We start from the raw sequence: 117,362 nt of genomic DNA, 5'->3' as shown, positions 1-117,362 counted from the left end.
ATGAAGGGTGGGGTTATGCAAAGGAGCCCGCGATTTGGCGGGAAACCGGCAGGTCCCTCCTACGGGCTCCCGGCACAGAATCCCGGGATTATCCCGGCTGGAAAAGAGTTCCGGCAGCACCGAGCCCGCCCCAGAGATCTGGGTGCCACGTCCAGGCCTTCCCGGGACACCTCCAGGCGTGGGGACTCCAAACCTCTCTGGGCAAAGTTTGAACCTTTCCACGGGAAATTCCTGCTGCTGTCCAGCCTGAAGTTTGTCCTGATTTTTATGCCAGATTCGGGTTATTTTCCTTCTCAGACCTCCCTGAAAGGCTGCGGCTTTGCGGATCTCTGAGAGGCGGCGGCGGCGATGGAAGCTGGCGGCCACCGCAGGGAGCCAGAGCATCACGGAGCTGCTCTGCCAGGGATTCAGGGATTGCCATTCCCGGCACATCCTCAGCCCGGGAACGGCGAATTCCACACAAAGGGAAGCCGGCAGCACAAGGACAGGTCACCCTGCGGTGCTGAGGCCGAAGTTAGAACCTGGCACATCCACCTGCCTCCGCTTCCACATCCCTGCCAGGTGAAATCCTGAACGCCAGAGAGGTGCTGAGTTCCACGGGCAGCCAGAATCCCCCATCCCTTCCACCCCCTTGGCTGCACGAACACCAGGAAATCCCTTTTCCCCCCTCAGGCACCAAACCTAAACAATTCCCTTCTCTCACTGCCATCAGCTCTGCCCGCATCCCCCTCCATCCCAAAGGTTTGTGGTTTTTTTCCGTCTAATGAAGCCGTTCCCAGGCCAGTGTCCAATTAAAAACACCCACTGGGGCAGTGGGATGCTCAGGAATTCGGGGTTTATTTGTTATCCCACAAAACCCGGGCAATAAAGCCACACGGGGCAGTAAGTGTGCAGACACCTTTAGTCTCTGAATACTTCAAAAACCACTTAAAATGCTGCTTTGATGCTCATGCACGACATTCATGTACTGATATCTGATAAAAGGCCGGATGATTAGGATTTCTAGAAGGGATGGGAGAAAGAAGCAGCACAAAAATCTTCCTCTACCTCCCTCCAGCCCCATCGCCCCACTCAGACTTACCCCAAAATTCAAGCCGGGGGAAAAGGAGCCACACTCAGCCAAGGTGACACTGCCAGTCGGGTGCCATGGCCTTAACAGAGGGAGAGACGAGGGAAAATTAAAATTAAATGGAAATTAAAAGGTCTGAGGGTTGAGAAAATGCCTGCAGAAGCATTAAGGTCTAACACAGGATCTGCCAGTGGTTTTGCCACTGAGCACAGCCCCAGCTCCAGGGGCAGGAAAATCCCTTTTCATTTCTCTGGGAGAAAGGGGAGGAAGCCCTGAGCTCCTCCAGGTTCCAAGGGTGCAGCAGGGCGCCAGGAAAAGGCAGGGCACAGGTTCCATGCAGCTGGCACCATGCACAGGAACTGGGGGGATTTGGGCACCTCTGAACCCAAAAAGAGCAACCCCAGCACCTCCCCTTCAACCCCAACCAGGGACTTGGGCCAGCTGATGCTTCCTCACTTGAAAGAACTTGGTGTTTTTTATATCAAATCGTCGGGGAGTGACTTAAAAAGCTCCTTTTTTTTTTTTTTAAGTGAAATTGAAATTTCCGTGTGAAAATCAATTCTGTTTTGCCAGAATTTGTGAAGATAAGAAAACCCTCCCCTCCCTGTAATCCCCAGGGTAAAAAAATAAAAGTTGGGCATTTGGTCAATTTTTAGCTAGAATTTAGGAAAAAAAGATCAAGGCTTTAAAATGAATTAATTGAATAAATTAATTCCATTTTAACCTCATTCAGTTCAGGCACCCAGTTCAGGCTGGGCAGAGGTCACCTCTTAAACCCAACACTTCAGCCCCACTTTCCACAGCCAGGAACAGGAAAGTGCCTTTTTTTTGGGGGGGGGGGGGGAAGAAGTTTCACAGTAGCTGTGAAAACTGCATTTTTGTGTTTGCTATCTCCAGGAAATAAGTAAATAAATACAGAGAGACAAAGAAAGAAATGAGAAAGGGCTTTTAGAGCCCCTCAGCTGGGATGAGGCAACAGGACCAGGCAGAGCAGCTAAAGAAGGGCAGACTGCAGGCATCAGCTTTTTTTTTTTTTTTTTTTTTTTTAATTTTTATTTGAACACAGTATTCTGACAGAATGCAAAGTCAAAATCCTCAGTTAGTATCAGTATTTACACCAGTGAGAATGGGGATAAAGGTGGAGTCGATGTTTCACTCGGTAAAAAGATTTTTTGTTTTTTTGTTTTTTTAACAAGATAGAAGGCCCCCAAAAGTAGGGAATGCTGGGGAAGGATGACCATGGAGGGGTTGAGAACAACTATCAAAACAGCCTGGTGGTGAAAAATGTGGGGTTTGAAGGCTCCATAGAAAAGTGTGAAAAAAAAACCACTCTGGAAGCCGACGGGCGGGATGCACAATTGTCACCTGTACGAATGGTGCAGCACGAGATGGCACAGCTCCTGTGGCACTGGGATGGGCACGGGGCACGCATGGCAGGGCCACCGACCCCAGGGATGGGCACGGGGGATGGCCACGGGGCCACCGACCCCGGGGATGGGCACATGGAATGGCCACGGCAGTGCCACCAGTCCCAGGACAGCCACGGCAGTGCCACCAGCCCCAGGACAGCCATGGCAGTGCCACCAGTCCCAGGACAGCCACACCAGTGCCACCAGCCCCAGGACAGCCACACCAGTGCCACCAGTCCCAGGACAGCCACGGCAGTGCCACCAGCCCCAGGACAGCCATGGCAGTGCCACCAGTCCCAGGACAGCCACACCAGTGCCACCAGTCCCAGGACAGCCATGGCAGTGCCATCAGTCCCAGGACAGCCACACCAGTGCCACCAGTCCCAGGACAGCCACGGCAGTGCCACCAGTCCCAGGACAGCCACACCAGTGCCACCAGTCCCAGGACAGCCATGGCAGTGCCATCAGTCCCAGGACAGCCACACCAGTGCCATCAGTCCCAGGACAGCCACACCAGTGCCACCAGCCTCAGGCTGGTCCCTCCCCGAGGGGACACATGGAAGCTGTGAGGCTGCAGCTGGCTGGGAATGGGGCATTGGAAATCCAGTATTAAATATTTGCTGTAAACCCACCCCAGGCATGGGGAGGAGCTGCTGAGAGCTCAGGGTTCCCTCCTGCCTCGGAGCACTGCTCGCTCCATCCACCCCAAACCTGAGCTTTGGGACAGAAGGGACCTTAAAGCCCAACCAGTGCCACCCCCAAACTGTCCCTGGGTGCTGGGCTGGGCTCCGAGCTCGTCACCTTTTGGGACAAAAACCAATCCAGGTGGGGCAGCCCCCCCAGTTCCCAGCTGGCAGGTGCTGGTGGAGCTCCCTGGGCAGGTTTTTGGGGATGCTGCTGTGTTTCCTACCAGCTGCTCAGCTTTGGGCTTCCAGCACACACAGGTGACCAGAGCAGCCAGAACTGGGCACAAAAAGGGACAAACCGTGCTCAGCCACGGGGGTGGAGGCACCACTGCTGCCCAGCACTGCCCAGCTGCAGCCTCCGATGGATTCATTCCTTTGGGGAAAAGAGATGGGGCCACGAGCCCAATGTCCCAGAGTTCTGCTGTGACAGGGTTGAAATGCCCCGGGTTTGACACCAGGCTTGGGAACGAGGCCCCATCCTGCCCCAAACCCACCCAGGACGGGCAGGGGAGCCTCAGCCTGCACCTCCATCCCCCTCCCCGTGCACCCCAGGAGCTGAGGAAAACAAAATGCAAGAAACCCCACAGTTAGCAAATGACAAGACCATTGTTTCTCACATCTGGAGACGGTGTGATGCCACTGGAACATCTGCATATTCCCAAGGAATACATGGACACAGCCTCCACACCCCCTCATCCTTCTGGGATTGCCAGAGTCACCTCAGGTTGCTTCTCTCATTTAAAGGCTTCTGCTCTTTGTAAGAGTTGTTCTCTGTTTGTTTTTTTCTTTCGTTTTAATTATTTTAATTCCTGAATATTCTTTTTGTTTCTCAAATCTGAACTAGCGCTACACCTTCCACATCCAAACTATGTTGAAGCTTTTATTATTTCAATACTATGACAAAAAACACGGTTCACACTAAAATAGTCACGCACCCACAGTGCACAAGCTTGCAGATCTAAAGTAGAATTAAAAAAAAAAAAAAGAAAATAAAAGGGAAAATAAAAATAAAATTAAAAAAAAAAATAATACCCAAAACCCCAATAGGAGGAACATCTCTATACAATGGGCTGGTCTCTCCCTACACTCCCCTGCCTTCCTTCTGCTCAAAGCTCCTTTTCACCCCCAAATCTCAGTGTTGCTCCATGATTCCTGATAATAAATCCCATAAATCAGCTCTCCCACCCCAAATCTCAGTGCTGTTCCATGATTCCTGATAATAAATCCCATAAATCAGCTCCCCCATCCATACTTTAACTGAACCCAGGTGCTGTCCCAGCTCTGCCCAGGGATGTCCTGGCACAGAACTCCAGCCCCTGCTCCTGATTATTGGAATTTTTTGAAATTGGTGTTTACTGAAATTAGGATTTTCTGAAAGTGGGATTTTTCTGAAAGTGGGATTTACTGAAATTGGAGTTTTCTGAAAAGAGGATTTTCTGTCATCGGAATTTTCTGAAATCGCTATTTTCTGAAATTGGTGTTTACTGAAATTGGTATTTTCTGAAATTGGTATTCACCAAAACTGGTATTTTCCAGAAGTGGAATTTGCTGAAATTGGTGTTTTCTGCAACTGGTATTTTCTGAAACTGGAATTTATTGAAATTGGGATTTTGTGAAATTGGTATTTACCGAAACCGCCGTCTTCAAAAATGGAAATTACTGAAACTGGAATTTACTGAAATTGGGATTTTCTGCAACTGGAATTTCCTGCCCTAATCAGGAGGGATCCCTTTGGTCACACACCTGAGCCCAGACCAGCCCAAACTGTCCAACCTCCCTCGAGCTCCCGAGAGCCCCGGGAGGGCTCCGTGAAGGAAAGGGGAGAATGTCCTAAAAAAGCAGAGATGATATTTCTCTTATGCAGTCAGGCCCAGGTCCAGCGAGGGACTTCAAACTAAATTTAAGCACAGAAGGATTTTCTCCAGCAATTCCCTCACCCCAGGCAGATTTGGGGATTGCTGGGTAAAGCCCTTGACTGGTGGTGAGTGGTTTGAACACCCCACCCCCCCAAAAAAAACCCCAAACCAAACCCCAGCATCGCTTTTCTTCTTACTCCAGTAAGAAATAATAATAATAATAACAATAATAATAATAATAATAACAATAATTAAGAAAAGAGAAAAGGGGAAACGACTACTGTAAACATCCATGGTTGAAAATGTCTCCCTTTGCAAAGCAAGCATGCTGCTACCCTAGTGTCTACAGGACTGGATGGACTGAAAAAACAAACAAAACAAAAAAAAATTTAAAAAGAAACAAAAAAAAAAAAAAGAAAGAAAAAGGCAGCTATTTTACACATCCATTTCAACACAACAAAAGTTAAAAAAATATCTGTCAATTGTAAACACTGCAGAGAACCAAAGTTGGCAAAAAAGAAAGAAAGAAAAAAAGTAACGTAGAATTGAAAAAGAAATGTAGAGTCTGAATACTGCAAATTGAAATACATCCCCCGAAGCTGCAATTTTGGCATTCTTCCTAAAAAACAGATCATAATAAACCCCAAATAAAGGTCTAACGTGGCGAGCAGGATTCAGTCACAAAGAGCTCGAGACACTTTGCATACTGACCAGATACAAGGTGAACAGAAATTATAACTTATTTATGAGGCTTTACATATTTCAAACTCGACTGAAAAGTATAAAAATAAATTGTGGACTTTGTTCTTTAAGCACCAGCTGTGCCCAGCAGCACAGTGGTTATCTCTGCTATACTAACAAAGGAAACAACAGGGTCTCTTTTCATTTTTTTTTTTGGTCTTTTTTTGTGTTTTTTTCTGTGTCTAGGACTACTTGATTTTGAGCTTCCCAACCACATTGCAACCAGCACTGCAATGTTTGCTTGTTTGAATATACACAGGGCCAGCTGAGCCCTGATTTGGTGACGGGTTTAACCCTGTTTTTAACATGTTTTACTTTTTAAAAGCAAGTGCACAATGAATAGAACCTTTCTAGAAATCTCAAAGAAACCAAAAAACAGAAATCAAAACAAGAAAAAAAAAAAAAAAACAAAAAGAGAAGAAGAGAAAAAAAAAAAAAAGAAATAAAAGGAAAAAAAGAGACATTCCCTCCCTCCCCCCATTTATGCATTTTTTTTCTGGTTGGTTGGTTTGTTTTTTCTTTTTTAAAAAAAGGCAACAGACACTAGAGGAATGAGATGGGTGTGTGGGTTGTGATTTCAATGCTCGGGTGAAGGTTTCTGCCGTCCCCTCTGCCGGTGCTGATCATGCTTTGCTCTCGCTCTCGTTTGTTTGTGTGGCTTCGTTGGGCACCGTCTTCACTTCTGCTGGGGGGCTCTTGCTGTCCTGCACGGCGCCTTTGTCCTCTGCTGGCATTTTCCTGGGGAGAAGCACCAGAGGGACACAGTTTAGAGGCACAGAAACACAGCCTGGCCTGAGTCAGCCACGGGCAACGAGCGTTGGTCTGGGAATAAATCACTTTGGGAGAGCAAACCCAGCATTTCCTGACACAAGGATAAGGAAATGCTTCCCCATCCTGGTTCATTTAGTTCTATGTTAATTTGGGGTTTTTTTTTTTTTTTTTTTTTTTGGTTTTTCCTGCCCTGGCTCGGCTCAGGGCTCAGCTGCAGGGGTGCAAAAAGCAGCAGCAAGGAAACCCCACACAGCTGCAGAAGGATTTGGCTTCAGCACCCAAACTCCCTGAGAATTTAGCAGCAATCCCATTTTTTTTTGTGTGTGTGTGTTCCTGCAGGAAGCCAGTCCTGAAATCCCCAGCGTGCTGGAGAAAGGGGAACACAGAGGACAGGAATTGTGTCACAGACATTTTCACAAGGGTCAGGGACGTCACCACCCGGCCAGCCCAGCCAGAGCCCAACATCTGCAGTACAGCTGGGGCCCTCCCCCAGACCCCAGGCACCTTTTGCTCTCTCCTGCCAGCCTGGGGACAGCTCCAGAGGTCCCAGTGCTGTCACCCTCGCACGGGGCACTGCTTGCTGCCCAGCCTGACCCTGAGACAGCCCTGACCTGCAGGAGAGGGGATCTGGGGTTTGTGCTCACTGACCTGCACAACCTCAGCACTCTTTACACCAAACTCGACTAAACCTGCTCTTCTTTATGGAAAAATAACCCAGAACAGACAAAGCTGCCCAAAAACCTGAAGAACACCACGTTTCTGACAAATTCCCAGAAATTTCCTTTCCTCTGCCTCCCTGGCACAGCCTACTCCTGGCTCTCCTGCTGGCCCCTTCCAAGCCAAGCCCCGTGGGCTCTCAGGTGAGTTAGTTGGCTAAGGAAACAGTGAGATTAGTCAAGAGAACACCCAACAGAGGACACAGCACGAGCACCAGGGCACGAGGGACACAGCACACAACCAACACAAGAGTAAAGGTGGCCGTACTCGGTCTTTGCGGGGGCAGAGCTGTCTGCAGCAGCAGCCTCGGGGGCTTGCCCACCAGCCCCGCCGGCAGCAGGAGGAGTAGCAGTGCCAAGAGCTGCAAAAACATCCTTTGCAAGGTCAATGTCTGGTGGCTTGAAGGTCCCTTCGTCCATTTTAAAGTCCTCGTTGTGCGAGGGGTTGGTGGCGCTGCCCGAGGCAGCCTCGCTCTTCACGTCGCTCGGGTTCTTGGGGGTCTCTGCTGGGCTCTTCACTGTGCTGGGCTCCTTCTCGGGGCTCTTGGCCACCTCCTGCTCGGGCTCTGAGGGAGCCGCGGGGCTCGTGAGGTTGGCAGGGCTGGGGGTGGCCGGCTTGTTCCCGGCTTTGGCGGCGTCGGCCGCGGCGGCGCTGGGGCTGAGCACGGCCTGCCCCGGCAGGACGCTCGAAGATAAACTATTGGTGGCCGGAGCAGAGCTGGGGGTGTCACTGAGATCGACAAGAGGGGCCACTTTAGGGGTGGAGGAGGGCGGTGGCGACGACACCGAGGTGGTGGCCGAGCCTTTGGCCGGGGTGGCCTGGCCGGGGGCCGCGGCGTTGGGGTCGGCGGTGGCCGCGGCCGGAGGGGCGATGCTGGAGGTCAGCGTGGTGGTCTCGCTGGTGGGGCTGTTCTGGGCAGTGGCAAAGGTTTCAGTGATAGTGTCAGAGTTAGTGGTGCCCGTGGTGACAGAAGGCAGCATGTCCTCCACGGTGGCTGCGGTGTCGGCGGGGTGCCTGCGAGGGGGACACGGGGACAAGAGAGAGAGAGAGAGAGAGAGAGAGAGAGAGAGAGAGAGAAGGAGAGAGAGAGACAATGAAGGCCTGAAACGACAGCAGGGACAGGGGGCACAGAGGGAGAGCGAGGACAGCACACACACGTGACACGGAGCAGAGACTTGCAGAGGTCAGACATGCAAAGGGATGGAGTGGCTGAGGATAATCAGTAAGAGAAAAAAGCCAAGAGGACGTGACCTGCAGGAATGGCTTGTTCATGTGGAGTGTCTGGGCTGAGGCAAATGGGATCCTGTCAGCTTGCAGAGACTCTTCTCTCCTGGCCTAGAACTCTGCCCCCAGCCTCTCAGTCCTGACCTCTCCAGGCAGTCTCTGCCAGCTCCCTGAGCCTGCAGCCCTGTCCCACCTGCCACCAACACAACTCGGGCCCCGCGTGGAACCCTGAATCCAGCCCCTCACCTTGTCCTGTCCCAGCCCCCATCAAACCTCCATTCCTTTTCTCACAGGCACATGAATGCAGACTCAGGTCCCCGTTCAGCTCTCAGCTCTCTCAGAATGCTCAGCCTTCCTGGGACTCCACATCCAGGGCCAGCTCCTGGGGGGATCTCTCCCCACGGCTTCAGGCTCACACCCAGCACTGCTGGGACATTCTTGCTGCCAGCTGGGGCTCATTCTGCTCTGGATCCTTTGCAGTGACCCTGGATCTCCACACTGGACAGACTGGCAGAGCCTTTCAGCAAACACTGCTTCCTTCCCCTTTCCCTTCCAGTGCTGGCAACAGCAACCACTGAAGCTTGAGAGGAGGCACTTCCTCACTGGCACGTGGAGATTTTACCTTTCTTCCTCTCTTCCTGCCCTAACTCGTGTTGCTGAGGGGTTAGGGCAGCTGAGGGCAATGCAGTGACCCTGTACTAGGGCTGCCTAAGGCCACATACTCTGGCTCTGTCAGCGGGGTGGTCTCGTTGGGCTCCGTGTGCTTCCCCCCATCGTGGTTGGGGGTCCTCTCCTCCTCCGTGCGCACCTCCACGATGGGCTCCTTGGACTCATCCTTCCTGTAACGAGGGAATGGCACGGGCAGTGATGGCTGCTCCTGCAAAGACAGCCTGCAAAGGGCCACAGTGAGCACAGGCATGGGCTGAGAGGGAAGAGCTCCTCGGGGCCACTCCTGCTTCCAGCACTGCCCAACACAGAGCTCTGGACTGGTGTCCAGAGCTGGGGTGTCCAGAGCTGGGATGAGTGGGATGTCCAGCACTGAGACATCCAGCACTGAGATGAGTGGGATGTCCAGCACTGGGATGTCCAGTACTGGGATGTCCAGCACTGGGGTGATCAGAATGTCCAGCACTGGGGTGTCCAGCACTGGGGTGATCAGAATGTCCAGCACTGGGGTGTCCAGCACTGGGGCCACCTATTTGATGGCTACCAACAGAAAGGAGACAACAAACCAGAGGAACAGCTCCATGAACCCTTTCCTGCAAGAACCAACCAAGCCCCAGCCCCTCCCCAGGGTGATGAGGGCCCCCAGCCCCTGGGGCAGCTCCCTGCCCGTGAGCTGGGCACAGAGGGAGGATCTGGGGCAGTACTCACGAGAAGGCTGCCTTGCCCTCCTCCATGTCCTTGCCCTTGGCCCCCGGGCCGGATTTGCCGCACAGGTTGACGGCGATGCACATGAGCAGCCCACACTTGTTCAGGAAGTAGCAGGTGACATCCACGGCCACCAGCAGCGCCACGAAGACCACCACGAGGATGCCAATGATGGCAGCAGTGCCCAGGCCCGAGGTAGGGCTAGTGCTGGCTTCAGAGACCAAGGGAGAGAAGAAGAGAAGGCGTTCAGGTTAAAATTTGGTGGATTAGGGCTCAGATTTGGCTGCACTTAAGCTGGATTTTTAGGAAGTCCACCCTCTGTGTCAGCCCTGTGCAATAACCAGAGCTCTGTCCTACAGACAATGTGCCTGAAGGGATAGATGGAGCTGCTGGGGCTTTTCCCATCCCTGCTGGGATAAAGCTTGGGAAGCAAACAGCAGAATCCTCTCCTGCTGCGCACACACCCAGCAGGGCTTCCTTCCTCCTCCTCCTCCTCCTCCTCCTCAAGAGGAAGGTGCAGAGTGGCTCTGGCGCTGCCCAAGCCTGGCCCAAGGAGCAGTGGAAGCAATGCCCACGCTCTGCAGCAGGATTTTTCCTGGTGGGATACAAATCACTGGGCTGGGGAGACACAGCTCTCCAGAATGTGCTCACGGCTCCCCAGCCTCTCCCTATCCCTGGAACCCCAACCCTTGGAATCTTTGCTTTGCAGAACCTCCCAGCAGAGCCCCTTTATCCCCTCAGCCCCATTTCAGTTGACTTTGAGAGGTGAGAAAACCCTTCCAGGGCTCCAGACAGAGCCATGCCCTCTGCCATGTATTTGTCTGTTTAAAAACAGGAGGCACAGAGGTGTTGTTTCATTTTGTCACCCCGAGATGGATCAAGGAATGCAGATTTCAGCATAAAAGTACAGAAAAGTCACTCTGAGGCACCTGACTGACACTGGGATCCCAAATTCAGCCCCTGGTCAGTGAATGCTGTCCCACAGCCCAGCCCCTGCCAGCAAGCTTCATAATTACATGGATTAATCACCCTCTGGTGCCTGCAGGGAGTGAGGGGGGCGTGGATTTTCCCCTCTGCTGCTGTGTTCAGAATCCCTGTGTGGATGGCTCAGTAACTAACTGGGGCTGGCTCACACTTCCCACCCACTCCCCCTTTCTGGGAAGGAGCTCCTGAGGCTCAGCCAAGGGCAGCATCCCAGATCAGACTTCCCTGGGTGCCTCCAGAACTGGAATTTTCCCCTTCTGGAAAATTCCACTCACACCAGAGTGCTGCCCTTTGCCTCCTTTCCCCCCACCTCAGCTTTTCCAGCAGCTGTCACCTCCCCAAATTCCTGCTCTGACAGGCACAGACCCCTCTGCTCCCCCCAAATCCCAAGGAGAGCCCTGAGCAGGTCCCACCCTCCCCTCCAGCCCCTGCCCTGCTCCTCTGCCCCAGGAGGAAGAGGAGGAGGAGGAGGAGGAGGATGGAGGTGGGGAGAACCAGGGCAAGCCTGCAGAGGACTGTCCCTCTTTTTGTGCTATTTCAGGATTTTGCACCTCAGATAAGGAAACTGGGCCAAGGTAATTGCCTGCAATTTGGGTTTCTAGGCTGGTAAGGGAGCCCTGCAATTTGCAGGAGCTTTCGAACCTTTCCCATCAGCTGTGGTTTCATAAATCCTAATTCATGGCATGAATTGATATTCCAAACCTTCCAGGGACTGGCAGTAAGGAAACATAATAGAAAAATCCTCCATGACCCCATGAACTTGGGAGGCTCTTGGTGCTGCCTTTCTTTTTCTTTGTAAAGGAATTTTGCTGTTCCTATAAAATGCAGGAATCATAGTGGAGATTATTCTTTTCACCAACTGACCCATTTGATTAAATGAAATTGATCTACAAATACTTTATAAAACCATTCCCTCCACCCTGTAGCTGGATTTATTTTGTATTTAATGAAACGAATATTTAGACATCCCTAAAGGGTTTACTGGGGCCTCAAACAACTTTGTGTACAAAAGAAATGGGTAAATAAATGGGGTGTGCAGAAGCTGCTCCCACTGTGTGTATGAAATAAATGTAATAAATTGATGTTGGACACTTCTGACCTGATCCACATCCAACCCTTCCATTAATCCCTTTTCGCCATTCTCAGGACTAAGAGGAATAACATAAATAAATAAATAATGAAACACAAACCATTAAAGAACTTCTGGAGTCCTTAATTCTAAAGAAGTGAAGAATTTATTAATTACAAATTATGTTTTCCAATGGAAAATGACCTTCCTGCAAGACTGGCTTTTCAAATCCCCCTCATTTTACAGCGCACAGGAAAATCACCCAGCAGTTTTAGTTTCTGTACAAAACCTGCCCTGCCAGAGAGAGCTCAGCTGTGTCTTCCTAGGGGGGGACTCAGCTAGAGAATGTCCAGGCACAGGCAAAGAGACAAAAAGGATGGAGAGAAGCAGGTGGAGCTCCAGGCATTTCAAAGGCCCTACAGGATTTGGCAAAAGAAAGAAGAAGGGACGAAACAAATAAAAATCCGTTCTGCGCATCCAGAAATAAAAAGCAGGAGCAAAAAGCTCTTTGTCCTCAGTGGATGCCAACAGCTCCCATTTGCACACAAGTGGGAATTTCCCTTGCAGGAGTTTTGACAGAGCTCACGCTGGGGACAAGGACCCCTCTGTGCCGGTGTCCCCAGCTGTGGCAGGACAGAGATCCAGGTGTCCCCACCCGTGAGCAGCCTGGGGAGCTTGGCCTGGGCCAGGGCAACTCAATTCCTGCTGCCCTGGCACCTCAGTGCCCCTTCAAGCTGTGCTGCTTCCCTGTCACTGATGGGGAATATCAGGGATCACAAAACCCCGCAATGGTCTGGGCTGGAAGGGACCCTCAATCCCAACCACTGCAGCCCCTGCCGTGGCCAGGGACACCTTCCACTATCCCTGCTGGCTCCAAGCCCTGTCCAACCTGGCCTTGGACACTGCCACGGCTGCTCTGGGAATCCCATCCCAGCCCCTCCCCACCTTCACAGGAAGAATTCCTCCCCGACATCCCCCTAACCCTGCACTCTGTCAGCTTGAAGCCATCCCCCCTTTTCCTGTCCCTCCATCCCTTGGAAATAATCCCTCTCTCATCACTTCTCCTTTCAGGTCCTGCAAGGGGCTTGTAAGTCACCCCAAAGCTTCTCCTCTCCAGAGTGACCCCAAAATCCTCTTTCCTGCAGTAAATCAGACCCCTGCCCCAACTGCCCACCCCACTCCAGCAGCTCCAAGAGTCAGCAGAAGCTGTTTTAAAAACTTTTTAGACAAAACCTTTTAGGTAAAACCTCCTTTCTATCCCCCCAGAACCTTGGATGAGACACCTGCAGCTGCTCCTGGTGGAGCAGGACGTTCCCAGACCTCCCTGCTCATGAAAATGCTCTGACAAACAACTCTGAGAACATGCAGGGACTTGGACAAACTCTGGGAACCCTGCAAGGCTCTGCAGCCCCTCTCACACACACACACACACACACATGGGAAATGCAGGTGCCCGTGCCATGAAAATCCCACTGTCTGAGCATCTTCTGCTTCAGATGTGAGTCTCTGCCTCCCCTCTGAGCTGGCTTTTCTAAAAACTCTTATTTTAAAATTTTATTTTATATTTATTTTTGATTTTAATTTTATGTACAGGATCTTGAACATGACACCTCAGGGGTCTGGCAGATCTCTGGTATATGGTGTGTTACAAATCTGCACCAATTACTGCTAAAAAACCCCAGTTATGCTCCTTAATTTAATAAACAGAAAGACAAACTTTTTGTTCATATTCCATGCTGGCTGGGTTCCTGATTGCTGTTGAGTTTGGGATTCATTTCAGCCACATTAATGATGTCTCAGCTGCTTGCCAGGTCTCTGCCACAGAGAATCTTCCCCTGCCCCAAACCCCTCTCCTGGGACAGAACCCCCTCCACACCACACCACGTAAACTTAAGAGATAATTTTAATAACTGATGACTTTAAACTGATGATTTTAATTAATAACTGGTCATTTTGGTGTGAAACATCTCGGCCTCAGGCAGTGACCTCCCTCTGTGGGTAAGGGGAAACCACAAAAAACTGATCCCAGACCTACAGTGAACTCAATTAATCCAGTTAGAGGGGATATCACACCATTTTTTAGTATCAGGATTATTTTGCTGCACTTCAGCAAACTCCAAAGCTCTGCACTCTACAACACTGGAAATGAAGGGATTTAAAAAAAAAAAAAAAATAAGAAATCCACAGGCTTTGTGTGTGACACCTGCACCAAGGTTACATTTACAACCCAGACAGGGAAGTTCATAACTCATAAAGAACAAAGTCTGAACAAACACAGCAGAGCAGAAAAGGCAGAGTCAGACACGAGTGAGGGCAGGATTTTGTTCGTCCCTGTGAGAATTTTGTCAGGAAGATGAACCCCACGCAGCTGAGAGGGTTTGAGACATTCTGGACAGACAATTCAAGGGAGAGAACCCCTGATTTTAGGAGAGCATCAGAGGGGATGGATTTCCTATCCCAATGGATTTTTTTATCCCAATGGATTTTTTTATCCCAGTGGATTTTTTTATCCCAATGGATTTCCTATCACAGCAAATTCACTGGGGTTGCTGTGTTGGGTTTTTTGTGATTTTTTTTTTTTTAGTGTAGGTTTGTGGGGGTTTTTTGGGGTGACGACTTCCGTTATTTTATTTTTTTTTTTTTTAAAGAAGCAAAGCATAATGAAACTAAATTTTGTTCCAGGAAATTCCCAGGATTTGATAACAAAGATGGCTCTACTGCACCAGTTTAGCCCACGGATTAATCCTGCCACACACACAGTTAACCAGGAATATTATTGAGGATCAGTAACAATAATTCTGCTGCTCAGGTAACTGCATCCAAGCTGAGATTTTCTGTTAGAACAGCAAGGAAAGGGATCTCTCTGTGCTAGCACAGCAGTGGAAATCCAGGGAGTGTTAGAGAAGCACTGGAAATTCCCGTGTCCATGGGCTGTGCCTGCCCAGCTGCACACGAGGGAGGGCCAAAGGAAAAGCAGCAGTGGCCCAGTGTGATCCCAGCAGATGTTTACAGGCAGAGCAGCGCAGCAGGAAAAACTTCCAGACATTGGAATCCACACGCAAAAGCCCCCAGAGACATCTGGGCAATCAGCAGGATGGTCTCTGACAAATCTTCTCTTTCTTTTTTTACAGTCTGTGGGCTTGGGTTTGTGGATGGGGCCTCCTTTTGCACAAGATCAGCACCAGATGTGCAGAGAAATCAGTAAAAAGCAGGATCTTAAAGGCTTTCAACATTGCACCTTCCTTTGATGAAAACAGCAAGCAAACAACACCAAAAAATACCTTTCTTTACATCCATTTAAAAGGGAAAATTCATTACAGGTAACAAAAAAAAATGTTAAAGAGAAAAAAACTTGGCTTAAACCTTTCTTTCCTTGTTACAAAATACTGACTCTTTCAAATTAAACATTTTTCTTTCAAGTGTTCTGCATTTGTTTCCTTTTTTTTTTTTTTTTCCTCTGAACTGACACGATCCTCTGAAGCAAAGTTATCTCCTTTCACACCTTGGTGGGACCCAGGCCTTCCCAAGCAAATATTGCTTTATTTGACTCTTTTTTTGTTTGTTTTTTTTTTGTTTGTTTGTTTTGTTTTGTTTTGTTTTTTTTAAGTTTCTAACAGAGCAAAAGCAGAGTCACTGCAGAAAGAAGCAATGAGACAAAGGAGGACGACGTTGATGGACTTCCCAAGGTCGCTGCAGGTGCCAGACAATGGTTCCCAGGAGGGGGGAATATGGTTGTTTTAAAAACAAATTTGGTGCATGTGGCAAGCGTGGATGTTCCCCGTGAGATCCAAGGTGACCATGGATGACAGACATTGGAAAGGAATTGGGGAAAAAAGGGAGAGGGGAGGGAAAGAAAGGAAGAGAGGAAGAAAAAAAGTCAGAAAGAGAGAGAGAGAGAGAGAGAGAGAGAAAGAGAGAAATAGATAAAAAAAATTAGGTCATAAATACAGAAAACGTAAGAATCAAAGGTTTATTTAATCTCATAAATTAAAATGGCTCAGGGTTCAAGGAGCAGCACATTCTCCACACAAGGGGCAGAAGCTCAGCAAAGCCCAAAGCTGCAGAGCAGGGTCCAAGGCAGGGTGGGAAGGGTTTGCAAGCAAATGAGATTAAAAATGATGGGACAGAAGGGGGCTCAGCGAAAGACAGGGAGATGGTGTCTGGATTTTGAGAGCACAACACTGCCTTTAACAGGAAAAAAAAAGGAAAACAAGAAAAGCTTTGGTGCAGCAGAGAATCCACCTGCCTGTCCAAGCCCTTCCCCAAAGCCTGGATGAAAAATCCACATTATCCTGAATGAGCACCAAGGTCTGACTTTGCCATTGAGCCTCCCTGGGAACCACTCCAGTGCCAGTGGGATTATTATTATTATTATTATTATTATTATTATTATTATTATTATTACTACTGAAAATAACACCCTTCTCCTTCCAGCCACTCAGGCCTCTGCACTGGTGAGGGGAACAAAGGACTCCACACAATAAATGCACATTTTCCTGCAGGGAATCCCTGGTTCTTGCTGCCAGGCACAGCAAAGCCTGCTCCAGCACTGGCTCCTGCACAGCTCATTCCGAGATAAAAACACAGAAATGCTACAGAAACAAGAAAGGAAAGGAACACAAAGAGCCTCTTCCCTGCTGCACTTTGGCAATAAAATCTGTGGGGCAGAGGAAAAACCAACCTGGCCCCGGAAATATTTTCCTCAGTGTTTTCAGTCTGGGCACCAGGGAACACCTTGGAAGGCCAAAATGTCAAAACCCCAGGAGGAAAAGTCACAAAGTCAATAAGGACATCACTGCACAAGGACACAGCACTTTCTGAGGAGCAGCTGAATCCCAGCTCCTGGGGACACCCTGCATGCCCAAAATCTGCTTTTCCAAGGGCAGCATTTGAGTGGCAGCCTCAGATCCCAACTCCTCCCGTGCTTCACACCAAGCTAAGCCAGGAATGACTGCAGAAAAGCCAGACAAGTTTCACCTCTGGTCACAAACTGGGTTTTCCCTGTTTTTAGAGGGTTCCTGCACGTGTTAAATGGATTTAAAGGGTTCAGAGGGGGAGCAAGGATTAGAGCTGTTAGAAGTGAGAATCACAGAGTGAGTTAATGAGTTACTGAGGGTCCTTCCAGCCAAAACTGTGCCCTGCTCAAGCACCCCCAGTCTCTCCTTTGTCCCATCTCCCTCCTCCTCACTGCCAGCCCCATTTTTCCAGCCCCAAATCATCCATTCCTGTGCTCAACAACACGATCTGCTTCAGCCAAGGGGCACTGCAGCATCCCCACGAGGTCTGAGCTGTGTCCTTCAGCCAGGAATGGGCACAGGGCAGCAGGGCAGGGACTGAATTCTCAGGGACAGACTGAAGGAAACCCTCAGGTTTCAGGAGAGGCAGAATGAAAATCCAGTCAGTCCCTTCAGGATGGGCTGGCAGCACCAACCCTGGCTGTGCAGGGCTTGGCTCAGCACCCCTGGCTTTAACCACCACAACTCCACTTTACAGCTACTCCAGCAATCCCATCCTCAAGTTTTGGTTGCCTTGTGTGGGTTTCCCCCTCCTTTTGTTTAAATGTCCACATGTGGGAAAGAGATCCTAACTGTCCTTTCAACAGATTTCCACCAACTGCTCAATTGCAGTTTCCCAGCTGAGAGTTTTGCTTGGTTTTTGCAGTAATTGTCCTTATCCCTCACTTTATCAGCACACTAATAAGTACAGTCTGTCTTAAGAGCTTCCAGCAGCATCCTAGAGCTTTTGAGTTATTTTTTCCTAATGTCCCCCTCAACACTGTTTGAAAACCACTGCCATTTGGTAATGTGAATTGAAAAATGCTCAGAGGGAGATCTTCACTGCCAGCAAACTCCTGATGCCTTTATTCCTCCAAAGATGGACAAACAAGCAGGGAGGGAGATTTGGGAAATCTGCTTTGGGAAAAGCACCACCCTACAGAACTGAAGGGAAATCTGCTTTGGGAAAAGCATCACCCTGCAGAGCTGAAGGGAAATCTGCTTTGGGAAAAGCATCACCCTGCAGAGCTGAAGGGAAATCTGCTTTGGGAAAAGCATCACCCTGCAGAACTGAAGGGAAATCTGCTTTGGGAAAAGCATCACCCTGCAGAACTGAAGGGAAATCTGCTTTGGGAAAAGCATCACCCTGCAGAACTGAAGGGAAATCTGCTTTGGGAAAAGCACCACCCTGCAGAACTGAAGGGAAATCTGCTTTGGGAAAAGCACCACCCTGCAGAACTGAAGGGAAATCTGCTTTGGGAAAAGCATCACCCTGCAGAACTGAAGGGAAATCTGCTTTGGGAAAAGCATCACCCTGCAGAACTGAAGGGAAATCTGCTTTGGGAAAAGCATCACCCTGCAGAACTGAAGGGAAATCTGCTTTGGGAAAAGCATCACCCTGCAGAACTGAAGGGAAATCTGCTTTGGGAAAAGCACCACCCTGCAGAACTGAAGGGAAATCTGCTTTGGGAAAAGCATCACCCTGCAGAACTGAAGGGAAATCTGCTTTGGGAAAAGCACCACCCTGCAGAACTGAAGGGCCAACTTGAGTTAAAAATCCCACTTTCTGCTCTCAGCAAGCTTCCCCTACCCCACACAAGGAGCCAACATTCCCTGGGAACAGCCAGGCAGGGATTTGCCAAGGGAGCACTCCCACATACCTGCCACAGGTATGCACACAGCCACGACCCTCAGCTTCATGGGGGGAACCAACCATGAGAGAATGGGCTTCAAGCAAGCGAGCTGTGGGGGTTACTGGGGCACACGAGGGCAGCTCCGTGGCATTAATGGGCAGCGGGAGCCCGGAGGGGCACAGCAGCAGTACCTGGGATCACAGTGGGCTGTGCTGAGGTGCGGAAGGCGTAGTGGGCAGGTTTGGATTTGCCCTGCTGGTTCTCAGCCACCACGTACACCTCGTAGTCAGCGTTCCAGTCCAGGGATTTCAGCATCACGTGGTCGCTGCCCGATGGCAGCCGGATCTCGGGCTTCCACTCCGAGGAGTGCTTCTGCAGGGAGGGGACAGGGACATCACGCCTTCAGTCGGAGCTTTCCTGGTTTCCAGACTGCATTAGGATATGAATCTGAACTTCATCTGAAGTGCTGGTAAGTTCTGCTCACAGTTTAGTTAACAATCCTTGTCCAGCCCCAGAACCAAGGACAGCGCGGCAGCTTCAGCCCCAAAAAGTGCAAACAGCAGAGAATTGAGGGGAGAATCTGGAAGGATGGGACTGCAGAACCTGGAGCTGGACAATGAACCCCAATATGGGAATGGGTGAAGTTAACTCTAACCCCAGTGTGGGAATGGGTGAAGTTAACTCTAACCCCAGTGTGGGAATGGGTGAAGTTAACTCCAATGAACCCCAATGTGGGAATGGGTGAAGTTAACTCTAACCCCAATGTGGGAATGGGTGAAGTTAACTCCAGTTAACCCCAATATGGGAATGGGTGAAGTTAACTCAAATTAACCCCAGTGTGGGAATGGGTAAAGTTAACTCTAATGAACCCCACTGTGGGAATGGGTGAAGTTAACTCCAGTTAACCCCAATGTGGGAAATGGGAAAAGTGTGTAAACTGGTGGCACACTCTCCATCCTGGGTGTAGCCATGGCCAGGCTCCTGCACTGCCCAAGGTGAATCCTCTGAACACCTTTTTAATAAATCCCTGCTTTATTCCTTTAAGTCTGCCCAGCCTCTGTTCCAGGGGGCCTCACACAGGGTCAGGGTCACCCCATGAGCTCAGCAGTGCTGTCACCCCACACTGACACCCCAAAAGGTGTCACGGGATGGGGCCAGGCTGTTTGATGTCACAGCACCAGGAGCAGTGGCCAAGAACTAAAATACAAGTTCCACCTCAATATGAGGAAGAATTTCTTCCCATGGAGGGTGGCAGAGCTCTGGAATAGGCACCCATGGAAAGTTTTCCTTTCTGGAGACATCCTAAACCCACCTGGACATGTCCCTGTGGACATCTCCAGAGCTCCTCCAACCCCAGCTATTCTTGGATTGAAAACCCAGCTATTCTAGGAATATTGAAAATTTGATGAAACTATCACATGCTGTTGGGTGCAGAGGGCGAGATGCCCAAGCAGCCTCTCTCCTGCTCACAATCCTGTTTTCTGAGAAGAAATTCTCACTTCCTCCTTTCCTCTTCTCCCACCACTAAACAATTTTGAGAGGGCAAAAGCTTCAAGTTCTGCACCTCTCCTCCCTGCAGGTGCTCCCCTCCCATCTCAGCACATCAAATTGAAACCATGTGAGTGACAGAGACTTCTCTCTCCAATTCCCCCCCTCCCAGGGCCAGGGAAGCCCGAGCAGCCCGGGCTGTGCCACACTCACAGCTTTGTACTTGATCAGGTAGTGCCTGATGGGAGAGCCACCATCGTCCTGCTTGATGACATTCACTTTGATGGAGTTGCCATCCTCTCCTATGTGACCTTCCAGCTTGGGGGCACTGGGTTCTCCTGCAACAACGGGGCATTCAGGGTTATTTGTGGGGGGAAAAGAAAAAAAAAATAACATTATCAAAAAGTGCTCATAAAAATCAGAATGCTTTATTATCCTCAGCTCAGGGTATGAGCTGACCCAGACACAGAGGACACCTGTGTCTGAGGTATTCACCACACCCAACTATTTCTTGCATTTGAAACACCAGATTTCCATCTCTGCGTGTGCTGGAATGGAGACAGAGTGGAAAAAGATGCCCACTCCCCTAAGAAAATCCCATAGCAATGAGCACTTCCCTGCTTCTGTTGTAAGAACTGCTGTGAAACACCTGGCAAACACCGTGACTCCTCCCGTGGGGTGGGATGGGAAAAGCACCACTGGAAAGGACCTTGTGCCTCTCACACAGCCCCAGGTCTGCACTTTGAATTCTTTAAGGGGTTTGAGAGTGGCTGGGATGAACGGGAAAACACCTGAGCAGAACCCCAGAGCACATCTCCTCACTCAGCCTGCACTGGTGGAACTCCAGCGGATACTGGAGAGAAATTCAGAGAAACCCCTTCCCTGCTCTGGAATAACCACTTTTAGGAGAAAAAAACCAGGTAATCATTTCCCAAACTGCACTCTTGCCACCGGCAGAAAATGGGAATGTCCCTTCCCCCTGCAGGGCACACTGCCTTCCAACCCCATCCCTGCAGCCCACAGCTCCCAGACTGCTTTCCCTCCCCAGCTCCTCAATTCCTCCAGGCCACGGGAGGATCCCAATCCCACCCTGCACCTCGCTGAAAAAGCCAAATACAGAAGGTCTGGCTCCAGATTTACACCCCTGGATTTGTGTTCAGCTCCTCGTGGACAGCACAGGTGTTCCTGAGTGGCCACAGCAAGGTTCAGCTTCCAACATCCTTCCCAAGTTCATCTTCAGAAGGAATCTGAAGCCCTTTCCCCTCCCTCCTCCTTTCCACAGGAATATGAGCACAATTCTTTTGTGAAATACCAACGGGAAAACTGCAAGACCTGGGCTGAAAGTGATTTAAGATGAATTCCCTGTTGTTGCACAGTTCCAGGAAGGGAATCAATCACACTGCAGGAGTGTGGGACACACACATTTGTGTTTAACAACACAGCAACTCCTCTGATGGATGCAAAGATGCAAAAATGCTCCTTTTTTCCAGGTTATGTTCAGCTTTTCCAGGTTATGTTCAGCTTTTCCAGGTTATGTTTTGCTTTTCCAAACCCTTTCTCTGCCTTTATCCCCACTGCAAGGCTCCCACACCCCCTGGAGGTTCTAGATGTGGATTCCACCCTGGGAGAGCTTTCTCAGTGTACACTGAACATGAAAAGGTGACACAAGTGTGATTTAAGGCACAAATAAACAGGAAAACTTCATCCTCACCTGGGCATATTGAACAGAGCAGTTGAACAAGCAATGATATTTTTTTCCCTCAATCCCAAAAGGCAAACACCACCACAAAGCCCCTGCTTCTGACTGCGGAGCTGCCTGGCAGGAGCTGCTCTACAGTCACTGTCCTGGTTCATCATTCCAGAAGCTGCAGCAGAAGCCTGGTTCTGTCACCCTGTGCTCCCAGGCAGCTCCCAGGGACAGCCCAGGCTCTGCTCTGGGTGAGCCCTGAGCCTCCCACGAGCAGCAGGGCTGAATTCTTGCTGTGTTTGGGGCAGATGGACACAAGAGCAGCATCTCCTTGGTCCTTCCCCGCTCCCCCAGACTCAGGGATAAGCAGTAATGAGCACGCAGACCTCAGAGTGCTGAGGGAACGCTGCACTGACAGCATCTGACCTTTTGTCTAACACACGCTGGAATTTCTTTTTCCCAGTGATGGAGCAGCAAGACCAATAGGAACATCCTTTGAAAAGATGCTTATTCTTGATTTTAAATGTCAGAGATGCTGCTGTGCTTTACACGCAGCTGTTCCCATGATTAATTACCTGCTCTGCTGAAACTTTTCTTCCTTTTCTTCACTTTGAATTATCTGATTTCTAGCTCCTGATTCACTCATTCCTCCCCCAATAGTTTAAATTCATTTCTGCTTTGAGAGACATTTCTCCTCAAAGAAAAGAACACTCCTAAGTGCTGAAAACCAACAGGTGGAGCAGTACAAGCCCTGGTAAAGCATATTTTTCTCTCCAGAAATACGTATTTATTTCATTTATCTCAAGCAGGTGGATGCAATCCAGACACAGAGCTGTAAAATGAGAACTGGGTTAGTGTGTCAAACAGAGGAGGAAGAAGTTTAGTGGGAAAAGTTTAGTCCAGCAGAATCAGCAACCCTACAATGAGTGAAAAAGTGAGCAGCTGCAGAGAGAAGGTGGTCAGCAGGAGCTCAGAGAAGGGACTCATGCTCAGACATGCAGGGGGCTGCAGAGCAGAGCAGAGCATCACAGGGTGGGTGCTCCATGCCAGGGCAGCAATCAGCCTGTCCCACCCTCCTCGGAGCCTCCAGAGCAGGAAAACCCTGCAAGGACCCCACACGCTGCTGCTGCTTGGCTGGGTGAGAGCCAGCAGCTCCACAGAGCCCGGATTCCCCCTGCTTAATTATCAAATCTCTGATTAAATCCTCTCTGGACAGGAGGGATGCAGGACCTTGTGCTGCTGACGGATTGAGGCTGAGCCTCGCTCCAACTTCCCCCCCAGGACCCTCGGCACAGGAGAAAAGGCCCCAAATTTTCAGGTGCTTTACCTATGACAGGAGCTGCTCCAGCTGTTCCAGCTGTGCTTTCCCCAGCAGCCAGGTTTAACTTGCAGGAAGCCTTTGCTGGGCTGGGAATCCAGGACAGCCCAAGCCTGCAGTGGCCCTGCCGGGGAGAGCTCAGCCATCCCTTCCCCGGGCTCCAAATGAGCCTGACCAAGGAAATAGAGACTTTTCTGCAGGCTCCCAAAGCCTGAATGGCTTCCCAAACCTGCTGGTGCCAGGGGAGCTGAGGGCAGTGCTCTGAGCCATCACATTTCCAATTCATTTTCCACCCACTCCCTGCTAAGCCAGCAGCACACCAATCTGCTGCTGCAGGGAAGCAGGAAATGTATCCTGGTATCCTCTCAACACTGTGGTTTCTATTCAGCACTGCCTTGCCCTGACACTGCTCTGCTGGCTTTCAGGAATTCTTGTTTTTATTGTGTTTTTCAGAGGGTGCTGCCAGCACCAGGAGTGGGTGCAACTTGAGGTGGGGAGAAAAGTGAAAATGAAAAAACAGCACTTGAAACCGAGCTTAAACCTTTAAAGGTCCTGCACCCTCCCTGTGCTCAGAGAGCAAAACTGGAAAATTCTGCAGCAGAGGAAGGAGGAAAGGGATGATTTCTGCAACCTGAACACAGGACTGGGAACAGACATCAGGGCAAAAACACAGAGAAAAGAACAGGCTGGGGGTCGGGGTACACACCAGGGGAGCAAACAGCAGCAGCAGAAATAAGGAACAAAACCAGAAGGTGCAAAACGAGACAGCCACGTGTGCCACCCTGCTGCAATTCCAGCAGAGAGGGCAGACACACGGACAGGGCTCCTCTGTGCATGCAGTCATGTGGGGACGTTACTGGTGTTAGTTCTGTTTTCCTGGCAAACCCCAGCCTAAATCCTTTCCTGGGGGTGGTCCCAGACAAAAAAAAAAAAAAAAATAAATAAAGAAAAAAAAAAGGCGTTTCCAGAACTCCTGGCCTGTAAAAGCCAATTCCTCCCTGGTTCTCACAATTCCTCCTTTGGCTGGGGCAGCAGAAAAGCAGGAGCTTCCCTCCCTCCCCCCGCTGAGATTGTGCACAGGGTGAAGTTGTAAAAAATCCCAGCAGGAATTGTTCTTCACTACCCCACGCTTTGCTGGAGGCTGATTCCATCTCCATCAAGTGCCAGGGTCAATCATTTGCTTCTGGATTTGCTGGGGATCAGCAGCTCCTGGGAGCTGAGCTCAGGTCAGAGCCTTGCCAGGCTCCCAGGGAGGAACGAGGGGCTCTGGCAGAAGTCAGGAGCACCTCTGATGAGAATTGTGTGAGGTCTGGCTGCCACCACGAGCTCTGTGTGTGCTAGTTCACAGCATTTACATGCAGAATTTTATATAGAGAGAGGATTTTATAATAGCATTTCACAGAGAGAGAGTATTTCATAACACAGCTCTCATTCCAGCTATGCTCAAGTTTTACACACAATAAAAAGAAAATTACTCCTTAAATCATTACACACTCCAAATAATCAGATTTCAGAGAATTCAGGACTATTCTGGAAGGCTACTAAACATGTACAGTGTGGATGTGTGCACATACCTCTATATAAATGTGTATTTTATAGGGTCAAAATGCTGCTAAGGCAACAGGAGACAGGGTGCCCCCAAAATCTGAGCCCTCATTTCCCATCAAATTCGGGTCTGAGAGATAAAAGGATTTTGGCCTTTGGTGTTCATTCCAGAGGTTTTTTTTTTTCACCTTTCTAGGACAGCTCCTTGCTGGACTCTGAGAATGAAGAAGCAAATGACTGAGCCAGGTGATTTTTTTTTCCTTTTTTTTTTTTTCCTGTTTTCCCTCTAGGTTTTTTCCAGCTCAAGGCAGAGAACTGAAGTTGAGTTCTTCCCATGCAGACAGCGACGAGCAACTCCTCCAAAAAGGATCGTTGGGATTTTTTGGTTTTTTTTTTTTGTTTTTTTGGTTTGTTTTTTTTTTTAATTTGGAGATCCTGGAGGGGAATCCTCACCCCAAAAATCTAGGCAACCAATCAGAACAAAGTATTTTACCTTCTGTTCACCAGCGAGGACGACATCATCAGCACCATGCAAGCCACATGACAAATTCACATGATACGCACGCACATGAGTTTGGTTGAAAGGAAAGTGGAGGAGGTCACATGGAAAATACAAAAAAATTAAAAAACTGATGTAAACAATGGGCAAGGGAAAAAAATCAACAACAGAATTACAGAGTAAATAAAAATAGGAGCAAAATCAAATTAGCCAGCATATATCAGAAACACTGGGGAGGGGGTGGGCAGTAAAACCGCCTGGAAAATAAGAATATTAAACCACAGCAAGCACTGAGTTATGGCCTTGTGTTAGGCACAGCTGCGTCACTGCTTAGTCATACAAAGAACAAAAAGGACAAAAATCACTGCAGTGTGTGCCAGGACTGCTGGAGGAATCCACCAAACTGCTGGGAAGAAAAAGGGAATATTGTTATTCCGAGGCAGCGGAGGTGAAAGGGTCAGAGCCAGCCCCAGACGAGGCCAAACCTTGGCACCCCACACTGGGGTGTCCTCCCCGTGCAGCACAAACGTGCTCCTGCAAACACCAAGAAGAGAAAAACCTGCCCAGGTGACCGTTCCCAAGGACACTCTCCCACCCAGGGCAGGGAAAGCAGCAGCAGCGGCCCCAGGGAAGGCAGCAGCTGCTGGGAGAGATGGAGGGATGCAGGGAGAGTGGCAGGGAGGGAGGAGGAATCAGCTGCCAGCCCCGAGCCCAAACTCCCTTCCCAAATCACAACTCCCATTTCTCACGCTCGTGCCTCTGTCTCATCCTAATGAGGCCACTCCACAGAGCTCTGCTAGCTCCCTGTTAATTTGATGTATAGAGAATTAAACCCTTCATCTTTTGGGTGCTTGTCTCTGACAAGATTAAGGACAGACCATTACCAGGGAAAAAAAGGATGGCACAAAATGTAAAATCCATTTGTTACAGCCCAGCTCTCAATCCATTCTCTTTAAACACAGGCTCGCAGGGCACTGTGAACAAGGAGGGTTTAAGAGTTACTGTGAGATTGCCTGGAAGGAAAATCCGTGTCTTCTGCTCAGGAAGAAACATCTCCCAAACTCCACAGAGCTCAATATAACCTGAGATTTACACCAGGCAAGAGAGGCTGCCTGTCCTCGTGAGAGGAGCTTTAGGTGAAGATCAAGAGTTAGCAGCACAAATAGAATAAAATGGTTTGGGTTGGAAGGAACCTTAAAGATTATCCAGTCCTAGGCAGGGGCACTTTCCACTAGACCAGGCTGCTCCAAGCCTCGTCCAACCTGGAAAAAAAAAATGCCTTTTTCAAGTGAGCTCAACCATTGTAAAGCAAAACAGGTCCCAGAGCAGAGAGAGCTGCAAGAAAAACGTCAGATCTGGTACAGAACTATTTCCTGGAGTAAGCTCAGAGGGCTATACCCAAGGAGAGACATTCCTAAACCTCCTCCATGCCTCCAGACATCTCCCACGAGATGATCCCAGCGAGCCCAGAGCCCAAAAAGCCAGGGAGGAGAACCCTGCAGCCTCATTAGGTTTCCATCCCTGCCTCCGTGGTGCCACAGAGCAGCTCTCATTCCCTAATTGCTGCTGGTTTCATTCACTGAGCCCCGAGGTGAGGCCAGGGGAGAGCACAGATCATTGCCAGCAGCAGCAGTAATTAAATGATGCAGAGCCAGAGGAGCATCTGCCCTGTGCCACTGCCCTTTCCCTGCTGCTGAATTTCTCATTTTCACAGGCTGCAGCACAGCCCAGCATACAAATGTGGGCACTATTTGCATAAATGGAGTGTACACACAGATCTCCTCCTGCTCAGAGCCTGAACTCCATGCAGGTGAAAAGGGAAATTTTCACCCTCCTCCTCCTCCACACACAATCCAAATTCTGGAAAACGTTTATCATTCATTAGCTCTTAGGATTTTTTTTTTTTTAGAACAAAGTGTTCTGTAAAACATGAACCCAGAGTTTTCCCTCCAAGGGAAGCTGTCTCCAGCCCACGCATGAACACCAGAAGGGAATCTCTGCCTGCTGAGGAATAAAGCATGATTAGCAGCCCCTGCCCTTGTTCCTCTCCTGCCCATCCTCCAAGGCTGGTGACAATGAAAAGGTCTCTTCAGCACCTGAGTGCATCAGGGATTGGGGTTTGGCACTTCAGAAATAAAAATTTTGGCACTTTAGACTGCAGAAGGAACATGCTGCTTGTGGCCACTGACAGGTAAAGGACATTGAAAGACCATGAAATGTGCCAGTCATAAATGCAGCATTAATTATAATTAATTATAAATTCCTTTGACTGGCCACACTCTCCTCTCCCTCCATCCCACTCCCCAAATCATCCCACATTTCATGCTTTTAGTGCTTTCCATTCAGCAAAGCATTCCTACAAACCTCAGGGAAACACCCCAGTTACCTCACATTCCCACAAACACACATTTTATTTTTGCAAATCACAAGAAGAGCATCTGGCTTTGCAGAGATCATTAGTTATTCAAGACACACACATGCACCAGGGAAATCTAAATCTTCACTGAGAGGTTTCCCTCCTCCTTGACCACCCAACCAACAAAGGAGTCTGAATCCAGTTCCCATCTCAGACATGGAGTTTTTTGGAAGCCTGAGGCCACTTCTAAGGCGAGCAGGGCCCTGGGATCTCTCCTGCAGGATATTCTACCTCCTCATTTGCATCTCCTTCCAGCATCCAACATCCCTGATTCTAACTACAACTCTATCTCTCTATATTCAAAGCAAACAGAGCAAGGCAGGGCAGCAAGAAAATTTAATCCACATCCCTTCTGCAAAGGCAGATTTAACACTATGGGGGAATGTGAATGGAAAACATTCCTTTGGGAATCATTTTTTGGGAGGGGGTTATTCCTCTTTTTCTCCCTCTCTGTGCTTTTCCCAAATCTTTGATTCCCATTTTTCAGCCCATGCTGGACAGAATGAGGAGAGCAGTGACACCATACTGGGATCTGAACATGCTCACACAGCAAACTGCTGCTGCCAGGGCACCCAGCAGCACTCCAGAGCTCTGGAATTCCCAGCTCCAGACACCCAGCAGCACTCCAGAGCTCTGGAATTCCCAGCTCCAGGCCCCCAGCGGCACTCCAGAGCTCTGGAATTCCCAGCTCCAGGCACCCAGCAGCACTCCAGAGCTCTGGAATTCCCAGTTCCAGACACCCAGCAGCACTCCAGAGCTCCGGAATTCCCAGCTCCAGGCACCCAGCAGCACTCCAGAGCTCTGGAATTCCCAGCTCCAGGCCCCCAGCAGCACTCCAGAGCTCTGGAATTCCCAGCTCCAGGGCTCCAGCAGCTCCCAGGTACTCACTCGGTGCCACCACGGAGCTCTGGGATGCAGAGGGAGGTGGAGCTGCCATGGAAACAGAAGGATGGACAGGACACTCAAGGTGAGGCACTCCAGGTAATCAGTGGTGTCGTGCTTTTAGTTTGCCAATTAATTTTTTTTTTGGTCTAATTTGCGTGGTGGCTTTAGTGTTGGCTAAATTATTAGAATTATTTATTTTTTTGTTGTGAGATATGGTTAGGAGGAAGGCGAAGTAGGTTTAAACTTTAAAAGGTATAAAGGAAAACGTCATGAGTAGAAACTACAAAAAAAATAGAAATAGAATAAAACATTGAGAACACTTTTCTTCCCCCACACTCTCTTTTCTTTTACAATGATAACGTATAGAAACAAATTAGTCAGTTTATTGCCTCTAAATTAGACTTTTCCTCATTTACTTAGGGAGAGGAACCTCTTTTGTTAGTTTATGGAGACTTTTTAATAAGAAAACAGTTTTTTTGTGGCTTTAATTTGAATTTTGGAAATTTGTAATTGGGAAGTCTTTGAATGTGTGCACAAGCAGCACAAGGGGGAAGGGGCAGGGCTGGGGGCTGCAGAAATCCTGCCCTGCCTGCAGGAAGGGGGATCCTGGGCACGGGGAATGCAGCCTGCCCCGAGCCCTTCTTCATCCTCAACACTTCTGAAGCTCCAAGTCCCCATTTTTGCCTCCCTTTGGCCTCAACCTGTCCATTAATGGAATACTTGGGAGGCCTCTAGGGGCAGTTCCTGAGGAGAACTGAGCTCCTGTGTGTTCCCAGGAACACAGAGAGAGGAGGAAAACGGGGCTAAGGACCCTAAAAAATGTGAAATTTTAGAGAATGAAGGAGTTTGGAGAGAAGCTGCACTCCCCAGAGCACAGGCTGTGCCAGCAGTGACACCAGGACTTCCAGGGCACGAGGACAAGGAATGTCTTTGCTTCCAAAAATCCTGGGAAGAACCCAGCAGGAGGGACATGAGCTGGGAAGGATTTCTCTGTGAGTCCCCCCCACCCCCCCAAAAAAAAAAAAAAAACAAACAACCCTTTTAAACCAAAATAATTCCCACTGCTGGGAGAGGCAGGGACACGAAAAGGAGAAATGAGACCCTGCAGAGCAGCTCCAGGGAGAGAAATTTGGGAGGAAAAAAAACTCCAGGGGAGCAGGAGAACATTCCAGGGGTGTTAGAGATGCACAGAACTCGGGGATGAGATCATGCAGAGCACACAGGAGCAAACCCCTCCTGCCATACTCACTGTCTGCTAAACGGGACCTGGGGCCAGCAGCACTGGCTGAAGAAAGAGAAATCAGGTGAGCAAAAAGAGGGGATTCCTGGAAAATGCTGCCAAAAGCCAGGGAATGAGGAGATCTGGAATGTGGGAGTGATTTTAGTGGTGGTTTGTTGCCTTGGGGGTTTGTGCACTGAGATATTTTGGTAGCAGCCCCACACACGCTCTCAGGGTTGAATATTTTTTGGGTTCAATTTTCACCATCCTGTTCCCCAGGCCTTGGTTTAGTTTCAGATTTTTAAGGAAAAGGAAATGGAGAAAAGCAGCAAATGGTTAAAATGAAAATACAAGCCCAGGTCAAGTCAGACACTCTCCCAACCTTCAGAATTCTCATCTGTGCCACTGTAATCCATAATTATCACTAATTAACTCATGGAGAGGCCCTCTAAGATAGACAGAAACTTCTTTTTCTTATTGAGGGAAATTAAACAAATCAGAATGACTTCAGACTTATCCCAGCAGGCATTAAAAACTGTGTCAGGTTTTACATTCAGACAGAAACTTGAAAGAGTAGGGCAAGGAAAACAAGTGGCTTTGGTTAATCTGAGCTGTAAAATTCCTGAAACGTCTCTGTGACCTTCAAATCACACTTGAGGAGACAAAAATTCTTCCTGCTTGTGACTCTGCTCACAAAGAAGCGATTGGAATTCCAGCAGAGATGGAAAAAAGGCATTTTTGTGGTGCCATTTCCTCAGGCAGGATCCGAGATGGGCTCTGGGGAGGAGCAGAGAGAACTGGGGGGACACAGGACGATCCCAGCTGCAAAGCTTGGAAGAGCAGGATGGATTTGTAAATGAAAAATGGGTTCGAGGAGGAAGAACTGGAACTCACCCTGCAGCTGGGGAGAGCAGAGGGAGTGACAGCACAGTGCCACATGAAAATGAAAAAAACAAAAACCAAAAAAAAAAAACCAGCAGAAGACTCCAGTGAGAGATGCTGGAATGTTCTGCACAGCCACCTACCTGTCCCCAGGTGATGCCAGAGGCTGGGCACAGCTCTGGGGCTGCAGCAGAGCTGGGAATGCTCTTTTTTCCTCTCCTCTCAGCTGCCTTTCCCCCTTTCCTGCAGCACTGAGGGGATCCCCAGCCCTGCTGTCTCTCCCCCCAGCTCAGGAGGGCTCCAATCCTCAGCCTGAGCTCTAACCCCGACCCCCATGGCCCTGGTGTCATTACTGCTCCTGGAATGAACAACTTCACACTGCACAAATGTTCTGGAAATGCCTCCCTAACTGCTGCAACTTGCAGTCCTGCCTGTCCATCTGTCTGTCCATCCTTCCCCTTCCTGCTCCACTGAATCCAGCCTTTGCTCCAGTGCAATCTTTCAGGGGAAACGGCACAAGCACGGTTCAAAATAAAAAAATATTTTTAAAACTCTCTCCTGTTTTTTCACTCCAGGAATCTCAAAGAATGTGACAGCAGCTTCTTCGAGCTTGTCCTTGTAATCTTGGCAACAACAGCAGCTCCCCAGGAGGATGCAGTGATAAATGGAATAATGCTCACTGGGATAAAGAGGTTGTTTTAGCTCCATTGATCAGTTTTGATTAGAAAGGCACAAAGTTATGGAGCCATCTCAATATTTCACTCACAATTACAGCAATCCATCACATTCCTGACTCATTTTGCATGGGGAAGTGGGGAACATGGCATTATTTTTAAGTTTAGTATGAGGTTCATTTATTTCATCACACAATCTACATAAGTGCTGGAAGACTGTCCAGTGGTAAAAATCATTAGTGAGAAGAGGAAAAAAAAATGGAATTTTTTTCTTCAATTTTGTGCTTTCAAAATTGTGGAGCTATTTGGAATTTTGAAGAATTTTTGGTTGGCTCTGGTCTAAACCAGATCTGCAACCAGAGCTGAATTCAATTCCCTAAATCATCTCAGTATCATTAAAATTGAACAATTTTTAATGGATTCATAAATATGAAGCCTTCCACTACTCCACTCTGAGTCAACAAGCTAACTATTATTATTTTTATTATTATTATTATTATTAGATAATCACTACATTAAATATTTCAACTGCATGCTGTAGAGCACAGACAAAGAGTTAACCCTAATTCTGTTCTAAAAAAAAAGAGCAGAGTGGCTACCCCAGAGTCAGTGTTGTTAGGAAATGGACACTACCAGTTACTCCAATCCTGAAGCCACTGAGAGGAAAAAGGCACTAAAAATTAAAAGCTGAAAGTTCTGGGTGTTAGAGGAACACTCTAAAAACACCAAGAGAGAGTGAAAGAAATGCAGAGAGCACTTACGTGGGTGAGGGATGCCTGCAGTTTATCCATGGGTGGGAACACAAGAACGAAATAAAAAGACGGAGATCGACACACACACACAAAAAAATAAATGTAGAAGATGAGTAAATAAATAAATGAAGAGGAGACAGAGAATATGGAGCTGGAAAATCACCATCCCAGGTGTGTCCTGCTCAGCAGGGATGGGCAGAAGGAGGAAAAGTCGAGCCTGGGCACAGCTCAGGGGGCTCCAGACATGCTGGGGGTGAGCTGGGAACAGGCAGCCCTGGGCCCAGCAGAGAGGATTCCAGCACAGGGCTGGGAGCAGCAGTCCAGGGCTGAATGCAGGAGGAGAGGGAAAGAACCACGGGAGGAACAGCTCTCCCTGCCTGCTTTGGTCACATCTCCCCTGCCCACTCCACTCTGCAATGGTTTTTCTCTCCTCCCCTCCTCGAAGAGCTCCCTGGGACTGAATTCTTCCCTGGAACAGGAGCACAGTGCTGGGCCTCAGCAGAACATGGAAACGGCCCAGGCAGAGCAGAGAAGAGCCTGAGGAATCCATGGAATCCCCTCGAGAGCTGCACGGGCATCTCAAAGCAGGATGTGCAGAACAGAGCAACCCTCCCTCCCTTCACCTTCCACAGCCCAGGGCCGGCCCTGTGCTCACACCTCCATTTGGAAAACAAACCAGCCTCGTGACAGTGACATCACATTCTCTGGGACCAAAACCCTTCTCAGCTGCTTTTTCTCACTGAAATTCTCCTTCACACACAGCCCCTTCTCTTTAGCAACACCAAGGTTAAACTGGAAACGCCAACCACTGCAAACAGAACAACTCCTCTGCCTCCTCCCTTCAAAGAAGATTTTTAATTCTCAACAAAATCCACCCCAACCCAAAACCACAGAGAAAACAGAGGGTGCAGCGAGGTCTGTGAGAGAGAAAAGGGGAGATCCATGCGTGGCAGGGATTCCAGGAGAGGGAAGCAGAGGGCACGGCAGGCTGGGCTGCACTTACGGACTGGTTGTGTCTTGAACTCTGCGGGCAGGCTGAGCTCCCCCACGCCCTTGCCATTGACTGCTGACAGCCTCACTGCATAGGTGGTCTCAGGCTTCAGCCCCGTGATGGTCACCATCCCCTCCACGTTGGCTGGGGAGAGAAAAAAAGCAAAGAAAAGCTCAGGAGTCAAAGAAAGAAACAAAGAAACTTTGTTTTCCCCACGCAGGGAGAAAAGGGACAAATCAACCTGACTCTAGCTGGGATCACATCGCTCCAGTGGGGAACTAAAATAAGAATTTCAGCTCCATATGGGATTGGTGGTGCAAGATTCAGCTCTGGAGTAGAACTTTCTTTTTCACAGCCCTCCCCAGATCAAAATTCTTTGGCTTTATTTGACTCCAAGATGGATTTTTTGCAGTGAGCGCTGCCATAGATCACTCCTACAAGGCAGGTTTGCTGCTGCAATAGCAGAGTTTATTTTCCAAGGGATGACAGATGAGAGTTGAAAAACCTCTTGTGGGAAGCAGCAAGTGAAAACTCTTATCCCAAGCACAGGGTTCTATCCCTTGCTCAGACAGAGCTCTCACCAGAACTCATTTCCAGTTGAAAATTCCATGTGCCACTCACAGCAAATGCTTAAAAACTTTTCTGGGGCCTCCAGCCTGAACCCTCCACCCTCCCTGGCTTCTCCCTACAGAAAAGTCAATTTTTTATTTTTTTTTTTTTCGGTGCTGGTGGGGAAGGAACCAGGTTTGGGTTTTTTTGTCTGTCCTACCTTCCTTGGCATCATAGAGCCTGGCGTGCCAGTCCCCCTCGCCCAGGGCCCTCCACTCCGCCTTGTACCTGAGGATGGGCACCCCTCCCGTGGCCTCGGGCTCGTCGAACTCCACCTGGGCACTGCTGGAATACGGCTCCACCCTGCCGATGGAGGGCGAGGAGGGAGTGTCTGGGGACAAGGGACAGCAGCCAGTGAGACACAGCAGCTGGGAAAGGAGCTTGGGGACATCCAGCAGCCCCTGGCTTCGTGCAGTGCGGGACAAGGGTAGGGCTGGGGTTTGGAGAGTGTTTAAGGCATTTTAAAGATGTTAATTAGTGCACAGATCTTAATTTTGTCTCCTCTCTAAGAGGCTGGAGACTCCCAGTCCTTTCTGCAAAAGGAAACCACCAGGGCGGTGCAGCAAAAGCATCCTGGATGTCACTGTCCCCAGAGTCCCTTCCCCAGGGCACTGCAATGCAGAGCTCGACCATTCCCAAATCTGCCTCTGGAGCCCTCCCAGGGGCTGGCACAGCTCTGAGGTTTGGATCCTGCAGCACGGCTGCTGTCAGGGGCTCTGGCTGATGTGGGGTGCACAAATCATAGAGCACAGCTCTGACCAAGCGCTCTGGGAGCACAGAAAGGAACAAGCCCCTTGAGAAACAAGGGAACAGAGATGCTGAGCAGCTCTGACCCAGCAGGAAATCCATGAACAGCCTCTCTGGAGGCACAAGCTGCTCTCCTGCCACCCCAACAACACGAACCAGCAAAGCAGGGCCACTCTGTCACCTGCTGCCACACTGCCTGCTCACCTGCCTGCACCAGGATGAACTCGGAGGACTCCTGCCCGATGCGGTTCACAGCCGTGCAGTTGTAGTTCCCAAAGTCATTCTCTGAGTCTGGGGTCACCTGTGGGGGGAAGGAAGGCTCGGGCTGGGACCACAAAACCCTTTTCACTCTGCCAAGGCACCCTGAATTTAGCTGGGGAGAAGCTGCAATAACATCCAGCTGTTTGAGCTCCCAGGGCTGTCCAGGGGAAGAGAACTGCAGTGAGCAAAAAGCAGAGGCAAGCAGGGGCTGTGCCTTCTTTTACCTGACTTTCTTTATCTTCCATTTCCTGGTTTCCTTTATCTTCTACGACCTGTTTTTCTCATGAATTATATGCTAGAAACACCACCCCAACTTCTTTTCTACCGACTGAACTCCTTCAGCACCAATTATTGGATGGCACTGTCCTCCTGGCTTTTCCTCACCTCCAGGTAACTTGCTGAGGGGGTGTTGTAGATCTTGATGTTGCTGTAGTTGGAGCTGGGGAGGAGCTGCCCATCCCTGAACCAGGAGATGACAGCACTGGGGTAGGCAAACACCTCACAGGTGATGTTCACTTGGTTTCCTTCCCAGGTGTACACGGCCACGGGGCCCTGGAGCTTGGGGGCATCTGAAAGACACATTTGGGAAAGCAATTGGAGCCAGCCGAGCTCCCAAAGCAGCCCGGGCAGCCTCACTGCAGGGATCTCCTGGCTGGAGTCCTCCTTAGGGCAGGGAAGGGAATCTAATATTGGAAATGGGAACTGCCCTCTCATCCATGGGGGTGGGGGTGTCTTTTGCTGAAGGGCACAAAGAGAAAACCTGCTCGGCCCCACGGGAGCAGGCAGCGGGACGGATCTGGGAAACGATGGCAGCAAAGTTGTTCTAGGGGAGAATTTTGATTCCCAACAAACGGGCCCGCGGCAGATCCGCAGCGAGGTGCAAAGAGCATCCCAGGTGCAGCCAGGAGCTGCAAACCTCAGCTCTTCTGAGCTGCAACACCTCAGCTGCAACCCCTGCAACACCTCAGCTCTTCTCAGCCCGGAGAGAGAAAGAACCCAGCAGGGAGAGAGCAGGGAAGGAACCCGCCCCGGGAAAGGCCCCGCGGAGCACTCACACTGCACTTCCAGGTACATGGCCCGCGAGTCCTGGCCGATGGTGTTGCTGGCCGTGCACACGTACTCGCCCGCGTCCGTGTACTGGATGTCCTTGAGGGTGAGCGAGGAGACGCGCGCGTGGCTGCGCACCACGATCCGCCCGTCCAGCGTCTGCCACAGAGCACAGCGCGGTCAGAGCCCGGCCCCGAGCCCCCGGGCAGCCCCCAGGGATGGCGCGAGCCCTGCCTCGCACCTGAGGACAGGTGAGAGCGTCCCTGTCTGGATGGCCGCGACGGCTCGGGGCGCAGGGGGAAACGTGGAAAGGAGGAGCGAAAGGATCAGCTGCTGCACGTCTGAGAACGAGCTTCTCCCCAGAATGGCAACCGCAGAGATCCAGCTCTGGTTTAAAAAGTTTTGCCAGCGTGCAAAGAGAATAAAAAAAAGGAAACCTCCCCAACAGCTTCCAGTCAGAATCCAGCCCTTCCTGCCCTCTCAGCAATACTGGTTTTATCTCAGTGTCCCTGCAATGGGTAAGCAAGAACAGATCCAGAGCTCAGAGCTGAATCAGGCAAAAACGAAGCTCAGAACTTTCACCTGAACGTGGCACACGAAGAGAAGGAAGTGCAGTGAAAAGGGCAAGAAAACCTCTAGAGACAACCCTGCCCAAGAAAATTCCAGAACCATTTCCCACACAGAAGGGAGAATGGGGATGCCACTGACAGAGAGAAATAAGGAGTGCAAAATCCAAGGGGATTGCCAAGGGATTGCACCCACCCAGCCACCTCAGCCCACCCCGTTTTCCTCTCCAGTTTGTGACCAGAGCTCCCCTGATCCATGAAAACACAAAGCCATGGACTCCTCTCTCCCTCCTGGTGCTTCTGCCTCAGCCTGGAAGCTCTAAAGCACCAGCTCCCTCCTCTCATTTCTGATTTTGCAGCACAAACACAAGGGAGTCAATTTGGCACCCTCATGGCTGTGCCTGCTGCTGCATCCTGCCACTCTCCAGGAGCATCTGTTTTCTTGGAAGGTACAGGACAAGTGCTGATAAATGAGTAAAACCCTGATGATTTCCAACAGCCAAATGCACAAGAAACCATCTCTGCTATCTCAGGTGCCAGACCTCTGGGCCTGAAGCCTCTCTCTGTGCTGAGATAAAGTCTCAGGCCCTGAGGCTGACTGAGTTTCTACAAATAAATATCTTTTGTCACCTCAGTTAGTTCCAGTACCAGTCCATGGGCACCAGGCCAGTTTCAAAAGCACAAAAATAGTAACTTCTGATGACACATAAACAACTACTTGTATTTTCCTCCTCTCTTCTTCCCTGCTGCAATCCCTGGCCAGTGCCATGAACTCCAAACTCCATCGCTGTCCTGCTGGGAACAGTAATTCCATGGACACGTGGTGCTGTGGCCATCACTTCCTAGAGCCTTACAGGAAGCTCCTGTGGTATCACACAACCAAAATCTGCTTTTACCTCACTCCCCTGGCTGACTGCTCTGCTCTCCTTTTGTCTGGTTTTCTATTTCCCTCCAAAGCCCAGCTCACTCCCAGCAGCATCCACGGGTGCCAGGACTCCACATCTGGGGGAATATTCTCAATATTTATCTCTGGGACCTCACCAGAAGAATATAAGGGACAAAACACCAGTGGTGATCCTAGAAAAGGCAATTTTACACCCAGTTGTCTCCTGCCTTTTTCCCCCACATTCTCAAGACCCAACACAAAGGAGAGTCAGGAAATCATGGTCAGTGATGATTTCATGAGCAATGCAACTGATTCTGAAGGTGAAGCTCTTTTTTTTTTTTAATGCAAAAGAAGAGTAAGGGAAGAAAAAGAGAGATCAGGAAAAACGCTCTAAGGAAGAGAAAAACCCCTGCCCAAGAAAGCACATCACAGATTTACTCCCTCCCTGCTGCAGCCCATCAGGTGCTCTGGCTGCTGGAGACAGGACAGGCAGGAATTTGGGAGCCAGATGTTGACATCTGTAATGCTTTTACTCAAATCTCTCTGACTGCAAGGATCTGGGCTAACAAAAATGTTTCCTAGTGCTGGGAGAGCTCAGGGACGCGGGCAGGGAATCACTGCTCAGAACAGAGCAGAACCTTCTCTACATTGCCAATTATTGCCATTTATCCTGAGCCACTGCAGGTGTTTCCCCCCAAATTCTGGCCATGCCACTGTGATCACAGCTGGGCAAGAGCTCAGCAGCCCAGGGCCAAAGGGGGAGAGCAGAGACAAAGAAAATGCACTTATCCCCCTTCCCTTCACCTTCTGGAGCTTTCAGGCCTTTCCCAAACAAGCATCCACAAATAATTCTGCACAGTTCTGTCTCCTCCTCACCCACTTCCCACATCCTCCCAACCCCCCAGAAATCTTGACCCCAGGCAGGAATTCCACTGAAGGAAGATGAGGGGTCTCCCTTTGCTCTGTGCCTGCAGTACAGTGTTTTTGATATTTGGATTTTACTGCAGCCCTAAATCTTCCTAAGGCTGCACCCATTCCCAGTTACCAGCTTGGGGTGTGACTGAGGGTACCCAGAGATGCTGCCAGGACTGACTTCACCTCCTCACCCCAAATTCCTTTAGTAAAAGTGAAATACTTAATGCCAAACATTCCCTGACCTTCATCCTGCTGCTGGAACCCACTGCTAAAAGCCCCCAGGCAACTTTAAAGCAATTTTAAAGCAATTTTAGAGAGATATCCTGCACCCCACAGGGGTATTTTAAGACACAGAGGCAGTAAGAAATTTAGAGATAGCAAACTTAATAGTATTAGTGCTCATATTAATCAAAAGCTGGAGAGAGAGAGCACAGAGCAAACACTGGGGGCAGGGAGGGGACAGCTGTGACAGGAATTCCTGTGAGTCCTGGAGAGATGCAACTACCCAAATTCCAAATTCTTCAATGCAAACTGCTCTGAGTATCTGATGGCTCCACCTGCCACAACCCAACAGATCCTCCTGAAGGAAGAATGGGCAGGATCTCCTCATGGAACACAGCTGGGTGGTGCTCAAGTTACAGCTTCACTTTGCTCAGTCTCTGGCATTTAGGATGGCTTAAAAATAATTTAGAAAATCAGAGCCTCCACAAAGTTGATCCTAAAAATACAAATCCAAGTCACCCAGTTCTGACAGCTCATTTTGTTCTCTACCTGACCCCTGTTATTTGCTTGAGAACTTTCCTTCTGGTCCATTTTGAAGCAAGAGTGCTACAAATCAGCTGCATTATTATTATTATTATTATTATTATTATTATTATTATTATTAAAGCACAGCACTGAATGTGAAATCAAATCAAACCCCATTTGCACCAACCCCAGTCACTGCATTATCCCACCTCCCCCTCGCTGACCCTTGCAGATCAAAGACAAATAAAAATAATTGAGCAATTTGGAGCATTTTCTGGAGAAATGCCCCTTGTGAAAGGTTTCTCTGCATTGATTTGGAAATGGAACATGATGCAGTTGTCCTTTAAAGAGAAGGTCACACTGACAGGGTGCCATGAGCAAACAGGTGAGTTGGCTGGAGCAGAGGAGGCTTTCTTGGGGAAAAATGACTTTCCAAAATACAAGCTGGTGTTAATTCTTCTCTCTCTGAAAAGAGAGAATGATTCACTCTGGCAGCATAGGAAAAATATGGTGAAAACAGCATTTGACATTTGCTTTTAATTTTAATCACCTTTTCTTTAATTTTTAAATGATAAGCAGAGTTCCTCACTCCCAACACAGCTACTTTGCTCATCCAAAAAAAAAAAAAAAAAAAAAATTAAAAATGCACCACTACATGCCAAGCAATTTCTACCTCTAGAAGCTGCTTCTTTTATGTACTGGTATTTAACTGGGTCAGATTAATGCTCGTTTAGTTGGTTACTGCACTAGAGATTGGTTAATCTGTAATGCTTAGAAGAGAAACCAAAAACCAACAACCTAAGAGGTTTGCTAAAGGTCTGGTAATCTTATACCTCTTGTTTCTCGGGCCGGGTCCACGAAGCCTGGAGAGAACAGATATAGAACACAACAACAACAACAGAAAAAAAGCAATAAAAGTTTATCAAAGGTTGCTTTCAGGTACCAGTGTTTGCAGCACATTGAGCTGTGTGCACATGCAGGCTCCAAGCTGTGCATCTCCTGTGGGGGGGGGGGGGGGGGGAATCACAGCTTCCCTGTCCCGACAATTTTGGCTGGAATTCACCATTTCACAGCCTCTAAACTGGTCCTTAAACGACTGAACAAAGGCTGATGGCACCCCAAGACCGATTTGTGATTTATCAGCTTCCTTTGTCACACCTCACCTTTCCTACACAACCGGTGCTCAGGAAGTGACTCTGGCCACTGGTGGTGAGCCCCTGGTCTGTTTGCCAGCCCACACCGATTAATTAACACTGATCAATGTGCTCATCATGCATTTGGAGCCCTGGTTCCATGCAGGCTGTGCCCCAGAGCTGCAGAGGAGCCCCAGCTCCAGCTCCCTGTGGTCAGGGATGGCAGCACCCGGCCCTGCTGGGCTGGGGACAGCCCCACAGCAGTGAAACATGCCCAGACCTCACATTAAAGCAGATATTTCCCACTCAGAGAAAGCCACCAGCAGCATGGACCGTGTTCCCCATGCTTCACAAGGAGCCAGGTTGCTGCATTCCATTTCCCCCCTCTAGAATTGATATTTCAGGTGTCTCCTGCTCTCTGTCATTTCAACTGATCCCCTTCAGTTCAGGAGTCAAAAATCACCTGCTAACATGAGAGCTGGGATGGCATCACTGGCACAGTGACATCGTGGGGATGTCACAGCACACACGAGTGACAGAGATGGAGATGGAGGCTCAGGGAATGAGAATCAAAAACAGAGCACTGCTGCCACGGGGCTTGCAGTGAACACTGTGAGACTGAAATACCGACAGAGGGGACACACAGCCTCGTCTGACAATGCCTCTGATGGAAGCAAATGGCTTGTCCGGGACTGGAAGCCTGGGGTGGAGCTCACCGACCCCTGCAGGGCTCGGGACACTCCCAAGACCCGGCCACTTCTAGGTGGATATATCCTGCTGTGCACAGCGTGCCTGAAAGCTCAACAGGCAGCCCAATAATCCAGAATAATCCCTGGGTCAGTCCCAGTTATGTCCAGGGACCTCCCCTGCGAGTCCCCTGCCACTCCTGCTCGTTGCTTCTCTGGAGTGCCAGCACAGGGGGACATTTTTTATCCCTTGGTGTCAACCCAAAGCAAGATGAAGAAGAGGAAAAGCCCGTTCCCAAAGCCTCAGTTTGCTGTTTCCCTGCAACGGCCCTCGGGAAGGTGGGGAAAGAGGCAGAGCCACCTTCCCCATCCCAGAGAATTCCAGACTAACTCTTCCTCACCAAGACAGAGACAGAGCAGCTCCACCCAGCCCCACGCAGGGAATGAGGGGGGAATCCAAAGCCTGGTGCACCTGCAGATTCCTAAACCATGAAAAACTCATCCATTTGCTTTGGCTGCTAACAAGACAGAGCTGGGAGAGGCTGCTGGGCTGCAACAGCAACCCAGGAAAGGAGAGGAAGGATGGACTGGGCTGCTTCTAGGAGAGCACAGTGCAGTGATGGAACTCACCTGCCACAGGGCTGACAGACACCTGTAACTCAGCCAAGCAGCTCAGATCCAGGCAGAAATCTGCATTTTCCTGCTTGAGGAACAGGGAGCCTTGTGGGGCAGCCCTGGGGTTAAACTGTGCTTGGGATGCAGGAGGGAGAAACCAGAGCTGACCCCTTCCTCTGATCTTGGGCTCCTCCAGGGAGATTTGCTGCCTTTGTTTTCTGCCCTCCAAGGGAACGGTGAGGGGCTGGGAGAGCAGTTCCCAGCTCTGGATAAAGGATCAGGGATCTGCAGAGTGCTTCCCTCCCAACCCCACTGCTGGGTGACAAACCCAGCAATGTCCCCACAGCTGCTCCATGGAAGGGTGGCTGAGCACTCAGGGACTGGGACATCCCAAAATCTGACAGGAAACACAGCTGAACTTAAACTTTCTTCTTCTTTAGGGGTTTGGGTAGGTTTTCCAGAATGTTACGGGAGTAGAGGCACCTTTACACCTCTAAAAATCTACACTCAGGGATGGTTACAAGAGCAAATATGAAGCAAGAGAGAAGCATCCAAGTAGCTAGATAATAGAAATATTCAAAAGTAGGCTTGATAATTCTTAAAATAGCATTGTTTGTCCTGCATCAAAGACCATCCACTTCCCTGTGCTGTCCCAGAGAAAGAAAGTGGAGAATGAACTGAATGTGTGCACTTGTAAGAGAATTATTTAATAGAATTAAATATTCTAATAGAATTTGTAGTAGAATAGTTATAGAGCTATTCTGACCTCAGGATATTCTGAATGTTCACCTCAGCTTAGAGCACAAGAGAGAGAATGGGAAAAGTACAAGACAAACAATAACAAAATGCACACACACACACACACAAAAAATAATCCAGCCTAGAAAGTGCATGGGATATGATAAAATAATGTTTGCCCTGAAGGTTTGAACCAGCCCATGAACACATGGCAGTGCCTCAAACCTTGGCTTTCCCCCATCTGAAAGTGTCAGAGTATGAACATTTCCCCTGCTATTGATCACCAACCTGAGAGCATCAAGCAGAGTCTCAAAATTCAGCAAAAATTAGTTAGCAGTTTTACCACTGAGCTCTTGATGGTCCAACTGGGCTGCAGGGGGGGACTCTTCTACCACTTGGTTTACATTTTACTTTCTCCTCCCTGCCCAAGCTCTGTCCATGGCTGTGATCAAAACTCCAGAGCCAGCAGCACTGGCTCCCTGGCACCTCCCAGGGCTCTCCTAACAGAGACAAACCCTTGAATAAATAACCTCAAATCCAGCCCAAACAGGTCCCCCAGTCAGGCTGCAGCTCCTGCAGGCACTGGAAACCTCTCCCTGAACATTGCAGGGATTCACAGCAGCCCTGGGATCCAGAAGATGCTAAGAAAGAACTGAAGCTGCAAAACTTTGGCACCCTGATTAATAAAGTTACACATGAACAACGTGGGGAGGGGCTGACGTCATGGGGGCAATTAAAAAAGCTCATTTAGGAGCTGCAGTGCAGGACAGCAGCTGTGGGGACAAGTGACAGTGGACACCTCTGTGTCTCCAGGACTTTTGAGTGTCACCTGCTGTCTCCACACTGAGCCAGAACCTCTGGCATGGCCAAGGCAGCTGAGCCCTGAAGCACCCTGTTATTAGGAGATTATTAATTAGCAACAATTCCTCACTCCTGCTTCTGTCTAGGCATTCTCTGGCTCCAAATTCTGCCTCCTGATCACTTATGAAACATCTCCAGTACAGCAGCACTGCCTAACCTCAACTAATTAAAGGAGCTGTCACCAACAACAACACCAGCACTCTTCTTTTTCAAGAAGAAAAAACTGCTAATTATTTTTGCCTTTTAAGAACAAAATGGTATTGATGGGATCAACAAAACAGGCAAGCACAAAAAGCAGCCAGGCTTTTGTGCTTCAGGGATGTGCAGAGTCAGAGGACAGCACAGAGGAGGAATGAACAGGCTCATTTTGGATCCACTGCATCCTGGAGAGGGATGCACAGCTCTGGCATCAGGCTGCTCATTCCCACCTGCCAGAAGCTTCCTGCAATTGTAGGAACTCCTCTGGAGAGGGTTCAGGGTCCCTCCAATTGAATTCTCCCCCCAGTGATGAGTAGAGCAGGAATTACAGAACGTCTCCCCAGCTGCTCCAGGCCGAGGTGGCTCTTCACAGGAGGGACAGCAGGGACATCCACATGCAATTCCAGGCCAGGGACAGGCAGGGACGAGCTGTGCTGACCCCACAACCCCACAGGGCTTTGGGAAAGGTTGTACCTTCTCCTCGTTGCTGATGTTCCTTGTGGAGGTTCTCCAGGTGATGGAGGGGATGGGATCCCCCGAGGCCTCGCAGGTCAGCGTGATCTGATCCTCCAGCTCCATGGCTGTCTTGTTCTCCACGTAGGTGATTTTGGGCTTGGCTGAGGAGGAGAAGAGAAGTGGGGCTCAGGGTGAAGCCTGTCTGCCAGCAGCAGTGTTTGGAACAAGCAGCACTGGGGAGAACTGGGACCATTAATGCCAGCTGGGGAAGGAGCAGAGTGACTTCTACGAGGACACCTTGCAGAAGTGAAAGACCTGAAAATCCTCTTGTGTTACCAGCTCCCTCTTCCACCTCCCTGGCCCAAATTAGCCCTTTGCTAAGCAGCTTTGTCAGGCGGCTGCACACCAGGCAGGGAGAATTCCATATTCCCTAACACCTCCAGATTTCTGGGAGGCAGGACAGCTCCTGATTCACTCCTACAAGCCTGAGGTCACTCACACAGAGGTGGGGCAGAGCTCATCCCCCTGTCCAGGCTGCAGCAAGCCCCACTCGAGTGCTGAAGCCCTTTTAACAGCAGCTTTGGTGGCTCAGATTCAGCAGGATATTTCAGGATATTTCCAGCAGCTTGTGGCTCTGATCCCACCAGCCTTGCCTGTGTTTTAGCAGAGAGGAGCTGGGATGAGTTTCCCACACACCACACAAGATGGCAGAGGTGCAGCAGCTCGGGATAAACCCCAGCATGGCATTAACTGGGACAAGCAGGTCCCCCCAGCTCCCAGCAGTGTGACCAACACCCAGCTGGGCTCCAGGGGGTGCTCAGGGGTTATCTGGTTACTGAAAAAAGGAAAAAAATATATTTGCCTTTACAAACTGTAGGTTTGCTGATAAATGAAATTGGATGTTGAAAGATGAAAGAAACACTGGAGAAAAAAAAAACATTAATTCCATGAGAATTAAAAATTAAAAGCGAGGGTTATACATTAGAGGGGAATCTCAGGTATCAGGTGTTCTGGGAAGTCTGTGCCTCTCAAGTACCTCAGCCCAAGGAGGAAGGAGAGAGGGAAACTGGGACAAAAAGGAGGCTGCATCCTCCAAAAATTCCAGAGACCCCAGGGGAATGCCCCACGGCCTCTCCCTTTATTCGAAGGAAGCAAAAGGATTCCTCTGTCTGCTTTTCGGACCTAAACCTCCGGTGTTTGTGGGTTAATTATCCTGATAATTACCAAAAACTTTGAGGTGGATGGTGGCATCAGCCTCGCCAGCCTTGTTCTCAGCAATGCAGACGTACTCGGCCTCGTCGCTCTTGTCCACCTGCCGGATCACCAGCTCCGAGCCATCGTAGTTGAAGCTGTACTTGTCCTCATCCTCCACCTCCTCCACGGGCTCTCCATCCCTGGGGGCACAGAGCACACGGGGCTGTGCTGGCAGGAGCCATCCAAGGCTGCTTCAAGCACTTGTTACAGACAGGGACCAGCCCTTTCTCCTCTCCCTATGGGCTCCAGAGCTCAGCTTGACACCTATTCTCTTGCCTCTTTCTTGTGACACCCATTTCTTTTCCTATGACACCCATTTCTTTTCCTATGACACCTCTTTCTTTTCCTATGACACCTCCTTCTTTTCCTATGACACCCATTTCTTTTCCTATGACACCCATTTCTTGCCTCAAGGCTCTTGGCAGCTGAACCTCTCACCTCCTGGCACACCACAGAGCTGTAATTCCACCAAAGGTGGCTTCTTGCACACCAAGGCACCACTCCAAGCTGCCATCAGCTCTTCCGTGTTAATTTGTTCTCCTAACCTTCACCAAAGGCTACAGAATTCCAAGGAAAGTGTCCCTGGAGAGTAAATCACTGCCTGACAATCACACAGCTGACCTGGCTGAACTGTGGGGAGCACTGAAGGAATTCCTTGGTTTGCTATGCTTTATTAAACTCCTTTATCTAAACCAACAGGATTTTCACCCTCTGATTCTCCTCCCTGAGTGGGCTCTGTGCTCCCTGCCTAACCCACAGCAGAAGGTGAATTCAGCCCCATCCTGAGGCCATTCTTGTGAGAAAAACCAACTCATCCCAGTTAGAACACTCCATCCCTCCAGCCTGGGGGAGCCATCCCCAGCCCAGCAGGACACTGCACACAGCATCTTACTTTGTCCACGTCACGGTGGGCTCGGGAAAGCCATCAGCATCACAGGCCAGGGTGACAGACTGGCTGAGGTTGGCAGTGGCATTCATGGTGCTCTGCCTGGCACGCACCGAGGGAGGGACTGCAAGAGAAGAAAGCCACTTAATCAGTGGGTTTGAGACACGTCCTAAGTCATCAGCACAGGGGAAAAGGGTGGGGAGACACAGAAAAGCTCAGTGTGATGGCCAAAACCACTTGTGAGTGTCACCAAGCTCAGCTCCTCACTCTCAGCTTCAGGTTTCTCAACGTGTTTTTATCCTGCAAACACCTGGCAAACACTCACTGCGTTCCATGGACATTTTCACGGGACACAGCAGAGGAAGAGGATGGTGAGAATGTGAGGCAGCACCTCCTGGGCTGAGGAGCAGCTCTGAGCCCCGAGCCCCTTACCGTTCACGATGACCTGGATGTCTTTGAAGTTGATCTCCCCACGGGCCAGGATCCTCCCCTCACACCTGTAGGTTCCCTCATCCGTCTTCTTGATGCCCCGGATCTGCAGGTAGTTGTTGGACAGGACGATGAACCGCACTGCAAAGGACAAAAGGAAGGGGAGCTCACTCCAGCTTCTCCTCTCCTTCTGGGCTTGGAATAAAATATCCCTCCAAACCGTAAAGCGGAGCTGGATGTGCTGCTGCTGAGGAAGAAACATCTGTGGAGAGCAGCCAACTGCTCTGGTGCTGTGCTGGGCTCAGGGGGATGAAGAGATAAACGTTCCCACAGACTCATTTCCATTGAGGAGTTTGGGATTCATCCCTCCTGCCCGAGAGCTCCAGCCCCACCTGTGTGCCAGGTGTGGGAAACCTGCTCAGCTGGAGCCAGGGCCTCTGCCAGCCCCTCTGGACGTGGGAAGAAAGGGAAAAGTTCTTGCAAGGAGCTTTCAGCCCCTTTTCCTCTTAAAGGCTGGAGGGTGTCACAACATCCAGCTTTCCTGTCTGATGGCACTTCTTTGAACTGGAATTTTTTTCCAGCATTCCTTGGCTGATTCCAGTGCCAAAGCCCGATGGCCATTTCTGTGAGAACATCACTGTCCTGCCACTGGCACACCACAGCACCTGGGATAACTGAAGTCACGTCCCACGGCCTCATGTCAGGCACAAACTGCTTCTCCAGGTGACCACCAGCATTTTGTGTGTGAGGGAGATGGACATCTGAGCCCGGAACGGACAAGAACCAAGCCCTTACCATCCTTTTTTAGGATGACATCCCTGCCTTTGTGCTTCCAGATGATGGTGGGGGGCAGCGAGCTGACCACGTCGCACACGATCACAGCATCGTCCCCTTCCTTGAATTCCTGAGGGGTGGGAGCGTTCTTGAACATCAGCTTTTCTGGAAACAAGGGAAGGAAAAGGTCACTGCAACCTTCCCAGCACACCTGGAGCCGTGCTCCTGCCTCTAGCCTGAGGGAAGCAGGGAAACCCCAAATCCCCAGGAATTTGTACCCAGGGGAGGACAAAGGTCTGAGTGAATGCAGTGCCCACAGTGGCTGAATTACCGCTCAGAACAACCCCCAGTGCAAGACGTGAACTTGGGGCTGCTCAGCCTCCCAGCGGGGAGGGAGAAGCCGCTGGCAGGGCCCTGCTGGAGCAGCTGATGGCTCATCACAAACCCTCTGGGCACGCGGGACCCCTCTCACTGCACACTGCAGGTGTGCGCCCCCCACAGAAACGCCAGAATCTTCCCCTTCCACCCCTTGCTCTGTCGCCTTTCAGAATGGATGCTGGAGATGCCCTGACCATCCAATTCATCCTGATTCCCACTTTCTCCTCCACACCAAGAAATAAGGCTGCACCTTAACACCCCCCTCCCTTCCACCCTCCTCCTTCCCCTAGGAGGGTAACACAGCTTCCTCCCTGATCCTGCCTCATCCACGTGTAAGGAAGCAGCCCGGGAAGCGCTGCCTTACGGAAAATCTTGACGTTGACAGTGGCCTCGGAGTCGCCCTCCTCAGGGCTGCTGACCACACACTTGTAGATGCCAGCGTCGTCGATGTTGGCGTTGTAGATGGTGAGGGTGGAGGAGAAGTCATCGTTGCGCACCACCGAGATGCGCTGCTGGTTCGGGGTCAGCCTCTCCCCGTTGGGGGAGAACCACGAGATGTCCTTGAACTTGGCCTCCCCTGCCACTGTGGGGAGAGAAAACAGCCTGGTGACACAGCCCAGCCCAGCCCTGCATCACTGCTCAGCCCTGCAGCACTGCCCAGCCCTGCATCACTGCCCAACCCAGCCCTGCATCACTGCCCAGCCCTGCATCACTGCCCAACCCAGCCCTGCAGCACTGCCCAGCCCTGCATCACTGCCCAACCCAGCCCTGCATCACTGCCCAGCCCTGCATCACTGCCCAGCCCTGCATCACTGCCCAACCCAGCCCTGCATCACTGCCCAACCCAGCCCTGCATCACTGCCCAGCCCTGCACCACTGCCCAGCCCTGCATCACTGCCCAGCCCTGCACCACTGCCCAACCCAGCCCTGCATCACTGCACAGCCCTGCACCACTGCCCAGCCCTGCATCACTGCCCAGCCCTGCATCACTGCACAGCCCAGCCCTGCATCACTGCCCAGCCCTGCATCACTGCCCAGCCCAGCCCTGCATCACTGCCCAGCCCTGCATCACTGCCCAGCCCTGCACCACTGCCCAACCCAGCCCTGCATCACTGCCCAGCCCTGCATCACTGCCCAGCCCTGCACCACTGCCCAGCCCAGCCCTGCATCACTGCCCAGCCCTGCATCACTGCCCAGCCCTGCACCACTGCCCAACCCAGCCCTGCATCACTGCCCAGCCCAGCCCTGCATCACTGCCCAGCCCTGCATCACTGCTCAGCCCTGCAGCACTGCCCAGCCCTGCAGCACTGCCCAGCCCTGCACCACTGCCCAACCCAGCCCTGCATCACTGCCCAACCCAGCCCTGCATCACTGCCCAGCCCTGCAGCACTGCCCAGCCCTGCAGGATCTGTTTCATTTTTAACTAAGTCGACCCAGGTGCCCTCAGCCACCACATACCTTGACATAAGAAGAATTTGGATTCTCCAACGCTGATCTCCCCCTGGCTTGGAACGATGTCCACTTGGAGAGAGGCTGGGGAGGGAATGAGCACAGTTAGTCAAGGGCTGTGGTCTCCAGCAAAAAAGCTTTGGCACCCTTACAGTGTCCATGGAGCCCTTATTCAGTTTATAGTCCAGGATGACACCTATTTTCTGATCTGAATTGCTGGTTTTAAACACCAGAGGAAGGTTTTAAACACCAGAGGAAGGTTTTAAACACCAGAAAGTTTTAAACACTATAGGAAGGTTTTAACCAAGAGAGGATAGTTTTAAACACCAAAAGAATATTTTGAACACAAGCGGAAGGTTTCAAATACTAGAGGAAGGTTTTCACCAAGAGATGAAGGTTTTAACCACCGGAGGAAGGACAGCACCCCTGCCCTCCCCATTCCCAGTTACCAGCAGCCCCTCCCAGTGCACATCCACACAGCCCCAGTGCCCTTTTCCCCCAGCAACATCCCTGCCTCCCTCTTCACTGCATAAATTATGACCCATTAGGCAGAAAACATAATTGGATTCTGGCTCTCCTCCAGCTATAGCTTAATTCCATGGCAGATCTGTGGCCTAACAAGCCCGGGTCAAGTTGAATTTGAGGACGCCAAAATAGGTTTTCTTTGGAAAACACGCTCTGTGTTTTCATGTAGTGCATGAAAATCCGAAAATCTCTCTCCCAGAGCAGCTAATTTTACCTCCAGACCACAGAGGCATTATTTCAGCTGCCAAGCACACCTGGGGTTGTAAGAAACAAGCACTGCCTCAGAAATGAAAACCTGGCTGCGCGTGCCAATGGCAACATTCCTTCAAGTGCTGGGGAAACACATGGACTGGGGGGTCAGGCACCAAGTCTGGAGCTCCCACAGCTGAAGGAGCACTGCCTGTCCTCGTTAGGAAAGGACAGCAACACCAGCATTTTCTGAGCACGTTCCTTTAGCCAACAAGCACCCCGACTCAGCACTTCTCTCCAGGAGAAGACTGGAAGCAATACTGGGAGCTGGGATAATCCCAGTGCAAGGTTCTTGTACCTTCCTGGTTCTCCTGGCTGCAGTTCAGCAGGCTGTCCTGATAAATGCTGCTATTCCAGCCCAAAACAGTGGGGTGCAGCCCCAAACCCCAAGAACCCAGCCAAGACTCAACTGGAAGCAGATTTTGGGTGTGCAGAGTGCTCCAGTTCTGGCCGTGGTCACACCGAGGGCCGCAGGGATTTCAGGAATGGACACTGAAGTACCCCTGGACCTCCTGAGTCATGGAAAAGCAGCCCAAGGAAAGGCTTCCAGAGCAGCCCTGAGCCTGCTGAGGGTGCTGCTGACACGGCTGGCAGCTAACTGAGAGCTAAGTGAGATCCACCACAAGCCCAGCCCTGCTCTTCTCCCCGCTCTGTAAACGCAGCCCTGGCTCTCTGCTGCACCGGGCAGGGTTGCTGCCTGCTGGGAAGGCAGCGGCGCAGCCTGGGGCTCTTCAGGCCTCTCTTTCCATCCTCAGGTGATTTCTGCTGCAGCCAGAAGGAGAAGAAAGGCTCTGGGGAAAGCACTGAACTCTCCATCACCCCAAATGCAGCATCTGGGCTCTACCTTAAGGCTTTTGTTAGGCCTGTGAGCTGCATAGAACAGGAGGAAATCACACAACTAGGGAGAATCTCCCTGGAAATACAGCCAGAAGGGCCAGGCAGGAGATCTGAGCCCAGGCAGCAACACCCAGCTCTCAGATTTTCCTGGATTTTTTTTTTTTTTTTTTTTCCCCCAAGGGCTCAGCTCCTTCTGTGCACTGAAGTGCTGGGTGGATTTTCAAGAGAATGAAACCTGGAAACCAGCCCTGGGAAGGCAAAACTTGTAGAAAGGAGTGAAAGAAGGACATCCCTGGTCCTGCCTCATTTGGTCAGTGCTCCCTCTGCTCCCCCAGCTCCAAAGCTACCATTAAATCCCATCACTGGTGGAATAAAGAACAGCATTTCTGCAAAGGTTGTGCAGAGGGGCAGCAATTCCTCCACTGAACATCAGCACAGCCCCTTCCCAGAGTGAAGGAGGCACACAGAGTCCCCTCCTGGGACTGCTCCTAACTCCAGAAAAGCGCTTTTCAAACCCAGGAATTGCCATGAGACAGGAGCTGTGACCCCCAGGATAGACAAATACAGTTCACAGCAGCGTGTCCAGCCCAAAACAGGATGCTCAGGTGCCCTGAGGTTGATCCGCAGAACCAATTCCCTCCCTTTTCCATTGGGATTGGGAGCTCCCGGTGCTCACCTATGCACAAACACACCCAGGGGAGTTATTATAAAGACACAAAAAAGAGAAATCCCAACACTTCCCTTCTGCCAGAGATGACAAGGAGCAAAACTCTACCAGGCTCTTTTTCCCCCAGTGTCCTGTGGCTTCTCCTGGTGGTTCTTTGGAGGATTTTAGACAGCCTGGGGGGCTGCCCTAGCCCTGGTTTGCAAACACTTTGTCCTCCAGATGCCTGGAGATGAAATTAGAGACAAAAGAGCCCAGCAGCGCTTGTCCAGCAGCTCCAGCCACAGAAAGTGCAGCTAACTGGTGGAACTGAGCTGCAGGAGAAGGAACATCCCTGGGAATGAGTCACTTCCAGCTCTTCTGTCCTCATTCCACACCGGGAGAGCTCAGCCCCGGCTGCCTGAGCAGGATTTGCTGCCATTGTCACCTGCACAAACAGGTCCCCAGAACAATGGGCTGTGCTGGGATCTCACAACAACCCCCACTCACCCTCAGCCTGTGATCACACTAACAAAGCCAGCACTGCTCAGTTTAATCGCTATTTAATCGTTATTTTTGCTTTGCAGTTCAGGGAAATGGGGACTATTTTTTCCACTCTTCGTTTAATAGACACTGTGAGCCCATTTGTATTCTGCTTCCAACTTCAAGCAATAAAGGCCTTTTTAGCATCACATAATAACTGCATTAAAAGGCCTCTTCATAATCACACAATAACACTTTTTATAGCTCTGCCCTCCCCCATATCTTTTATCTGGTTATAAAGTTCCCCAGCCCCCAAAAAATGCTGAATAATTCCCCATTGATTTAAAAAAAAAGAAGACAGAAAAGAAAACAACGAATTTGCTAATGCAACTTCCTGTTCATCTGTAGTTCAATATAATTAGTTTTGCATCTCAACAAAAGAAATTAACTCAAATTAAGCCGTGATTTTGGTAATAGGCAGGGAGGCTGTGTCCCTGCTGGGCTAAGGCTGAGGTTTAGGCAGGAGGCTGTACCTGGAAAATAAATAAAGTGTCATGGGCAGCACAGAAAAGTGGGGTAATTGTTGGGAACTGCCTCTGTGGCTGCCCAAATTGCAAAGGTGACACATCAGGAACAGGAATCTGAATGCTCACAAAAGGAATGTCTTGAAGCACTAAATGCATTCGATTCCAGGTTTACCATGGGGTTCTGTTCTCTCCGATAAAAAGGAGTTCATCCCCTCCCATCCTTCCCTTCCCTTCCCACAAAACCACTGCTCCTGTCCAGCCCCCAGCCCTTCACCACTGACCCCAAAAGGTCCCAGTTGGAAGCTGGCAAGGAAACAAGGACTGAAATCCATCTGACCTCATGCCAGACTGGGATCCCTGGTGATGTGCCCACACTGCAGCCCCTGGTCACCTCTGAAAGGTTCAACTCCGTTCTAAGGGCTCTCCCTGTGAGCCCAGGGGGAATCTGGATGGGCTTTGCCTCGGAGGGAGTCTCCAGGAGCAGGAGCCCCTGTCAAGGCTACCCAGGGAATGATGCATTACTACAACAAAGCCCAGAGAAAACCCAAAATTAAAAAAATAAAATTAAAAAAAAATTGGGCAAATAAACACAGCACGAATGAATTCAGCCGTGATTGAACCCTTAGCTCCATTCTCACAGGCTGTACCTTTAATCTCCTTCATTTCTAGCAACGATTCACCAATTAAACTCAATTCCAGAAATAAAAACCATCAGGAAAGAAATATCTCGTGGATCTAACAGGCACAGCTCGTGCAGCAAGGGCGGGATTTGTAAAGCCTGTGAGCGGAGCAGATTGTGGTGAAAGCCTCGGGATTTAATACACAACAAAGGCTTAACAAGACAAAGACAAGGCTCCTGTACACGGTCACTTTATTAAAAATACGCTGACTGCTCAGGAGGAGGAGGAGGAGGAGGAGGAGGCAGCAGCTGGGATTGATCCCAGCTGGGCTGCAGATCCAATTCCTCCCCCGTCGCCATGGCAACACTCCCTAAATCTGCCAGGAATCGCAGAGGGCACCGCGGTTCCTGGGCTTCCTTTGGGGAACGGCAGCTCAGCACAGAGCACCCCACACGGGCGAGCCCAGAGCCACCTTCTGGGGAGCAGCTGCCCAGAACCAGCACAGCAGAGCCAGCTCTGGCCCTGGATGTGAGGGATGCTCCTCACCTGCTCCCGAGCAGCCCAGGATGTGCAGCAGGGACACAGGGAGCATCCCTGCCCTGCACCCCCAATCCCAAACCCAATCCCAAACCCACAGGGGAACTGGGGAACGACCCAGCCCAATCCCAGCCTCACAGGGGGGTTTGGGGAAGGACCCAGCCCAATCCTAAACCCAATCCTAAACCCACAGGGAAATTGGGGAAGGACCCAGCCCAATCCCAGACTCACAGAGGGGTTTGGGGAAGGACCAAGCCCAATCCTAAACCCAATCCCAAAACCACAGGGGGTTTGGGGAAGGACCCAGCCCAATCCTAAACCCACAGGGGAATTGGGAAAGGACTCAGCCCAATCCTAAACCAAATCCCAAACCTACAGGGGGGTTTGGGGAAGGACCAAGCCCAATCCTAAACCCACAGGGGGGTTTGGGGAAGGACCCAGCCCAATCCCAAACCCACAGGGGGGTTTGGGGAAGGACCCAGCCCAATCCCAGACTCACAGAGGGGTTTGGGGAAGGATTCAGCTCTGGCACAGTATCCCAAAGCCACATGAGCTCTGGGCAAAGCTCTGGCCCCAGCCACCCTTCTGTGTGCTCTGCCCATTTCAGGGGATGAAAATCCCCATTTCCAGTAGGACCTGGGGGATGCTGGGGGGTGGGAGAAGGGTAATTCACTCACTGCTGTGAAGAAATCAGATGCTGCTCAATGCCAAACCCAACATAATTACTCTATCAAACCCTATTAAATTACTCTATCAAAAATCACAGCCTGGGTAGTGAGAAACCTCTGTCCTGTGGGTCTCACCCAACACACCCTCCAAGGGACAGGGGCGTCAAAAATCCAGTCAAATTCCAGCCAAAATCCACGTGCAGATCCCTGGGGAATATTTCAAAGTGCCAGGGAAAGATGTGCTTGGCCAACCAGCTGAAATCAGGGGCCCAGGCAGCTGTGGCAGCACAAAAACACAGGCAGGGAATTCAGAGAGGCTTCTCCTCTGCTGCATTTCAGTCAGGATTATTCTGCCCCTGAACAAAGTGACATGTCCAAGCTGATGCAGGGAATCTGTGCAGGGAAAAGGGAATAATTCCAATTATGTGCACGTTGCGACCCCCTCCTTTCCATGTTCAAGATCTGCTCACAGCGCTTTTAAATTTTAAATGACCACAAGGCACACCAAAAAGTGATACTGTTAATTCCTTTTCCTACAGAAATTTATGAAGCACAGTAAAACTTCCCAGACATCTCGGTATTTTTACATGGAACACAATTTTATGCTTCTTTTGATGACATTCTTGATAAAAGCTTTTTATTGCTATGGATCATAAAACTAATAGTCCTATTTACCACAGCAAATATTTTCATTCACCTGAGGCAGGGTAAGCCTGGATGCTTTATGGAGCCATTAAATCAGAGTATGGACAATTTTAATTAAAAACCAAGCAAGTTACAATCTTCTGCTGAAAGAGAAATCTGGGTGGGTGACACCGAGATGTGGGAAGAACCTGGAAAAGATGAGCAGAACATCTTTGCTTTGTAAATTTTTTTGTTGAAAACAATTCTTCCCCAGCCTTTTTTAGGTTCTGGTTTAGCTCAGGGCATGTTTTCAGCAATGGTTAAAGCTGAACCAGCTGCAAAGCCTGAAATTCAGTATTTGCACCACAGAAATCATGAACTCCAGTGGAACACTCAACATTCCAGGTCCAGCACATCCATCCTATCCCACACTGCAGAGTAATTTCTCCCTTTGCCCATCACAGCTTCATACTGGAACTCTCAGGAGGAAAATAAACCTTTCTCTTCTATTCCAGATAAAAGGGAGAGAAAACATGGAATGTACTTCTAATCTCTTTTCTCTGCTCCCAAAGAGGCCAAACCACACAGCAGCAATTCTGATATTCTGAACTGCTGCTGTTGAAGCACCGTTCAGTGTAAGTGCACAAAAGTGGTTTTGGCCTCACTGCTCAAGCAGGAGGTGCAAGTTTCTGAGCAGTGACAACAGCACTTGGCTGATGATGGAGAAGCCATCCCCAAGGCACCCAGGCTGTGGTTTTGAGGTGCTCTAAAAGGGAAGGGACTCTTAAAGCTCATCCAGCTCCACCTTCCACCATCCCAGGTTGCTCCAAGCCCTGTCCAGGCTGGACTTGGACACATCCAGGGGCAGCCACAGCTGCTCTGGGCAACCCCACCCTCCCAGGAAAGGGTTTATTCCCAGTATCCCATCCAACCATGCTCTCTGGCAGTGGGAAAACATCAAATATTCCACCTGCATTTCAGAGAGTTACAGCTCTTGTGAATTGTGGCTCACAAAAGTGCTTTTGGAGACACTAGTGTAGATTTTAGTAGTTTAAATTCATATCTGGAGCCATCTTCTGCCAAGTGTAAAGTGTCAGAAATCAATAGTTTATTTAATGTGTCAATTAATCTTTCACAGCTGGTGGGACCTGGGAATTCTGTGGTAGCTGAGTATCACTGGATAGTTTAGACTGAGCTGAAAATCACAGATTTTGCCTGACTCCTCTGTAAGGAACAGGAATTACCAATGCTGCCTCACACTAACATGAAACAGTCTCATTTTTCCTTGCTATGCGAGCTGACAAAGAAATTTCATTAATAAATTAATTGACATTAAAAACACGGGGAGGCTGCTTCACTGAACAAAACCACACGGGGAGAGCAGAAGGCACCAGGAGGGGAAAGAACAAGAGCACGTGTCAGTATTTACCATTTTTATCATTTTTGTAGACGTGCTGATGAACAAAACCACCTCAGCCCATGGCCAAAGCCCTGTCACGGGGCAGAACATGAAGATGTTTCTGGGAATTTGAGGGCTTGCTAAAACCATCAGTGCCTCTGGAAATAGCACTGGGGTTTGTGGGGAACTTTTCAAGTGTGTGTTCATTGCAAGACCTTTTGCAAGCAGCACGCTCAGAGAACCTCCAGAATATCACCAGGATTATTGAGAATCATGAACAGCACCCACTGAATAAAAACTGGAATATGATTACAATGAAAACAGAAGGCAAAAGACTGGGAAGAACAACATGCTAATACACTGCCCTATTTGCTCAGCAAGCCAAAAAGTCCCTTCAGGCAAGAGAGAACTGAGCTTGTTTGCTGCTCACCACTATTTCAACTCCCTGGCTGGCAGAATAAAGCCAAGGTAAAGGCAATAAATCAGAGCCCCTCCTCATTCAGCCACTCCAATGCATGGAACAGGAATAGTTTACACAACCCCAAATTTAGACATCATTTACAGCTCCAGAAGCTCAAAAATAAGCGATGCCAAGGGAGAAACAAAAGAATCTGAACCCAGACAGGGTTTCCAAAGGCCTTAAGCATCAGCTGTGACTGACAGGATAAACACTCCCCAGACTGCCAGAGCCAAGGAAAGGCTTCATCCACTCTCCTCTGGGAAGTCCTGGAAACCCAGGGAGAATTCAGCCCAGCAAACACCAGACATTTAATCACTGCAACTCATAAGTTATGCAAGGCAGACAAAGAACGTTTCAGCTGAGCATTTCTGCCCTAAAATTTAAGAGAAGTGCCAGGAGCTCAGCTCTGAAACCCTCTTGGTCTCTACAAGCAAGACACTCCTTGAAATAACTTACTCCTACTTGCAAGAATTTACTCCAACACTTTCAAGAATTTACTCCACATAAGCACCAGAAGAAAACCTCCAGTGAACTCCAAACATAACTGCATTTTCACACCTCTCCTCATGCAGGAAAATACAGGATAGGGTGAAAATTGAAGAAAAGGGAACCAGAGTACTGCTGCTGGGTGCTTGATGTGATCTCTGAAAAAGCCCCAGGAAAATAAAGAAGGCACTCACAGAGATTCATCTTCTCCACACAGATCCAAACACACAGGGCACAAATGTGGCTCAGGGTTGGTTCCTTTATTCCTTTCAGTGCCATATTCTGATTTCCATCTCCTCAGTGCATTGGTCCCTCTGGGTTTGACTGAAGCCAGAGCAGTGGCCTCAGGCCCCACGTGCCCAGCATGTTTAATTTATTAATTTACCCCATCAAAAGGAACCCTGCAGAAGGAAAATAACGGGTGCAGGCTGGAAATTCAGAGAGCACAGCCTCAGCTCAGCAGTGCCTTGTATTAAACCCAGAGAGGTTTTTAATCTGTGCTAAAACCACTGTGACTCCACCAAAGGGAGTGACCAAAACGTGAGCACAGATCTGTAATCCCAGACACATCAAACCAGCACTTTGCTGCTCTCCCAGCTCTGCATCCCGCTGCATTCCCATTTTCCCTGTCTCCTCCAGAGCTAATCCTCACAGGAGAGAAATATCAGAACAATTCGGTCCAACTGCTGACCAAAAAAAAAAAGCTTCAAACTAGTGGCACTACAATTAAGCAGAAAGAGCTAATAAAATTGAGTGTTAACCATGATTTTCAGAATTAAATTAAAGGTCAAAGGCAGGATCTGTGCAAGTCGGGTTCCATGAAGAATCTCAACCCCCAGCCCCTCGTATGGATGCACAAATGGCCAGCACTGAGCACTGACACTGGTGTCTGGAGACCCTGATTTTTAAAGGGGCTCCCCTTCTGTTGAGATGTGCTCCCTGAACAGGCACTGTCACTGGGGATTGCCCAGCCTGCAACCTCAGCTAAACCCTCCAGGGTCTTAGAATCATGAAGAATCATGAAGAGCATCTGCTGAATAAAAACTGAAATATTATTCAGGGGAGGGGCTGCTTTCTTTGCAGTGTTGAGTGTTCTTTGCAGGGATGAGCCAGGGGCTCCAGCCACGGGCAGGAGCAGCTTTGGAAACAGAAGCAGGCAAGGTTAATCCCTGGGATAATGAATATCCAGGGACAGGCTGCACCTGACCCCTATTTGCTAATGGCTGGGAGTGCTCCACCTGCCCTGAGCGTTCCTGTCTCCTACAGCTGCCTCGGGCACGTGCATTTCCTGAATTCTGCACATGGATTTCCTGAGTTCTGGCAACAGCAGCACCCCCAGGCACAGGTGGGGCTGTTGGGGTGTCCTGCAGTTGGACTTGGTGGTCTGAGTCCTTTCCAGCTCAGGATATTCTGGGATGAATTTTGCTAAGGGTTCCAAGTGCCAAAATCTCGAGATGACTTTGATGAGTTAACAACAGGGCTCTCGGGTTCACCACCTTTTCCTGGTGCTTACAGTGTTTTAATTTGAATTAAAAGTGCAAGAACTACTCACTGAAAGGGAACAGGAAGGGAAGGAGATGCTCAGTGATCTGTGAGGGCAAAGACCTTTAAAGCACCTGAGGATTCCTGCTGAATTCCTCCCCTCCCACACTCCCTGCTCCTCTCCAGGGTGTGCAATGACAGCACAAGAACAGCAGAGCTGCTCTGGAATACAGAAATACACAGCAGAGAAATACAGAATCTCAGAATACAGAAAGACAGAATACAGACATGAATCTCAGAATACAGAAATACAGAATCTCAGAATACAGAAAGACAGAATACAGACATGAATCTCAGAATACAGAAATACAGAATCTCAGAATACAGAAAGACAGAATCTCAGAATACAGAAAGACAGAATACAGACATGAATCTCAGAATACAGAAATACAGAATCTCAGAATACAGAAAGACAGAATCTCAGAATACAGAAAGACAGAATACAGACATGAATCTCAGAATATAGAAATACAGAATCTCAGAATACAGAAAGACAGAATACAGACATGAATCTCAGAATACAGAAATACAGAATCTCAGAATACAGAAAGACAGAATCTCAGAATACAGAAAGACAGAATACAGACATGAATCTCAGAATATAGAAATACAGAATCTCAGAATACAGAAAGACAGAATACAGACATGAATCTCAGAATACAGAAATACAGAATCTCAGAATACAGAAAGACAGAATCTCAGAATACAGAAAGACAGAATACAGACATGAATCTCAGAATATAGAAATACAGAATCTCAGAATACAGAAAGACAGAATACAGACATGAATCTCAGAATACAGAAATATAGAATCTCAGAATACAGAAAGACAGAATCTCAGAATACAGAAAGACAGAATACAGACATGAATCTCAGAATACAGAAAGACAGAATCTCAGAATACAGAAAGACAGAATACAGACATGAATCTCAGAATACAGAAATATAGAATCTCAGAATACAGAAAGACAGAATCTCAGAATACAGAAAGACAGAATACAGACATGAATCTCAGAATACAGAAAGACAGAATCTCAGAATACAGAAAGACAGAATACAGACATGAATCTCAGAATACAGAAATACACAATCTCAAAATACAGAAAACAGCCAGAAAAGGCAGCAGGAGTGAGAGAAATGTCCTGTGAGAGCAGCAGCAGAATGAGAACCACCCCAGGATGACAAACCCAAAGCGATCGATGCGCTCAAAGGACAAACCCAAGTGTCACCACATGGCCACAACTCCTGCAGCACTAAAAACCCTCCTGGAACCACCACCATTAATTGCTCTTTACTCTAAAACATCCCCTGGGAGCAGTGAGATGCACAACTGCATGTCCCAGATACAATATCCTGCCTTTTTATTTTTTTTTTTTTATCCTGCTTTCACCTCCATCACCAAGACACAATATTTGTTTGGTTTTTTTTTTTCCCAGCCCCAAATCCCAGCTCTGCATTTCCCAACCTCACCCACACACAAGGCTATGCAAAGAACCAGGAACAGGAGGAAAAATTAACACACAGCAAACGCTCCCCATCATTTCAGGCCAAAAAAAAAAGAGGAATTTGATCAGTAAAAAAACTTGATTTGGGACAATGCAACAAATGTGGGGACAGGCAGCATGAAAGCAGCCATGGTAGAAGGTTCTGGATGGGGCAAAACTGCAACACCTTCTTCCCAAAAATTCCCATTAAATAGCAAATAATAAATTGTGTTCCTCAGTATCTACAGTCCATTGGTTATTTGGTTACTTCCTTTTCTCACCATCTCCCAAAAATCACGGTTCAGGGTGTCCCTTTTCACTTGGCTATAAAAACCCTGCCCTATCAACACAGATCAGGAAAAAAACCCCACACAAATCAAAACCTACTGAGTTTATTTGACTGAATGAACAGTAAAAGGTAAATGCAGGTTTTTCTTGGTTTATAATTAAAAAATATATATATATATGTACTGGTGGAAACTGGGGCAAATAAGGCCAGAAAGGACAAAGAACAGATCCAGGCTACAGCAGAAAATTTGACAGGATGAGCAATGTCCCTGACATTCTTTAGTGGCAATAAAAGTGGAGAACTGAACACTCCTTATAGAAAAATAAAAAGGAAAACATGTCTTCAGACCTCCTCCCTTCATCCCTTGCCCACCCAGCACATGAAATAATCCTTTGTAATGTCCATGAAAACTGGGATTCCTGCCAGTTTCCTGAATTACACATGGCTGGGGTTGTTTTTTTCCTCCTAAACCATATATTTTAAGGTCAGAAAGCACCACTCTGCTTATCAAAGGATCCAGAAAGGAATAAAGGCAAAACCTGCTAGGAACGGTTTAGTTCAGCCCAAATATTCTTGGTGGATAATCCGGATTCTGACAGATCAGGACAGCCAAGAAATTGCCTTTATTTCAGTGAAACTAAACCAAATTTCCTTGTGCTTACAAGTCAGGCACTCAGAACAAGGGATTCCAACCCTGCCCTCTTTCACTCAAATTAAGTTCTCCAAAAATCCAGGCACAAACTCGTGCCACACACGGAGCCAGGAATTACCAGTGCCCTCAAGGACAGGCGTATTTGCCACTCTAACTCAGAAAGGGCTTGGACACAGTCAGACAACACAAGGTTAATGGCCACGGAAGGGCAAAAGGGACTTGGTGTTCCCATTTTCCAGGATGATTTCTGAGGTAGAAAGAACTGACATCAGAGCTAGTTCAGCAAGTGGAAAAGAAATATTAATTTCCTGCCACTGCAAGCAACAGGTTTGAGATGCTCACTTCCATCAGAATGCCTGGAAGACATCAAGGTCCACAAACTTTCAGCTCAACCATCTCCCATCCATACGAGCTGCTTCCACTCAAAATACCGAGTGAAAAATGCATTTTGTGTCAGAAAACCTGAAAGACTGACAATTCTTTCCAGCCCTCCAGTCTGTGACTTCCACAGGAAATCAAGGCAAAGCACAACTCTAACTTCTTCCTAAAAATATCTCACGATATTAAACTGCACCCCGTCATTTCTGAGAGGTGAAAACAGTGAAAGCAAAGCTGCCCTGCCATGTGCTTGGGTATCTCAGGGTAAATCAGAATTTCACCTGCAGAAGCAGGACAGAGCCTGGGCTGGGAGGGGATTTTGGGGTGCCTGTGCAGGACCAGGACCTGCACTTGGCTGATGCTGGTGGCTCCAGCTCAGGATATTCTGAAATTCTGGGGAGATGCAGAAAGGGAGGAGTGGAAGGAGGCAGCACCCAGCACTTCCCCGAAATTTCTCTCCCTACATTTTTCTCAGGAACAGATGGGGCCCCTGCCCAGCTCTGCCACTGCTATTTCTGCATCTCTGGGACAGATTCCTCCTGCCACTAACAACTGCTTGCTGCTCTGGAATGAAGACCACAGTGGGGCTGGGAAGCTCTCTCCCAGCGTGGTGGGGTTTATTTTGGTATTCCTGGATCCCACAATGAAATCCCATGAACGTGGCCCCTCCCCAGGAGAAAAAAGCAGCTCGGGCAGGCTGCAAGAAGCACGAACACAATGCAGACCAGAGAGGTAAAATAATCAACATTCCTTATCCCAGAGTCCCTGGATGGGAAAGAAACTCTTGTCCACTCATCCCGAACTGCTTCTGCTCTGCTTGGGTCAGTCCTAAACGAAAACCCAACCCAGGAGTTTCCAAAGCAGGAGGCAGAGCAGGCACCAACAGCAAATCCTCTCTGAATAATGGCCTCAGCTTGGGCACGGTGACCCCAAAAATGCCACAGCACACTGCTGTGCAACGCTGGAAACGGATCAACATTTGCAGCAGCAGGGGGAAAAGGGGAGAAACCCAAGCCAAGGCAGCCCAGCTGGAATTCAGCAGCACCTTCCTCGCTGGACGTGCCTGTTCACTCTTTGCTGGGATCAGGAATGCAGCAGAGACCCTTGCTCTGCTCTCCAGACCCCACTCAGAGAGTCTCAGCATTTCTCTGTACCACCCCACAACCCACCAAAACGCCTTCTAACTTCCTGACAGCAAAATCACCCCAAACAAGTACGACTTGGGCACTAACTCATCATTACCAAGGGCTGGGTTTGGCTTTGAACACTTTTCTTTCCTGTGCCCACAGAGCGAGCATTCAAAAAAAAAAAAAAAAAAAAAAAAAAAAAAAGCATCCTTGGAAGTGTCCAAGGCCAGGCTGGAGAGGGTTTGGAGCACCCTGGAATGGGGAAAGGTGTCCCTGCCCATGGCAGGGGTGGCACTGGGTGGGCTTTAGGGTCCCTTCCCAAACCATTCATCGGTTCCACGATTTCCACCCCAGATTCACAGGCCCTCAAAAGGAATGTACAAATGGGAAGGGAAATCCCTTCCCCAGCCCTTTTACGTTGTTTTCCACTTCTCACTCAGCATCAGGATCTCCAGCCTTGCTGCAGGTGCCACTCACTGAGAGATCCCCAAGAGCGAAGGCCCTGCCCTGGGGACAGATCCGTTTTTCCCCTTTAGGTTCCATGCAGAATCTCCACCCCCAGACTCATTTTTTTTTTGGATGGAAAAGTGGACCTGAACACCTCATGTGTGCAGATTTTTGGTGCCTGCTCTGCACCCTCTGACCCCAGCACCCTTTTATATTGAGATGTGCTCCCTAATTCCCAGATAAAGAACGGAGCTGGATCCCAGGAACAACCTCTGCTGGATATACATACACATAAATCATATATAATGTATGGATTCCATAGACATAAACCACCAAGCCAAACCCCTGGAGCCTGCTCATGCTGCTCCAAGACTATTTCAGGTGGACAACAAAGCCTTGCTGCAGCCTCTGGAAATGACCTGCATTTCCAGGAAATCAGGATATGGGAAAAAAAGAAAAAAAAAAAAAAGAAGAAGAAAAAAATCAGGAATACGGAGCAGGAGATGCAGTTATGTTCTGAGAATTTACAGATCTGTGCTGCTTCATTTTCACTCCACATCTCCCCATTATGACTTACAACTGCCCCAAATTCAAAGTGGTTACTGAAGTCCAGTCTTCTTTTGAGATTATCCAGCAAATCATCAACCTTTTCAATATTCCCACTTTTAGAATCTTTGCTCTTTCAGGAGAAGAATGTTTGCTCTTTCATCTCTAAGGAGAAAAGGTAGTGCAGGGAAATCTGCCAGGCTCAAAAAAAACTCCACGTAACAACCCCGAGCGGCAGCAAAGCAGAGAGCAGGAATGAGTGAAGGGAATTCCCGAAAAAAAAAAAAAAAGGAGGCAAAACCAGAAAATTTCAATGAAAAACCCTCAAAGAATCTTCTGTGCCACCCCGTACTGATGACAGAGCAGCAAATGATTTATCCAATGTGCTCCCACAACAAAGGCAATCAAACAGCTCAATTCCAGCCGGGATTAAAGCAGGGGCTCAGGTACGGGAATCCTCTGCCCCGGTAAAAGGAGGGAGCGCTCTCATTGGGATGTTAATGAATGCAGCATCATTAACACCAAATGGCTGCGGAGTTAAACACACAATCTTTGAACCCAGCCGAGCGAGTTAATGGTTGCATCAAACAACGAGGTCAACCCTTCCACTGGCCCAGTTATTAAAATGGGAATTCTTGTTGTTATAGGGCGCCATTAAAAGGAATTTACCGGCGCTTTTATGTTTTACATCCACTCGTGCAGTGCTACAGTTATTCCGAGTATTTGGCACGCCGGGTTTCGAGCCACAAAGGGCGTTTTGTTTGTGCTGGAGTGAAGGACAAGACACACAAGGACAGATAAAAATAAGAGGAAGGAAAGGAGACGGGAGATGACAGAGCACCGCAACCGCAGCGCCACATCCAAGGGAGCACCGCGCTGAAAATCCGACTGCAAAAACTTGTTAAAACAAAAGGCGAGGGCCACAGACCGCAGTGAGCAGGAGAATTTCAGCGCCAAGGGTAATTCCAGCGCTGCTGGTGCTGCACGCCAAGCACAACAAACAGCAGCGAGCCACAGACATTTCCAGCAGCCCCCGGTGCTGCCTCTGTCCCGATCCACACCACCCTTCACACTGAGAGTTCCCGAAAAACAAACCTGCGTTTTCATCCTGCATTTCACAGCCAGTCAGGCTAAAGGCAGGATAAAATATCAGCAAAGCAACGCCAGGCCCCGGGCTGGGAGCTGCGTCCAACATACACCAAATCCTCATTAAAGGAAAAGAATCGATTCCTTTTTCCCAATTCCAGTTTGACCATTGTCTTAATCAATTCCTTTTTCCCCATCCCAGTTTGAGCATTGTCTTAATCAATTCCTTTTTCCCCATTCCAGTTTGACCACTGTCTTAATCAATTCCTTTTTCCCCATCCCAGTTTGAGCATTTTCTTAATCAATTCCTTTTCCCCCATTCCAGTTTGACCAGTCTCAATCAATTCCTTTTTCCCAATTCCAGTTTGACCATTGTCTTAATCAATTCCTTTTTCCCCATCCCAGTTTGAGCATTTTCTTTTTTTTTTTTTTTCTCCAGGCAGCATTTTTCTTCTTGTGCAAGTGCTTGTCCTGAGCTGAATTTATATTTCCTGCAATAAAACAGTTCCCGGGAGAGGTGGAATTCCTCAAAGCCAGACTTGATCAGCGCAGACAGTTACCAATTAACCAAGGTTTTAATGGAATCCCTATCCCATTCTCACTGGGGACTGCTAGCAGCCCAACCTTCCTCCTCCACCACCTGCTAGGGAAAAAGCAGATCCCATGGAAGAGGAAAAAACAACAACAACAACAACAAAAACAAACAAACAAACAAACAAAAAAAAACCAACAAAACAAAACAAAAATAAAATAAAAACAAGGGGAAAAAAGAAAAAAGGAAACTCCAAAGCCCACCAGGCAACCCTGACAGCCTCACCCTCCTTACAACAACACAGAATATTTTGAGTGAGAAACACTCCTGGGCTTTCCACAGAAAACAGTTTTGGGGAGAAATGCTGTGAGAGGAGGAGGAGGAGGCGGCAGCAGGGGTGGAAGAAACCCCAGATTGTGACACCCTACAAAACTCCTGCCAAATCCACCTAGGAAATCAGATTTTTCTGCAAGAAGCCCAGAGGGATTCAATGTGTGCTTTAGTTAACAAGTCTTAGAGATTGGGCTAAATCTTGTGCTGTGTTTGGTGCTTTTTGGGCACCATCTGCATTGCAGGGTTTCTTCTGTGGTTTACCAGTGTCCTTACAAAAAACCACGGGGTTTTGTAGGGTTGTTTTCAGTCAAAGGAGAGAAAATTGCACGGCCCTCTTGATTTAAACAACATTCTCTATGAAACACCCTGAAAATATTGCATATTTTAGAAAAAAAATTCTGGATGCAAAGAGAAAAAAATCTGAATGTGTTCTTCCTAACTTCCACCAGGATCTGTCCAAAATTACTGCAAAGAGCCAGGGACAGCAAAAAAATTTGGGTGCATCCCAAAAATACTCCTGGGGGTGGATGGAGTGGGGGAAATGAGCTGCAGGTCCCTTGTCTGGGTGGATAAAAATCCAAAGCAGCTCTGAAAATCTCTGCCATGGGAACAGGAATGGTTTAGGGAATGGAGCTGGGACAAACAGCCTGAATTTGGGGATGAAAAATTATTATTTCCTAAGAATGCTGAGCAGCAAGCTGGGACAGTGTTCCCACTCCATGCCCTCCTAAGGAAACCTAAAATAAATCTATGCACTGGTTAATTAAAATAAATAAATCTGTGCCCTTTCTTCACTGGATGAAAAGCCAGGGGGGGAAAAAAAAATAAACTTCAAGAGGCAAAACAAAGACACCCGGCCCAGGGAGCCCAGCACAGGCACTGGGAGCTGTGTGACACCAGCCCAGCCCTTACTGGGGAGCACCAAAAAAAAAAAAAAAAAAAAAAAAAAAAAGAAAAAAAAAAAAAAGAGGGGGAGGAAAAATAAAAGGAAAAAAAAAACCAGGCTGGCTGTAAATGAGAGCACTCAGGTCACTGCAGTAAATCACAGCCCTTAATTTCATGTGAAAGGAGGGAATGTTAGACGACCACAGCACCCTCAAAGAGCTCTTTGTTAGGAGGGAGCCTTGTGCATAAATACATTTCAGAAGCCTCCAGAAAGGAGGCTTAGAAAGGAAAATGCCTCTGGATTTTTTGGCCTTATTTTATCACCTTTCAGAGGATAAAGAAGCTGAAAATCAAGAAGAGCTACAAGTGACAATTAACCTATTAGCACACACCAGGATCCATCTCGTTTTTTGCACCATTTCAGCAGCAAAGAGCTCCTCCAAAGGGCTCTGCTGCACCTTGGGAGCCACAAGAACTCAGGAGGAGCAGGGGAAAAAAAGCAGGAATCAGGAGTTACCCATCCTTCATGGCTCCTGCAGATGCCACCATCACCAGCGATGTGGATCAACAGCTAAAATTCACCTTCCCACCTGATAAATGGGAATTAAAGGCTCCGTCCTGCACTTCTGGAGCATCTTCTCCTGCTGGTTATTGTCTCCTCTCACCCCCAGAGATTTCAGAGTGGATTTTACAGCACTGCAGGTCCTGCCTTGGTAAAGCTACCGTGGAAATTCCCATGGGAGTGTCAGTGGTGAACTGGGCAATGCCACCCAAAATCCTCACCAGTGACTCCTGCAGCTCCTGGTATCTGATCCCCAGCTCCCCATCACCTCCCTGCAAGGTCAGGGGTGAGCAGGAGCTGATCCAAGCTGGAACTTCCCAGCCCTGCTCTCCAAGGAACCACTGAAACAGCCTTCAAAAAAAATCTTTTGGAGTACAACAGAGCCAGGGGTTTTAGCAGGGAGCTGTAAGAAACTATTTCAGACCCCACAACCAAATGAGACAACAGGAATAAGTGGAGAGAGCATTAAAATAAAACTGTTATTAATTTATTATTTTATTTTTAATTACTTTACAGCCAATTAATGGATGAATTGGAGGGGGAAGCAATCTCCTGCAGAAGGAGGATGTGTCAATAATTCTGCCCAAACCAGCAATGTTGGACGATTCCAAAGTGGATTCACATCTGAAATTCCATCTTTTTTTCCCTAAAAACACGTGGGGGAAAATATTTCTCAGCAGGAATTAACTCCCCTGTTCCCTGACACAGCAGGTCGAGACCATAATTAAAGATCTGGGGGCAGGATGCAGCACTTTTCCCACACTGAGCCCCAGATTGATCCCAGCCTCCCTGGAGCATCCTGGGCTGTGACTGGCCATGGAATCAGCTGGGAATAAAGCCAGGATTCCATGGACTCTGTGCTCCTTCCCAGTTTCTCTTCCATGGACTCTGTGCTCCTTCCCAGTTTCTATTCCATGGACTCTGCTGCTTCCCAGTTTCCATTCCATGGACTCTGTGCTCCTTCCCAGTTTCTATTCCATGGACTCTGTGCTCCTTCCCAGTTTCTATTCCATGGACTCTGTGCTCCTTCCCAGTTTCTCTTCCATGGACTCTGTGCTCCTTCCCAGTTTCTATTCCATGGACTCTGTGCTCCTTCCCAGTTTCTCTTCCATGGACTCTGTGCTCCTTCCCAGTTTCTATTCCATGGACTCTGTGCTCCTTCCCACTCTGCAAATGTGTGGAACCCATCACGGATCAACCCCTCCCCAAATCCAGTGCCACCAGTCCTGGGTCTGTGGGATATGTGGGAATAAACACACTAAACCCTTGGAAAAGGCAAGGAACAAACCCAAGCACTGCCTTACTAAGCTTAGCTAAACTCAGTGGACAAACCATGACACAAATTGGAGCCTCCAAACTAATAAACACCTGCCCCCAGTCCATAAAAACCAGGCAGAAATCTCCATGTAAACAGCAGGCAGCTCCTGCAAACAAGAACTGGCACCAGTCCAGAGCCCAAACTGGGCTTTCTTTACGGAGCAAAATTTGGAACTCGGCTGAGGGGAGGCCTGGAACAAGTTTGTTACCACGCAATTAAAAGCACTGCTTTTTTAAATTTTAATTTCTTGTGCTGCAAATGCAAAAGTGCTGTTCCTTGCAGGATGGATGGACAGGAGCAGGGAGCAGGAATGAGCAGCAGGAGGCAACACAAGTCCATAGGGAATGGATTATACATGGCTTAAATGGCCTAATCCACTTTGTTTTCAACAGGTCCCACATAAACAAGGCTCCAATGCATGTTAAATAAAAGCCCCATGAAATTTTAATGAAAAGCAATATGCAGTTACAGAAACTAATCTGCTAAATGGAATCATTTCATAAGTGGCAAATTCTGCGAGGCAAGAGGAGTTGTGAAATAACCTCATCTAATTCCCAATATCTGAGAGCAGCGTGAAGATTGGGTTTAGGGGAAAGCAGCGTGGAACAGGAGGTTCTTCTAGCCTGAATTACTGAATTATGAACCTGTTGTGAACTCTGCCCCTGACATTCTGCTTCACCTTAAAACACTGCCCGTCCTCGTACTCCTCCTGTGATGCTTCAGCCTGACTTGTTGTTTTAATATTTCCTTTAGGCCGGTGACAATCCAGCAGGGCACTGGAGATTCCTGTCACCCAAACCAGTGCAGTGATGGGAAGAACAGGAGCCACAGCCCAGTGCCAGGAGCAATCCTGTCCCTCAGCTCCAGCACATCCCCGTGCTGTGACTGGGGAGATGAACACACACAAACAAAACCTCCCTGCACTTCTGACAGCTCAGCAAAGGAAAAACAGATTTCCCTGTATCACACCCACCAGGCATTTCTAAATCCCCCTTTTTTTAAGGCCTGGGGGCCAGCACTATTGAAACCAAACAGATGCAAGAATAGATTTTGCCATGAGGTAAAACATGATCAGGAAAAAAACCCTCAGTTTTTTTTCCTAGGGCTCAGCTACTTCCTAAGGCTGGATCCAGTCTCGGTGCAGAGCAGCAGCACACAAACAGCATTTGTTGTCTGCAGAGCTTCCTTCCACACACATTTATTTCATTGCTCACCCTTTGGAAAGGAATTAAAAACCAACCACAGTGCTTTTCCAGGCAGCTGGGCTGATAAAGGGATGTGAGAATATGGGAATGGTGGAAAACCATTATTATGGTTATGGCTATTCTAATGTTTATTAGACCATTATTATTATTATTATTATTATTATTATTATTATTATTATTATTATTATTAATAAAACCAGATTATCAGGGACCTGTGGCACAGGTAAGCCCAGCTGGCAGCTCAGCCCCAGCAGCCTCATTATTAGTTTGGAGGCTCCAATTTGTGTCATGGTTTGTCCACTGAGTTTAGCTAAGCTTAGTAAGGCAGTGCTTGGGTTTGTTCCTTGCCTTTTCCAAGGGTTTAGTGTGTTTATTCCCACATATCCCACAGACCCAGGACTGGTGGCACTGGATTTGGGGAGGGGTTGATCCGTGATGGGTTCCACACATTTGCAGAGTGGGAAGGAGCACAGAGTCCATGGAATAGAAACTGGGAAGGAGCACAGAGTCCATGGAATGGAAACTGGGAAGGAGCACAGAGTCCATGGAATAGAAACTGGGAAGCAGCAGAGTCCATGGAAGAGTAACTGGGAAGCAGCAGAGTCCATGGAAGAGAAACTGGGAAGCAGCACAGAGTCCATGGAATAGAAACTGGGAAGCAGCAGAGTCCATGGAAGAGTAACTGGGAAGGAGCACAGAGTCCATGGAATCCTGGCTTTATTCCCAGCTGATTCCATGGCCAGTCACAGCCCAGGATGCTCCAGGGAGGCTGGGATCAATCTGGGGCTCAGTGTGGGAAAAGTGCTGCATCCTTCCCCCAGATCTTTAATTATGGTCTCGACCTCCTGTGTGTTTTCACAGAATGGATCCAGCCCTCACCTCCTTGGAATTGCCCATTTTTCCTGGGTATGATGAGCATTATGCAGTACAAAACACACACAAAGTTCAGACTCTACTTGGCTTTCCCTAATTACCTCATGCAAATCAACCAGTTATGAAAATACCTAATTTTTTATTTTATTTTAAAATACATATTTATAAAAATATAAAAATAAAAATCAAATTCAGACGCTGTTTTTTGAAAATGATCACTTGTTCTAAAAAATACCACGAGTCTTTCCCTGGAAGAAAGGAGAGGTTTGCTTCATAGTCAGAGAGATTTTGGTGTTAATCTGAAATCTGTCTTCACAAGGAAGGTGAAGACATGTTCTCCTCTGCCTCAATACCCGCCCCAAAACTGAAATGCCACCCACAAAACCCATTCACATATGCAGCCAGCCAAGCAGAAATATTACAGGGACGAGAGAGAGAGAGAGAGATGAGGGAAAAAAAAAATAGATAAATTAGATTAAGCTTTTGTTCACTCTGTCATATCAGATTCTCTCAAAGCAACTTGAAAAATGAATGTGTCAGGAAATTGGGGCTGCTTATCAACTCTGCAAACTGCAACACCAAAGCAACCAGACAAACTGTGTATTTCCCCCCTCTAATGTGCAAGATAATTGCCATAAATCATATGTTTCATTCCTTAATTATTTTGAAAAGGGAACAGATGATAAAGGATGAAACACCAGGAAAAAACGAGCTGCAATAAAAATGAAGAGGGAAGAGGAAACGCTGTGCAGAAGAGATCCTACAGGGGCACTGCTGGTGGAATTGGATTCCCTGCTCATTGATTAAAATCTGTGCACCCTCCCCAAGCTCACGTGTCCTACCACAGACATTTTCTATCTGGGTGTGGAGCTGGTAAAACCTAAAGTAGCTTTGGGTTGTTTTTAGGCCAGGTTTTATCATTCTTTCCCTTCAAAAGTAAATAATATATAGCTGGGTTTGTTTTCCAATGAGTCCCATTCAAGAACTCATTTCGAAATGCAAATTTCTCACAGAGAAATGTCACAGTCAAGGATCCAACACAGCCACTGACTCACAAAATACAATTTTTTTTGCAACATCAAAGCACTGAATATACATTCTGTTATTTAAAAATGTATGCAGCTCTTGGGAGCAACCAAGAAAAGGGAGAGGCAATACGATTTATAATCCAGGAAGAGGAAAAAACAAGGAAAATTCAAACTGAAATATGTTTTGGGACAAGAGGTGATACAATTTATTTATCTTCTATATTGTCTCTGTAGGGAATGAATATTCTGGCCATGAATAGGTCTCTTGTTCGTTCTGGGGCATCACAAGGCACAAAGTGCAGCCAAATCCTGCCCTGAGCTCTGGGAGCTTCCACTGGAGAGGAACAACAAGGAAATGGGGTTTGTCCTTGTGGGACACTGCCACCTTCATTAGAGTCACAGGCACTAATTACAACCCAGGAGCACTCCAAGGGCTCTTTCCAAGCAGATGTGCAAAGAATCCCCAACATTTTGGTTCAGTGAGGATGATGGACAGGAGGAATTTGGTGAGAGTGACTTGGGAATTCCAGTTCTTTCAGAAATATTCAATAATAATAATAATAATAATAATAATAATAATAATAATAATAATAGCGGCAGGAGTGACAGGTCTCAGTGGCAGCACTCCCTCAGTCTCTCTGCCTGTGGCACGCTGAATTAACATGAAAATCTCATTACAGAGGAAAGAAAACACCTTTGGCACGATGTTAAAATAGGTAAGAGGAAAGAAACCAACTGGAAATTCAAGTGGCATGATAAGAAAGATGCTTCAAATACAGCACAACCCCTGTGAGTCTTCCACACACACACAGGGCACTATTTATAGCAATTAAAAATCAATCAGAAACCCAAACAGTGGAATTCTTGCCCTGAGAACAGGCACATTGTGTTCCCTGCACCGAATCCTGCCTTCCTTCACAGCTCAGTGCTTGTTTTGTGGGCACAATTATCATTTTTAAACCACAATTTGCACGTCTGTCCCTGGCAGACTTTGGACATGCAAGGAAGCTCTGCGGCCTCCCCACACCTTGGGAGCTGGAAATTCCTTCCAGGATTGTGCTTGTCCCAACACAGAGCAGGGAAATCTGGTCCCAGTGACACCAGCTTGTCTGAGGGCTCAGAAATGGCTCTGCAGCAGGGAAAAAAAAATGGGTAAAATGAGCCAACTGCGACCCCAAAATGCTGCACTGGGCCTTCCCAAAACCCCAGGGATGCTGGGAGGGTTATCCCCATTCCCAGGGACCCCCTCAGCTTCCCCGTTCCATCCAGATATTCCAGGTCCTGACAGTTATTTCAGGGTGTGCTCCCAACCCCCTCAACCACACAACTTCAAAAAAGAAAAAAAGACAGATAAGGACAAGCTTCCCACTCATGGAAAATTCTAGCAACGTCACATTATTGGGGGGAAAAAAATAATAAATCAAATCCCAGCACTGCTAAAATCCTCCCCCAGTCAAGGATCGACAGGGATTTAAGCTGCTCACATCCAAGGAGAACAGCTCCGTGTGCCTGCTTTGGAGAAGTCTTAAAACAAGGACTGTCTGCAGGAGATGATCATTTAAACACAGGACAAACCCCTGGGATGCAGAACAAACCTCTGGGATTCAGGACAAATCCCTGGGACCAGGACAAACCCCTGGGATGCAGAACAAACCTCTGGGACCAGGACAAACCCTTGGGACCAGGACAAACCCCTGGGACCAGGACAAACCTCTGGGATTCAGGACAAATCCCTGGGACCAGGACAAACCCCTGGGATGCAGAACAAACCTCTGGGACCAGGACAAACCCCTGGAACCAGGACAAACCTCTGGGACCAGGACAAACCCCTGGGATGCAGAACAAACCTCTGGGATTCAGGACAAATCCCTGGGACCAGGACAAACTCCTGGGACCAGGACAAACCCCTGGGATGCAGAACAAACCTCTGGGACCAGGACAAACCCCTGGGACCAGGACAAACCTCTGGGATTCAGGACAAATCCCTGGGACCAGGACAAACCCCTGGGACCAGGACAAAGCCCTGGGATGCAGAACAAACCTCTGGGACCAGGACAAACCCCTGGGACCAGGACAAACCTCTGGGATTCAGGACAAATCCCTGGGACCAGGACAAACCCCTGGGACCAGGACAAAGCCCTGGGATGCAGAACAAACCTCTGGGACCAGGACAAACCCCTGGGACCAGGACAAACCTCTGGGACCAGGACAAACCCCTGGAACCAGGACAAACCTCTGGGATTCAGGACAAATCCCTGGGATGCAGGACAAACCTCTGGGATTCAGGACAAATCCCTGGGACCAGGACAAACCCCTGGAACCAGGACAAACCCCTGGGATTCAGGACAAACCCCTGGAACCAGGACAAACCTCTGGGATTCAGGACAAACCCCTGGGATTCAGGACAAACCTCTGGGATTCAGGACAAATCCCTGGGACCAGGACAAACCCCTGGAACCAGGACAAACCCCTGGGATTCAGGACAAACCCCTGGAACCAGGACAAACCTCTGGGATTCAGGACAAACCCCTGGGATTCAGGACAAACCTCTGGGATTCAGGACAAATCCCTGGGACCAGGACAAACCCCTGGAACCAGGACAAACCCCTGGGATTCAGGACAAACCCCGGGGTGCAGGACAAACCCCCGGGACACAGGACATACCCCAGGGCCAGCAGAGCATTCCCCACCTGCAGGAACTGCTCCACCAGTGTGTTCCATCAGTGCAGGACACTCAGATCCTCCCAGGATCCCCAAACACTCCCTGGGGATGCTCAGGAAAACTAAATTTTGGGCTGAACCCGCACAAAGATATTTGGATTTTCTGATCTGGTCACTGCTAAATGATTGCCCTGGTGAACACATCAGTCAGGTGCACAGACACTTCTCCTGCAGGAAAGGATCACTCCCAGCTCCCAGATTTTGTGTCTTCCACACCGAGACCACCCAGAGAGGCTTGCAAGTGTTGTAAAAGAACAGTTCCTCATAGTTCCTCATTTTCCTCTGACTAACGCTTTTCATATCACCTTCTGCACTTCAATAACGTTCAGTTTGTCGAGTTCCAACACAGCAGCAGCAACCAGGTCTGTTCTCCCCACAGCTGTCACTGTTACATTGATTTAATTCCTTTACCCAGGCCAGTCCAAGTGACATTACAGCAAAATAAATCATCCTGAAGGCAACTCAAGTTAAACCAAAACACTCAGGCACCACACAACATGCACAGAAGCACTAACAAACGTTTCTGACACTGTGCAGCATTAAAATTTCCTTTAAACAATGGGATTAGCTGGTGGATTTGGTGGATTGGATGCTCAGCACAGCTAATAATACCTTACATGACGGGGCAGAGCAGCCAAAGCTGATCTGTGATTGTCGTGTCCATTATTCCCTGGACCTGGACATTCACTGTCCTAGGTTACAGTGTAAAGGTGTGCCCAAAGTGTGTATTCTATCATCAGCTGTTGAAAACAGAGGTCTTATCTCCATGGGAGACATCTCCTGTTCATGGGCCAGCTGTTAAACCAGCTGGGGCAGTGCTCTTTATCTTTCCCACAACCTCCAGGAGATATCTCCTGTTAATGGGCCACTGGGTCCCAGTGCATGGCTGATAAAATTCCATCATCCCACTGGGAGAAGCTCCATCCAGGGGGAGGAGCCAAACATTTCCTACCTGGATAAAAATCTGGCCCCACCTCCCAGCCACGTGACACCCCTCCCGCATCAGAATAGGAACAACTTCAGGCTGCTCTTCCCCGAACTTTTCAAAAATACATCAGCAAGATCATTCACAGCTCTTAATAAGTATATTGTGCCTTCTAGGAAAAATATCTTATAGTAAAGAAAAAAAATCAAGGCTGTAACAGGATCAAAGGGTTTAGGGTTTCCAAAACCAGACTCTGGTCCCCACATGGGACCAGCTGAGCTCCATCTGCTCCTGTTTCAGGTTCGAGCACAATTCCACTGAGAGACACCCAAAATAATCCCAGGTTCAATGCAGAAACAGCAAAACCACGACCCTGAACCAAGCCTGACCCTCACATCTGGGGACAGATGTGCCAGGTGAATTCACACTCTCTCCATGCAGGGAGGGGAAAAAGGAATTGGTGCCTAAGTCAGTGTGGTCAGGGAATCCAAACTGCAGGTGCAATCTGTCTGCGTGACAGAAAGATAAAAATCAAAGCTTGCTAATTGAATATTTGAAGGAAGAGATTAAAATGTTCTGTTATAAATTCTTCTTTACAGAAAGCAGAGCTGTAGGCACAGTTCTCCCTTCAATCCTGCAGCTGCACGGATAAAAATATCCACAGTAACCCAAGATAATTTCAACTCTGGAGTAGCATCTACGTAATTCATGTCCAATCAACTCCTTCCTAAAATCAGCCCTGACTCATGAATGACGGGGGATTTCAGTTTTAAGAAACATTTTCTTCCCCTGTGGGAAAAAAACCACGACGTGTTGTTTGCTCATCCTTGTTGGAAATTCTGCTTCCAGCATCACATAATGAAGAGGAAGCTTTGTGTCACTAAAACACAAATTATTAAATATGTATTTGAACGGGCTTTTTTCCCCCCTTTTTTGTATCTAGTGAAGAAAAAAGCCAAACCCAAAGGACAATTCCCACAGAATCCAAGAACTCTGCCCAAGCAGAGAACTCCAAAGAGCACAAGCCAGCAATTGTCTGTGCAGGGAACAATGGCTCTTTCCATGGGATGAGCTCATTAAAAAATGCACTCTGGGACTCAGGGCTCACATGCAAGGTGATTTTGGTTATCAACCAGCACCTCCGGGGACATCCTCACCCCTGGCTTCATCACAACACAGATAATGAGCTGCAATTACAGCGAGACACAATTGAAAATAAAGAAATAAATTCCAAATTGGTTCATGACAGCGTGAATACAGTGAGTGAGCTGCAGGTTGTGTCTGAATATCTGAGTAAAATAGGATTTTTACTAAAGCCCTGCAGCAGAAACTCTTCTTTTCCTGGTCATTACACCAATGTTTTGCATCACTTGAATTCTCCTTTTAATCACCTGCTCTATTTCCCCTACTCTCCCTCAAATTGCTGCAAACTGGGAAAAACAAAACCCTCAAAGTTTGGTAACAGATGGCACCAGAAATGTGGGATCTCCTACATGCCTGGAAGCAGGAATTCAGTCACTTCTGTCATTTAGTGAACAGCAACAAAAACCCTCAGAGAAGGTGACTCACTGCGATCCTGACACACAGTTATGGGCAAAACAGAAGTAAGAATGTTTCAATGAGCCACAGTTTTGGGGTGTATGTGGCAAATAATGAGAGTTTTTAGGGAGAGAAGAGAAAGAAGCGTCTTTAATGTTATTTCACACCAAGCCTTAACCCAAATCCCTGGGATGGTGCCTCTGTCACCCCATCATCCCATCCCCATGCCTCCCAATTCTTTCCTCCTCACAAACACAAGGATCCACCACCTCTGCTTTTCTTGTTGGTTTTAAAACACCTCACTTGGCAAAAATTCAAATTTCCTGCATAGAGACGCCTCCTTTGCTGCACAAAGCAGGAGAGAATTACCCAAAAATTTCTGGGTGTCCACCCCATGAAATATCCCAGGAAAACCTGGGCATGTTCTCCAGGAAAAAAGAGAAATAGATAAATTTCATTTGTGCACAAGAACTTCTGCAATCTCTCAGCTCTCTCCATCTATGCCGGAAGTTTTCTCCCCTTTAATTACACTTTGCTCTGAATTAAGCTGGATTTTCCCCTCTTCAATAAAGACAATTTCCCCCCCTTCATCTTCATTTCTGTGCCAGCATTAAAATTCTGCTGCCTTCCAAGTGCATCCCTGCTAAAACCCTGACGTTCCAGTGATGCCATTTGTGAGCAATTTCCTGCCGGAGATTTCACATCTCGTGTTGCCCCTCACGTCTTCCCCACTCCCAGAGCCCCGAAACAAAGAGAACAGCAAGGAAAAGCAAGTTTGGAGCTGCAACAGTGATCCCATTGTCCTCCCGAGACATCAAAGTCCACGATGCAGCTGCTCCCGATGGGCACCAGGACAGGGAACGCGCCTGGCTTTGATGGATTGGCAATGGCACCAGGATTTAGGATGGGATTTTCTGATCCTGCAGCAGGAACCTGCTGAGGATCAAGCAGGAGCTGCTCCTTTTCACGGGGAGTCACTGCAGTGGCATCTCCCCCCTTTTATTTATTTATTTTTTTCTGCCTCTTCTAGGAAACAGAGGAAGAAATTCAGAGATAACAGGCCCAGCTATGATGGGAAACGCAAAGGCAGAGCTACGGAGATAAGAATTAACACTCAGATGGTGAAAATACACTAAAAAAAATGAGACTGATAGATAAAAGCGGTTGATGTAAAAAAGGAAATTCGCTGTTAATACAAGGATGTGAGTTTCCTAGTTATCTACAGTCACCGTTCATGCTATGTTTGGTTTTAGTTTTAGTTAGAAGGGAAAGCCAAACATTCCCTGGAGTTGTAAGCAAAGCTATAAATGGAAATTTCCCGGTGGAGCAGGTTTCTGCCGGGATTCCCCAGATCCTTGGTGCCACCTCCTGCTGATGCCGTGAGCAGGTTTTTCTCCTCCAGAGGGACATGTCCTGTAAGCCTGGACATGGAATAAAAATAAAGCTCTGCCACAGCAGCCTGAGAGCAGCCTGGGCCAGGTGTCCCCAGGCAGTTCAGGGGATTTAGGTTAAGTACCCATCTGTCCGATTCCTTCCACCGCCTTCTCCTGGCTTTTCTTTATTTTTATTTTCGCAGGGGAACAAGCTCCAGCTCCAGCCACAAACACTCGCCTCTGTTCCTGAACAATCCGTGTGTTTTAGGAACCTCTGCGGTGTCTGGAGAGCACAGGGCACACACTCACTGAATTGTCCATTAGCAAAATCCTAATTCCCAAGCGCTCTTATCTGCACTGCACCCCTCCCGTTATAACCCTCACACCCTTTCTTATCTCTGCAGGGTGAGAATTCCCTGGTGTGAAACTCGCCAAAGGCAAAAAAAAAAAAAGAAAAAAAGGAAACAAGTTAATTAATTGCCCTCTTGAAAAAAACCCGACCAACCAAACCCACAAACAAAAGCGAACTGCAATACAAACATGTCACTGCAAAGGGCACGTTCACTGCTCACTGATCCTGAGCCGTTTATTCACCTGCTCGTTTTTAATTAGATGTTTTTAGCCTTAACATCTCCTCCTTCTTCGCCAGATCTTTATATCCAAGCGGGAGGTTTGTTTTTTTTCTACAGCAAAAAATGCAAATGTGGGACGAGAACCAAACAGAACTCGCAGAGCTCATGGCAATCCTCAGTTGTTATCTTATTCCCATTTCTTCCATGCATTCACCATGTTCAGAGTGGATGGTCTGGGGAGTTTTTATCCACCTCTACAGCAGGAGTGGGAACATCACACAAGCTCCCATCCAGCAGCAAGGAATGACTTCATTGTTGTTTTCCTAAGCATGCAAAACAACCAAAAAAAAAAAAAACCCAAAAAACCAAAAACAAAACAAAAAAAAAAAAAAAAAAAACACAAAACAAGGGGGGAAGGACATGTGCAAAGCCTGCTCCCAGAATCCTTTCCCTTGCAAATTCACGAGCAGAGTGGTTTCCATCTGTTTTACAAGAATGTCAGATAATAAATTACTATTCCACCTTCTGTGCTGGAAAACAGAGCAGCAGACAGTGCCTGGAGTCCCCACCCGGCCCGGACTGCTTCTCCCACCAAAAATCCAACAGCCTTGGGTACACCTCAGTGATCCCCCCTTTTTGGGTTAATTTACAATCAGATCTGTGAGATCCAAGGGACAGCAGGCACCCCTGGGACAGCCAGGCTGCTCCCAAGCACTGCAGGCAATCCATGCATTAATAATCCGTTTATCCAGGAGTATCAGAACTTCAGTGCGCAGCAAACAAGAGACAAACGTTCAGGAAAAGGGGGAGAAAAACGGCAGCAGGGAAAAGTCAGGAAATAATGGAATTAGGAATGAATAATACATAAATCCCAGGATTAAATGGAATAGATGTAAATCACGGAGTTAGGAAACAATGGCATTAGGAATTAATTCAAAGCCAGGACGCATCACCTAATACTGAGTCACCAAGGGTCACATCCATAAATGTAAGTAAAAATTGATGGTGTCAAAAGGAAAAAAAAAATGCATTTAGAAAAACTGTCAATGTCACAGGAAGGATCCCACAGACTGCAGTGAGCTGTCCCTGAGACACATCACTAATTATGAACTGCAGGCCACACCAAAAACTGAATTTCCTATTGAGACAAGGAAAAAACCACCAAGAAACCCCAAAGCAGCCAGAGAATATCAGCACAGGGAGGCCAAGGCAGCTCTCCAAGCACACGAACTGGATTTCAGGCTCCTGCATTGCTGCAGTGCCTGCCTGAGCCCCTGCCAGCATCTCCAGGCAGCTTTTGGAGAGGGGAAACACAAATTCCAAATTCCCCAGGGAATGCACAGAGCTGCAGAAACCGCACACACACAGAGCCCCCAAAAAGTGCAGCCGAAGGAACCAGCAGCATCCCCAAAATGCTCGGTTCTGGATTTATCTGTGGCTCCTGAAAGGTTTCATCCCTCCAACCACAGCAGGAACCACTTCTTTCCAATGGAAAAGGCAGGCTGATCTCCCTGGCAAAACCATTTCATTCCAAACCCCTGCAAAGAACACAAGGAAGCAGCCAGGCTTTGCTTTTGGGAGGGAAGCAGAGCTGCACACTCACTCCCTGCAGGAACAACTTGTCTCGTGAAGAATTATAAAAAAAAAAAAAAAAAACAGATTAAAACACCCACGAGTGCTGGAGTCGAGCGAGGCCAAACTGCAGCACTGCTCAGCTCCCCCTCAGCCGAGAGGGAAAGGAGATCAGAGGAGGAAAACGAGGTGGAACCAAGCCTTTATTCCAGGTTTTTTTATCGTCATGGAGCATCCTGAAGGCTGAGCAGAACATCACATCAAAGCGTGAGCACTGCCAGCGCTCGGTGGCACAGGGGATGCAGGGAAAAGCCAGGAGAGATGGAATCACAGATCCTTGGGATAAATCCCTGCTCTTCCAGCCTGATCAGCAGGACACTGAAGGTCCTGGGGAGAATTTCGGCACCAAATTTACCAAAAGAACTCTCTCACGGTTATTTCTGCCCCTGGAGCTGGGATAATTAATTGTTTGTTCCCACCCAGTGCCCTCCAGCACCACCACACTGAAATCCCCTTGGTGTTAACCAGAACTGGCACTGTGCGATCGTAACCCACCAGGAATACTCGTTTCTTATCAGCAAGACAAGAATTTATATTTATCCTGGATTCTGTGATGGTGTGAGACACAATTATGGCACACCCAGCTGCCTGCACCAACACTGGCTCAGCTTCTACCTTCAGCAACAGAGGACGTTCACACAAAAAGGGTAAGAAAAACCTGGGATTTATTTAGAGACCTCTTCCCAGTGCTAAATATCTAAAAGATATGCTCGTGATTGGCCTACCCCATCCAAAATTCCACTTCAGAAGCAAGAGGTCATGAAGGAAACTATCACTGCACCCAGCAGACAAACAGATAAATATTGAGCATCTTCATCACCTCTTTTATGGCTCCTGTTCAAAAAATAAGTCTCCCACTGCATCTGATTTTTTTTTTCTTTTTTTTTTTTTATCAACAGCACAATAAATCAGTGCCATCTAGTGGAGTCCAAAATGTTAACCTGGACCACAGCTTCCAAATCTCACCTGTCTGGAATTTACAACCTCTCCAAGAGCCTTCCCTGCAGTGCAGGCAGCTGACCCATCAAACTGCATTTCAGCTCCCTCACCTTCCCCAAAAACCTGCAGGACCAACACCTGGAGCCCAGAACACACCTCGAGCTTCAGCAGAACCTCACCTTTAGAGCTCCTGAGCGTGCAGCCCAGAGCTCTGCAAACAGGGGCCAAAAATCACCAGGAACGTTCAGTACCGGGGAGAAAAGCCTGCGTTGATTCATAGGGACTTCCCAGCAGTTTAGGAACTAATAATGCATGAGGATGTTTAACACAGTGCTACCACCCCATTTCATTAAAGCACCCCTGTTAGCACTGTGGGATTCTGTGTTCCTCTGGTTCAGCCCCTCTACAGAGGGCACTGGGATCATTTCACTGCTCTAGGAAAGTCAATTTTGCCCAAACAAAACGGGAGCAAGCCACAAGTTCGGTCCAAGTCCCCTCCTTTGTGGCACTGAAATTCCAGGCTTTTAGATAAGCACAAAATGTGATTATTTCTCTTTCCATTGTTAAAATGCCATCTCTGCTTTTGGGGATTATAAAGAGTGCATCTCAAGCCCTAATACAGTGCTCAAACACCATTACTAACAAAAAACCCAAAATATGAGCTGTGAGTGAATTAACTGGCAACAGAATTGACCAACAAGACGTGGAGCAGACGCTGCAAGATCCCACCCCAAAGTCACAAACTAATTCCTATTAAGGCTTCCACACGTGCAAGGAGAGAACTGCACGCCCCGTCTACAACAAAAATCACCTTTTCCTCCCCAAACGCTGCTTCTGCGAGCTCCCACTTCAACAACACCCAGGGATTTTTAATTTACAGTCATTTACAATTATTCCCAACACTGCTGCTCCGGTGAAGAATCCTGGCTCACCTTCACAAGGCTCCCACTTAGCTCCAACGTGGGAATCTTTTGGGGCTGCCATCAAACATGGAAATGCAGATACTCTGAAAGGCTTCTGCATCTGACGCAATGCCAGGCAGGGATATTTTTAGTTCTAATCCATTTAAAGTGCTAAATTCCACGGGAATCAGCAGCACTGCTTTCACTCACCACTCCAACTGAATTCCTCTGGTCCCTACAATCTTCAAGGAATAGGAGATAAGAGAACCCTTCACCTGATAAGAAAATGCCTTTATCTTTTGTTTCTTTAATGATTGGAGGCACTTCTGCATGTGCCACTAAATAATAAATGGCACGCAATAAATCTTCTGCACGCAGAGGACACTGCAGGAATCTATCAATAATTCAGGGCCTGAACGCCCCAAACCAGGAGTGTGGGATTTGCTATTTTTATCTCCAGGCTGCTTTGGATGGAACAATTTAGGTTGATGAAGAACAACTCCTGGGAATACACAGAAGCTTTGGAAAAAAGGCACTGATCACCCCCCAGACCTGCCAGAGAGACTGCAACTACAAACCAGAGCCTGAAATTCAAAAATGATCCACAATGGCTCTGTGGTTTCATTTAGATCCAGTCTCCTAAAGTGAGAATTCCTCATCTAAAAATGGCTTCTTTTCACCAAAATAATGGGGATTTCAAAACTTGGGACTTTCTGGCACATTCATCCTTTTCTTTGGGGATTAACAGGTAAAGAGGAACTGAAACAGAGAGAGGTTATCAGAAACTGAAGCACACAGGTGTTAAAAACCAAAACAGGTTGAAATTCTTGGTATTAGATAGCACTAACAGAGATTGTCCTAAAGGGCAGCCTCTAGAGTTCTCACAACTCACACAAGGTATTCTTTTCACATTAAAATAATGCAGACCCACAACTTTGTGCATAAAACATTTATTTCTACTACTGTTTTATCAGCTAACACCAACCACTGCCATTGATAAAAGCAGAAATACCCGAAGTGTGTTTGCCCAGAACACAAAAAAATCCCAAAGCAAACACACTCCAGGGACTGCTCCAACATCTCCTGCTCCAAGTGCTCCTTTTCACCTTGAATATTCAATGACTCCTCAATAAAATCATGGGAAAAGCTGCTCCAGAAAATGTGTGCTTAGGGAAAAAAAAAAAAAAACAAAAAAAACCAAAAAACAATTCAAAGGCTGTGAAGTGCAGTTTTCTCCCTGGAAGAGAGATTGAGTGAAAAAATATCTCAGGTCTGAGTTTGTTGCTGATGATGTTGAGGTTTGCTGGTTGCAAGCAGAGGAGATTTTTGTTCTAGCAACAGAAGCTAAGTGTGAAACTGCACCAAATGTTGACAGATTGGTTAAAACCTTCCCGGAGCTAGAGCATCCAGCAAGGAAAAGAGCACTGTTGATGTGAATTTGCTGTGTTTTTCCCTCCCCACCCACTGCAAAGCATTAATGAGCAGCAGGTCACATTAATTGCAGTGTGAGCAGCAAAGCAAGGCCTGGGTGGAAAAAAAAAAAAAACTAAAAAAAAAAGAAAACCTAAAAAAAAAACCCCTAAAAAAAAAGAAAACCTAAAAAAAAACCTAAAAAAAAAAAACCCTAAAACATTTTCATATTTTCTCTTTCAATTAAAACCCTGGTTTTTTTTCACAGGGTATAAGAAAGATCAGCCCAAGACATTTATTTAAAAATAAATGGCCCTTGTGCAGATTTACACTGATTTTTTAATCAAGCAGGAATTTTTACTCAACTTGGAATTTTCATAGAGGTCCCTCAGTACTTGTGAGCAGGTGAGAAAAATTCCTGCCTGGATAAAAGCAGGATTTACCTCCTCGTGCCTGAAACTCTGCAAAACCAAACTGCACACCAGCATAGCCACAAAAAAAAAAAAAAAAAAAAAAAAAAAAAAAAAAAAAAAAAAAAAAAAAAAAAATCACACTTTTTTTTTTTGTTTTTCCAAGAATCAAATCATCCATCCAACCGAAATGCCCGTTTCTAGATAAAAATAACTTTTATTGAATATTTCACAGTATTTCTTGCTCTGGAGCTAATAGCCAGGCTGGCCTGAAATGGGAAATTAAAACCACAAACAATCACTGCAGCACTACGTTATTTTTGTCCATGCAGCACAAACTACTCCAAGTTTGCTTGTATTTCACAAAATATTCATTTTCCAGAGAAATTGAGAAAAATTAAGAGAGCAAAATGTCCAAATCCCATCCCCAAATAAAATACGATGGCAAAACCAGAAGTGAATCAATATGAAATTAAATCTCTGACGCTGTAGCTCTTCTTACAGAAAATTAAAAAAAAATTAAAAAAATTAAAAAAAAAAAAAAAAAAAGAAAAACCAAACTGTCGACAATAAATAAATGCACACATTTTATTCCCTTGGTGTATTCCAGCTTCCCTCGCAGAGATCATGGAGAGATTAAAGTGCAGGAGGATTTAGGGGGTGTGCAGTAATTCCTGGGTCTGCTCCCAGCCCTGGAGCACGCTGCACTTTGGGGATTATCTGCTGCAAACACAACTGCAACTCACTCCCAGCTCTGCTCTTTTCATTCCTGCAGCCTCACAATAATCAAAGAATTAAAGAAGTCCCTTGGCCAAGCAGCTGTTGGGTGTATTTTATTAAAATGCCACGCACAAGTGAGTTTGGCCCACTGTTAACACGGGGAAAAATGCAAAATGAAGTTCTCAAATGTCATAATTAGCCAATAACCAGAGGGTATTTTGCTCACTAGATCCTGGACAGCATGTGAACAAATTTCAAAGGAAGTTTTAAAATTGTTATTTTTGGGGTTTTCAAAGCACAACCAGGTGGGCTCTGATTTATCAGAGCAGTGCCACGGCTTGCACGTAATTAATATTAATGATATAAAACCAGCATGAGGATTGTCACTAAAGGGAAATATCAACACTGGCAGTGCTTCGTCTTTCCTGCCACACTCCACCTCTAAATACTGCAAGTGCAGTGGGTTTTATGTGCAATTATGAGGGAAATAAATGGGAATTGGCACGGCTGGGTTGGGGTTTTCCTCCTGAGTGCAGTGCCACAGGCAAAGCTCTGCTACACCACGAAAATCCACCATTCCCACCCCAAAACATCCACACACAAACCCAACAGTTCTCCCTAAATCACAGCAAAATGAACATTTAGCACAAAAAACGCTCTCCCCGTCTTGTTGCCTTTCCAGCATCACCAAATTACACAAAACCCCCTCGTGCTCCCCACAAAAAACAAAAAAAAAAAAAAGAAAACAAACCCTGAAAATACCATTTTGAACACAGAGAACAACAATAATCCCACCAAGAGCTGTGCTCCGGGGATTGATTTGCACAAAAACCTGTCCAGGTTCAAACCAACATCATCACTCAAGGCTTTTGGAGCTCCTTGGATGCCTGGATGGAAACTGCTGCTTTACAGAACTCCACTCCTGAAATTCACACTAAGAGGGAACTCTCTGCCAGTTTTCAGGGGTTTTTTTTTATTTTGTTCACAGAACAAGAAAAATCAAGCATAAAAAAAAAAACAAAAAAAAAAAACAACGTGCCCAAGGAATTGATTAAAAGGAGGAAAATTAGAAGCAAAGAGACACCAAGGGCTCCAGCAAACAGCTCAATAAACATTGATTGAACACAAACCCAGGATAACATCTCTGGATTTGGGGAGCACAGTGATGCTGCTTGTCTGAAATGCAGTTTTTTTTTCCTTGCAGAAAAAGGTTCTCCTCAGCACAACCAGGGTCAGTTTTCACCTGATCTCACCACACGAGCTGCTGGGGATCCACAATCACAATTTGCAGCCCAATTCCCCTACAGTTCCCCCTATCCTGCACTAGAACATCTCTATGTCAATCTGTGTCTAAAGAAGGTTATAAACATAGATATATATTTTATCTACCCATGTCTAAATAAGGTTATAAATATATATTTTATCTACTCATGTCTAAATAAGGTTATAGGTATCAATATATATTTTATCTGCCCATGTGTAAATACAGTTATAGATATATAGATATATATTTGATCTGCCAATGTCTAGATAAGGTTATAGATAAATATTTGATCTGCCCATGTCTAAATAAGGTTATAAATATATATTTTTATCTACTCATGTCTAAATAAGGTTATAGATATATATATATATTTTATCTGCCCATATCTAGATAAGGTTATAGATACAGATATATATTTTATCTACCCATGTCTAAATAAGGTTATAGATATCAATATATATTTGATCTGCCCATATCTAGATAAGTTTATAGATATATATTTGTTCTGCCCATATCTAGATAAGATTACAGATATATATTTGATCTGCCCATGTTCAGATAAGTTTATAGATATATATTTTATCTGCCCACGTCTAAATAAGGTTATAGATATAGATAAAATATTTGATCTGCCCATGTCTAGATAAGGTTATAGATATATATTTTATCTGCCCATGTCTAGATAAGGTTATAGATATAGATATATATTTTATCTGCCCATATCTAGGTAAGTTTATAGATATATATTTGATCTGCCCATGTCTAAATAAGGTTATAGATACAGATATATATTTTATCAGCTCATGTCTAAATAAGGTTATAGATACAGATATATATTTGATCTGCCCATATCTAGATAAGGTTATAAATACAGATATATATTTGATCTGCCCATTTTCTCCTTCAGAATACCAACCTATCACCCATTGGAACATCTCCACTGCTCACCAAAGCCCACGTTTCAACATCTATGGGTTGCTTTGTTTCTTTTTTGAGACTTGTACAAAGAAAAGGATCCAAAATCTTCAATTTTCTGGATTTTTTTTCACACGGACACAGCTGATTAACACCTCAGCTTAAGTTACCAAATAAAACCACGTCACCAGAGAAATTCTGTTATTCCCAAACTCATCCAGTCTGAGATTTCCCCTTCCCCAAGTTTCCCAAAGGGATCAGCCTTGTCCTGCTGTGACCCCCAAAGGAAAACCCGCAGAACGTTTGGCCAATATTTCATTTTATGCCCTGCGTGCCCGGGATGCCAGGGAGATCCCTGGGTTCCACTGGGAATATTTGGCATGGCAGAGCCCAGGAGAGGAGCAGAGAGGGGCTGCCCTTGCCCAAACGCCGCCTGGATCCCGCTGGAATGAACGGAATAAATGGAATAAAGGGAATAAATGGAATAAAGGGAATAAATGGAATAAACACCCTTTTGAGCACAACAATCCTGCTGCCTGCACAATGCAAACCAGAGCTCCTTTGAGAGGGTCATTAATATGCAAGGAGAGGCTGAGGAACCACCACGGAGCATCCCCCAAACCCGAGCTGCCCTCGATTACTGGGCTGTGCAATTAAAATAAATAAATAAATAATAAATAAATAAAAGCCCAATTTGCCAATATTGTACAAACACCACCAACCCCCCCCCCCCCCCCCCCAAACAACACCAACAAATCAAAACATCACCCCTGCCCCTCCTCTGTAGCACGGTGAAACCCAGCCTTGAACACCCCACATAGGAAGGAGGTGGAAAAAAAATGGGATTGAAGTTTTTGAATGCTTAATGCCCATCAGTCCTCACTGTTAAAAAGGGAATTTGCATTTGGAACTCGCTGCAAAGAACTGCACTTTAAATGTTTAGAGCTTTGGTTTGTTTTTTAATAAAACAATGACATTTACAATCCCACAGTTTGATTTCAGGGACAATTAACTAAATTCTGCAGGATTTTTAAAGTATTTTTAAAACACAGTTGCTTTTGGGACAAGAGATGTTAAACATCTGGAAAGGCCCATTCAAATTTAGAGGCAACAATTTTCTATTTCCATTGTCTAAAATCCTTATCACTTTTTTTCATCATTTATCATCTGCTCAACTCCACAGCTCAGCCAGGGTTCTCCTCTGGAAAGGACCTTGAATTTCAAGCACTGATTCAGCTCAAACTCTGCCCAAAATGTGGCCTGAATGTTTTTGCTTGGCTCATTTCTTCCTCTAACCCTTTATTTCACACAGTTCCCCATGTCTGTACACAGATTTACACACTCCCATTCATGTCTTTGGAGTCATATTTCAAGTTAATCAATGTAGTAAATAATAATTAACCACAAACCAGCAACAAACAATTAACATCCTTGTTTATCTTAAAGATTCAAGGGTGATAAATACCATGATTATTAACAAAGAAGGAAAAGTTAATTAAATATTCAAATAAGCTTCTATTATAACTATTTTTTTAAGAGTAGAAGTAGGAAAATCACAGAATAATTGGGGTTGGGAAGGACATCTTGAGATTTTCCAGCCCAGGAGGGGAAGGCAGGAGGTCACCAGGGTCTGGCCAGGTGTGTTCTGAAAGTGCACGGATGGAGAAGCCACAATTATCTCCACTCAACCTTTCCCAGGATTCATCCAAACACACACCAAAAAAAAAAATAATAATAAAAAAAAATAATATTTGGGAGGGTTTTCATATACTCAGGGAAGATTTGCTGTATTCCAGTTCGTTCTGTCACTGGGGTTGTGTTCACTCCTTGCCAGCAGGAATTCATCCACATCCACATCCCCTCGAGTCTCCTTCCAGTCTCAGCTTCTTCTCCCACCAACGATGCTCCTCCAGCTCCTCTTCCAGACTCTCCGCAGTAAATCCAGACTTTTTTTTTGCCACTGGAGAGCCCAGAATTGGACCCTGCACTCCAAATGTGGCCTCAGCAACGAGGAGCAGGTGGATTTTCAGAAAATTAACCTGATTTTAATAACAAATTTTACAGTACCTACCCTGATCTACCCGACAGCTGTAACAGTATTAAAAACTCAGCTAGATAAACAAACTACAAATATTTCTGATCAAGACATGATGAGACCGACAGTTCTGGAACAATTAAAGCAGTCAGGAGTTTCTTTAAATGGAATTTTGTCCTGGCCAATAATGCCCTGGTGCAGTGATGCACAACAAATCCAATGTGCTGCCCGTTTTAAGGAATCGACCATTTCAATGGATTGCCCAAATACCTTTTCCATGTTACTGTGCCCAGGTTTATATTCCTGGTATTTAATCCCCCTTGAATCTTTAAGATAAACAAGGATTTCTATTTCTGCAGAGGGGAGTTGAGACATTAATCTTCAGGCGCAAGAATAATTTATTTTTTTTTCCTTCTTCAAACCCAACAGGGCTCCATGACTTCTGCTGCAAGCACCAGATCTCCATCCTAATTATTATTATTAATATTCACTTTCAAGAACTCAGATAACTCCTCCTGTTCTTCAGCACAGCTCTATGTGACTCTACCCCACAGCTGCTGCTGCTGCTTCTTCAGAGGAATCTTAAAGCAATTTGCACTTGCTTTGCAGGATAAACCTCCCATTGTGTGCTGTTCCCCAAAAATCAGCTTTTCCAGCAGCTGCCTGGAGATCTGGAGCTCTCAGGGCTGTCCACGTCCCACATTTGTCCAAGTCAGAATTTAGCTGAAGTGCTCCAGTACATAAATTCTTGGGTCAAAAGCAACCTCAGAAGGCAAAGCTGTAACAGGGTCCAAGAACTGCTCCGAGCAAGTTTTCAGGATGGCTGTTTTAAAATACATCAGTCGGGTTGGGCATTTTAAAATATATGTCAGGTTGGGCATTTTGAAATATATGTCAGGTTGGGCATTTTAAAATACATCAGCACCTCCCCTGGACACCCCAGCGTGTTCTGGCACAAGTTTTCCAAGGAATCACAGAGCCACTGAGGTTGGCAAAGCCCTCCAAGGACACCGAGTCCAAGCTGTGACCAATCCCTGCCTCATCCAGAAATTCCTTGGACACCTCAGGGATGTGGAATCCAAACCTCCCTGCTGCTGTTTAACCCTTCCCATGAAGAAATTCCCCCTGAAATCGCTTTTCCTGGAACCAGACAATCATTAAGGTTGCAAAAGACCTTTAAGATCATCAAGTCTCACTGTCAGCCCTGCACCATCAGCCTGCCCTCAAATTCCACGGCCATTGATTTTCTGGGCACTTCCAGGGATGGTGACTCCATCCTGGATCTGTCACTCATCCTTGGGAGGTTTGGGATCTGCAGGCACCACTGTGTGGAGAGGGATTCTCTGCCTTCCCACCAATATATTGATATATAGAATATATAGAGAGATATGGAATATATATCAGTACAGAATATATATCAGTACAGAATATATATCAGTATAGAATATATATCAATATAGAATATATATCAGTACAGAATATATATCAATACAGAATATATATCAATACAGAATATATATCCATACAGAATGTATATCAGTATAGAATATATATCAATACAGAATATATATCAGTATAGAATATATATCAATATAGAATATATATCAGTACAGAATATATATCAGTACAGAATATATATCAATACAGAATATATATCAATACAGAATATATATCCATACAGAATGTATATCAGTATAGAATATATATCAATACAGAATATATATCAGTACAGAATATATATCAGTATAGAATATATATCAATACAGAATATATATCAATACAGAATATATATCAGCATAGAGAAGTGCTGGATTTTAAGTCACGCATTTATTTCAATCCTGATTGAATTTTATCCTTAATTTTTACCAGTTTCTCTCCATTCCACGCACGTTACAAACCCCAAACCCCAGCAAAACCTGCCTGAGCCCATCCCAGAGGCTCTCAGGGTCCCTTCTGAAGACCTGTTCCCAACGAGCAGCTGCATTTCCCCCCCAGGAACTGCGGGGCCATAACGGCCCTGCTGCCAAACCCTGCTCATTTCCATCCCTGTGCACAGCCAGCCCTTCCCTCCCTGCTAAGGTGCAAACAAAAGGAGACGCAGCCAGCCCGGGGCTGACCTTCACATTTACTCCTGGCATTTGAATGGTTCAAAATCTATTCGCCTGTTTTGGGTTTTTAATATTTTTTTAAATTTTTTTTTTTCTTTTTTTTTTTTTTTTTTTGTCGGGTATTTTGTGGTTTTGTTGTTTCTGGTTTGTTTTTGTTTTTTGGGTTTTTTTTTTGTTTGTTTTGTTGGGTTTTTTTGGGGGGGGAGTGTTGGGATGAAAAGCCACACATGAATTCCCCCCCCCAAAAAAAAACCCCACATGCGCAAAGGAACCATCCAGGAGAGAGGAGCTGCTGGGAGCAGTAGTTCCCTGCCAGACACACCCTCAGCCGAGTTATTCCCATTCTCCCTGTATGGAAACCACCATTCTGTTTCCTCGTGCTTTTTAAAATTCGATATTTAGGGAGTCACTTCGCATTTCACGTCCCTGGGAAAGGGCAGAATTGGCAAACAAAGAAATAAAAATCCTCTTTTCAGTGCACCTGGAAAAAGCTGCCATGGGGGCGTCAGATCCTCGAACCTTTCTCAGAATTTCCTGCACGAAAGCCACGACACAATTCCAAAGGACACAATTCCAAAGGACACAATTCCAAAGGACACAATTCCAAAGGACACAATTCCAAAGGACACAGCTTCTCCCAGGCTGCTTGGAGGCATTTGGGGAAGATCAGAATACCCACCTTAAGTGCAATGAACTGCAAAACCACCCCAGAAACCCACCAAAAAAATCCATAAAAAACCAAAAAAAAAAAAAAAACAAAAAAAAAAACAAACCAACAAAAAATACACAAAAACCCCCAGGACAGTGCTTTTTTTTTAATATCACCAGGTGTGAAAAATAATGAGAAAAAGCGCAGGATGGCCTTTTAAATGAGGAAAGAAACTGTGCTTTGTCTCTTGCCCGAGCTGTCCCTCTGCTCAGACTGATGGCAGCAGATGCAGGATCCCCTCCTCCTCCTCCTCCTCCTCCTCCTCCTCCTCCCCCAGCAATTGGTTCTGCTTCCCTGGCAGCCCATGGAGGAAATCCATGGCATCACCCTCTCACCCCCAAACAAACAGGAAAACACCCCCCCTCCCCAAAAAAAAAAAAAAAAAAAAAAAAATCCAAAAATAAAACAACAAACCCCACGGCATTCTCTATCCACGAGGAACCAGTACCCAAGGCAGAGCAGTCTATCCTTAAAATACATTTCTGGAGAGGAGCCAAGAAAAGTGAAGGCACTTTCAGCCTGGAGAGCAGCCACAACGTTTAACACTTAAAAAAACGGGTGTTCATTAAGTTACTCTTATGTTAAATGTCCTTAAAAAAAAAAATCTGACAAAACCCACACGCCAAAGATCCAAGATAAAAAATAAATTAAAAAAACCCAAAAACACCCGAACAGCCCAAGAGTTAAGTCGGGAATTTTCAAGTTCATGCGTTCAAGTTAATAGAAAACCATCTCTGTTCTTTAGGAAACCACAGTTCTCAGGATGTGCATGAAAGGAGAGGAGCCATCTGCTCTGTCTATAAATCAGCTTCTAAATTATCAGAGAATGTTGTAATTTTACAGCAGACTAAATAAATCATCACTATCACAGGCCACGGGAATACACACGAAATGTGGAATTATTGTAAAAGACATAAAAGACACGGTTTGGTTGTGAACCCACCCCACAGCTGTGCTCACACAACAGTTTCCTCAGGGATTCCTCACTGATAAATATCTCTCTCTCGTCTCCTCTTATATTAAAGCTTCAGCTTTTTTTTTTTTTTCCCAGCAGCGCAATCATAAAATAAATAAAATAAATATAAATAAATAAAACACCCTCTTGCACTGACATCTCCACAGCTTTCAAAGCAAAATTCCTTCTCCCCCATCACAGACCGGTGAGTTTAGCTGGGAAAAAAAAAAAGGGACAAGACCAGAGCATCCTTTAGGGTGGAAAGCAGAGCTGGATGTGCTTGCTGCTGCTTTCACCATCAACACTGCTGCTGCTTTGTTCTAGCTTTTTAATATTTTATTTGGTTTTTGTGTTCTCCGTTTTATGCTGATTTAACAGTTCCAGCTGTGCGGCTCCCTAGGCAGTCTCCATATTCATAATTATTATTATTGGATAAACATGTATTTGAGTGGGGCAACAGATGATACGCAGATAATTTTTCTTTTGCTTACTCCCATTTATTTCCCCTGGGAAGAAAAAAAAAAAAAAAAAAAGATAAAAAAAACCTCCCCAAAGCAAGGCGGCACCCGGTGTCCTCCCGGAGCTGCGAAAGGCAGCGCTGGCTGTGCCAGGGCAGGGAGCAGCAGCCTGGCAGGGTGTGGCCGGGCCAGATGTAGAGCAGGATACGGGAAAAGAGGCTGCGAGCGCCCGCACAGCACAGAGCCTCTAATAATAAACCTGTTATGTTGTGGGTTTCATTACAGCCAGGTTCAACAGCAGCGCTTTGCCGCCGCACAGCCGGCTCTGGTTCAGGGAGGGTGCTGTGCTGATGTTAAACAGGTGGCTCGGATTTGGCAGCAGCTTTGGGGACGCTGGTGGCACTGGTGGCACTGGTCCATGGCGACAGCGACTGCCACCACGAGAGCAGAGACAGCCCCGGCAGCGCTAATTGCTTAAGGAGATAAAAATCCTCATCGGGGAGGGGAGGGGAGGTGGGTACGGAGCCAGGGCAGGGATGGAGCACGGCAAGGACACAGCGACAGCTCCGGGGACACGGACGGGGACAGACACAGCGCCGGGCACCTCGCACGAAACGCGGAGCCCAGAGCGGCTGCCAGCCCAGCGCGGTGAGCACTGGCAGGCGGCGATGGCACAGCCAGGATGATCCCGAGGGATGGGGACAAGGGGCTGGGGAGCACGGGACGGGACGGGACGGGACGGGACGGGACGGGACGGGGAGCGAACACCGGCGGAGCCCAGCGCGGCTCCCGGAGCGCTCCCCGGGGAGCGCCGGACGGACAGACAGATGGACAGATAACACAAGGATGCCCTCGGAAGAAGGGACGGATGCCACAGGGATGCAGCTCGGAAGAAGGGACGGATGCCACAGGGATGCAGCTCGGAAGAAGGATGCTATTGGGGCGGGGCTGGCGCAGGTGTGGCCGCTCCATCCCACCTGCCGCTCCCGAAGCCGGGCGGTGGCGACCCGGGCGGGCACCGGCGGCCACCGAGCGGCCACGGCGGGGCCCCCGCTCCACCGCTCGCGCCCGGGGCCGCTCCACAACGGCAGCGCCCCGCGCCCCTCCTTTTTTATTATTTCATTTTTTTTTTTCTCCTCTCCCTCTCCTCCTTCTCGTCTCATTATTCCACCGCTCCACGGCCACCGCATCCCTCGCTCCCTCCCCGGCCGGCGGAGGGCGGGGACCGCCGGAGCATCCTCACCGTGAGCACCGAGCCCATTGTCCGCGCACCCGCCCGACCGGGGCACAACCCAACCCAACCCAACCCAACCCAACCCAACCCAACCCGGCCTCCTCCTCCTCCTCCTCCCCGCCGAGCCCCGCTCATCCCGGGGTCCGCCCGACCCCATTGTTCGCGGCGCGCCCCCGCCCCGCGCGCCCCGGCCGTACCTGCGGCTCGCAGCAGGACGAAGGCGCAGGGCAGCACGGCGAGCGGCAGCAGCATCGCGCCCATGGAGCCGCTGCCGGGGCCGGGGCCGGAGGGCGCAGAGCGAGCCCAGAGCCGCTCCCGCTGCCCCAGAGCCGCTCCCGCTCCCCCAAAGCCGCTCCCGCTCCCGCTCCGCTCCCGGCGCGTCCCGGACTGACAGCGGCCGCACCGCCCCCGGATCCCTGCGCGCCGCCCGCCGCGATCCCTCCGCCGCGACAAGTAGTGCCCGGCCCGGGGGAGGGGACGGGAGGGGAGGGGAGGGGTTGGGGAGGGGGGGGGAGGGTGGAGCTTTGTTTGCGGAACGAGCGGGTACGGGCACAGCGCGGGTGGCCGTGGGTCGTTATCGCGTTGTCGCGTGGCCGTTCGTTATTGTTACTTGTCATCAGGTTGATGTCAATGACGCAGCGTCATCCTTAATTATCAGCGCCTTTTATTATTAGTAGAATGTTTTATATATAGCAGATTATATAGAGTAGAATATCTGTAGCGTACTATACCGTACATACACGCTACACAGTATATATACTGCATATAGACTATAAAGAACACTACTACATTTTATTATATTGCATTACATTATATTCAACTCATTATTATCACGTTCTTATTATAATGGCATCATTAGTAATCATTGTCACGTTATTTTACGATATTGCATTATATTGTACTATATTACATTGCATTATTATTACACTATTACACACATTACATAATATATTACACTGTATTACATTACATTATTGTGTTATATTAGATGATATTTCACTGTATTACATTATATTAGATTAATTATTATAACATTATTATTATAATGGCATCATTATTAATTATTGTCACGTTATTATATGACATTACATTATACTATATTACATTATATTATACTATATTGCATTATATTAAATTATTATTACACTATTATTACATGATTACACTATATATGATATGATATATATTACATTGTATTATATATTACATTGTATTATATGGTATTATATAGTATTTTATTATATTTTATTATATATTATATTACATTACATTACATTATATTATATTATATATCATATCATATATCATTACATGTTATGTATACTTATCTATGTTTTAGATATTTTTATATGCTGTATACATCTCTATGTTATATATATTTATAGATGATATATATATATGTTTATATACATTTTATACATATTTATGATTGCTACATATCTTTATATTCTATATTTATTTATATATGCTATATGTATTTGTCTGCTATATATCTTTATATATGTTATATATTTATATATGCTCTCTCTCTCTCTATATATATATATGTACACTGCTCCCCAGTGCAGCACTCAGCCTGGAAAATGCCAACTGTAATTGGATTTTTAATTTTTTTCAGGTCATGCCCATGCTCATTTTGCAGCAGAAAGCCAACCTTGCCTTAAGAGTACCTGGGATAGAAACCTCAGGAAGAAACACCTCTTTATCCTGAAAATAATTAGCTGTTTCCTACATATTAGGGATGTTTTCTCTAATTATGAATGGTACTGAACTTGCAGCGATTCTTACCCAACTTTTCAAGATTCAGCCTCCCTGAGCTCGGCCTGAAAAGAGGAACCCCAGAAGAGACCAAATTAAGGTTTCAGTTTATTTATTTTAAATTATTTCCACGGGCAGACGGTGCCAGGACAAGGGGGATGTTTCAGACCTCGAGAGGGGATGTTTAAATGGAACGCTGGGGAGGAATTCCTCCCTGGGGGGGTGGCAAGACCCACATTTTTATAAACCGAGAGGTTTCCATGAAACCCCAGTCATGTTCTCCACAAAAAAAACAACAGAAGAGTAAAATCCTTGCAAAGCACGAGCGTTCCTCTGCGCTGAACAAGAGTCTTGGAGAGAACATTCCATCAATGAAGGGCAAACTCTTGTTCCCTGCAAGCTGAAATCCCCAAAAATTGGAACAGAAGGATATGTGAAGAGAGAACCCTGCACGCAGCAAACCCCAGGAATTATTGTGTGCTGCGGGGGAGCAGCAGCTGTTTGTGTCGGAGGTATCAGCACATCTTTATTCTTATTAAACAATATTTTAATCCGTGGTGTGGGAGTGGATGAGGGGAAGAACTCACGTGGAATTCACCCCAACCCCTCTCCAGCTCCAGAATAAAGGAGAATCTGGAGACACCGTTTCAGAATTCCACAAACGGGAGCTTTTCTCTTAGAAATCCTTGACAGAGCAAAGACAGAGAGTCTGAATTGAAGCCTCCAAGTAATTTAAAAACAAAATCGTGGATTTTATGATGAAAATCCAATGGAGACGAGTCCCAGGCATATCCAAATGGAATGAGGTGCTCCAAGTACATTACCTGACACATTTCCCTTTCCTTTTGGCCATTAAGAGAGGTTTATGGGCCGTGCCCGTGCATTTCTTTTTTGTTAATATATAAAATGAAAAGGGGAAAAAAATCCCATCAATCAATAACTGAAGTGCAAGTTTCAGTTATTGACTTCACTGGGTACTTGGCATAAAAGTGAGCAGGAAATTTGAAGTTTTCTGCCACATTTAAAAGCAGCAGCAGTGGAATCTGTCAAATTAATTCCACTTCTGCTATGCAAATACAATAAAAGGGAATTTTAACTATACAGGCATTTCACAGGTATTAGACCCAGATTTGTAGCCACAAAGCAGAGTTCTCCCTTCTTTGTAGGCTCTGAGAAAGGGGAATAATTAGGGAGTGCACCTCAGAATTCTCCCTGCTCAGAATTCCCCCTGCTCCTCTGTTTATCCCTATTATTCCTTTATTAATTATCCCTATTATTCTGTGCTCTGCAGATGTTTATGGTGATGGATAACAGCACCATGCAAAATGATCTCAAATCAATATCCTTCACAGCCAGGCAATAAAAGCGAAGATAGTCCCTTGAAACGTGGGTCACGGATTATTTTTAAAAGTCTTAATATAGAAGAAAAGTAAGAGTATCTCCCTTTGCTTGTTTAGGCAACGTGGCTCACAAAGATATTCGTGTGCTCTGCTGATGTCATGAACCATAGGAATGAGGGTGAACTCATCCCGCTTGGAGAGGTAAAATTACAGCCCAGAAATTCAGAATGTGAGCACTGCAAACCTCTGGTTTATGTCTGTACCTGGAGCCAGCTCCAAGCCCGATCCTGGATTTCTCCTGGAGCTCTGCTTCCCACAAGCAGGGGATGGTTCCATGCCCGGAGCTGCGAGAATGTGGATGTTAGTCATGGAAATATCCAGGGGAAGGATTCACGGCCATGCTCTGTGAGCCTGACTCACAGCTCACGTGTCACCCAGCTGCTGGCAGTCCTGGCATCACCTGGCACTTGTGGCAATAAAGGGAATCTTCCGTCTTTGGGGCTAAAATGTTCAGTTCAGTGTGCATGCTTCCACGTACAGAACCATCACGCACTGCCAGTGCGCAGTAAATGTCTCATTTTAATATTTTTAGCCTACCCAGTCAACTCTGGTGCTTCAGTTCAGAGGAGAAAAGGATTCTCAGCTGAACAGAATCACAGAAATTAGGAGTACATGAGGATTAATTGACTGTTCACTTCCACTCTTCCCATGGTGTCACCGGTTCCTGTTTTAATTTAAAATACTGAAGGTATTTAAAGCACCTCCATCACCCGGTGCCTCTAAATAACAGACATCAGCATCACTAATACCTGGCTATTTTAAAAGAACAGCTGTTCTAGCTGCTGCTTTTTTTTATAATGATATGAATTCCAAACCTCACCATCTCATCATCTGCATTAATGCAAGTGTAAAACCAGTGTGTGCAAAAGGAACGCAGAAGAGACTAAAACAAGAGGGCTCCTCATGGTAGCAAGCAATAAAGGATTGTTTTAATTGAAAAAAATCCATCCCTCAGTCTGCTTTGATTTAGAAAGAAAAGTATAAATATGCCTGGCAGGAATGCTGAAGCACATGTGAAGGTTCTGAGGAACCACATTCTCTGCACATGGAGCTGCACTGCCAGACCCACACTCAGCAGATTTATTCCAGTTTATTCCACAGAACTGCCTCTGAAGCATCAATGACCAGTGGACTCACTTAGAAACTTAATGAAGGCTCGCCCCTCGCCCAGAAGTAAAGAGCTATCCAAAAAAAAGAGGCAAAAAAAGAGTAATTGGCAACTTTTTACTCTTCTCTTTCCTTACCACAGGGAGCTCCTTGCCAGTCAAAGCTCCAGAAGAATCCACTGGAGCGGAACTGTGCTTTAAACTTTCCTCTTGCTTAGACTCAACTAAACAGGATTATGCTGATTGCCCACAGGGCAGGCAGGTAGGCAGTGATTCCGAGAGAAAAAGGAATAATTCCATTTTTAAATCAGCCCAGAGCAGAGCTGAATGTTTCCCCAACTTTTTTTTTTTTGGTTGGTTGTTTTTTGTGGGTTTTTTTTTTTTTGTTTGGTTGTGACTGGATTTCAGGCACAGAAGAATAAAACTTGTAACAGAATCTCACTCTCTGATTCTGTGTTATGTCAGCCTCACATTTCTCCAAAAATATTGTGGAGAGGATAAAAATATGAGTAAAGGAGTGTTTCTATTTTTACATAATGGTCTTAAGATGGTGCTGAAATGCAGTGAGAAAGAAAAAGATCCTGGAAAATTCTTGCTGTTCAGGCAAAAATCTTTTTTTTTTTCTGGAACTGAATACATCCTCTGCTTTGTTACCAAAGCCTGGATGGAGGCTCTGGGATTTACAACATCCACGTTGTTTTGAGGCAGCTTCCCAGGCACATCTGGATGTTCAAATTCAGCCGTGAAACCTTTGGGCACCACTTTTGGAGTTTAATCTTTGCCATCAGCAGTCTGGGGGCCCGAATTCACTGGTGAGCATCACCCCCAGAGCCCAGTGCAGCTGCAGCCCCTCCAGCCCTGCCCGCCATTTCAGAGCTCTGCCTCGCACACCTATCCTTGACTTTCAGAGTCAGTTTTTATTGTGCTCCAACCCGAATTCAAGCGGTTTTCAATGATTTCCTAAGCACGAGATGCTGCTCCACAGACAGGTACTTGATGTAAAGCATTCAGCGATAATAACGTGGTGGTTTCCATCTGCACAGAAGGGTTGGGAGGTCTTAGGTTGGCATGAGCTCCACTCGAGGCATCCAGATGGGATCAGGAGAGCATCTTTAGTGTGGCTTTAGCTCTCTTCACACAAGTTTCATCTCTGATGAGGGATTGTTGGGCGACAGATCAGCGGCTCCGTGCCGGCAGGAGCGCTGCCAGATGATGTAGGATGATGCATTTCTCTGGCAGATGTCTGCCAGCTGCACAGCTGCTCCAGCCTCGCTCGGAGAAGGGCTGTGCTCATCATGGAAGGGCAAAGAAAACGACGCAAAGCCCGCTGCTATCGCTCAGGATCCTCTTTGAAGCCATTTTGATGCCAGTCAGGCAGGGCAGTCAGGGACAGACAGCGCGATTGGCAGCTGGGGGGTCCCGGGGGGGCCTGGAGCTTGAACGGGTAAATGTCCTGGAGACAAACACATCGCCACCCCTAAACACAGCTCAGCTTGTGCAGCTCTCCCTGCGCTCCAGCAGCAGCCCTGGCAAGACGCTGGAATTCAGCACGTTCCCTCATTCCGTATTTCCCACTCTACAAAACTCGGCTTCCCCCTGTCCTTGTTGTTTTGTGAGCCCAAACTCGGGGCGTTTGAACAGCACAGCCCTTGCTCAGGACCCAGCCAGAGCACAGCGAAGTCACCTTAGCTGAGACATGCAGCACTCTGATTTAGTGGTGTGCCTTGTGCTTCCCTGGAGGAAAGCTGTGGCCAAGAGGAAGCTGAAAACAGAGCTCCCAAAGCCTCAGCTTGAACCACGGAGCACAAGGCCAGTCCTTGTGCAGCGGGATGGAAATAAATGCAAGAACAACAAAATATCCCCTCCCCTCTCCCTCATCCCCTTCTCTGAAAGCTCCATTACAATAATGTGAGCAATTAAAACCTAAGCTGTGATTTCTCCTTTCAAGTGTATTTAATGTTACAAAGCCTCTGGAACTGTAGGATCTTGCCCTTTTTTTTTTTTTCCTTTTTTTCCCTTTTTTACTTTTACCATTTCAAGGTTCGTTTCTTGTTATTCCAGTTCCAGATTAGAAGGGATGTAAATATTTTCCTTCTCCAAGCCAAGCTATTCTGCAAAGATGTTTTTTTTTTTCGAACGAAAGCCATTGCCATTCCGCAGCCCACACTCACTTATGATTTCCCTTTTTGGTTTTTGTTTTTTTGTTTTTGTTTTTTTTTGAAGCCTAAAGCAGCCCCTTGGGCATGCTAACACTGAGCAGTGTATCAGAGGAAATGACTCACGATTCCAGGGCTAATCAATATCCACAATGCACTTCATTCCCAGCATGGCTGAGGGGCAGCTCCAGCCATAGCACCAGGCCACTGAACACAGCCATTTGTGCTGGCTTGACTTTGGCATCAGCTTTTGCTTCAGAAAAAAATCAACAAAGTTGTTGCACTGAAGGAAATCCCTTTCAATATTTCAAATTTCCATCTTACGTGTCCGGCCAAGGTCCCCTTCTAAAATAACCCTGCTTCAAAAGACCCTTGTGACCCTGCAGGGAAAGGATTCTGTCCCAGTGTCAGACTGGGATTTCCTATTTTTTTGCTACCAAGATCAAAATATTCAGCAGAAGGAGTAAAATTCTTTATTTGTAGGACCTTTAAAACGCATGTGGAAGGTGTACCTTGTTGCAGGACACTTGTTGAACACTTCAGCTGCATTTTTAAACTCCTTTTCTTCCAGGGCTCTTCCTCCTCTTGCTCTTCTTCGGGCTCTGTGTGATGTCTGTGAAGTCATTCTTGCCACTGAAGATGGAAATGTGAGAAACAGAACAAAACAAAGGGGTAGAGGCTCAAAAACCTCCCTGAAGTGAGAAATATTTTATAAACCAGAGTTTGTTTTCTACTCGTTTGTTTTCTACGGTCAAGACTTTGCCAGCTTGTCCAGCTCGAAGACTCAAAATTGGGAAATCAACATGCAAAAGAAAATCCTGCTTAATCACGGGTTCATCTTCTGCCCATTGCCCAGTTTATGATTTAACAGCATGGAAAAGGCCGCAGAATAATTCATCTTGGCAAAAAGGGCGTGTGGTCTCAGTGCTGGCACGATGCAATCTGCCAAATTGTGCTCTCCATATAAATCACAGAACAAATGGAGCAAATAAAAGGAAAATCCAATAGCCGGGAGATTCTGTTTCATGTTCCTGTGCTGTGTTTCCAGTTCATTTAAGGGGTGCTCAGGGTCAGGTGTGGTGAGCTGGCGTGGGGCACCTTTCTAGGACTGGGGGAGAATCACATTTATGATCAGCCACATGACAACTTTGTTCCCTGAGACTGCTGGGAGTGTTTTCTTCACTCTTTTCTGACTTCATGAGGAAAAAAAAAATAAAAAATTCAGCAATAACTTATGGAATTTGTCCCTGGATTTTTAGTTTGATATCTGATTCATTTAAGCTCAAAGCACAACCCACCACATATTTATTTATTTTTTTTTGTATTGCAGCTCCAGGGTTGGGCTTTTTTTCTTTTTGCATAACAATCTTTTTGTACATCAGGACCTGGTTTCTACTTTCTTAGCTGAAGAGGAATTTTGTATTTCTGGCCTTTTTGGAATAAAATCCCCGTTGGAAACCGGTGCTTACCCATGAATAGAGGCATCATTTTCCCTGCTGTCCCCCTGCATCCCCAGCAGCACAAAGAGCCCTTGTCAGGGCAGAGCTGCACATAAACAATCCCAGATGGGGGATCCAACACTTCCCCCCTGGAATACTGATCCTCGAGCTGAGATGCCACTCGAAATCAAAGATGTTTTTATAAAAGGGAAGGGGCAGAGCCCTCGGAGGTGTGGTGTTTGTGTTTGGGGTGGGCTGGGAGCTGCCAGCATCACCCAGAGCATTCCAGGGAGGCTCGGGGTCATTACCTGGCTTGGGTCCCTGCCAGGGGAATTGTACCAACACCACACTTGTCATGTTCTACATCGTGGGAGCTTTAATGGCATTAATTGATGGCGGTGGCTGGGGAAGGGAAGAGCGCAGGGTTTGTGCTGCAGCAGGGTGAGAGCAGATGGAGGGGGAAGATGGCATTGCCACCACTGCTGAGAGCTCTGCAGCCTGGGAAAGGTTCTCTCCTTCTGCTCTGAGCTTCAGCCTGGGAGAGCTCACAGCTCCAAAGCCTCTGCTGCCGGTGGAGGAGAGGATTCCCACTTCATCGTGTAAAAACGGATGAATTTCTTAGAATATATGATGTTTGATGTACTCTCTCTGGTTTGTGGGAGCAGGAGGTTGCAGCGTGGGCTCCCTGGGTCACTGCAGGATAAATCCCCCCCAGCAAACTGCTGACACTCAGCCCAGTCCCCAGCACAGCCCCTGCAGTGGTGCTGATCCCTTCTGGGGACACCTGAAAACACAGGCCAGACAAAATTAGGAGAATAAAATTAAGAGAAATTAAAAGCAGCTCTATTTATTGAAGGGCCTCCAGGGGCTGCACCCAAAATGGACAATGGCTCACAGGGTTTCACACTTTGATAAGTTTGGTCCATTTGCAGATTGGGGATCATCTCCCAATGACAGCTCCAGGTAATGAAGTCATTTAGCCCAAGTTTGCTCCCCCCAGTCACTTTTGTTTCCATCTCTCAGGGCTGGGACAGTGAGGTGTCCTTGACTGCCAGGCCTGGAGAGGAATTGTTGTGTGTGCCCAAAATGGGAGAGCAGCAGCTCACACTGGGTATGGAGTTCAGAGTTCTATACCAAAGAATCGCAGGGTTGCAAATAGATGGAAAATATAAAAGCTAAAATCCTAAAGGTAAAGCTGATCTTCAGGCACCAGAGGAGCCCCTGGCATTTGCTCCCCACGTTCTGTGCAGGAAACCAGAGTGGGATGAGGGGAGTAGCAAAGGCAGCGCTGCTGGAACGGGCTGCTCCGAGGCTGGGAGCAAAACCCAGCTCTGTTCCCTGCTGGGGAATTTCCACTTGGATTCCACACAGGATGCTCCAGGTCTGTCTCCTGCCTTGTGCCAGCACTGCCTGGTCACTGCAGGTGAGGCATGGAAAAAAACCCTCCTCTATTCCAAACCTGTGCTGCTCCAGGCGTGCACAGAGCGTGGTTTTGCTGTGAATTCTCACAAACTCAGAGCACTTGCTTCTCAGTTCAGACTGGCAGCTTTAAGCCTCTTCAGAAGGAACAATTTTCATGGTCTCCTCAGCATAATAATCATTATTCACTTTTATTTTATGTGGTTACAGGTGGAAGAAAACGGGGCTGGGGAGCTGAGGCAGTTGGATTTCAGGGGCTGAGCAGACCTGCTGAGTGCTGGTGCTCCCTAATCCATCGCCTGCTGCCTTCTGCTGTGACCTTCTGCAGTTCTTCACAGTGCCCCAGCCTGTGAAATGTTCCCAGACTAATTAGCCAAAGTGTTTAATAAAGAACGGGGCTATTGCTGGCAATTTAGCATCTCATTTCTGATGTATGGCGTTACTGCATGTATTCCTGAAATCAGCCATTAATTCAGGCAACGCATTTTCTGGCATTGGGAAGATAATGGCTCCCAATTTTCCTTGGTTTAACCTCCTGCAAATCTGCAAGACCTTCCGCAAGAATAATTTCCATTGGAACATTCCCTGACTGAGTTGTCTTATTTTCCAGAGAAACCAATAAAAATAAAGGGGGGAAAAAAAACCCAGAATGGAATTAAAAATGAAAGGTTTCAGCAGAAACTGACAGAGGCCAACTTGGAAAAGTTCAGGATTTGTTACAAGCTGCATCCTGGCAGCAAAACCCAATTCCAAACTGTTCCCTGAGCCAGAACTTTGCTGTGTTATTGTGGGGGTGCTCAGAGCAGAAAATTTGTCTGTTTTACCACAGCCACACCAGAAGTTCCTGCAAGCAGCTGCACCTGAGGTTTCTGCCATTCCAGCATCCACAAATGAGTGGGGATGGGGCAAGTTCCCACCCAGCTCTTGGAGCTGTGTAAATCCTAGGGCTGCTCTGAATGTGGGGGGAGCTCAAAGTTTTTGGGGCAAATAAAAATTCCCACTGGAGCTCTGGGCTCCACTGCAGCTGCCAGGACGCTCTGCTGCAGGAACAGTGGGAATTGCTGCTGCTGGAATCTTCTCATGAAGGTGCTGAAACAATTTCCCATCCTTCCTCCTTGCTGCAGAGCCTTTTTTAGGAGTCATGTTTTGCCTTTTCTGTTCTGTTTTTTTTGCTGATTTATGCCCTGGCACATCTGTGCATCACCAGACAGGTGTTTTCTCCTGGAAAATAGCTGGAAGCCCTTTGGAAGAATGAGAATTCATCTCTCCCAGTGAGCCCACAGCTCTGGTGCAGGACGCAGGGCTTGGATCTTTGCACTTGGGATTTGGAGCTCAGTGCCAGGAAGGGCAATGGCAAAAGCAGCCGAGCAGCAGCTTGAAAGGGGAACAAAAGATGTTTTTGAGCTACAGACTCTGCATGGGTTAAGGAGTCCTCCTGGCTGAGGAAAGAGGACAGAGTCATTCCCAATTCTGCTGCTCTGCAGCTGTTCCCGTTTCTATTCCCAGCTCCATTCCTCACCTGGGGTGTGCTGGTGGCTGCAGAGGAGCAGGGATTGCTTTTAGAGGCAGGAGCCTCCAAAAGAAGTTGGATCAGTAATTGAGGAACCCTTTGTTCCCTGATGCTGATTTAGTGCCCCTCCCCTGGGAGAGGAAGGTTCTGGCTCTGGCAGATCCCCGCAGTGATCCCAGACCCTCTGGATTGTCCCAGTCTCAGCTGGTGCATGGTTTAAAGTGTTTGGAGGTGAATATGGGCAGGAAAACACATCCCCTTCATCATCTACTCACCTGATCCCTGCTGTGCTGACAGCTCTTGCCTTGGGCTGGGCTGAGCCAGCTTTGGGAACGGAAATCCCAGAGGAGACACAGCCAGGCTGTCCCTGGAGGGATGGGGCAGCCCCAGCCAGCTTTGTGCCAGTTCTGGGGGGTTCTGTAGCCCCCAAGGACTGGCTGTGCCAGGCTCTTGGCTTCCTGGAGAGCCACAGCATCATCTCCTGCTCCCCTGGGCTCTGCTGCACAAACCCAGCTCCAGAGCTCCTGACAGCATTCCTGCCGTTCCCCTGGGAATGGGGAGATCCACTGTACCACAGCTCTGGTCTGACAAACTCCAGTTCCCTCCAGCAGGGAATGGGCCCTGAGATGTGCAGGATAACGGAGTGGAAGGAAAAGGTTCTGAATCGAGGGAAAGAGGGAGTTCTGATGAAGGTCATTTGTATTTTGCCATGGAAATCCTTTTTTTTTTTTCGCAAAGCCTCCTGGCAGGGAAGGGCAGCTGTGATTTGCACCATCAGGGTGGAACCCAGTTTCCTGCAGGGACACGGGGTCGGGGCTCACCCATCAGCTTTCCTGGGACGTTCCTGCCATCCTGGTCCTACTGCGCTGCTTGCATTTGTCCCAAGAGGAGCTTAAAAGAAAGAAGAAAAATGGGACTTTACGTTTACAGCCTATGTATGGCCCTTTGTGTCCTTGTTGTTATCTGTGAGGGGAAAAAAAAAATCCATTGAAATTTGGAGGTGGGAGATAAATAAATGCAATTATATTTCTGGATATCAGCAGCAAACTCCTGACAAAGTTCCAATGCTGTTTTGGTGCTGGGGATTAGCTGATAGTGTTTGAAAACAAGGCTGATATAAAGAAACCTTTAAGTGACAAAACACAAACTTTCCCTTTCCTGCTGCTACCAAACGTTTAGGAATAAAGGGTGTAAACTGTGATTAAGAGGCAAAATATTTGGCTCAGAGCAGGTCTGAATTTTGCCAAAGACAGAGGTGAAAGTTGGAGTGTTTGAGTGAGAGTGGTGATTATGTCCTGGTCAGTAATTACAGTCTTTGAGACTGACAAAACACTGAAACTCCATTAAATCCTCAGATTTAAGGTGGACTGGGTCACATTTCCCATCCTGTTCATCATCTGGAAGCACCTGCAGATTAGAAGAAAAGATTCTCTCTTGAGGAAAACCCGCAGCACCACCTGGGCTCGCAGTTCTCTCAGAATAGAGGCTTTTCTCCCCCTTTTTTTTTTTATGTTTGCATTTCAGTTGTGGTTTCTTTTGGTGAGTTCATTTGCCTTTGTGTGGTTTGTCTGATTGCGAGGCATTCCTCCACTGAAAGAACATAAATATTTACAGAGCACCCTCCATCAGAAATGTCTTTTGTAGCGAGATTCCATCACTTACAGCCTGCAAGGAAAACTTGCAATTAACTGCAACGGGTGGCTGGCATTTGCATCCAGGAGACAAATCCAATTTACTGGGTTTGATAGCACCAGGATTGGAGGTTTTCTCAGGAAAATGTGAAGCTCTCCTGTTGTTAAAAGGCAGTTCTGGCCTAAATTCCCAATGGAACACGTTGTGATCAGGCAGTGAGAGGATGTAAAAGTGAGCGCTGTTAGAAACGTCCCGGCTTTGATTTGGTTCCAAAACGTGGCAGCAGATGGGACAAAGGGAACACATGCAGGAGCCCATCCCTGGGGAATCCACGCTTTTCTGAGGGAGCTTCAAAGGCTGATGGCTGCAGCTCCTGCTCCTCCTGCCATAACAAAACCCCCGGGCTGGAGTGGCCGCAGCTCCGTCCTCGCCCGGCCCCTCCAAAGCCAAGCACAACTCGCACCAGGAGTTCTCACAAACCCAAACCTTCCAGGGACAGGGATGCAGGACTCCCTTCGTGCCTCTGTCTCTCCAGAGACCTCTTCCCACGTCTCCATCCCATCTTATTGTCGCAGGAAGCGTTGGGTTTGGTGACAAGATCCAGGGAAGGTTTGGAGTCCCCGTCCCTGGAGGTGTCCAAGGAAGGACGGGAGGCGGGCTGGGGACAAGGTGAGGATTTGGCACAGCTTGGACTCGATGCTTTTCCACCCTCAGTGACTGCAGGGAGCAGTGGTGGTTCAACCCAGCAGGGATGGAGGCTGGAGAGCAGTCAGGGCCCCCAGCACCGGCCTTGCTGTTGCCATGGCAAAGTGGCACTGGGCTCACAGCTAAAGTTCAGCTGGGCTGAAGCCGGGTTTGCTTTGTTCAGCCTGGGATGGATGCTCCGGGAGCAGAGCCTGTGGGATCTGCTCGCTCTGGAAGGGCACCCATGGCTGGAGACACTTCCAGGGCATCCCCCCCTCCTCTCCAGGGTGATCCCGCCGTTCCTGTCCCTGTCATTCATTAATTGAAGTGGTACTCGAGAGCATGTTCTGCTCATTCCATCGTTCCTGTGGTTTGGCCAAGCAGGAAAATCCCAGCTCCATCTTTCCTCAGCATCCCAGTGCTCTGCCACGTTCCTGTTGAATTTTCCATGGGGTCACTGAAATTGGAGAAGACCCCTGAGACCATCGAGTTCTCCCAGCACTGCCAATGTCCCCAGGTGCCACATCCACATCCTCTGAAACCCCTGCAGGGATGGGCACCCCACACTGCTGACTCAAAGCACCTACTGGAAAACGTCCTCATCTCTCCTGAGCACATTTCCTGCCTCTTTTCCGAGGTCTTTCTCCTCAGGGGGTGCTGTGGATGACAGGACTCCCTGCAGGCTCCCCGAGCTGCTGCACTGTGCAGAGCACACGGATCTGACACGGATGCAGCAGGGAGGTGAAGTCCAGCTTCCCCCATGTGGGGATAAACCCGTGTGCACGTGGAACAGTGACCCAGAATTCTCCTCCAGGGATGAAATAAAACAGTTTTGTGCCTTTGGTTTCTGACTAACAGACAGTGCCACTATCCCAGCACTCCCTGGACCATGAAATGCCTGATTCCCACAGGCAGAGGTGGTCACGGTCCTGCTGATCCCCGACTCCCTGGGAGCAGAATTCCTCCTTCCCACAGTCCCTGAGCACTGAACTGGGCTGCATTTCTGCCCTGCTCATGGCCTGGCAGTCCTGCAGGAGCTGGTGGTGGCTGCTGGGGTTACCCAGCCCACAGAGTTGCACAATCAGCGAAGGAGAGATGAAAATATTGTCAGGAAACCAGACAGGATCTATAATCATGGAATCAGGGGATGGGATGGGATGGGTTGAGTGGGAAGGGAACTCAAAGCCCATCCTGATCCAAACCCCTGCCATGGCAGGGACACCTTCCACTGTCCCAGGCTGCTCCAACCTGGCCCTGGACACTGCCAGGGATGGGACAGTCACAGCTTCTCTGGAAAACCCATCCCAGGGCCTCCCCACCCCGCCAGGGAAGGATTTCCCCCTAATGCCTGATATTGTTAAAAACATCTAATTACTGAATTGAAGAGAATTGACTCACAGAACAGAGTGTTCAAAGGCCAAATCTTGAGATGCTTAAAAATGGCAGAGAAGCATTGCGTGGTGTCCGTGCCAGCGGGAGCCCAGTGGGACACGCCACACCCTGCTGTGTGTCACAGGCACCAGTGTCACCTGCGGGAGCAGCAGAGGCTCTGCCAGCCACTGCCCTGCTCTGCCACCTCTCTGCTTCCCTCCCTGCTCCCAACATCCTTTCCTTGCCCTGGCTGCAGCCCGTGGCTCCTGGTGCTGCGTCCTCTGGAGTGCCAAACTCTGCCCCAGTCCCCTCCTGCCCCTGCTGCTGGCGGTGCAGGAAGCTTTTTTGCGCTTCCAAATGAAAATCCTGCTCAGAACGCAGCAAGGGAGGCTGTCAGAGCCTCTGTCCTGCCTGGCCAGAGTTCAAACATGGGTTAAAGGAGTGCAGAACCTTTCCAGCAGCCATCAGGCTGACTTACAGTGACACACTGCTGCATCCTCCTGCTGGGAACAGGGCTGGTTTCCCTCCCGTCAGCACTCTGCACATCTCAGTCCCTTTGCACCCTGCGTGTCCTTCAGACAGCGCCCTGCATCTCCTGCCTGCCAGCTCAGCCTTGAGTGCTCTGCAGGTCTCCTTTCCCCCAGGACAAGGGAGGCTGAGTGGGACAAGAGGTCACAAAGCCCTCTGAGTCCAGCAGGAAGCTTGGAAAAGGCTCGGGGAAAAAAAAAAAAAGACAATTTTGTCCTTGCTGTCCACCCACCTGGCCCAGCAGGGCAGAGAGGATCCGATATCGTGTGGGTGAGGAATGCATGGCCATGAAAACAAACATGGTCTGGTGATTAAAGCCCCTCTGAGGGACCCGCAGGGGGGACAGGGGGGACAGGGCTCTGGGAAGGGAAGTGGGAGCTGGCTCCTGCTCCTGGAGTGTGACCTGGAGCACATCCCAGCTCCTTTCTGTGCCTTTTCTCTCCGGGTGTCAAGTGGGACGCTGGTTCTGCCCGAGTTCCCAGGCAGGAGAAAGGCAGGCTGGAGCTCTTTCCCATGTCACAGCCCCTGGCAGGCAGCGCCTGCTCCTGGGACATGGGGACAGCCCTGGGCTCTGGGCAGGCACAGGAGGGAGCAGGGCCACGCCACTGAGAGGGGACAGAGGCTCAGAGTGATGCTTTAAGTCTGAGCTTTCACGTTTCTCACGTTCTGTGCTGACTTGGTGTGTGACTCTGAACTCCATGTAAAGTGTTAGCAAGTTCTCCTCACAGTTTAGTTAAAAATCCTTTGCCAGCCCCAGAACCATTACAACCTCAGGCCAAAAAACCAAAACAACAGCAATTGAAGAAAGAAAACCAGGAGGATGGGACTTCATCACCTGGAGCTGTAATTGGGGCATTAACCCCAATGTGTGAATGGACCAAAATTTATAAAAGTGACCTGGATCCATCGTGGGTGGAGCCATGGCCAAGCTCTTGTGCTAGCCAAGGTGAATCCTTTGGAGGTCTTTCAATAAATATCAACTTTATTCCTTTAACTCTGTCTAACTCTGTTCCAGCTCAGCTTCCCACAGGCCCCAAGAGGAGCTGGAAGTTTCTCCAGAGCTGGGATGGGATTCTGACCTAAAGCATCCCCACGCAGGCAGCTGCAGCATCACGGTCACCGCTGGGGCAGTGTCACTGCTGCCAGCTCTGCTTTTGGGCTGTCCCCTGCTCCTCACCCACCCCAGAGCTCCCAGAGGAGCAGCAGAAACTCCCAGAACCTGAGAGCTCTCAGAGCACCAGCAGAGCGGTTTTGCCACAAGGAGCTCTGAGCTCTGGAGCTCCTCTTCCCTGCCACGCCTGAGCTGCTTCCCTGGCAAACACACCTGCATGCAGCAGGCTCCCTCTGGAGCTGCAGGTGTGCTCAGGTGTTCTCAGGGCACTGACAGCTCCTGCTGAGGTGTCCCTGTGTCTCAGGGAGTGTCTGTCAGGGCACAGACAGCCACACAAAACACAAACCCTGGCAGGTGGCGGCAGGGGGATGAAAAGCTCTTGTATTTTGGGGCAGGAAAAGTGGCAGGGCTTGGGGGAGAGCACAGCCACATGCAGAGATGTTTGCAGGGTGGGAGGGCTGGCACCTGAGCTGCAGCAGCCACGGGGGAGTGGAAGGTGCCTGGGAGCGAGGAACAACCTGCCGGGGAGAAATCACTGCTGCTCCAAAGAGCCAGAGGAACGCAGCTCTCTGTTGGTAAAAAAATAAACACAGAAGCAACCGGCAGAGCTGGGCAGGACCTGGAGGAACGTGTGTGTCCCCTCAGAGAGCAGCTCTGCACAATATTCCCAAAGCTGGAGGTGCCAAAATGGGCATTTTTGAGCTGGGAGAGGCTCAGCAGGGCCAAGCTTTGTAGGGAATGCCTGGGAAAGCAGCAGAGGATCCGTGGAGAAGAGGGAGAGGTGGGAGTGCTCAGCCTTGGGGGGTGACCCACTTAATCCTCCACACCTTACCTGGTTCAAACACTTGACAAATGATTCCCCCACACCTTTTGGGCTCGGACTGCTTTTCATCTGCACGAGGAGATGCTGGCAAGATAAAGGTTTATTTTCCTTGTCTGGCAGAGAGATTCCATGGGAAAACAGCTCAGCTGCCTCCTGCGAGCTGAGATGGGCGCAAGGAATTCAACCCCAGGACAGTGGAGCCTTTCCACTGGAAGTTTATTTTTTTTATTTCCTGGGCCCAAATCCTTGCTCTACACCCAGACATCCATCTCCTGGCCGACAGTAATATCCCATTTTCTGCATCCCTCATCCCCTCCTGCCTGAGGAAGCAGCAGGGAGATCCCTCTTGCCCTCTCCTTAGCTGTGTTTTGCAGCATCAACACTCACCTCTCCATGGCTGTATTTTAATTGTCTCTCCCCCCACAAGCTAAATGCAAAGCTCACAGAACCCGTTCAGGGAGATGAAAACAAAGGGCTGGCAATAAAACTGGTGCTTCCTAATTCTTCCTCGCAGAGACTCCTGACCTGCAAGAACTCATCTCTCAGTGCAGGGAGGATTTGAAAGCATTCAGATCATGCACACCTTATCAGCTCGGGAAGTAATAAATAATAACAGCAATAATAGTTTTGCAATTACTTCCCAGTGTAATCGAGTTTTTAAAGAGGAGCTCCAAGTACCCTTCCTTGCTCCTGCCGAGGCTGTGACCCAGGCCCAGGGGACTGGCAGGATTTAATTGTGGCACGGAGTGGTTTCTGTGCTGTGGAGCAGGGTGAGCAGCACGCTGGCTCAGGACCCGGCTGACATTCAGCTCCTGTGACAATCATTGTGGAACAGGGAGGTGATTTTTACCTCTTCAGGTCTCACCTTCACTGCTTGGAAGCCCCAACCCCTACTCCAGGTAGGGGCCAGCAGTAAAATTACCAATTTCCTGCCTTTTGAGAAGGAGCAAAGCAGGTTTTTTTCTTTATTACTGACATTTGCTGGGAGTTTTGCCTCCCCCCTCCTTTGTTTTTCACTTTCCTATTCAGCAGATGAAGCAGAATTGGCCTCAGGGGCATTAAAACCTAAGAGATTTGATATCTAGGGCTGCGACTGCACCAACAGTCACTGCTTGAACCCATCTTGAATTAAATTTGGGGGTTGGCTTCTGTACTGAGGCAGAAATGAGGGAGCCCTCTTCTTTTAGGAGATTAGAGGGAGGTCTCTGGCAGATTTAAGATCATTGACCTTCTCTTACTTCTCAACGTGGCAGCAGCACAGTCCAATCAATTCAGTTTTTATATGAAAACTGGCTTTGCATCTCTCTTTATGTGATTGCATTTCTCTACTAAAATGTAACATATCAACGAGATAAAATGAAACACTTTATTTTTAGGGATGCCAAACTAAGGTTTCCATGCAGCCAAATCCCAGCCCATGGAAGACTGGGGACATCTGGGGCAGAGGGTTTAAATATCAGTGCAAACACTTCCCAGAGGTTTGCTAAAGACCTGAAATACAAAAATCACCCTTAACTGCTCTGAATTTCTTTCTTCTCTCAGAAATGAACACTTTTTGCCTGGTGAAAGATGAATTTCCTCCAGGTGAACAGGAGGAGCTGCTCCCTGCGTGTGTAAAACAAGACAAACTCCCCTCTCCCTTTTCAACGTGAGCAGTTCCTCCTCTGCTGGCAGCTCCCTGCTGAAGGATTGGGTGTGTTTGAAGTTTGACAGATTCTCCTGTGCCTGTGTTTTTCACTCCTGGGGAGAAGCTGGATGAACTGCAGGGTGAATAATTCTTCCTCCCTTCAGAGCCTCGTGAAAGCTCTCAGCTGCCATCAGACATTATTCCCTGGGCAATACAAGGATCCTGTCCATGGTGACTTCAGATTTTGTTTGGGTTTGTTTTTTTTTTTTTTTGTTTTTTTTTTTTTTTTTTTTGTTATTTGTGATAGAAAAGCGGGAGGGCAGCAGAGAAACTGGGCTGCCAAAAACTGGGAAGGGGAAGAGACACGAGGAGTAAATTCTACATCTCTCTTTCTTTCTTTAGCAGCATCACGGGTCTTGGCAGGTTATCAGCTTGATAAATGTCATTTATAGACTGACAGATGATTTCAGTTCACTCTCTGCACTCTGCTGACCCACAGCAGCTGAAAATTCAAGGCAGCTGCTCCTGCTGAGCCTTCCTCCCCTCTCTGCTCCCTCCACATCCTCATCACCCCCCTGACTCCTCGCTCTTCTCAGGATTCTCCTTTCCCTGCTTTGTGGCCCACTGTGCAGCCCCATTTTTGAGAGCAAACCCTTTTCCACTCCCGCACTGGGATGGATTAAGAGCTTGTAATTGCTGCTGCTTTAAACTCCTCGTTAAGGAGCTGCCCAGAGCAGCTTTAATCAAGGCAGCAGCAGCTGCCTGGCTTCGGGAGGGCTCCGCTGGTGACAACAAGCAGTGGCAGCTGGGGACACATCCCTGCTACCTGGGGGCCTCCCAGGGCACAGCAGGTGTGAAAACAACGCTGCTCCCCACGCAACTCCTGTCCCAGAGGAGCCTGAGCTGGTGCTGGGGGGTTTGCTGAGCTTCACTCCCAGCCCAGAGCTCTCCCTGCGAGCAGAGCCCTGCCAGCATCACTCCAAGGGCTCCCCCAGGCTCTGCCAGGGCACAGCAAGCTCCACAGAGGAGGGATTTGGCCACAAACACTCCTTCAGATTTTCCTGAAAAGAAAGAAAGAAAGAAAGAAAGAAAGAAAGAAAGAAAGAAAGAAAGAAAGAAAGAAAGAAAGAAAGAAAGAAAGAAAGAAAGAAAGAAAGAAAGAAAGAAAGAAAGAGAAAGAGAGAAAGAAAGAAAGAAAGAGAGAAAGAAAGAAAGAAAGAAAGAAAGAGAGAAAGAAAGAAAGAAAGAAAGAAAGAAAGAAAGAAAGAAAGAAAGAAAGAAAGAAAGAAAGAAAGAAAGAAAGAAAGAATATAAATAAAACAATCTTCTGAAGTTCTCATTCTGAATCTGCAGCTCTGCGAGGTTTGGAACCCTCCCACTTCTCGCTTCTGTGCTGCCAGGATGGGAAGGGGCTGTGGAATTGGCCCAGATTCCTGCATGGAGCAGCATCCCCACAACCTCCTGGTCCTGTCCCCTCCCTGCTGCAGCCTCTCCCTGCAGGGCTCATTCCCAGTGTGCAAACACTGAGTCACTTTGGGGCACAATTCCTCCCTCAGGGACTCCTGATTCAATCTCCAGGGCAGGGAAGGGGAGAAAGGAGAGCTCACCCCCTTCCCTGATGATTTCTGCTTCTCTTCCTTGATCCTTCCCATGCAAGGACTTTTTTGGCACTTGCAACTAGGATTTGTAACTTTAATTTTTTGCTGGTTGCTGCTGCTCAATGTCTGTCTCCAAAGCAACCCTCAATTTCTGTGTGGCTCCAAATCCAGGTCTCTTGGCCAGCAATGCAGAGTCCCAGGAATCTCTGCTCCTTTCCTCTTGGAAGGGCACAAAGTGACGGAATTCCTAAGTCTGAGCTGTGGATGGAAATGTTGCTTTCACACAATTTGCAAGCAAGGAACTCCTCACGACGAGTCCAGAATATGGCAAATTTGGGAGCTGGGACAATCGCACATCTGAGGTATTGAGTATCCTGTTTAAAAGCAGTGTCTGACTCCCAGCAGCCCTGAGCAGACTCCTGGTGCAGCTTCTGTTATCTCACATCCTTCCAAGAGGGTTCTCCTGCTTTTCCCCGGGGAGAGGCCACGGGCTGGGCTGGCTCCAGAGGTTTGAGACCACCACACAAACATCTAATTCATCTGCTTTAAAGAGCAGACAGGGAGTCTTTTAAGTGATAATGTTGTTTTGTGTAGGAGAAAGCAAGGTAAGGGTGCTCTGCAAAGCTCCATTAGGCTGATGAGACACCCAAAACTTCACATCAGTTTTTGCCAATAACAAACCCCTCAAAGCACTGAAAAAGGCTCAGTAATTGAGACTGGAGGAGTATTAAGAAGGGAGAAATGCGTTTGGAACGATGGGCTCTCAATTTTAAGATTTTCCCAGCGGGATTTCTGTAATTGGACAACAGGCACGTGCAGTTATTTTTACTCCCTGCAAAGAGAAGCGCTGTCTCCTGTTCCCTGCGTCCCTCCCTGCTGAGGCACAGCTCACATCAGCTCACATCAGCAGCTCCCTGGCCAGGCAGAGCACATTGCCAGTGCCTGAGCACATTGGGGTGAGCAGAGAGGCGCGAGGGAACATCTCCTTGATGGAGCTGAAAACGCTCAGGGCCAGAGCAGGCTTGGAGCCAGCGACACCCAGACAGGGGCTGGGGCCAGGGGGATCCTCCCGGACACCTCTTGGCAGCTCTGGGGCCAGCACTGTGTGGGAACAGCCAGGTATGCTCAGCTCAGAGGGATTTTCCTGCACTGACTCATTTTGAGCCTGTTGGAATGGCAAAGAGCAGCTTTTCCCAGGCTGGATCTTGGGTAAAAAACAACAAACATCAGCAGAAGTCGGTGCCGCAACAACGATTCTGGTCCAAACCTTCCGCGTTCACCAAAACTCGAATCAAACTTGTGGTGAAATTCCTCCTAAAATGCTGTGAGCTTCCCTCTGGAAGGAAACCAGAGCTGCAAGGAGTGTGTGGGTCAGGAACAGTCTGACACTGAAGCAGCCCCCAAGGTTTGGAAGGATGGGGATCTCAATATTCACTAATTAACCTATTCCTTTCAATTAGAGACCACCACAGCCACTTATTTTCTAATCTGGAAAACGAGCATTCCAGATGCAAAGGGGATGATTTCTTTTCCTCTCATTCTTTCTTTCTTTTCTCCCCTTATTTCTTTTTCTGCTTGGCAAAATGTTTAAATGCCTTGTCGACACAGAAGAAACACGGGGTGAGGGACAAAAAAGTGACACGATGAAAGATTAAGGAAAATGGGGAAGATTAACAAGGCTTGATAGGCAGGCAATTAAAATCCAAGTGAAGGATCGTTAGTATTCATTACCACAAAACACGGGCAGGGAGGATTGTGCTGGAAATCCCCAGGATCTGACTGGGGAGAAGTCATCCCAAAAACCCACTTGCTCTTTTGGCTGCTGAAGTTTCCCCTGGAAGTTAAGTGGATTAGCTGCTTTTTGTTGTCTCCTCGCCCTTCAAGCCTTATCTGGGCTAAGGAGTGTTTGAAGAGCCTTTGAAATGAGGTTCTTGTCAGGGCTTTCAGGGAGGTGAAGTGTTTAATAACTCCCAGCCCAGCCAGGGCCAGGCAGCACCTCTGGAACAGGAGACAGGCAGGGAACAAGGAGGGCAGTGTGGGATTCAGGGCTCTCATTGTCCCAGGTGTTACCAAAGAAATGAAAGGAAGAGGAGGAATATTTGTGGCTAGCTTCTTTTTAATTTTTTCTCTGCCTTCAGTCCGAGTCAGGATTGAAACGCGAGAGATGGATTTTCGTGTTAGGACTTGGTTGTTTATTAATTCCCATCTACAGTACAGTGAGTGCTACAGCACCTCTAGCTAACAAACTAAAAATGACAAAATGGAGCCGGATCTCACTCGTTACAAGGTCTTTTAAGGCCTAACTACCCAATTAAAAACTAATGTCTATGTTATTTATATTTTGACCCAATGACCAAACAGCTGCGACCTGCAGCGCAGCACTTTCTATCCAACCAAAAACTCCCTAAAACCAAGAAGAAGGGACAAGAAGGAAGAAGAGCCAATGGCCCAGAACCTCCATCTTGTCCCATACCCATTACTATATTCCAAAACCCCAAATTCCAAACCCTTCACCATGTGAAATTACACATTTCTCTTCTAACTACACACCAGTGATCCCAACTCCATCACCCAATTTTGGGAGCCTTCTCCAAAGGCCTCAGGTCAAAAGCCATGTTCTCCAGGGGGTCAGTGCCAGAAAGCAGAGAAAACTCAAAACTCCGAGGTTTTAGGGTTCCAGCAGAGGGGGAACAGGGAAGGTGAGAAGGGTGAAGCCTGCAACCATTTCAGGCTCAAAGGCAGACAATGTTCCGAGTGCCTGTGAGAGGAACCTGCAGGAAAAGGGAACTGGGAGGTGATCCCTGCAGCAGGAATGCTCCAAAGCACCTGCAGACCCCAGAGGAGTCAGGCTGCTGTGTCCAGGAGCACATCCCAGCCCCAAACAACCCCCAGACAACCCCCAGGAGCATAACACACCATGGAAACCTCCCTCAGCTGCAGCAGCGGAGAGGAACAGCAATTTCAAACAGCACACCTTGAACAGGACCTCAAAAGTGCTTAAAAAACCTGCCAGGATATCCTGAAGCAGCTTGAAAGCACAGCAGAGCTGCTCTCGTGGCACATCTTCCAAGGTACCACAAGTCAGGGGATTGGGAGAGTTTGAAGCACTTCTTTCTGAGGGAAGAAGCCAAACCTGGTCTGTTCCTTGAGGAAAAATGAAGTGCATTAACTGATCCTCTTCCTGTAGTCTCCTGAAAGTTTCTGGATGGACAAAGATGGATTTATAAGCTTTTTTTTGTTTTTTAGTAGTTATGGGTGTGAGGAGATGAAATCCCACCTGGTGTCACCTCCATCCCTGGGACACCACCACAGTTTCCTGGCACCCAGCTCACTTCAGCACATTTGTTCATCACCAACCCAGTGAGAATCACCTACAACACCTGGGACACCAGGACAGGGATGTCAGAAAAGGACCCAGAAAGTTTTGGGAAGTCTTTCCTGCGCTCAACTTGTGGTCCCACGACTGTTCTGCTGGGAGAGGAAACAATCGTGCCTTGTGGCCCTTTGGGAAAAACCCC

The 117,362-nt window shown here is 47.8% G+C and overlaps 1 protein-coding gene across 1 annotated transcript; it reads right to left on the bottom strand.

Moving 5' to 3' along the window:
- Positions 1-4,871: 4,871 nt before the first annotated feature.
- On the bottom strand, positions 4,872-93,943 carry NCAM1 (neural cell adhesion molecule 1). Its single transcript, XM_062508614.1, has 23 exons — positions 93,880-93,943; positions 48,526-48,600; positions 47,432-47,650; positions 46,711-46,854; positions 45,919-46,056; positions 45,493-45,610; positions 44,571-44,740; positions 43,365-43,507; positions 39,493-39,522; positions 35,554-35,704; positions 34,883-35,067; positions 34,442-34,538; positions 33,651-33,821; positions 32,894-33,025; positions 31,900-31,914; positions 29,613-29,648; positions 25,057-25,059; positions 20,227-20,351; positions 18,717-18,897; positions 9,848-10,055; positions 9,196-9,312; positions 7,517-8,263; positions 4,872-6,499 (listed from the first exon to the last, which is right to left on the bottom strand). Exons 1-23 carry the CDS (start codon positions 93,941-93,943, stop codon positions 6,385-6,387), a joined length of 3,384 nt encoding a protein of 1,127 aa, XP_062364598.1. The 3' UTR covers positions 4,872-6,384.
- Positions 93,944-117,362: the final 23,419 nt, after the last annotated feature.

Source organism: Cinclus cinclus, chromosome 25 (assembly GCF_963662255.1).
Source record: "Cinclus cinclus chromosome 25, bCinCin1.1, whole genome shotgun sequence".
Lineage (NCBI taxonomy): Eukaryota > Metazoa > Chordata > Aves > Passeriformes > Cinclidae > Cinclus > Cinclus cinclus.
The sequence above is the reverse complement of the archived record's forward strand: the minus strand, read 5'-3'. Positions and strand labels throughout refer to the sequence as shown.

What these genes read in the sequence shown, in the direction of transcription:
- NCAM1 (XM_062508614.1), bottom strand. Translation starts at nt 93,943, where the DNA reads ATGGGCGCGATGCTGCTGCCGCTCGCCGTGCTGCCCTGCGCCTTCGTC. An exon ending in CCCACCGTGACGTGGACAAA is followed by an intron (nt 44,741 to 45,492) that starts GTAAGATGCTGT and finishes CTGTGCCCCCAG; the next exon opens with GGATGGAGAGCCCGTGGAGG. An exon ending in ACATCAGCAACGAGGAGAAG is followed by an intron (nt 39,523 to 43,364) that starts GTACAACCTTTC and finishes TGTTCTCTCCAG; the next exon opens with GCTTCGTGGACCCGGCCCGA.